A 144179-nucleotide genomic window follows, 5' to 3' on the forward strand; every position below is an offset into this window, starting at 1 on the left:
TGAAAAATCGAATGGTATCAGATCACCTCGAGTAGGAGACCATTATGTTTCGTTAAAAACGAACATTCGATTATCCATCATGTCAAGTTGATTTTAATTTTTAAATCATGATAAGATTTCAGCAAAATTAGTACAGTGCGTCATTTACCGTTACCTACCAGTCTAATTCACTCTTTTTAACATCCAAGAAAGGCGTGATGGCAGCGACACCAGCACTGTTTACCAGAAGATGCACGGGTCCAACACCTTCAACCGCCTTTCTTGTCCCTTCCCAGTCACTCAAATCACATGGTACTGGAATTATGCTTGGTTCCTGTCAAAAAGGTAATTGATTGTACATTTTGTAAAGCACATTTATAAAAAGGATGGAACAAATTTGAATTTGTAGCGAGATTTTATGATGTTTTATTTGTTTTGTCACCGCTTGCTGTTAATACATGCAAGACATACAGGAACTTTCTATATAAATTCTCTATTGACCTGGGAAGACGTACTAGCCGTTAGTTTAATGAATACATGACCAAGTATTGTCAGATTATCAAAATTTGACGAGCAACTTGTTTACTATGATGTGCATACTGCACTAATATTTGGATAATGATAATTACCTCTTCTTTGAATTTCTGCAAATCCGCCTCTATTTTTTCCAAGATAATCACTTCTGCTCCACATTTTAATAAAGCTTGCGCAATAGATTTACCAATTCCTAAAAATGAGCACAAAAGAGATGTTAAAAGAAAGCTACTGCATTTGTAAAATATTGACTAACTTGGTATTGGTAAGCTTGTATAAGCCACTTACTGATTAGCCCAGCCTAATTAACCTGGCATAACCTCATGATTAACATTATTAGCAGTAAACAGAGTATTAAGCAGAAATAACAGACTGTACATAATAAGTTTCAAGTTTCCAAGTAACCCCTAAAGGTTAAACATCATTCAAATAAAAATGTTATTCACAAACCTCGTCCACCACCGGTAACCAGTGCACGTTTTCCCTTAAAGTTGATCTCCATTTTTATGTTTTCAAACTTCCACAACTGTGCAAACTAAAGCTTGTAAATATAATGTATATCTTGAGCAGTAGAATAGCTTCCTCGTCAACTACAAGATCTTATATCGTTGTTGCCGCGCACGTTAACATCGGTATTTATTGCAAAAACCCCCGACAACCCGAGCCTAAAATGATAATTATGTAAATCCAAATTGACACGGTATCTCTTCAACAGATACAATTTATGTTATAAGTTGAAGTGTTGCTAAGTACAAACAGATAAATTCATTTAATTGTACTAATATCGTGTTTGTAAAATTAAAGGTATATGTAACAGTTAAAGTTCAAAAATCGTTAAAGGCACATTTTGTCTCGAAAATGATGTAATTTTTCCTTCTTTTAAAAGAGCAAACTTGGGTTTTATAACATTAAATACGTTTTAGAGCACGTAAGGTGCTTATTACCTGATGAAAGTAGCGCTGATAGTGAATCATTGTCAAGTGGTCAATACGTTACTTTTATTTTCAAAACTAAAAGAGGAATCCAAACATTAATAAAAGAGCTTTTGAAAAATAAAATTAAACCATTTTTATGACGTAATTGGCTCTCAATATTTGACCAATTATCAATTGTTTTAGGTTCCAGGCATGCGATTTAGAATGTTGTTGATTTGGCGAGTCGTCACGTAAGTAACGTCGATCATCTAGGGTTCATGCATGCCAGATAGATAAGTTATCTGGTTCCTTTAAATAAGTTTACATATGTGTTACAGTGTACCAGATAGATTGTAAGGGATTTCATGCCAAAATGAGATTCACAGTTAAATTCCGGTGAGTATTTGTGTTGCACTTTTATCTTTTCACAGACAGCTGTCAGTTGAGGTTGCAATGAGTTTTAACAAGAGCTGCCGCCGGGCGGGGCAAAGATCGACTTCTTTACTTTTACTTAAAGCAAACAATTAAATGGTTTAAACAAATCTTTAAAAAGAAAATTTAAGGATTTTTCCTTTTATTAATTTTAATTGGTCTGAATAGCCACACTTGTTGTTTTGTCCAAGTATGAATCATTTCTATAAACAAATGAAAAGTTAAGAGAATATAAGCAAAATTCAATCATTCGACAGTCAATGTTAAATCTTAATTATTCAACGTGCTCGTTAAGTGTTGTTTTGTCCATCAAAAAATAACAAAATTATGAAAACTTTTCATAAAATTCCATAATTTGACCTTGCCGGTCAAGGTCATTTTAAAGCTCAGGGTCAAGGTCAGTTCAACCTTTCAGGTGTTGCGCAAAAGGTTGTTTTGTCCAAGTATGAAAATAATCCATTGATAAATGACAAAGTTACAGCCTATTATAGCATTAATTAGTGAAACTTCAGTAATTTGATCTTCAGGTCAAGGCCATTTGTAGTCTGATATACATGTAGGTCCTGACCTAAAAGAGGTTGTGTCTGAATATGAAGTTAATCCATTTATATATAACAAAGTTATAGCCAGTTATAGATAATTTAACCTTCAAGGTCAAGTTCATCAATTTGATAGGTCTTATCCTAAAAATGTTGTGTCTTTATTCATTAAAAACAAAATTATAGCAACGTGAAAATTTCAGTAGGTCAATGTTATTTATGAGTAAAGGTCAAGGTCTGACTGGTTAACTAGAAATTTATATTTTCAAGTTTGAAGGCAATCCATTCAAAAAAAACACTATTATATAGCAAAAATCAAGCAAAATTTAGCGCCACTTATAGCAAAAATCAAGCAAAATTTAGACGAAAGGTCTTAAAGGTCAAGGTCATTTATGAATAAAGGTCAAGTTTAGTCAAGTCTACTTGAAGGTCTTGTCCAAATGATTGCTGTGACAAAGTATGAAGACAATAAACCAAGAACTTAAAATGTTATGATGGCAACACCGCCATGACTGTAACAATAACTGTTTTTTCTAAGAAAGCCAGGCTTAATCAAAGCACAGAAGGCGCTAAATTTGTTTGGGTCTCAGGAAAGGTGAAGGTTGTGAGATTATAAACCAATTTGTTTTTGTATAGTGCCACCAGTGCTTTCCAGCGTTTTAATTGTAGTTAATTGGCTTTAAGACTAATTGCAACACTGGTATTCAATTCAATGTTTATTTGACTTAAACAATTTGAAGAAAAAAAAAAGAGTTGCCTTCCTGGATTTGAACTCCAGACCCCTCGGCCACGGTGAAGTTATATGTAAAAGGCCATATTATTCTAAATTAGGGTTTGTAACCCTTATTATTTCGACGCTTACTGTTGTTTAACACAGATGTTAATAATCATGGAGTTTATTATAAGCATGTATATCTATAAAAGATAAAACAATATTAGAAATCTTCGACCATTCGGGAATTATTTTGCTTGAAAATTAATGCGCCCGTCATTTGACCATCTTTTACGCAGTGATCTCCCCTGAATTTTTTCGGCGTTATTGAACATATAAAGGGAAGTAACCGCTTCAAAAAAGCGGCCTACTTTCGGCATTTGCAATCAACAGCATCAGACTCTGAAATTTCGCTACCATTATTTGTTTGGTCAGACGACCCAAACAAATAAAAACGGCATTTATTAGATATTATAGTTTTCACACTGGGAAAATGCTTTCTTCCCTGTGCTCACACCATGCAAATTGGATTAAATAAGCTTGCAATATAGGGATAATAGGTGCTTGTTCTCAAAATACACCACATACGTGGAATTATATAGATCCACACTAAATGATGGTGCTTCCTTTATTTTTTAGTTTTGTGCAAGTCAAGGATATTGATGGCTACTTATGCTTACAGGATAAGGGATTTTCAAAGCACTCAATACAAATTTACAAGAATAACTTGTGTTCCACGATTGCAAGAGAACAACACATTTAGCGAGATCAAATTTGTCTCACTTAGTATTTGTTCAATGAAGACGTTGCAATTAAAGTTATAATACTAAAGTAATGGTCATTATCCCTGGCTCACATTTCTTTCTTTAAAGATACCTGAAATCTCCCATACATATATGAGCCACTTCATGACAAAACCAACATAATGGTTTGCAACCAGCATGGATCCAGAGCAGCCTGCACATCTGCGCAGTCTGATCAGGATCCACGCTGTTCGCTATCAGTTTCTCTACTTGTAATCAGCATGGATCCTGATCAGACTGCGCGGATGCAAACGCACTATGTTGGTTTTGTCATGACATGATATGTACATCTGATCAGTACATTAACATATCCTCATTAAATAAACAAGTTTGCAATTTAATTTTGCCAATTTTGAAATGAAATACTAGGGTGTAATGCATGTTGTTTCAGGTTTTAATTTTCCAAGTGTTTTTTATTTTTAATCTTTAAAGTTTTTCTATTTCTCAGACTAAGTCAGTCACTGGTGCAGGAAAATCTCAGCAGCTCTTTGGCAACAGCTCATCTATGTAAGCAATCTTCCCCATATGGAATAATTCAACACCGCTAGTACATTTTGAACCCATAGCCATAAAGGTCAAATAATTTCGAAATTAACAATTAAAACAAATCTGCCACAGAGATTGGAATTATGAGGAGATTTCAGTCATACATTTTTATAAACAAAAACAACATTTTTAAGACCTGCAGTTTTTATTTTACTGTAGTTTATTCATACAAGGATAAACTGATAAGAAGCTAGGAAACTCAAACACAAAAATATTTGATGGTGTAGATAAAAAAAATTGTTTCACAGAAAAAAAATAATGTTGCATTCAAGATTCTGATGAAAGATCCAGAAATCAATAGAAAACATGCCAAAAGAAAACCCAGAAAATAAATCACTAAAGACTAACAGAGTGACATAAAAAAGTAAAACCTCTGTCTGATTAAGCCTACATAATAATATCACAACAATTAATTATTAATCAGATATTCTGGTTCTCATAATAATAAGCTGCCGCATGATACACATGATCTTTTATCACTGAACATTATAAAGCATTTTACAACAGGCAGTATGGGCTTCTAAAGCCTTCTTTGCAAAAAGCCCATCCTTTCCTATTGTACACAGATGTCTCAATATTTTTTCTTGTAAGTCTTAATGCATAGACAAAGGTGGAGAAGTTATAGAAGTTGAGATAAATGTTGAATATTAAGATGTACTAACTTAAAAATATTAGTTTACATTTTCATATATCATAATGAGATTAATCATTAGTACATTTGTAAAAAAAAAACTTTTCCAAAACCACATTCACACATTCATTATACTCTAGTTTACAAAACTTTAAACATAATACATAGCCCTGTGGTCATAACACTTCATACAACATAAAAAGCAAAGGGGACACTGACTTCAAAGTATCCCCTACAATCAACTATCAGTGCACACTTTTTACATAATGTATACAGTATAGCACTTTCTCATTTGGTACACATTTCTCATTTGGTACACATATATAACTTGCTGTAAGTTGGTTCCCAGTATATATTAACTTAAAACTTTACACAGACACAAGATTGCACAATATTCATTTATAACTCATTCACACCCACACTCTAGAGTATTAGTTAATTCTACATTATGTTAATAAAACTGTTGAAACAGACAATTTTTAACAAACACCATGATCTACAACAGATCTCTTGAACAATTTCAACATTATGGCAAAAATGGTTTTATCAATCACACTACTGAATAAGTAGCATTCATTATTCTTCAAAATAAAATTCAGCTTTCAACAAAACTAAACAAGAACCTTACAACAATACAATTGTTACACAATTCTCTATAGATCTTTATGCATCACACGGTCAGTATATTATGAGAAGTGTCACTGTATATTTTATTGAAACAATGTCTTTACAGATCAAACTCGAGACCCATTCCAATTTTGTGACCACCAGCATTGATGTTCTTAGCTTCAATCAGAGAAGATAGTGTAAGCTTCACACCTGTAATATATATATATTATCATGTTTAATTCATTTTTCTGCAAGACAAAATAACAATATTTAAACTTAAAAATTTGATTAAATGCGTATTTCAACATACAAACATATTCAATGGCATTGTACAATATCTATATGACATTAACAAAAATGATAGAAATTCATCATAAAAAAAAAGTATTAAAATGTGGTTGTGGCACAATATACATACAAGTATTTACAGTCCAGTTATAATATACAACAATTTCCCAATCACAGTTCAACACACTATAGCTTTTATATTACAGTTTATATGTGACCATAGAACAACAACAAAAACAACAACAACATTGTTTGCAGCAAATACCTTTTAAGTTCTTAACCTGCTGAATTTCTTTAACAGACTTTTTCAAGTTCTATAACTGGAACTTACCATATCAGAATGAAAGTATAGTCAGTAATCAAACAGATACTCCAATGATGTGTACCAAATGAAGTCAAAATACTCACCTTTTCTAAGGTTTTGTGTATATCCTAGACCAATCTGTCCACTGTTGTTAACCTTGGCCTGCAATAAATACAACACTATTAAATGTCTCATCGTCAAAAATCTAAAGTAATTTAAGCAGATGAAAATTGCTTCAGTATAGAAAATGGTAGGGAGTTAAGACATAATTCCATTCTAAATAAACAGACGTCTTCTCTTTCAATATAAATGCATTTTGTATTAAAATGATAAAATTATCAATATTATTTATGTAAAGAAATTTTGATCACATTTTTTTTTTAAATTTATTCCCTACAGTATACAAAGTACAGGTAATATGATGACTTTCCAGCTATATTGGTAAAGGAAGGCCTAAGGTGCCCCGCCAGCCGCAATAGCTCAAGTGGTTAGAGCGCGAGACTTGTAATCTCAACATTGTTGGTTCCATTCCCAGGTTGGCCTTCTAATTAAATTAATATTTAAATCGAGATCCCTTGCAAGAGAGCTTTACAACCTGGCACACTAAAGAACCAGGATAAGCTTCTGGAATTGGGGCATCTTTCTGTATCTTGCACTATCCTTCAAAATCTAAAATGACTTATACTCTTCTGGAGGACTTGCCCATTTGTGCAACGAGTGGCTAGTAAAAATAAACCCAAATACACACATAAGGGGCCCCTTTGTGCATTATTTCTGGCACCGAGAAGAACCACCCGGGTGCTATTAGCTAGCAGGATAGCTTTTACACATTAAAGAATTTGAAGACGCTGGCACTGATCAACCTACAGCAGTGAGAGACAAGTGGTTTGAAGTCAGCAACCTTACCCACTCGGCCAAATACACTCCCCCCCACACACACAAAAAACATTCATCTACATGGGTTGTAATGAACAAGCCTTATAACAGTAAGTGACTACATTTGTTTACACTACACAAACAACAAAAGAATTAGTTTGTACAAGTACTTACGTTAATTGATGCATTTTTGTCTAATGTGTACTTGCTAGCTAGACCAAACCTGGTCACATTACTTCCTGAAGTCCATGACAGACTAACACCTACATCTACATCATCATTGACCTTCTGGTGAATAGATCCAGCAAATTCAGAGGCATCATTTCTGTAAGATACATTATCAAGATAAACTTGTTATGCAAGACTTAGAGAATCCTTTTTTTATTAGATAAAATGTAATAATTTTCTTTCTTCTTTATCTTTTCTTTGAAACACAACAGAAAAGTACCAAATCAATTCAAAATTGGTAAAAGCAGAAAATTTCCTCAGCAAACAAGTAAATACTCATCAAAACGATTGCTGACGAAATTTGATACTAATTTGGTATCATAAGTGTTGAACATTTTACACTTGTAAATTTCAAAGGCCCATAAATCGTGTGTTTATTTTTAAATCATCCTCAAGAGTCTGTTGCTATGTGAGCTTTTTAAAAGTAGAAGATTTAATAGAGTGTGTGATACATTTACACAAAAATACCTTGTAAGATGAGGCCAAGTATTTTGAACCAAAGCCTACCTTCAGTGCGTTAGTTAAAAGGTAATCAAGAGACCATTATAAAGTGGTAGAGATAAAAACAAGAGCACCGCTAGGCGGAGCATTATATGCCCGAAAGTGATTTTTTTTTTAGTAAAGATAAAGAATTTGTAAGACATGGGAATTAAATAAAGTATTAACTCCTTCACAAAACAATCATCCTTTGAAGTTTCAATATCGTGGTCCAAATGGAACTTAAGTTATGCCCCGGAAACTGTTTTCATTTCTAAGGTAATAGTGACCTTGAACTTTGACCTTGTGACCCCAAAATCAATACGGGTCTTCTACCCAATATGGACAATCATACTATGAAGTTTAAACACAGTGGGCCAAATCAAACTTAAGTTATGTTCCAACAACTGTTTTCAGTTTTAAGGTCATAGTGACCTTGACTTTTGACCTTGTGACCCCAAAATCAATAGGAGTCTTCTACCTAATATGGACAATCATCCTATGAAGTTTGAATACTGTGGGCTAAATTGAACTTAAGTTATGCTAAAAAAACTGTTTTCAATTTCTAAGTAATAGTGACCTTGACCTTCGACCTTGTGACCCCAAAATCAATAGGGGTCTTCAACCCAATATGGACAACCATCCTATGAAGTTTGAACACTGTGGGCCAAATGGAACTTAAGTTATGCTCCAGAAACTGTTTTCAGTTTTAAGGTAATAGTGACCTTGACTTTTGACCTTGTGACCCCAAAATCAATAGGGGTCTTCTACCCAATATGGACAATCATCCTATGAAGTTTGAACACTGTGGGCCAAATGGAACTTAAGTTATGCTCCGGAAACTGTTTTCAGTTTAAAGGTCATAGTGACCTTGACCTTTGACCTTGTGACCCCAAAATCAATAGGGGTCTTCTACCCAATATGGACAATCATCCTATGACGTTTGAACACTGTGGGCCAAATGGAACTTAAGTTATGCTCCGGAAACTGTTTTCAGTTTTAAGGTCATAGTGACCTTTGACCTTGTGACCCCAAAATCAATAGGGGTCTTCTACCCAATATGGACAATCATCCTGTGAAGTTTGAACACTGTGGGCCAAATGGAACTTAAGTTATGCTCCGGAAACTGTTTTCAGTTTTAAGGTCATAGTGACCTTGACCTTTGACCTTGTGACCCCAAAATCAATAGGGGTCTTCTACCCAATATGGACAATCATCCTATGAAGTTTGAACACTGTGGGCCAAATGGAACTTAAGTTATGCTCCGGAAACCAAATTGCTAACGGACGGACGGACGGACGCCAGGGGGTATAACATAATATGCCCGAAATTCTTTCGGGCATATAAAAAAACCCTAACCAAATAAAACAGTTAAATACTTACACATTTGTATGGAGGGTAAAGTCTCCAGCTTCATAACCCATAGCAAAGTTGCTTTTGATCAATTTTGACTTAGAGGTATCAAAGGCCATCTGGTATCCACCAAGGAATCCATTATAACTGCAATGATAGCATGCTTCTTTAAAAAGAATTCATTACTGCACAAACCAGTCATTGAATTTAAGATTTTGAATTTACTGGCCAGAATTCCAGTTTTGAATTTATTCTACTATATATTTAACTACATTTTCATAAAATTTACACTGGCCTCCAAGTGCTAAATTCGATGACTGCAAACAACCAACAATGCACTTAAACCTCTACATGGACATTACAGAGTAGTCTAAATTTAAATGTTACTTTGGTATTTTGAAAATGTAAAGTAATTACAGTTATCAGCCTCAATGTATGACAATCTTGTAAATATTATAATATACAATAATATTCACCAAACCACAAGAACATGCGTGCAACAAAAAGCTATTTAAGATCAAAAATGTGGTATTTACCCTAATACAGCAGCTCCATTAATAGTTGGTCCAGAAAAATCAAAGTCGACATCACAGTTTATGTTTACATAGTCTTGCTTGTAACCAGTCTTTACCTTTCCACTCTTCTTACTGTAATATAAATTATAAGATTTATTTTCTAGTTTCTGTTTTGACAAATTATTTCCACTACATTTTGGAAATTGCTTCTGGTCAAAATGAAAACCATAACTTTACCAAAACAAAATCTTCTCTGGAAGCAATTCCAACCACCTAATGATCAAGATGAAAACATGACAATTTTTAAGTCATTTAGAAGAAAACAAATGCATTGTGAAAAGTATTGACGAAAAAAAATAATATAAATACTGCTACATGCAACTACTTGAAATAATTTGAACACCAACACTATAAAGGTCATATGGCGATTATCCAGCATTACTGGTGAAGGAAGACGTCAGATGCTTTTCTGTGCATTATTTCAGACACAACCCTAACAATTACTCCAAAATCAGTAATTGGACAGACCTGCCTAACAACTTAAAATTCACACATGCAAATACCACACTCAATAATTTGATCAATTGTGTATTGTTTACTTTGCATTGTGTATAGGCTGTGCACTGAAGAGTGACTTAAGCCACAGGTAGCAAGTGCACTAAAAATAGCTATATGCACTGCATTTTATTATCAGATTTATGTAATTGACACGCCATAATCTGTACATGTTTTTTGCCTTTAAGTTTGTGAAAAAATTTTTTGCTTTAAAATCTCTATCAAAATAAAGGGTATGAAGACTGGATAATAAGTTTAAGAACTTATATTACTGATTACATTTAATTATTTTTTTCATTATGAAACTAATATGATTATGGCTCAGAAACTTCCGAGTCCATTTCAATATAAATCTTTATGGTTAAAGAATGTGAGGCAGTGAGAGTAACACATATTTGACTTTTTGACAAAGGGATTGCTACCCAATTATACTGATTACATGAAAGGAAACTTATCTATTCACAAAACTAAAGGGATTGTGTCTAGTGACCCATTAGTCTAGAGATCTTTTTTTTTTCTCTCCAAAGAAAGGTCATTGAAGACAGTCTCCACTTTGATTAAAGATAATCACCTTGTTAAATAAATATCATAGTTTAATGGCTTTGCTTCTTAAGTTTTCAAGTCATTGAAAATTTTGCTTTTTGAATGGGCCTCATTCCAGCCCTATAAGTGCATGGAAAAAAATAAACTGCACCATGATTATGAAGACTGTACATTGTAAGGTAAACTTACCAGGGAAACTGAACGGGATTTCCAGAGATAAAAGCTGTGAAGTTGGCAAGCATGATTCAAAATTTAAAATTTACTTGATTATACTTCACATTTGGTATCAAAAAGGAAATAAGTTGTTAAACTCACCCAGTTTGAGGGGCAAAGGACGTATCAAAAGCAATTTTCAATCCTTTAGTTAGCTGATCCTCAATGGTGACTTCTGTGGCAAGGGTGTTGTCAGTGTTCCAGGTCTCCTTGAATGTCAAACCTGTCAAATACATTAAAATGAATAAACCTTTACAATACTAAAACCAGAACTGCAAAACTCTTGCCAACAAATTGAATAGAGTAGGTAGGTAGAACAATTTTTTATTGAACATATTATGTATATCTAAATAATATAATCTGAATTTTATGGATTAAAAAAAAATACATATTTTAATTCTTAGCATTTGTTAAAAGATAAGAACCCAAGTTTTTTTTTATATACATTCCATTTAGGATTCAAAAACAGGCAATGAACATAACATGTAATTCTCATTGCCAGGCACTACTTAATACAATATTTAATCAATATAAAGAAAAATTGCTAATTGTGATGACATTTTGTCTTTTTCAGCCAACATAATATTTGTATGTATCAGTAAACTAGGTTAGTTTATCAGATTATTGACAAATGATATTCCAGTTTAACAGATGCTTGCTATAAGCATTATCAAAAGAAAAATAAGTAACCCTATTTTTATTTTCAATATATTTTTTGTACAAGTCAGTGATATCAATTATGGTCACTTTAACATATCTCTTTAAGAATTTTCACGGCAATCTAAGCTTGCAAAGGGCAAATTGACACATGTTGAATCTAACTTAGTAGGTGATGGGTGACTAGTAAGTAGTTAACTTAAAGATATCAAAAGAAAGTAAAACATACCATAATCATCACATTTGTATTCTGTCTGAAGTTCACCAGTCATTTTACCAGTGTCACTAGTGTGATTTCCCTTTGTTGTAAATTTAACTCCACTATCAGTCTTTGTCTTGACTTCAACTTTATTGCTTCCATAGTCTGCAAATCAAAAAGTTGTTTATAACTAAATAATAGGCGCATCAGATCTTTATGCAAAATTGAATCAAACAGGGCCAAAACACCATTTTTGGGGAAGGGGCCTCAGCCTTTTTCTTGGGGAAAATATGCCTGATTTTGGCATACTTTGGGAAAAGGGGTCTCAAATTTAACACAAACTTTTAACAAGTTCTTGAAAATAGATAAGCAAAAAAGCACTGGGAAATACTAATAAGGCAGTAAAAGACCTTAATTCAACGCCAAAATTTAATTTTGTTCTAGATTCTATGGAAAATTTCAAAAGACTGGGGAATTTTCAGGACCAAACTGGGGAAAAAAATAGGCTAGTTTGGTTGGGGAAGCAGCCTATATTCGGCCTCTACAAAGAAGGGTTTTTTGGCCCTGTCAAAACATCTCCCTGAAATTTTGGAACAACTAGGCCAATTTTCCTCACCGGAACAATACCATTTTAAAATTGTTGCTCTGAATCTCAACAAATTAATCCTTTATCAAAAGGCTTTAAAAGATGGATGGAAAGTTTCCAATGTTTCCCTTTGCTGTACAACACTTAAACAGGTGATGACGATTCTTGATGAAGTTGCAATATTAGTTATCAATACATTTAGTTTAATTTTACCATTTGACAATTTGTCCATATGGATTTTTAATTTATTGATCAAGGTTTAAAAAAAAAAATTTTTTTTTTTTATTTCATTATGCACTTATCATATGTTGAATAAAATTTCATATATATTTTTAATTTTTTAAACATTATCACTACAGAAGATTAGTTTATCTTTAACACTTACTGTATCCTTTGCTAAACAGGTCTCTTGCAGCTTTACCAAGATCTGCGTATGATGGTGGTGCCATTTTTCTCTGAAAAATAAAATAACTGACAGTGTCACAAAAACTAGATAGCTATCCACAATTTGCACACTTTAAATCTGACCATTTAGAATGTAATTGTATTTAAAAAAAAAAAATTAGGGATGTTTTGTAAATCTTAACTGTATATATGACAAAATCTTAAGACATGTTATTAGAATACATATAAATGATTCATATCTTATTTTAAATTACTTAATAGAGCCCTGGAAACCTATATTGCTTCTCTCAAGAAGCTTGTTCAAAGCATTGCCATCTGTGTTAACTGCGATTTATCAATCAGACTTGAAAGTAAAATACCAGTGTTCAATTTATATAAAAAAAACGGATCGCACCCTAAATAAACAGAATTTTTAAAATCAGGGCTGGAATTTAGCACATGCATACTCACAATAAGCAAGTCAAAATAATGTGATCAGTGATTACATGTGTTGCCTCATGATAGGCAATTGCATGTTGCAGCTACTGTGACACAAAAATCTTTAACTGGGCAAAATACAGTAAAAACTCTTAAAACTGGACCCTCTCCGGACTTGACCAAAAGTCCGGTTTTCAGAGGATTCCGGCAGGGTTCGACACTAACGGGGTCCCGGGATTCCGAGGATCCCAAAAAGTCGGGAGGAATCCCGGTGATTCCTAGCTGGGGATTCCGTTGGGATCCCTGAAAAATTGCTGTGTAAATTTTTGAAATTTTCTGAATTAATGTCATTGAATCACAAATATTCAAGAAAAGTGGTTCAAGAAAGAAAAGAAAAACCCCGCCGGTAAAATCTACACTCTTGAATTATGTACGCTAGTTTTTCTTTGTGCAGTGACTGCTATCAACTCATTTGCGATATAAAATGACAAAAATGTTTTGACTGAAGAAACATTCTTGTATACAGTAATTTTATATCATGCATTGACTTCATAAAATAGAGTTGTGAAAATTCAAAAAAGAAATGTAATTATCGTATAATTATTACACAAGCGATGTGTACAGTACTTCAAATTTGTGTTGATCGGCAATGCCGGCGGTAGCTACTGTACAGTTATCCAGTGTTTGTTGTTTGTTTTTTATTGCCAAAATTCGGCACTTGTGACCATTGTAAATTTTCGTCAAAATTGTGAAAAAAAGATAACTGGTGTATTTTTTTTTTTACAGTAGACTACAGCAAAAGTATAATTAATAAACAAAATAAAAAGAATCCATACTTTTAAGTTTAACATCCTTTTTGAAACTCACAGCCTTCAATGCTAAATTAAAAACATTGTCTAACTAAAGTCTAAGTTCAATCAAGGTCACGCATTATTTACCGACAAGAAATACAAAAAATCCTTACGCGTTACGTGAAACATACAGCAAATGACGAAATATACAGCAAATGACGTATATTTCATCTGACAGTGCTTTTAGCCAATCAGTGTTGTTAGCTACATGACTGCTTGTATGGGGTGAGTGCCTTTGATGTGACAGGTGTCAAAACTTACAAAAAAATCAATACACAGGGAGGAAAGGGATCGGACATTTCAGTGTAAAAATTGAGAACAATAAATTTGGATATTGCCCATCCTGTCAGGGACTTGGAGCAACTTATCATTTTTAAAAATGAAATCATTTAAAGGTACCGTACTTGTAATGCAAACAAAACTGTTTCTTGATATTTTTATTAGCTTAAGTAAAAGATTATCAAAATATTTAATTTACAACAATCTATGGGATTTTTCCTTTTAAACACAAAAATGTAAAATGAAATCAAATATTTTTTTTAAAGTGATTATAATTAAGAATTTCCTTAAAAATGACATGAAAGTAAATAATTATAGACAGTTATCCATACCAGACCTTTCTGGAATATGGAGCCTGATCATTACCTGTAACTTTTTAAAGATCTACATATGATAAGTGGGCTCTATTTCAGTGAACCCTAGGCTATCTGGGAAAATGTTTCCCCAGTTCCTATTTAACTTCAAAAATTCAAACCACCTTGTCAAGTCACATGCATTATACCTTCATTTAGATACAGAAACTGGTTCACAATTATCAACTCCAGGGAGAAAACGGGTTTTAGCAAGCTATTTTCAAAATCGAACTCTTGTTCAGTGAGCTTAATGTTATTCTGTTTCCATGTTCATGTAAAAATATATTATGTTTTAATTTATCTTAGCAGTCCAAATATATACTTTGAAACGCTTTTAAAACTTTAAATAGCATTATTTCCAAAGAGCTCATAAACTAGAAACTACATTTTCTGCATCTGAAACAAGACAATATATCCTGTATATAGTCTCAAAAATGAAAAGAATTTGAAATCGAATTGCTGCAATCCCTTGTTATTCTTCACCTCCATATTTTACTATTTTGATCTGAGGAATCCCTGACATTTAGGAGGAATCCCTGAATTAAATCTCAGGGATTCCTATGGGATCCCTGGTAAAAACAGTTAGTGTCGAACCCTGTCCGGTTTTAGAGGTTTTATACATTTATTGATAATTATGATGTGTTTGAACAATGACTTTGTTTAAACATTTTGTATTTACTTTTTAGCATTTTTGACTAAGTCATATTTTAATTTCTTTTAGCAATAAATAACTTAAGTAATTTTATTTATGCAAATCCATGAATATAATTCAGAAAATCAGAAATTAAAACAACACATTGTCTGAAAATACATCTTTTTAAATTGGCTTTTTGAAATATGTAATCAATGGAATTTAGTATTACTATTTTTGCATGTAATAAATATTCAAAGATCAAAATTTTTAGCAAAACAGGAATCATTTTACAAAAGTTTCTTATTCTTTTAGACATTTTATATTTAAAGAAGAAAAAACACGCAACAAATTAAAAACATTTAGAAAAATCATACCTATACAGGGAAAGACACAATTATAATGAAAGACTTCAATTTAATTGCCAATAAGAAATTAACACACACTAACAAGTGTTTTCACACCTGCATAGATAAAAAACAGGGCTTCCACTAGGAATTTTTTTTAGGAAGTCAGGACTTCCTTTCAAGGAATTTTGGAAGTCATGAGGAAAATTTCTGGAAGTCAGTTGTTCTTTCGCACATAATTTTCATGTTTCAATGTTTGATTTATAGTATGGGATGATACCAGTAACAGCAATTATTTTAAGTATTAAGTTCAAGGTACCTTCACATGATTGTTGGGTAAATAACTACATGTAGGAACATTTCCCTGAAAAGGACTGTATTGTTGTTATTTTTAGGACGGCAGTAACCATGTAGAACCTTTCAGTGATATCATTCAAACATTTGCTAATTGGTATAACAAAAAAAAAATCCAAAAATAAGAACTTTATTCTTTTTCAATCATGGTACAAGTAATATAAACATAGCATACAACTTACAAATTTAACAATCATAAATGAGAAGTACTACATGATCAAACATTTTTCAAACATTATAGTAAATGCATAACATAATGTTGTTCTTAAGTGAAAATTTAAAGGGTATGAATATATTAATAAGAAAAAATTATCAATACATGCACAAAGTATACATTATCAATAATAAGATAATGCAGAGTACAAAATGTACCATCATTTCTTTGTCTATTTTACAGAAATATGTACAAGCCACAATAAAAAGATCTTACTTGATTAATATTCTAGCTTTAATGTTAAAATAAATATTAATAAATAGTATAATTTGGTGATATTTGATAAATAATATTACCAAAAAGGACAGGCAAAAGATAAAAATAGTCAACAATCCTTACTAAGTAAACCTATCTTATGTTTTATTATGATAGTATATTTAATTGATTACTATTGATATTGCCATTTGATTTGGAATAAACTTAAAAAAATCAATGAGGAATACTTCTAAAAGATATTTACAAAAATTATTCAGGCAAAGAGAAAATTAGTAAACAATAATTCTCAGTAAATGTGGCTGATATTGTTCAATATTTGTTAAAATATATACTAAATCCATGTTTAATGTGACATGATTAATGAGATTATGACATCATTTGCTTGCTATTAAAATTTAGTGCATAACACTATTAACAAAATTAGTGTGAATAAAAAGCAAATCCTTATTGCATAATTCTGAGGTATTTCACACAGTCACAATGTTTTTTCAATACTCAGATTATCATTATTGAACTTTTCTTATACTGAACATTATCATTGTAAAGTCACTTGCTTGGTTTTGTAAAGTTTGAGCCAATCTCCTTTTCTTTCAAGGCGCCATTTTTAAAATTGCTTTGCTAAGGGAAGTTATGTACAATTTGGGCCGATGTTTTCATCAAAATGTAAGGGTTATCTGGGGTAAGGGAAATTTGGGCTTTGGGATTTTGATTTGTTTTGGGCAATGAAGCCGCGTTCACAAGCAACACTAGTGATGGGATACAATGGCTATTGTTACTTAACAGTGAAGTCAGAGGATTTCCTTTGGTTCGCCTCAACAAGACCTTATGAAATTCACTTAGAGTTCGTTGTTTTTGTAAGAACCATGCATTAATGTTTTCTATTCCACTGTGAATTCCCTTTTTAAGTTCCCCAATTTCAACTTTTTTGTAGAAACTTCAGAAGTTCCTTTTAAGTTGTCGGATGTCTCACTGCTGAGAGAAGGTCGAGATACGGGGCACATCAAGAAAATTGAAGGTTTAGTTTGAAGTAGAGTAATTTTGAAGCTTTGTTCGGTGATGGAACACTCCCAAATGTATCTTTTTTTAAATTTGTCCTTTGGGGACTTCTCTTTGGCTGTTTTAAGGGTTGTTTTCCTTGAAAAATTTTAATTTCTTCCTTTAGCACTGATTTTTGTTTTTTAAATTCACATTTTTTTCCCTGTCACTTTTTTTAAGGGACCATTAAGTCCTAGGCACTTTTCACTAAATTTTTGGAAAAACTACTTAATCAAAAGATTAGCTTAAAGCTGTTTGTTTAAAATTTCCCAAAAAACCCTTGACACACGTCATTAAATTTACCCCCGAAAAGGCGGGAAAACTTAAAATGTAACAACATCCTTGAGTAGCCCTTCTTGCGATTTGTCACCTATTGTTTTTTCCCTTTCATTTGATTGTAGGGGCCCACAATTGAACCATAACACTTGTGAACAGTTGAACGCATTTTCCATCGCCAACCAGCGAATTATTTTATTGGACCTTGAGTTTGGGAGTTGTGGTTTCTTTGCTTGAAATATCTTGCATTGCCTCAAGTTTAAATTCCTGATACCTAACCTGAACATAAACATACAATTTTTAAAGTTATTCCCTTATTAATGTTTCAAGTACGGAACCCCTTTTTTGATGCATCGGAACAGACTAAGAGCAATCTTTATGGGCCATACAATGGACATTGATCAAAACAGAGGGGCGTCATTTTTCTTAAGCAAAAAATGTCCTACACCACCTTTTTCCCAAAAACATGGACGGAGGCCCATCACTACCAAAAATCCAACTAAATTCACCATGTTAAAGCCAAGTGATTTCACTTTGTTCCTCAGGTTCCTTGCTATTGTTAGCGCCAGTCCCCCTCAGCAATTCGTTATATCTCCAAACTAATTGATTTTTCAAATCACCAGTGTTTTTACACACATACCTTATTATACTTATCCAATTTTCTTGTGAATAGACAAAGTTCTGTGCTGCCTCATCAGTAATAATTCCATAGTACTTAGCACTTTGTAGTATTCATTTTCATTTGTTCATCTAACACCATTGAATTTCAAAACTTTTCTGCACACCAAGTAGTGTTCACTATGAATCTTTCTTTCTGGATCACACCCCACTTAAATTTAAAAAATCCCGCTTGCGTTTACGAAAGAATTTGGAAGATTTTTGTTTTGTACAAAGTATGTTGTGCGAAATAGGTGTTTTTTCAGATTTCTGAGATGTGTTATGCATTGGGTTCTTCTTTTTCTTACCTTCTGGACAGTACCAACAAGCTTTGTCTCAATGTGATCAGCCTGCACAGCATGTTTGTGGTCCTTGGTTCATTGTGTTTTTACAAGTGTGGATTCTCTGTAGATTTCCTGAAATAAAAAAAAACATTACAATTGTTTGCATTGTTAAAAATTTCATATTTGTAAAAAAAAAAATTGATTAAATAATCTTTTGTTGTTTACAAATTTCTACCCAATACAATTTTCGTGGTATTAAATGATATAACCACATTTTAACAAAATTTAATCAGGCTTGCAAAAATTAAAAAGTTTTAAAATAATATGAACATTTTCTCGACCAAAATTATTTTTTTTAAATGCTTACTGATAAAATAAAAGTAAAATATATTAGTTACTAATATTTTACAATTTAAAAAATCAAAATTCATAAATTTATTTTATTTCCACTATGTGCCGAGCATTTTATTTTTCAAAACAGTTCATGTTCATTTTTTTAATCAATAAAAAATTTAAAGTTTAATTTACCGCCCCTTCCCTTTGTGAAAGGGAATTTTGAATTTTGCAGGCACGACATATTTACCATACATCTTCTTGGAGTTCTGAATTAATAATTCAAGCCAGTCAAATTGTTTGAGCCCAATTATTCTTGGAATACGTTGGTACAACAGGTTTTGAATTTTGATACTTTTTTTTTTGTTTTGGAAATTGCTTTTGGAGCAACCATTCTAGACTCATTTTTTACGTTTTTGCAGATATGCCCCAAAGCAAAAAGGTGACCGTTGAGGCATTTTGAAAATGTTGATGAAAGTTTGGGGTAGGGAAATTAGGTTTTTTTGTAACTTTGTTCTCATAATTTAGTGAGTGGAAAAAATTATATACAATCAAATCATGATCAATAGAATGTGTGAAAATTTAAACGTCTTTTTAACTTCCAAAAAAGGAAAAAAAAATCAAAAAGACAAAAAGTTTGAAAAAACACCTTCGCCGACTCGAAGCAAAATTTCGGATATCAATCAAAAACTTGCCGATGCACCACAATTGAATAAATCATTTGATCTAAATTAAAGTTTAAAAAACATATTACCTACTTCGGGGTTTATGACAAATTAACTGTCAATTATCCATACAAATAAAAATTATCCCCAATCACTTTTGTTTTCACGCTTATCAAGGTCATAAATCAACACTCGTAATTCGTCAGCGGGGGGTTGCATTCCGCATAATTTTCACCCTTCGCTGTCTGTCAATCATTTCAATTCAGGGGGGGAGTTAAATTACGTAATCCAGTCGTACGCCTCGAAAACGAGGAAAAGATTGGAAAAAATGGTCGTGGCGTCGTCGGCAGGCTTTTAATTTTTCGCCGTTATTCTTAAATTTTTGGGAAGGTCAGCGGTTACGTCTTTTGATTTTAATTTTCGGCGTAACAGATACGATTCCTCGGGCGGGTAATTTCGGCCGTACGCGGCCCAACCGTTAAGGAAGCCCTGAACAAAAAAGCGGACATCTAAAATGTTAGTAATTGAACATGTTTCAACCGTTGAGATTATGCAGAGATCTTGCTTGAGGGACGCCCCGATTTTGCGCCTTTGGCGCATAAAAAAATGAGAATTTGGCGCAGGGGAAAAATCGGCAGCAAAGGGCCTGGGCGCAATCTAAAATTTTGTGCCAGACTTATAAGAAAACACAAACTGTCTGCTGGGTTATTCAAGTCATCCAGGTCAAAACTTTTGCTACTACAGCAACAAGTTACCCCATTGCTCCTGTAATTACGCATTTTCTTTGAGTTTATCCATTCCCCTATTAGCTTTTGTCCAGTTAATTCTACCTTACCGCATTTTTTTTAATAATCCCTTTCCCACACAGATACTCAATTTCTACTACCGTAGAAATTACCGACTAAATCGATTAAAAAAACAAACAAATTATACAACTACTTTAATATTTAAAATGAATTATCGGTTAATGAAAAAAAAAAGTGTTGCCTATTTTAAGAAATGCTGTAATTTACAGCTATAAAAATATGGACAGCGTGTTCAACTTGATCAACCCTTAAGGTCACTTAAAGTTCACGTAAGTTTTGGCTGATGAAGCGTGTAAAAAAAAAGTTGAATATATATTGGCTATCAGAATGTTTGACAGCGGTGATTAAACAATCAGAGAAACATTGTGCAATGACTTTTTTTCATTTTATCAAAAGGTCTGTCGGCAAATGTCTCTTGATCAGACTTCCCGAAAGTTGAAAAAACTGTCAGAGACATTCGGTCCTGACCAAAACCCCATGAAAATCTGTCGGCCCCGAAAAAAATATGTCGGACCAAATAAAAAAAATGATCAAAAATCAAAGCCAAACTTGTGATTTGTATTTCAAGACATATTTTTTGTATTTTAAATATTTTTTCCACCGTAAAAATCGGCAAATCCGTACAGCTGCTATTTTCATACTCCTCCCTGTTCATACACCAATGAACTTTCTCATGGTTTGCTTCCAAATTTTTAAATTAAATTTTGTTCTCAGGGCTATTTCATTTTCATCCTTTTATTGCTGTTCTGCGCACTCTTTCTGACGTACTAGATTTTATTGGTTTTTCCCAGGTTTGGGACCTTTTAGCGACGCCATTTTGTATCCAGGGCGGTTGGTAAAAGGCCGGACAATCGGACCCGATTCCGGAATTTTAAAAATTTGTCCGGAGTGATTTCAAGATTTATCGGACATGGTCCGTCGGGAACGACGTATTTCGGGGAAGTCTTTTGATGTATTGCTGTTACACAGAGGGCATACAAGGGGCAATAAAATTCGTCAATATACAGATGGTAAGGGGACATTTTGGTTGCAAAAGTAAAGGAACAATTAAATGGATTTAATGCACAAATATAAGACATTACAAGTTTAAGAACCAGCCAATTATTGTGAATAAATTTGCATATCAAATTTTTGAGGAGGCCATTTAAAAAAATATTTTCATTTTTGCTGCAATTAATATTAGTTTAGAAAGTTACCATGTAAAGGCATTTAAATTTTTTAATTATTTGGTAAGTACTGAATTATAAGTGAACCAACTTGTTCATAAAATATTGATTTGAGTTTTATTACGGGGGGGAAATTCAATTATCTACAAACTTTTTAACAGTTATTTTGGTCAATGTTTACTTATTTTCCCAAGGCCCATACTTTGGTAAAAATGGCCCATCATTTTCAGACCAAGTGGGCCCTGGGCCCAGTACTTTCAAATTCTTGGCAGATCTCTGGATTATGTTTTAATATACTTTAAAATACACAGATAGTGGACACTTAAAATTGCTGTCTGGTTTTCAGAGGATTTTTTATGCATGTTTAGCATTAGAAGCCACAGAAAAGCGTACTGTTTTCGGAATTCAGAGATTCCGGTATTCAGAGGATTTTTTTCATTGAACATATAAGGAGAAAATACGGGACTTTTTAAATGGTCTGGTTTTCAGAGGATTCCGGTTTTCAGAGGGTCCGGTTTTCAGAGTTTTTACTGTACATATTTTATTCATGGGCCGTAACACAGCTTAAAGTAATTCAACCGGAAAACCCGTGTTATATGCGCAATTGCTTGAGCTTAATCCTTTAAAGTTTCACTGAAATCGCATTAGTGGTATATGAGTAGTAGTCCGGACAAACTTTAAAAAAAATAATTAAAGGGCAATAACTCTTGCAAAAATAAACCGGAAAATGCTGAAAATATGAACAACTAGACTAAATACTGCTTATCATTCTGTAAAATTTTGATGAAAATGCACCAGTATTTTTTGAGTAGGCCTGAAATTTTTTGTGACACGACGACAGAGAAGTGATCCTTATATATAGCCATACTCTGTAGAGGAGACAAAAAAATGCCAGTTCCTTTTCAATACACTCAACAGGCTTTTGCTAGATAAGAAGTGAATATAAATATATAATTCTGTAAAAAGGAATGAAATTTATCATAAAAATGTCACCTATAAAAAAAAAATTAAGCAAAATACACTAGAACGATACACAAAGGTAAATACATGAGCATCATGGATAAAGTATACTGGTAAATAATACTGCAAGTTTCGTTTGGTTTTTGACAGTTGTCAAGGACAGAACAAGGTGTGACTCAGGGTGTCTTCACGTGGGGTGATAGAATGAAGTACAAATGATGTAAAATATGATATATCTGATCATAAAAACATTTTCCTACATTTCGCACGAAAATCAAGCCAATTACAATTGACACTAATCAAATTGAAACCCTAACTAGTAACACTTTAATATCTATACCAGGAAAACATGACTTTTGAAGAACACAAAGGTTAAATAGGACATTAACAATACGTCCACATTCTAAATGCATAAAGATATATGTGACAGGTAAAAACAAAATTTATCACATATCTAATCATTCACACTAGCTATATAAAAGACACAATCCAGACAATGTCAACTGGCTTCAATTTTTTGTTCTCTTGTTACGTCAGTTCACAGACGCTTTGATAAAATAAGTTCCTGTGACATTTCAAAGAAATGTCATTAATCTTGAGCAGACCTGTCATGAATATATTTATCAGATGCTTAATATTTAGAAAACAAACTAACGAAAAGCAACGTTAAAGAATAATACTATACATTTTTTTGTTATTCGTTTTTCCTTGCTTCTTCTCAGCTCAAGGTCACCGAAGGCTTGTGCTTTGCGGGTTTACCCATACAAAATTGTGGAGTTTTTAGTCTGTATCTAGATGTTTTAACGCCAAAAAACTACATAATTCTTAATGAAAAACTTGGAAATTGCACACGCATCCGAGTCCAAATTAATAGCTATTGATACGGGTTCAACGTCAAATATTGACACTGACACGGAGACTATGGTAAAGTGTTTGAACTTTCATGTATAAAATATAAACTTGGAATTAGTTTCTCGGAACAGTGTGTAGATTGATTATTTTACCTCAGATAGTTTTAGACGTAAAGTAAACTTGAATTATTCGATCTTACGTATGGCGACTCGAAATTAAACTCGAAAAGTGATTTTGGATTCTTTACTTACAGGTAATTTCGACTTATTTACAGGAAATTTCGACTATTTTACTGGATAATTTCGACTTACGCATAACACGAAACTGTCGATTATTTAACTTTATTCACGAACCATTTTTCGGATTTTATTTTATGATTACTATGGAATAAATATATTTTACCAGACTGAGATGTGTTCACACGTAAATGTTGCGATTTTTTACTCATTCCGCAAGACCATTGATACGACTTATTAACTCGAAATTTTGACTTTACTAGTCTAATTTTCGACAAACTAACTCTGAAATTTCGGACTTCTTTCTTTGAATTTCGACTAATTAGTTAACTCGAGATGTTCAGGAATTAGGTTTACTCTCCTCGCTCTGGATAATTTATCGTACTAATCAATTTTAGTTAATTTCTCTATCATAAAAGATGGATTTTGATTCTATATTTACAACATTATATTGTTAAGTGGCTGTATTGAAATGTTTCGCAATTGATTATGGTGCAGGCACTCAGATTTTTTGGCCAGGACTTACAGAGATACTAATTACCCCAAGGTATAAAATGGTGTAATAATTTAAAAAGGTTGGCCGAATTGGTGGTACTCTAGAGGCTATCCCTTTTAATTATGGATTACGAAGAGGCTTCAGGATTCTATATATGTCAGATCCAGGGAGTGATATCAGGTTGCATACAGGCGAATTTTAGACATGATACATGTATTTGTTCTAGCACACTTTTTGTAAGATTTTTGTTATATATATTATTAGATTAATAATATCTGTCATATGTTGCGTTTGGACCGGTATCAGTCCCGAGAGTGACCGCCTTTTGGCTTAGTAATTACGCGAGTTGTTGTGAGACAATCTTTAACATATAATATTAATCTGAACGTAAAGAATTTATATGATCTCATTAATATCTGAGGGAAAGTTTGGAAGTCATATAAGAGAACGTTTAAATATTTCAACACAACATTCTATTGACATTTTGAATGTTGGATTGTTATCATTGTCAATGAATACTAAAATTTCACTTACAATTTACATGACCTATGTAGATTCATGATTTCTGTGAGTTTTTTTGTACATTTCGTTAATTTATTTTATTTATATTTAATATATTATGTTTGGGAGGGACCTATAATATGTTCTCGACTAACCCAAAACCTTGTCATATCATAATACTGTATTATTTCTCTCAATTAGCATCTTTAACAAACTAGTTAATGAATTAAGATTCATATGTGAATCTTTCTTATGCTTAAGTATGTAACCATTCTGCAAATTGTCTTAAATAAAAGGGATGATATTTTATTTATTTATCGGGATTAAATATAAACAACTTGTAGTGGAGAAGGTTTCTTATTTCCAGACTTTTGTTTATTGGATGTTACACCTAAAACTATTTTATGGTCCAATAAAATTTCTGAGTTAGTAAATTGTTCGCTCGCTGAGTCAAGTAGCTCTGTGTTTATTATCGACCATGATTTAATAGGTATATATTCAAGGTGGTTATTGTTGGGTCTCCAGTTTGATTTATAACATACATACATTAACATAATACTACTAACATACATACATAACATAACAAATAACCAAACAACCACGCAATCAAAAAAATTGAACTATACTAAACAGCAAACGAGATCTTCATACACAATGACAAAGCACACAAGCACAACACAGCACAAACGGACAAACACAAACACAACACAAACACAAACACAAACTATTCGTTTATTTGGCATAAATGATATCATTTACGACAGTTTATATCTCCACTCCGGTTCAAGGCACATCATTGTTTAATGTAAAGAAACATGACTTTTTTCACTCTTACAATATAAATACACTTAACGAAATATTCAAATGTTTACAGAAAGAAAGATTCTTGCTGCTACAAAATTTCGAATAATTTTGGTAAATTTAAGTTCCCCTGTTATCTATTCTTGTAATGAAGAAACATCATACTTAATATAAAGGAGTAGCATCTATAAACCAAAAAGTTTAACAAATGTTGAAAATACCAGAACTAAGTTACGCAGTCTTTTGCTCGCTGCTACCACAAAAACTTGAAATAAATTTAGGAAGATACTAACTGTTGTCATTTCTTTCTTAAATGAAAAGTTACAAAAAAAAATTGACAAGGTGAATACAATTTAAAGTTAATAATTTTGTGCCTTATTTATTTCATTATGAGACAAATACTCACAAAAAAATGACATAATTTAATAACTGTTGTCAGTCTTTCTATTAAAATGAACACAATAATACATAATTGACTAGAACAAAAATTTTTTGGACATTAAAGGTATATTAACTAATTTTGACGTGTTTGTCTTAATAGGACATTTATGGTTTTCTCCAAATTATGTGAATTGGTAATTGGGTAAGAGCCATTCGTACCTCCGGTGACCCGGACTGCTCTCTTCCTGTCTCATCGACGTTATACTGCTTATTATTCCTGATTAATAGTACTTTTTGTACAAGTCTTTGTACTATATACGGAGACATGAGATGAAAGGAACCTTTAGGTATATATTTCCACTTATGATAACTAGAATATAGTATTTGCTTTATCACAGCAATAGTGAGAGAGTCTAATAAAAAGCAACATAAAGTATAAGAGAGAGTGTAAAAAGTCCTTAGAATTGTCTTTGATATACATAGACACATTCGATGACAAATTAGTTTATTTATAGCACACTCAATTACGGTTGATGAGATTACTGTTAACAGGCCACCATTTTACCCTGGTTTGTAGGTATATAATCGAAGCTCTACTGTTATAAATATAATTTGATAAAAGTAATATTTGAAGAAAGAATTAATTTTTATCTTTATATTAGTACCAATCATTTACTTAGCTTAATCATTATTTAATGACTTACTCATGTAGTTAAGACTTATACAAAATATTTTTAATTCTCTCTCCCTCGAAATAGTATAATAATGATATTTTTTATATTTCAACAATTATTTTTGGATAAAATAATTGATATCAATGTTAAAGGTGATATTTACACAAAAATTATATTCTATGTTGGGCTTCTGCATGTTTTAGATATGGAAAGCGACTAATGAATGTATTCTTTTCTCCAGGTATTATTTTTCGCAGATCAAAAGCCCTATCTTGTAATGGAACATTTGGTAACAGGGCGTCAATTCCCAACTGTCCGCTGATAGTACACGGATGTTTATACGTATTTGATTTGATTAAGTCTGCTTTCAATTTACGTTTCGGAGTACATCTAGCTTTGATGCAAAGATTTCACATGGATTAAGATTAGCAATTTATTAAATATAAAAAGAGGGTTAGGTAATTCATTATTTTTGCTGGTTTTTAGAAAAAAATTAGCATAAGAACTCAATAATTTCCTCGATCTGTGAATTATTAATCTACAAAATATGAGTGTGTTGTCTCTCTTTAGTCTCTCAAACTCATTAAATTATATCTGTGTATAATGTCTATTATGTTTTCGTCCGATAACTCGGGACTAAACAACATATAATCTATTAGGTAGGGGAATTTGGCTATGGCAATGTTCTATTTATATTAGTATTGATTCTCATGGGTAATATAATTATTGCTTCCAAACTCTCAGCGTGTACTAAAAACATCACTATGTGCCTAAATATCAGCAAATTTGACAATGATAGTACAACCACGAGTGGATTACCAACTAAAGACATTTCGCCAATTAGCAAATGAAACTATGAATGCGTAGTTTGTTTAAACATAGTCCAATTGCACTTACTCCAAGAAAAACAGATGTCATGAAATACAATTGATATAGTGTCGTAGCTGACAACTTCATGCTGCAGTGGTTTTTAATTCTCTTATAACAATATCGTAATCCAGTTAACGAATTAACTAAAGTAAAGTTTAGACAACAACTTAATTAAGTGGTTAAAAAGATACTCCCATACAGAGTGAGACTACATTTAGAATTCGTTTGAAAATACTGGTCACACCGGTGGTATTAACCACGCCCACTGAAACAATGCTTTAAATTGTTATAGGTGCATATTTTATCTCGATTCTCTCTTTGCAAGATTCTTGTTTCGATGTCAGCATTATTTTATACAACGCGCCTGGATAGTTATCTGCATGTTCTTTTAAGATGGATGAAGTTTAAATAATTTCCTCATTGGTCAACCTACAGATGGATGGTAATATTTAATGTCTATGTGACTTATTGATATGTGCTGTCGAGGTAGTAGATATTCGAGGGCTATCATTGGGTGTGAGTGGCAAGAAGTAAATAGTTTCGGACTTTGACTCTCAGTGTTATAGCCAGCTTATAATAATTTTAGAGGGATACAACAGATATCCAAAGAAACCATATACAGCATTTGTGTATAGAGCTGAATGTATTGATATAACTCACTGTTTAAATTCGTAGACATATTGAAAACCACAAAGCTGTTTATCTTAAATTAAATCACACAATGTACAGTATACTTATGGAATTATTACCTTGATGAGAGCACGGACTTTGTCTATTTCACAAGAAAGAAATATCAGTAATGTTGGATATTTGATAGTGTAGACAATTCAGGTTAGAGTTTTTCGAACGCTCGTCTCTCCTAACACACTGCTTGGACTGATGCAAAACTCACTATTCAGTTAGAATAATGATTACTCACTTGATTGACAATCTGGATATGAACAAGACTCATGTCTGTGTCTAACAATAGCTTAATAACTGAGCGACAAAGGTTTGAAATCACAGTCAGGAGAGAACCTAGCTGTATATGAAAAGTTGGACAATTTATGTAAATCTGTATCTAGAAGGAAAGTGAATTCAAATTTAGAAGTTGTGTTGTATTTTCCGGTTGATGGTCCGGCCGACCAGTACACCAAATATCTATATCAGGGAATTAATTAATTCCCTTAAGAGAAAATTGCATCAAGGGCATTACGCCATGAACATACCATGAAAAATCTGGTCAGATCGAATGAAATTTAAACAAAATCTAAAGGTAAAACTTTAGGGTGTTTGTATTTCTTAAGGACCACTTTCTGGTTCTTAATTTTTTCCGCCCATGGAAAATCTGCCTCCGTCATGTGTTGGCGACAGTCTGAGTACAGCCAAACAGGAACTTGAAATTCTATCAATATTAATGATAATATCCAAAATATACCCCCTATACAGTATAAATGTGTTTATTTATTCTGTATGGGGGTATATTTTTGGATATTATAATTAATATTGATAGAATTTCAAGTTTCTGTGGTACAGCGCATTTTCACCTCCTCCCTGTCAAAAAATTACACCAACAATTCACGGTCCTGCTTCAATTTTTCATTTAAATTTGTCTCAGGTCTATTCTTTTCATCCTTTTACTGCTGTTCTGCGTGCTTGTGACATAGATTTTCATTTTTTCCCAGGTTTGGCACCTTTAGCAACGCCATTTTGTATACATGCTATTTGGATAAAAGCCGGACAGTTGGACCGATCCGGAATAAAGAATCGTCTGACCTAACCAAAATTTATCGGACATGTCCGTCGGACCATCGATTTCGGAAAATCTGCTGTTTAACAATCATAACTCTCTTTTACCTGTTTGGAGTTATTGACTTGTAATTTTACATTTTTATTTTTCTTGGATCTAGAATGTTATATTTTTTGCATACATTTCTGAGTAGCAAAGGCATCACTTCAAAAAATATATATTTCTGTTTAATTTGTATTTTAATTTTATATTATATCTGTTTCTTTTTTTTTCACAGATTTTGTAAACTGACATGGACAAAAAGGATGTTATTAAATGGTCTTGTGAAGATGTTGGTGAATGGTTGAAAGAAAACAATTTCCATAACTATGTAACCCTATTAACAGAAGACCACAAAATAGATGGGACTGCCTTACTTGAAATCCATGAAGCTGATATAAGACAACCTCCACTGGAAATAAAAGTTTTGGGGGATATTAAAAGGCTATCTGCGTGTATAAGAAAACTGCAGAATGAATCTGGAGAAAGTAGGTTTGAATCTGTCAGAGATAGTTTAGATGGTTGGTACAAAGATGACAGGATTGGTAAATACAACTTGTCACCTCGACGAAATGTTCGTCGCATGTTTAGTCATGAAACTATTTCGGATGACGATGGTGAAATAATTGAAGAAGAAATTCAAAAATTTGTTAACGAAACAGGTAGATATTCTAAACATCTGGACCCGGAGTTGTTCAAAACTGGACTTAGTTTTATATACATGTTTACAGTGTTTCTAAGCACTTCTTTCATAATGACAATTGTACATGACAGAGTGCCAGATCCTCAGAAATATCCACCATTACCAGACCTGTTCCTGGACAATATTCCATATATGCCATGGGCCTTTCAAGTGTGCGAGTTATGTGGAGTCTCTTTGTTTTTAGTATGGAGCTGTATATTGTTTTTTCACAAACATAGGTGAGTTTATATATCAAAACTATGTTAGTCAAAATCTTCTCTCTTCTAAAATAACCTAAATGGTAATTGCGCCTTTAATGATAATGATAATGAAGATGATTGGTTGTGCCAGAGATGTGTGTTCAGTCACTGATCAGGTCATACCAAAGAGACAGGGAGTCTTAAGATAAAATGGTAGTTATAGGTTTGTCATTCAAGTTCTAGCATTGGTTAATCCAGTATCAGTATAATGTGACTGAATGGGATATCTACGAGGGGTGTTCAGGAAGTTTAAGGACTTTTGCTGTAGTTTGATAAATAATAGGAATTGAAAAAAAAGAAAAACACAATAAAAATATTTAATTTTTTTTACAGCCAGCTGTAAACATTACAATGAAATACATTAAACAATAAGTAAGTTACAAATAAAACAAAACATACACCGAAGCATACCCGGAGCACGCTAACATCACATCAGTGCTAAATATGCTAACGTCAAATTTCCCCGATCGTCATAACGACTCACTTTGACGTAATCTCCATTCACAGCGATACATTTTCTATGCCTCTTGACCCATTTCTCGTTTGTGTCCCTGTACCAGATGTTGTCAAATGACGAAACTGTTCTCTGGGTTTCAATTTGTAATTTCAACCCAGAATCAAAGCGTCGACCACGCAGCTGTGCTTTGATTTCCGGAAAAACTCGGAAATCCATCGGCGCCAGGTCTGGGCTAAAGGGTGGATGCTAGAGCGTCTCGAATCCCAGGAGGCTGATTTAAATGCTAGCGATCTACAGCATTTCTTTGCTTTACTAGATGCTTGAATCATTTTATACGTCTCCGTTGGTGTCTTTTCTATTCCTACACAAAACTTGATGATTGCCCTGACTTCAACGTTGCCTATTGACATCATTTTTCTCTTGATTTGTGTAAGCACCAGTGATGTTAAAACTGTTATTATTCAAACAATTGTAACGATTTACAAGTTCAGGAAATGAACTTGACGTTGTATTTAACGCTCGTGCTTTTTCGTAACGTTATCCATGGATATTTAAGAAAATTATTATCAATTAAATATATCGGTACCATTAACTTAAATACGATAAAATCGGAGTGCTCCGGGTGTGCATTATGCGGTTCCTATAGAAACAAGTTTTGAGCGGTATTTGTCTATTCTTGTTAGTGAGCGTTATACTACATATTGAGCACATATTTAAATTACATTTTGTGAAATATGGATAAAAACGCACCATTAAGGAAAAAAATACAGCAAAAGTCCTTAAACTTCCCGAACACCCCTCGTATCTGTATGGCATGGTACAAAGTTTTACATTGTGCTCAATGTTGTAGATGTATTCACAACCACTTATATAGCTCAAAGATTATTTAGTGTAATACTAAAATCAAACATGAGCATGTACATGTATTTAATTCCTAGCCATAAATCTTAAATAGTTTTGTCAATCATTTACTATCATCAGTATGGACAAATCTATTGATTGTATTTATGAAAATATTAAAAATAACATATTATAAGTACTGGCTGATCTTGGTCTGCACTGATGGCATTGGTGGTTTCAATTTTGTCATCAGGAGTTAAGAAAAAATAATGATACATGTATTATTTATGAATTTTAAGCTGTTATAACTTTTATTTGGTCTAATGCCAACATAAAAACTTCAGACAATGGCGGAAAAGAATACTATTAAATGTACATAATAACTTTGTTGTAGATTTATTTTAATGAGACGTATGTTCTCAATGTTGGGGACGATTTTCCTGCTGAGATCTGTGTGTATGTTGATCACCTCCCTGTCTGTGCCAGGCCTTCATCTACATTGTACCCACAAGGTATGTTTGCTTTATATCTACATATAGTGCTGTATCTGTTTATTTATCTCAGTATCTGGGAAAATTTAAGAGTAAGATACTGTGAATTAACAAGGAAAGAAATTTACACATTGCAAATGGCACTTACAATCAAAATAAATTACCAAAAAAGAGGTCAAAATATGCAAATATAGCCCTAACCCCATTCGTCACACAGTAGAAATGCAGTGATAAATACTGTAAATCAATAAATACATTAATCGCACAGAACATGTTAATTTGTACTTGAATCTTAGTACTTTTTTTCTCAAGTTTGATTTTTATGCCCCCACAGAGTGGGAGCATATAGCGTTGCTCTTGTCTGTCTGAGTGTCCATACGTCTGTCCGTCCGTACGTCCCGAAATCTTGTGAACGTAACTCCTCTTAAACCGGATGGCAGATTTTGCTTAAACTTCCAGGGATGAACAACCTTAATGTGTAGATGGTAGTAAAGGAAGGAATTTTTGCTGCGACCAAATTTAACAGAATTATGGCCCTTTGTTGATTTTTTTCACTATATACTATGTAGAAATTTTGTGAACGCAACTCCTCTTAAAACGGATGGCAGATTTTGCTTAAACTTCCAGGGATGAACAACCTTAATGTGTAGATGGTAGTAAAGGAAGGAATTTTTGCTGCGACCAAATTTAACAGAATTATGGCCATTTGTTGATTTTTTCACTATATACTATGTAGAAATTTTGTGAACGCAACTCCTCTTAAACCGGATGGCAGATTTTGCTTAAACTTCCAGGGATGAACAACCTTAATGTGTAGATGGTAGTAAAGGAAGGAATTTTTGCTGCGACCAAATTTAACAGAATTATGGCCCTTTGTGGATTTTTAGTTTTCAACTTGTGGCACATGTAGTCCAAAAAATATTTGACCTAAAGTCATAAGATTGACAGAACAGTGGCGTGTGGGGGCATCCGTGTCCTATGGACACATTTCTAGTTTAAAAATATTTTGGCTCTTCTGGAGCCTGCAGCTTACATCCATTCATAGAGTTATTCAATATGGTAAAAATTTATATGTATCACTCTTTGACAGCTTGAATATAAACCTACCAATCATTGTACGATGTTTTGGTGTATTTTCTTATTACAGTTTGGTACAATGCGTGAGAAACTAATGCGTACATATGAGATATGGAGTGGTTTTGGAATGTCTATACAAGGTGTGGAGTCATGCGGTGACTACATGTTCAGTGGACATACATCATGTATTACTTTGCTAAATTTCTTCATTACAGAATGTAAGTACAATAATGAATAAACCCTCCCCCTTTCCATTCCATGTACATGTATATAGAAATAATATTCAAAATTTATACAAATATATGAAGACAAATGAACAGAAATTAATGGGTTTTGTTTTTGTTTTTAATAAAACGTTTAAGTTATTTAAAAGAACAGTTGCGAAATGTACATTTATAAACATGATATCATCCTATTTATAACTCTAAGAAACTGAAAGTATTTACACAAAAACAAGTTACATCAGAGTCAGAACCAGTGGTTAGGACTGTACTATTAACTATGATACTGTAAAATTATTTCTCTTACCTACCTGTGTTGAGAAACTCTCCTTAATTAATATATATTTTTCTCTTATTTTGATAAAAAATTACACGATGGAGCAGTTAATGTCAATGACTTCCCTTGCTGTATGTTCGAACCCTGCCAGGAAGGCCATCCAGCTGTCTTACAGAATGTTAAAGGTTCTACTACTCTACTTAGGAGTCTGCTTGTGCCTGAAATAATGCACAGAGGGGAACCTGAAGTGTCTTCCTCCATCAATAAAGCTGGAAAGTTTCCATATGTCCTGTACTGTGCAACATAAAACCCTGCCAAAAAAATTTTAATTTTATCTGATTAAAGCAGAATACACTTGCTAAAATCTTACTGAAGTTTGCTTTTTGCAAATAAAAACATGTAGTACTTAATATTGTGAGTATTTCTGTTGACAAACGAAAGTCTAGAAAAATTATGTGAACAAATGATCTGAAATTTTGCACACAAGTTACTGCGAATTCGCTTATATTCGTGGGCATGAAATTTCATGGTTTTATCAAAACTGGCATTTTGTGGGTTCTTAAATTCGTGGATTTTCATTTTCTTGTAAAAAAATTTAGTAACCTAATGCAAAGTAATCTTTAACTTAATCGCGGAACATTTTTACTTACAGCATGTACATATCTTTACGTGTCACACAGCGCTTGTCAATAAATTTAATCCTTGCCTCTGGGCATAACTCTAATATAGCACAGATACTGCCGATAACTGGCTGCAATTAACACATTTATGTGACATGATATGCACCTCCATTAGACACACTGCCCCTGCAATTCGCCGATGTAAACATCGCATAATTTATACGACACCTGACACGTTTTAACCAGGGAGTTTAAAAAGTTTACACCCTGAATTGGTCTTACCATATTTGACAGTAACTACACGCAACGTCACAGCGACTGTGTAAATTTACATGCATATAAATTAATCTGAGTAAATAATACAAGTATTTGTGGATCTAGAAAAAGTTGGTGGCATGTTTGATGTTTAGGTAATAGCATTCGCACAAATACAGATTAAAATTTATTTAAACTGGATCATTTAAAAACGAAAAAAGAATGTACAATTCATCTGTTTTAGCGATTGTATTTTTTATAGTTTTGTGTACTTACGACATTTATATCAAAGACTTTTTTCAATTAATAGGAGCAAACTGACATTTTTTTATAAGCGCTAATTATTGCATGGCCTGGGTTCCCATATTTACTCAATTATGATAAGTATTGTAACAACGATCAAGTGTGTATATGCAACCAACATTTGTGACAGTAAATTGAGGACATATAATCGAGTTTTCTTTCAAGTTTTTTAAATATTGCAAACTGATTTAATCTGTCACTAACCTGATTATCTGTACTGTATGTATATACATCCATTTTACGAAAAACGGCTGGAAAAGAGCCGATGCATGTTTGTAATATATAGAATAGAGACAAGGTAAGAAGTATTTGTTGGGATAAAGTTTCGTCGGATCTTAAATTCGTGAATTGACCTACCCACGAAAACCATGAAAATTCATGCCCCACGAATAATAATGATTTTACAGTATTGGTTCAGACCTACATCAAATTGTACACAGATACTGAGAAGAAAAAAATCCTGTCCTTTCATCATTCATGTCAAAAAACCTTAGTATAGTTTATTTAAATACTGTAGTACATGTTTAATTGTTTATTCAACTAGTAGACGATTAGATATAGGATAGAAAGTCAAAACACACAAAATGGTTTCTTTCAATAGCTACTGCAGTTAGCCATAGTATGAATCATGGAATATTTTCTTCTCTTTTTCAGATGTACCTCAGAAGATGTACTTTATCCATACTTTTACGTGGCTTGCCAACTTCTTCGCCATATTTTTCATCCTTGCCGCTCATGAGCACTACTCCATTGACGTGTTTATTGCGTTCTACATCACAAGTCGATTATTCCTGTATTATCACACTCTTGCCAACAACAGGTCACTGATGGCACGAGACAAGAAACGAAGAAAAATCTGGTTCCCTCTGTTCTCATACTTTGAGTCAAAATGTGATGGAATAGTGCCAAATGTCTACGAATGGCCTTTTCCTTATCCAGTTTCATTTGTTGAATATTTTGAAAAAAAGAAAAAGAGAAAGAGATATTAGAAATTATTAAGGTGAAGGTATTTGGATGGTCATTAAGTCAATGATTGTGCAGTGAATCTTGAAAAAAAAATTTATTTTCAATATAATTTTCAAAACTTTAAGCATTTTTTTTTCTCAAATGAAAATTTAGTAAAATATTCATACTCACCTCAAATGTATAAAACCATGGAAAAAAAGGACCAAGTTCATCAAATTCATACATATTTTTTTCTACAATTTCCTGTAAAAATACAGTCGAACTTCGTTCGCTCGAACTCGGAGGGCCTGTGCAAATTTGTTCGAAAGATCGGTAGTTCGAGCTAAACGAGGTCGAACTATGATTACGTTGATCCTTTGCCTAAAGGTTTATAGCATACATTGGTCGATTGATAAATACGTAAATATAATTGTTTGTTAGTACATTTGTTTGTCGAATATGTCACATTCAGAATTATTATCCCAGTTATTAACGGTATGCTGTGTTAATCTATATTCATGCATCTTGTAATTGGTTGAGTTCGATTGAGCAATCAGACCAAACTTGTTGAACAATGTTCAAAATATATTTATATGTTTATAATGGGATTTATTAATTTTAAGAAATAAATTAATGAAGTATTTAAGAAAAAGTTTTACAGCAGCATTTATTTGTAGTCATTTACTTAAATATACACACGTACAAGTATCATTCTATAAAAACATAACACTATTACAATTCACGTTACATGAACTACCGTTGTAATTAAAGCCGTCCGGATAAACGTCATTCTTTATTGACTTTTGCATATTTCACTTATTTCAAAAGTTCTTTTCTTTTTATCGTTACCATAAACGGCAAATAAACAATATTATTGTAACAAACAAATCGGTTACAACACCTCTTATTTTGTATCAATTAACCTTAATTGCCTTTGTCATAATCACAAGGTGTTAAAAACATGTGTCGTCGACTGTCATTTATTTAGGACATGTCGACTTGTCTTTTTGTGTTCGACCGAAAAGGTGTGATTTTCACTATATATCTGCTGAAGGGACCAGAAATCAGGTTGGAGAGTTGGAGCGTTCGGTGTTCGAGCGATCCGAGGTAGAACAATATATATTATATAGGAATTTTGCCGGGACTGGGCCATGAGTTCGAGCGAAGGGAGGTATTCGAGCGATCCGAGTTCGAGCGAAAGAAGTTTAACTGTATAACTTACCTGGTAAAGGGTTGTTGTCTATGATGGGATACTATGAATTTTTTGTTTACAAATATGCAGTTAAACTGTAGATGTGATAAATATGTTGGCTGTACAAGTACAGGCAGACCCCAGCGTAAAGAGACTCTGTATAGTCACAGTATCGTGTTTTTCAATGACATGTACAAAAACGCTTGTAATTTGTTAGAAGTTCATAGAAATAGTCTGGCCTTAATTTTCACAGGTGTCTTTATCAAAGATTTTAAAGTATTTGTATGTTTGTAGTTTGCCATTGTTCTTGTCAGTATTAACATAGATCTAAGAAACAATAATCTGTGTTTCTTGTAAATATATGAGCCGCGCCGTGACAAAATCAGCATAATGTGTTTGCGACCAGCATGGATCCAGACAAGCCTGCACATCTGCATAGTCTGATCAGGATCCATGCTATTCGCTTACAAATCCTTTAACAAGTAGAGAAACATAGCGAACAGCATGGATCCTGATCAGACTGCGTGGATGCCCAGGCTGCGCTGGATCCATGCTGGTCGTTGGTTTGTCATGGCGTGGCTCATATGTAAACCTTGCTATTATTGAATGTTTAATAACTATATTTTGCCATTATTGAATGCTGAATAATATTAAATGTTGCTGTATTGAACCAAAAATAAAAATACATAACTATGATTTAACTTTCTGGCTAATTTGTGAAATTGTTAGGTGTTCAAGTTCAGCATAGGTTGAGGTTTTCTTTATGTTTATTTAAGATGCTTTTTAAAGTGCTGTATTCTTATTAAACCTGTACACAATTTTTTTAATTATAGTAAACTGTGACTTTTAATAGCTACAATACATGTAGTTATGTGGGCAGTTATGGCATAAGATTGAACCTTCTGTGTTAACATTTGTTCATGTAGACAATATTAACAACCATTTTTTTACTTTCTATGTGCATTTGGAGAGAAATTGAATGTTAAAATTGAGTAAGGAACAAATAAGTTCATGTAACTCTGTAAATAGTTACTTGATGCAGAGCCTATACAAACCTAATTCTTTCAAGTTTGATTAAAACAGAGTTCATTAATTGAGTAAATATATTATGAAAATACTTTCTTGATTTTGTTAAAATTAAGTAGTAATACTGTTCCCTTTTTGTCTGAACAAACTAAGTTGCTAAACAGAACAAATAAAGAAATATTTATATTCTCTTTTTGTCAGAACAAATAAAGTTCTGAACAAAACAAATAATGAAATAGTTTGCTTTTTCTGTTTTTGTCGGAATAAATCAATGTTAAACTGAACAAATACAGTATAGAATAGTAATGTTTTTTTATTAAAACTTTTTTTATGGACCAATTAAATTGCCTAATGAACATTATTATATTGTTATGTCACGGTATATTTTTGTATGTAACTTGGCTTGCCCACCAATTATGTGTATTAATTATGTATACCTTGATAAATTCATGTGATTTGTTTATATATGCAAATTCTTTTGAATGCTATTTTTAAAGCAGTTTGTGATATTACTTTTGATGTGGTTGTACATGGTTTGACTTGATAAGGGAGAATTATTTAATACTTTTTCCAAAGTCACAATTAGAAATAATTTAAAAAAAAGAGTAATACTATTATTTTCATAGTTGAATGACTTGATTTATGATGATATATAGTGTAAAGTCGTAATATTTTACTGTCAACATATTCAGTTCTGTAATTTCTAAAGAGATGTTATACCACCTTAAGATCTACTCGGCTTATCTTTAGGTAAGATACTTTTATTGCAGGTATTAATTTGAAATCTTGGAAATTCTTACTGAATATGCATAACTTGAAAGAGATTTTACGTTTCTTTGGTAGCTGCATCATTTACTCACAATTTATACATAATGTCATTGGTACATTAATGCACTTTTCTTACCCATGTATATACATGCATTTACCCTTATATACTTATGCAGATCTACTTAAAGAATCCTTATACCAATGGAATTAAACATTTTGATAAGACAAGACATTTGAAATGCTTGTATAGTGGTGGCTGAGCCTCAAATACTTAATTGTCTCGTAGCTTATGGTTTAACTGGTCTTTCTTTCAAAAGTACTGAGAGCATTGTTTTAAAACTCCACTTTCCACTGCCATATTTCACTCATGTTTGTTGTTGTTGTTGTTAAATATATGTTGATCAATGTGTTCTTTTTTTAGCTCACCTGTCACATAGTGACAGGGTGAGCTTTTGTGATCGCTTTTCGTCCGTCCGTCCGTCGTCCGTAAACTTTTACTTTAAATGACATCTCCTCATAAACCGCTGAGCCAATTTCATCCAAACTTCACAGGAATGTTCCTTTGGTGGTCACCTTAAAAAACTGTTCAAAGAATTTAATTCCATGCAGAACTCTGGTTGCCATGGCAACCGATAGAAAAAACTTAAAATATCTTCTTTTAAAAAACCCAAAGAGGTAGAGCTTAGATATTTGGCATAAAACATCTTCTAGTGAGTGTCTATCAAGTTTGTTCAAATAAAAGCCCTAGGGTCAAAATTGGCCCCGCCCCGGGGGGGGGGGGGGGTCATTGATTTTCCCTATATGCATATAGTAAAAACTTAAAAAATCTTCTTTTAAAAAACCGAAAGAGCTAGAGCTAAGATATTTAGCATGAAACATCTTCTAATGGGTGTCTACCAAGTTTGTTCAAATAAAAGCTCTGGGGTCAAAATTGGCCCAGCCCCAGGGGGTCATTGATTTTCCCTATATGCATAAAGTAAAAACTTATAAAATCTTCTTTTAAAGAACCATAAGAGCTAGAGCTAAGATATTTAGCATGAAACATGTTCTAATGAGTGTCTACCAAGTTTGTTCAAATAAAAGCCCTGGGGTCAAAATTGGCCCCGCCCCGGGGGTCATTGATTTTCCCGATATGCATATAGTAAAAACTTATAAAATCTTCTTTTAAAGAACCCAAAGAGCTAGAGCTAAGATATTTAGCATGAAACATCTTCTAATAGGTGTCTATCAAGTTTGTTCAAATAAAAGCCCTGGGGTCAAAATTGGCCCCGCCCCAGGGGGTCATTGATTTTCCCTATATGCATATAGTAAAAACTTATAAAATCTTCTTTTAAAGAACCCAAAGAGCTAGTGCTAAGATATTAAGCATGAACCATGTTCTTATGGGTGTCTACCAAATTTGTTCAAATAAGAGCCCTGGGGTCAAAATTTGCCCTGCCCCGGGGGTCATTGATTTTCCATATATGTGTAAAGCAAAAACTTTAAATTAAAAATTCTTTGAAAAAAACCAAATAGCTAGAGTTTAGATACTAAGCATGAAACATCTTCTAGTGAGTGTCTACAAAGTTTTTTCAAATAAAAGCCCTCGAGTCAAAATTGGCCCTACCCCGGGGGTCATTGATTTTATTTATGTGTATAGCAAAAACTTATAAAATCTTCTTTGAAAAAACCCAAATAGCTAGAGTTAAGATATTTAGCATGAAACATCTTCCAGTTAGTGTCTTCAAAGTTTGTTCAAATAAAGCCCTAGGGTCAAAATTGGCCCTGCCCCGGGGGACATTGATTTTCCTTATATGTGTAAAGCAAAAAACTTAAAAATCTTCTTAAAAAAAAAACAGAATAGCTAGAGTTTAGATATCAAGCATGAAACATCTTCTAGTGAGTGTCTCCAAAGTTTGTTCAAATAAAAGCCCTGGGGTCAAAACTGGCCCCGCCCTAGGGGTGTCATTGCTTTTAACTATATGTGTATAGTTAAAACTTAAAAAATCTTTTTTTTAAAAACTCAACGAGCTAGTCCTTAGATGTTTAGCGTGAAATATCTTCTAATGGGTGTCTACCAAGTTTGTTCAAATAAAAGCCCTGGGGTTTAAACTGGCCCCGCCCTGGGGGCCTATATACAGGTGAGCGACTTCAGGGCCATCATGGCCCTCTTGTTTTAATTATTGAAAAATAAGTTGAAACGGGTAATTGTAGGAGTTACAAGCTTTATATTGATATGCATTTGAACAACAGTTCTTTTATACAGTGTCATGACATATTTTATTTGTTATATTGCATCCACCTACTTACTGCCATCAAACACAATCCAATTGATGTTGATGATTCCTCTAGTAATCTTCAGTATTACAATATGAATAATAAATCTTGCCATTTAATTAGATTGTAAAGTTCTATAAATATCCATCCATTGTATCTGAAATGTTTGATATTTTGAGTACATTATGTTCTACAATATCTTTTTAAGAAAACACAGCAGAAAGTATAATGATTGTTTGTTGTTTTAGTTGATATTTGTGTATTGATCAATGCATTTCTGTGATTTCTGGTCCAAAAGTTTTTGTTTAATGTTTATGTAGGACATTTATCTAATTCTTGTTGAAATTTATGTACTATTTGTTGTATTTATATTTTATATGAACTTGATTATTATGTTTTTCTGTATTCTAATTTTAAAAGCTTTTTTTTCTGATTTGTTTAGGTGTACTTGCCCTTTTTTCTTAAACAAAAAAAAATTTTTTTTTAAAAGTTCAATTTTTTGAACTATTTTATTTGTTCAGAGTGGTCTCAAACTTTCCCATAGAAAACCCGTTTAAATAATACCCAGTAAGGAAAGGTTTTAAAAAATTTTTCCCTTTGATTAGAGGGGGAAACTGACGTAACTTTTGTATTAATTGTTGAGATAACATGGAATTAAGCTTTAACCTGTAGGAAATGAAAGTGATGAGCCTTTGCCACCAGTATATATAGAGCCAGGCCAGCCTGAACATCTGTGCAGTGCAAGGCTCTATACTGTTGGTAGCTCAATTTTTGTTTTGTTTTTCTATCAAAATCCTTTACAATTTGACTGTTCCTCAATCAAATGAGGGCTAATCCATGACATAAATTCAGCATGTTAAAGATTAAATACATTTAGCTTTTATGATAGTCTTGGATATGGGAATACAAATGTACAGTAAATATTTTTGTAACTTAGCACATGTATTGTTTGAGAATGTTAATCATAAATTGTAATCTATTTCTTGATATTTATTAAAGAAATGGTATGTCAGCTAGTGCCTTACTTCATTTGGTATATTTGATATCTCATGCTCATTTCCTTAAAAATTGTTTATGTTTTGTTGGCCAGGTAAAATATTAATTACATTATCTACAAGATACTGTTTTGCTTTGATTTTTTATGTGAATTTCAGAGTTTTTCTATGTTTAAAAGCTTGTATTAGTACTATTTCCCTATAAACTGGCAGTAAGAGCTCGTAAATTATAACTGTTCCGTCATTTACAAATGGTGCTTAACTCAAGAGTACGAGGGTACCGCTAGTCTTGGGGGAAAGGTTAAAAAAATGATAATTTTTGTTTTTGCCAAAAAAATCTAAGGTTTTTTTTCTATGTTCAACAGAATAGGAAACTAAAATTGCACCCTTTTAAAAGTAAATAAGACGCAAAAAAACCCCGGGGTTTGAATTTTAGCAAACCCGATTTTAGATTTTCCTTTTTAAAAAGGGGCACTTTGAAAATTTGGTTTCTTTTAAAAGTTTTAAGTTAAAAAAAATTTGCACACTACCATTTTTTTAGATCTCATAAATATTTTAGAATAGTCCCTGCCCCAAATTCGCCCGAAAAACCCTCTTAAAAAAATTTTCTTATCAAAAAATTTTTTGGGAATTTCCACACCCACAAGTTTTTTTCTAATGTTATAAAATTTTAAATTTTGTTTTTGGGGTAAAAAAAAACGGGGTTTGGGCTTGAATCTAAATCTTTCTAAAACCAGAAACCGTGTTTAATATCCAGGGATCAGTAGACAATTTTGTCCAATTATGCAAATTTTGAAATTTTTCATAACTCGAAAATTTTTACTTAGAGTTATTTCTTCCTGTAATATGCCCCTTTTTGGGCCTGGAATTTTCCTCGATGGGCATTTCTCCCCCATGATGGGTTGTAATTGCCTTGATTTGACTGTTGTGGCAGTTGAAATTGATTCCTTTTCGGGAATCGTTGGCCTAAAAAAGGCTTAGATTTACTTGTTGTGACATTGTTCTGGTGGCCGCCTAATTTCTGTGCACGCTTTTCTTCCTTCTCACAATTTTCAACCTTTAAGTCTAAATCATTACCAAAGAGAAATTCTGTGGTTTTTTCTTCCCCTTCACACACCTTACGATACTTTGTTGGTATTGCTGGTCTTATAAGAGCCCTAACGCTTCGATAAGCCGACATTAATGCCTTGAGCCAATAATCTGAACGTATCTTTGGTTAACTCTTTTACTGGTTGATGTCCCCTTTTTCCATTAGCAGTTCAAAGAGATTTAATAACTGGTACAATTTGCTAACTCAAATAGGTCTGTGTTGATTGCAATGCCAAGCAGATGCTCGTTTCAATTAAACGCAGTCCATAATTCCCTGTTGACTTTGGGTACTCTCAAGCTTTGACAATTTTCCGGGATAAGGTATTTTTCTCGTAATTTTTTGTCTTCTTCTTCCTGTAATGCACTGTCAATAGCGTTGCAAACAAGTTTTTTCCTAATGTCTCATTAACATTAGGTCCAAACTGCGTTTTGGTCACGTAATCATTCATCAAGTCTGCCAAAAAATCAAATTGTCAAAACATTGGGTCACCAGATGTTTACAGTACTTTCGGTTTTCACTTAATAAATTTTGTTCTAACCGTGTGATTTTTCATTGTAGCCCGGGGTGTTTCTTTAGCCTTTTTGAACCCTTTCTTTCCCCTTTTTTTATATTTTGTTCCCTTTTTTGCAAAGTTCAGGGCCTATATTAGCTAAATTTTCCGGGCCCGCGCCCCCCTTTTCCCCGTTTCCGGGGAAAATTCTTTTAAATTGAGGAAATTCCCTTCCCCCAATCCTTGGGGTTGGGCAGAGGCCCCTGTGGGGTCCCGGGCGCCCTTTGGAATTTCTTTTTGAATTTTCGTTCTAAGGGGACTTGGGTTCGGGGCCCCTTGTTTTTTCAATTTCGGGGGAACACATTGTTTTATACTTTTTTGCGTTTCACATTAATATTTTACTGAGCTTTCATCCGGATTTCCCGGTGTCTCACTGGCTTTCCCAGCTTTGACTCGCGCTAAATTCTTGCGCCCGTTTAATCGTTCTTAATTGAGCCGACAATTTGTCCATTTCGGCCATGCACAATTTTTTCGTCGAATTTGTAAATTACAAAATTCAATTGAATCCATTACTTTTATTGATTGATCAGTGTCTTTTTGAAACAAAAAAGTGTCAAATTAAATTTTTACTCTTGATGTCAATTATTTTATTCCCAAATTAACAACTTTCCACATTTATTAATCAATTTTTTCACAGTATTATTTCTAAAGAACGACCCTTTCCTATTAATTTTTCCGTAAATGACCTTGACCTTCACGTTTTCGTTCTCTCATGGAAAATCTGGTAACATGGTAGTTCAATAAAACTCAATTTTATGGCTTTGTGGCCAAGTGGTTAATGTTTAATGTGTAAGATAGCAGTTCTATCACAGATATTGTTTTGTTCTGGTGCAACAAGAAAATTATAAAATGTAAAAGATCCTGTAATGTCTTTCCATACGATGTAAGTCAATTATTTTCCTAGGTGCAATTATCTTTAGTAATTTAACCACATTAAAATAATGTTGTAACTTTTTAAAGAATTTAATATTGGTTAAAAACTTGGTTTGTCTATTTTATTTGTTCAAGATCTTTTTACTTTTAAAATTTATGATTTTACTAACTTGTATCTAAATTTAGTGAAATTTTAAAACCTAAACCAGTATTTACTTACTTGTATCTCCGGTTAGCTATTTTTCACTTTAAAAAACTTTTTGGTAGAAAATGAGTCTTTCAAATACATGTAAAAAAAAACAATGGTAAAGGATTAGTCCTTCTTTTTAATGCGTTTAAGCAATAAGCAATTGTCACTGGTAGCTTATGTTTTGAAATATATACTTGAATTGTAATAATGATTTATTTTGATAAAAAGCCAATAGTCTACATATAGTTACATGTAATTAGTACACAAGTAATAGATACAAATACAAATGTATTGTATTAGAGACATAAAGATAAAATATCTCAGATTATATTAAATGTGTGAATGGCTAATTGTGTGTTATATGGAATATATAGATTGCTAATAATGTGTTATATTGAATATATGGAATGCTACATTGTAATTGTGTGATATATTAAATATATGAAATGCTCACTATGTGTTATGTCTTGTGTAGTATAATAAATATATCAAAATAACATGGTGTTGTTGTGTTATTGATTTATGATGGTGGATGGATAAAGAAATTGTCATATTATCATTACCAGTTTTTTGTCACACAATTTAATTGCAAGTCAGAAATTAAACCACAAAGAAATGTGCATTATTTATCTCAGGAGATTGTACTGTTACACAATAGACCTCTAATAACTTGTCACATCTTCTTCTGATAACTTGTCATCACTTCTGCTGATAATTTCTCACATTTCCTTACATCTTCTTCTGTTAGCCTGTCATGTCTTCTGATAGTTTGTCACATCTTTTTTTCCTGTATTTTACAGCTGAATTGAGGATGTTTCCCCTAGCCCAAAGTAGGTATATTTTCCCCAAAAATGTTAATATTTTCCCTCAAAATGCCCTGTGCACATTCTTCACCAGAACCATGACAGAAAGCTGTTCCTATTACATAATTATAGCCTCTGTTAACTTATGTACCATGCATGTTAAATTGAATTGAAATTTAAAATTTTATAAAATGTGTGGGAATTCCATTCTCAGTGATTTATCATATGCTATATTTTCCCGTTCAGAAAGCCATAGGTTGTTCTGAAAATTAAAAAAAAAAATCACTGGTTCCATTTTTATTTTGTATTCATGTAGCCTTTGTAGGATAAAGTTCTAAGCCTTGAATTTTTGTGTAAAGCTATAATGATGTACACTGTAACTTTTACTTGCCTGGACTGGTATATGCACCATACCAAAATTAGGAAAGGTAATGTAAACATTGTATTGTACTATTTTCATTATATAATGAATTAGTCAAAATGAAAATGATGGTGTTTTGGATTTAAAAACATGAAAAGACAACAATGTATGTCAGACTGAGCTGTGCCTCCATAATTTGACTGCCAAACTAGATAGATGATTTCTGTTCTGTATAATATATAACATTCCAACGTAAACTTAATCAACAGATGAAGTATAACATTTATAAATATGTAAAAATATAATAGTGTCCCTGCTGGGCAAGGAGTTAACCAGGATCGAAAAACACCAAGAATAAAAAAACAACCTTTGCCTAAAAAATGATTTTCTGTGAATTCTTTCTTTTATTTGTTCTTAAATTAATTGTTTTTTGAAGCATTAATTAATTCACAAAATAAAACAAATTAAATTTATAATGTTGATTTTTATCTTTTATATGGTTCAGTTTGATTAAAATCAGCTCCTTAGTAACTGCAGTATATGAAATATACTTATAAATAAATATACTTATAAAATGAATACCCTGATTATAGTGATACCCGCTACACTACGCTTTAATATAACAAGCAACAGGAGACTAGCGCTGCTTTATCTTTTCATCTGATCATTTGCACTTGCCACCATTTTGTATTTTTGATCATTGAAAAAGGGTTTATTTTTGCCTGTAAAAATCAGTGTAAATATGAGAAATATAACCCATACTGTCATAAGATTTTAAATATCATTTAGCATTTAAATGGTCTTTACATGATTTAATAAAAATTTAGAAATGTATTGTTTTACAATAACGGCATAAATATATGATTTAAACTCTAAAACTATTGATTGATCGGTCGGACCCCAACATAAGATGGCTTCTGTAGTTGGTAGTTCCTTGTCCCGTTATATTATGTCCAAGATAAAATTGATACCCTGGTAAAACATAAGATGTTAAACTGTAATGATTTATTTAAAGACTTGTAATTTTGTCAAAAATATTAATTAATTATCACCAGTGACATATTTGTTGTTTGTTTTATAATTTGTCGTTTTGCTATCATATCAAATACTATGAATATCAAAGGTCTAATAAATTTGTTGGAACCATAGGCATATTATATATAAGTGTCTCATTTGTCTAGTCAGTAAAATTACAAAATTATTATTTATGGTATATGGGTGCTAGATAGTTACTTTATAATTTTACGATAATTTTGCTATTAGACAAGTAGAAAATATCAAATATTCTGTTCTGTTTTTTGTTTTTTTTTGAGGCCCCAACTTGGTAACCCTGTTTATTTACCCCGTAGTAGGTATGAGATGGTCGGGGTATGATCCCCCTCATACCTTACATTATTTATACATAGCATATCACATTGTAATATTTACAAACAAAATATCATAATATACCATAAATTTTATCATATTAACATTATAATTACATACATGTGAACTCTCCCACTTTAAGCAGGAGACTCCCACTTTTTGCAGGCATATTTTCAAAGATTTTTCTTAAAATAAGGGGTATTTTCACAAATTAAAGAAATCTCCCTCTTTTTGATGTCAGAACTTCCTTCTTTGTTTATTGCAAATTCTAAAATTTCCCTCTTTTTGAAGGAAAATCTCCCATTTGATCAACAAAAAAAGTTCACATATATGTAATTAAAGAATACAAACAGTCTATTTAACACATGTATGCAAGTTATTATAGAACGAAAACAAAAAAGAACCTAACATAAATATAGATAGCTTAAGGTCTTCATCGTACCCGTTTATATACTATGACAATCATGACATGATGAAAAACAAAAATGTTAAATAGCAGCTTATAAAGTTTTGGAAGCAAGAACTAAAATATAGAATGTCAGTGTAATTTATTCGATTAATATTTGCCATCTTTTAATTTCAGTGTCAGTCAAATTGGTATTTTTGTAATTTAAGGCTATTTTTAAAGCCATTACATGTGGGTAACAATTTTTTTCTCTTAGACAAATATATGTATTTTTTCAATTCTAAAAACAATATATCATATTCGAAACCCTTATCTTCAAAACCTATTCTGTTTTGTTGTGGTTTTTATTTGTTTGGGTCGTCAGACCAAACAAATAATGGTAGCGAAATTTCAGACCCTGCTGCTGTTAATTGCAAATGCCGAAAGTAGTCCGCTTTTTTGAAGCGGTAACTTCCCTTTATATGTACACTAACGCCAAAAAAATTCAGGGGAGATCACTGCGTAAAGATTGTCAAATGACAGGCGCATTAATTTTCCAGCAAAATATTTCCCGAATGATCGAAGATTTCTAATATTGTTTTAATCTTTAAAGATATACATGCTTATAGTAAGCTTCATGATTATTTACATTTGTATTAAACAACAGGTTTAGCGTCGAAATAATAAGTGTTACAAACCCAAATTTAGAATAATATGGTTTTCTTCAGGCCGTTAACATATAACTTCACCGTGGCCGAGGGGTTTGCACGCTCGCTTAGCAATCGAGAGGTCTGGAGTTCAAATCCCAGTTAAGGCAACTCCTTTTTTTTAAATTGTTTAAAGTCAAATAACAATTGAATTGAATATTAGTGTTGCAATTAGTCTTATAGCCAATTTACTACAGTTAAAACACTGGAAAGCATTGGTGGCACTATACAAAAACAAAATTGGTTTATAATCTCACAACCTTCACCTTTCTGACATTCTGAGACCCAAACAAATTCAGCGCCTTCTGTGCTTTGATTTTTTTTGACTGGTCTATATTGAGAGACGACAAAGATAAAAAGGTACATATTTAACCTGTACCCAACATGGCGAAGCATCATCCAGATCTTATTTTTTGCCGAAAACAACCAGGTGTTGGTAGGTATTTACGATATTAATTGAAGGATACATTAAAGAAACCAGTTATAAATATTGAATTTAGTAGTTTGTAGCTTACTGATAAAGTATCATAGCCATATTGCTCTCAAATTCGAAGTGGAGTTCTATTTCACAAATGGTTTTTAGTGGGTGGGGTGTGGCAGATAAACGTTTGAAACACGTAATTTTGTCAAACTCATTCGATGATGCTGATGAACTTTACTGTTTTATTTTTAGCTCACCTGTCACAAAGTGACAGGGTGAGCTTTTGTGATGGCTTTTCGTCCGGCGTCCGTCCGTCCGTCCGTCGTCCGTCTGTCGTCCGTCGTCCGTCCGTAAACTTTTGCTTTAAATGACATCTCCTCATAAACCACTGAGCCAATTTCATCCAAACTTCACAGGAATGTTCCTTTGGTGGTCACCTTTAAAAATTGTTCAAAGAATTTAATTCCATGCAGAACTCTGGTTGCCATGGCAACCGAAAGAAAAATCTTTAAATATCTTCTTTTAAACAACCCTAAGAGCTAGAGCTTAGATATTTGGCATGAAACATATTCTAGTGAGTGTCTACCAAGTTTGTTCAAATAAAAGCCCTGGGGTCAAAATTGGCCCCGCCCCAGGGGGTCATTGATTTTCCCTATATGCATATAGTAAAAACTTAAAAAATCTTCTTTTAAAGAACCCAAAGAGCTAGAGCTAAGATATTTGGCATGAAACATCTTCTAGTGGGTGTCTACCAAGTTTGTTCAAATAAAAGCCCTGGGGTCAAAATTGGCCCCGCCCCAGGGGGTCATTGATTTTCCCTATACGCATATAGTAAAAACTTAAAAAATCTTCTTTTAAAGAACCATAAGAGCTAGAGCTTAGATATTTGGCATGAAACATCTTCTAGTGAATGTCTACCAAGTTTGTTCAAATAAAAGCCCTGGGGTCAAAATTGGCCCCGCCCCAGGGGGTCATTGATTTTCCCTATATGCATATAGTAAAAACTTAAAAAATCTTCTTTTAAAGAACCCAAAGAGCTAGAGCTAAGATATTTGGCATGAAACATCTTCTAGTGGGTGTCTACCAAGTTTGTTCAAATAAAAGCCCTGGGGTCAAAATTGGCCCCGCCCCAGGGGGTCATTGATTTTCCCTATATGCATATAGTAAAAACTTAAAAAATCTTCTTTTAAAGAACCATAAGAGCTAGAGCTTAGATATTTGGCATGAAACATCTTCTAGTGAATGTCTACCAAGTTTGTTCAAATAAAAGCCCTGGGGTCAAAATTGACCCCGCCCCAGGGGGGTCATAGATTTTCCATATATGCATATAGTAAAAACTTAAAAATCTTCTTTTAAAGAACCCAAAGTGCTAGAGCTAAGATATTTAGCATGAAACATCTTCTAATGAGTGTCTACCAAGTTTGTTCAAATAAAAGCCCTGGGGTCAAAATTGGCCCCGCCCCAGGGGGTCATTGATTTTCCCTATATGCATATAGTAAAAACTTAAAAAATCGTCTTTTAAAGAACTCAATAAGCTAGAGCTAAGATATTTAGCATGAAACATGTTCTAATGGGTGTCTACCAAGTATGTTCAAATAAAAGCCCTAGGGTCAAAACTGGCCCCGCCTGGGGGGGTCATTGATTTTCCTTATCTGTGTATAGCAAAAACTTAAAAATCTTCTTTGAAAAAACCCAAATAGCTAGAGTTTAGATATTAAGCATGAAACATCTTTAAGTAAATATCTACAAATTTTGTTCAAATAAAGGCCCGGGGGTCAAAACTGGCCCTGCCCCAGGGGTGTCATTGTTTTTAACTATATGTGTATAGTAAAAACTTTAAAAATGTTTTAAAAAACCCAATGAGCTAGAACTTAGATGTTTAGCATGAAACATCTTCTTATGGGTGTCTACAAGTCTGTTCAAATAAACAAATAAAAGCCCTTGGGTAAAATTGGCCCGGGGTGGGGGGGGGGGGGGCCTATATACAGGTGAGCGACCTCAGGGCCATCATGGCCCTCTTGTTTAACTAAAAGGCCATATTCGGTTTTTTTTTTTTTCATTTGCTTTTGTATGTCAGGATTTTGGGTAGGGGTGTAATTGATTCCATCGATATCGGTGTATCAACGATCTTTGTTATCCGATTCAATACCGATCCATTTCTTATGTATCAGATATCGAATGCACACATATTTCTAGCTAAAAAAAAAAATACTTCAGCAAACAGGTTTTATTGTACTGATAGACCTGTTTACTGTTGCTAAACGTCAAAATAAAAGCGACATATACTTATATAGTTATGGAAGCCAGAACTAACATATTTCAAACCTTTTCTAAACAAAAACGGAAATCAACACCAAAGTTACCTCCCAGTGTCTCTACAGTAACAAATGCTGCCGAATTTCGTTGTAATCTAGCATGTCAGCTAAGCGCGTGTCAAGACTGCCCAATTCAGATTTTAAAAAGGGAAAATGCCATGAAAATTTTCGTCAGTGTTTCTTTGTAAAAATTTAATTATTATGATTACAAAATGTTAAACTTTAAAAATTATTCAGGTTTTTGCCTATTAAACCCCGGCTTACTTGGAACGGCAATGACAGCATTTAGCATATTCATTACGGATATATCGAAACAAAAATCCTTATGGATGACACCTCTAATTTTGGATTTATTTAACATCTGACATTTAGCAATCAGATTCTCAGTTTTCAAGGCTGTTTAGATCTTTTGCATCTTGGGTTGATTTAATTGTAAGATATACTTTGCCCTTAACACAGTCAGGGGAGATAATTTATATAAGATAAGAATTTAAGGCAAGGTTCCAAAACTGAGTCTTGAGGGACACCAGTGACTGGGAAAGAACAGGAAGATTGTCAGAGTTATGACCATCAACAGCATAAGTATATAAGCATATAAGTATGACCTTGTCCATGTGATGACCTCAGAGTTGACACATAATCTCTGTAGATAAAGGAGAAGTTTGTGATGGTCGCCTTTATCAAATGCTTTACTGAATTAGTACAATGAAAGATTAATGCTACGTCATGACACTAACTAAAATGAAATTTGTCATCTTACATAGGAGATAATTTGCACCTTAGTGCAGTAACTGGTTAAGTCCTTAATTTTACAGGAGTTAACCAGTTATTGCACTAAGCCTTAGGTGACAATATGGGATTATGTCCGTTTAATTGATACCACTTCCATGTTATAAAACTAGGCAGCAATGGCTGGGCAATATTCACCAAGGATATCGGAATGCGGATATGGTTACAGTCTATAAGTAAAATCAAGTTTAAAACATTTTTTTTTTTTTTGATTAATGGTACTTGTATAATTTGTTCTTCTATTCTATCATTGCGTAATAAAATTTTTTCTTTTAAGTTAAGATACTACAAAATTTGTTAATATATTTGTGTGAGGCATAGATATAACTATATTGTTCACTGGGGGGTGGGAGGATTTTGTTTGACACCGATGCATAAATTGTACTGCACCAACATGTATAGTTTCAATATGGCTGACTACGGATGAAAAGAACAACGTTGAAAAGTTAAATCAGAGCATTCTGATAAGTAATGAAGTGATTTTAAAACTGTTTTTTGTTGATTGAATAAAAGTGTAATTTTCCTTGCATTGCATTTATATACTAAGTTCTATCAGAAAGCCTTGAATTTCCCCCTTGAACCCAAATACTGTAAATCAGTCATACTTTCTCCTTTCCACTGCTTTACAGCAGGAGAAATGTCAGTTAGATCCATGCAGCCAGCCAGTACTTGAATCATCTAACATGCTGGGATTTGAACCTTCTATCAAGCCTGACATTGAACCATGCATTGAGTCTGACACTGTTCCTGTTATATTTGTCTCTCCTGCATCTTTTTTCTTATTGTTGTTTTCATAGTGCAAAAACTTTAATGTACATGTAGCTCATTACTCAAACATTTTAAAAGATACTAACATGAAACTTGGTGTTTACTTGCTTATCATGACAAGGTGCAGTTGTAAGACAATGGGCTTAATTCTGGAAGCTATATTTTTCAGAGTTATGCCCCTTATTGACTTAGAATTTATGTCAAAATCGCTATTAAGTAGAATGATTTTAAAACTAAGAAATGTATCAATACGCAATATAAAACTTGGAATGGGGGGGGGGGGGGGGGGGGGTGAGGATTACTTGATTTATGTAGACTAATGTAGGAAAACACATTTAAGTTAAGTTTCATTGTGTGAAACTACATAGTCTAGAGCTTAGATGTTAATCATTTAGCATTGACTTATTGACCTTTACAAAACTGATACAGTTGTGTGAAACTGTGATGCCCAGAGCTCAGATATTTGGCATGTGACATCACATTTTGGACCACAAAATAACTGGTATTATTCATACCCAGCAACTGTTGGGGACCACCAAAACCGGACAACCATCAAACCCGGACGGCCCCGAAAATGCTTAATTAAAATATTTTTCTTTGTTCATTGGTTGTCGATCTATCAGTCACTTTATAACAACAATAAATGCATGTTTCTTCTATAATTAAGAAATTAAATTTATTTCAACGGTAATATTTTAATGTCTATTTCAAGAATGTTGACATTGAAAATTTGGGGGTTAAGATGGCAATACCTGACCTCAAATACCAGCTATAATCATTTGCACAGTAAACAATAGAATATCCAAAACGTCAGCATTTGGTGCTGAAATATTGTATATCATGTTAAAAATAAAAAATTAAAACACCCTAGCATTTAAATGAATTAAATCACTTCATGTACATATCTGTGCGGACACATGGTACTGTAGTGTAGACAATTAAGGTAATTTTGATACCTTCCTTGACAAGCCTCAGATATAGTGTCAATATAATCAGAAATAAACAAATCAGTTTGTTAGTTAGGAGAAGAACCTAGCTGTACTGTCTCAAATTATCAGGTCTCTAGGTTTGAAATTATGAAATCTTTATGAAAAAATGTTCAAAAAGTGTCCGGTTGATGGTCCCTGACCAGTTATACAGTTTTGTTTCGAAAAACACATTTAAGTCTTATTTTGGTGAAACTACAATGCCTAGAGTCACTTGATTTATATAAACTTATATATGAAAACACATTTAAGTCTTATTGTGTGAAACTTCAAAGCCCAGAGCTTAGATATTTGCAATGTCGCATCAATTTGTAGATTTCTATAAAAGTTATAATAATCATGACCTTGTGTCAATATTGGCCCTGCCCTGGGAGTCACTTGTTTTATGTAGACTAAAGTATAGGAGAACACATCTATTTATGGATAAATACTATGTCTCAACATTTAGCATATAACATTGACTAGTAGACCTTTTTAAAAGTTTTATGAATCATACACTTACTGCTAACTAGAAATATGCCAGTCTACTGATGTACAGCAGAAAGTATGACAGACAGACAGATGAAAGAAATTATACATGACTCCTCCTACACCTTAGTGGTTTCGGCATAAAAATGACATCCAATTTTTAGACATCTTGAGTAAAGACAGATGGGCAGTCAGGTCATTAAAGTGTATGATGTAATTGGATAACTATGTTGCGTTTTATTTTAGAGGATTAATTGTTTTGTTTTGTAGTTAATTATTATTTGAATATTCCGTCTGAAATGCCAATGCGTTAGATTTAAGTCAAGAATCTTCTACAAATGTACCTTTAAACACTGTCTATGGTAATAATTAAAACAACAATTTCTGTTTCTTAAAAAAGATAATAAGTCACTTGTGTGCATCCTTGCTGTCATAAAATCTGAAATACTTGCTGAATATAGATGACAATTACTGCTGGGAGGCTTAACCTCAGACTTTCAGACGCAAAGAGTTTACAGTGTTTATGTTTCCTATTGCCATCTAAAAATGTGAACAGAATGGAATTTATCTGAATCGTACCTATCAACAAACTTTGGAAAGACTCATAGGGAAACAACCAAATGTACTTGTTAATGCACATATTTAGTAACGTTTACCCTGCTAGAACTAAAAGTAACCAGTATAGAACCACGCAAGGCTTCCTACACATTCATGCAGTCTGACCAGGCCCTATAGTGTTGGCTGACTAATATATTTCCATCTGATCTTGATATCCCCCAAATTAATAATGGATAGTTCCAAAAATTATAGCTGGACAAGTTCATTTAATAAGAAATTCAGCTGGTTAATGGTTAATTATTACATTTAAACTGTCTTTGGTATATTTAACACATCAGAGACATAGATATAGGTTTAATTGTGTACATAATATGTAGAAGTCGTTTTTTGTAGAATTACTATACACATGTACATTGTATCACAATGTAATAGCACTAATGGGAGATAATTTGTATGATTATATATTTTAAACAAATTAATAGATTTCTCTCCCTTTAATATTAGTTAAAATAACTTAATGTTTTCCTTTCTTTTTTTCAGCTATCGGGAGACTTTGTGAAAAATGTAAGTATGAAACTATTAAATGTATTGTTTCATTTTTGGTAAATTGCTTCTTTTTTTGTAAAGATTAAAGATCTATGATTGGGTAAAATTGAAAGGTCTGTTTTGATTCACCTTGTGTGTGTTAAATATATTCTATTATATCTCCCTATATCTGACTATCTGTATTTGTCCTGTGAGGACCAAGAAATTTGCATATGATATCACCTATGGCAACTGATAATAGTAATTGGTTTTCCGTGTTGAATAAGGGAAATGATGTAATCATCTTGTATATAAGGTAAATTGCATGGAAAAGAATAATGCTCCTTATAGCATTACACTGTAAATTTGATGAATGAAGATAGATGTTAAATATCAGTTATATGTGTACTTCCTACAACATTTTGACGCTTATAATGAAAATAAATGGTAATTTTGTATGTTCTTCTGTGAATTATTCATAACAAGCGTTAAATTTCAGCCAAATTTGTAACCTTGTCAGTATGTTTTCAGTTCAGGACAGTTTTAAAACAAATACTTGTACATAAAAAAAATTATAACCCTATTTGTTAAGATATGAATACTGCAGACTTTTTAACAACTGTCAAATAAATGTCATTTCAAAGAGTTGTTTTCATTTAAGCATTAGTTTGTTTAGATTTTTAGGCCTATATCTTAAGGTTTCTTCACATTCCTGATCTAAAAATAGAGATTATAAAATGTTGATATATACATAATATAAACCATACTGTCTTAGAGAGGTTTAAATTCACATAGGATTAAGTCAATTCTAAGAGCATTGTATTTTATACTTTGAAAGGTCCTTGTGATGTATGATAAAGGTCACATAAAAATTGAAAATGTTAAAAACAATACATGAGATAGTGTTATACTACTCGTATTTCATTCCCCTATCCACTGATTTTATGGGGAAAAAAATTGTGAAAATAAATTGTGGCAACTAGGTTTATCCCTCCAGTCTGGTTTGTAACACAGGTGGCAGTATCAGTGTTTGGACACCCCACCCCTATCTGCCCCTGGACCCCTACTACAACCCTGAAAAAAAAAATTCAACACTCTAAGGCTTACTAAAAGGTACCAAATACAAAACCACCGATGAAATTATATGTAAAAAAAAAAATTCCACTATCAAAATTATAGTTATAGAAAGGTGAAAAGCCTACTATATGTTCATTTGCCAAACAATGTGGAACACGGGAAATCGTCGTTTCGGTGATTGAGGCGCATTCCGGCAGGATTTCGCTGCATCAATCATTAACATTAATAAAAAGAACTAGAATTCCACAGCTTATCTAATTCAAGTCTAACGAATATCACTATCATTCCGATTTTTTCTTTTTCGTGGTATTTTTTGAATTGTCGTAGCCATTTTGCAGTCTGATACCTGGGTTGAAATACGCAATCTGATTGGACGAGCCAAATTTGACGTCCAATCAGATCGCGTATAACACACAGGTATCAGAATCCAAAATGGCAGCGACAAGTCAAAAATTACCGTGAAATAGAAAAAATCGATAGAATATTGATATTCGTTTAACTTGAATTAAGTAAGCTGTGGAATTCAAGTTCTTTTTATTGATGTAAATGAATGATGCAGCAAAATGCCTTCGGAATGCGCCTCAGTCGCCGAAACGACGATTTCCCGTGTTCCACATTGTTTGGCAAATGAACATATAGTAGGCTTTTCACCTTTCTATAACTATAATTTTGATAGTGGAAAATTTTTTTTTATATATTATTTCATCGGTGGTTTTGTATTTGGTACCTTCTAGTAAGCTTTAGAGTGTTGAATTATTTTTTTTCAGGGTTGTAGTAGGGGGCAGATCCAGGGGGGTGGGGTGTCCAAACACTGATACTGCCACCTGTGGTTTGTAATAGGCATACATGTTTGTAAGGTCAGACATGGTCCTGAGTAACCATTAACTTGATCAAGCTACACCTATCTTACAAAATCTTCTTCTTTGATTATTGTCATTTCTTTACAATGTTTATGGTTTCTGGTTTGTTAACAGACTGATTGCATCTGCATCAAACTAAAAAATCTTTATTTTCTTTTTTTTTCATTTATTTAAGTTTACACTCTATATTGCCCCCTTGTTTCTATGTTTTGTCTTTTACAAAAGAAAAAAATACAACTCATATTTTGTTGTTTGTAGGTGATGGGAAGTGTGTGATATGTGACTCATATGTGCGTCCGTCTACGCTGGTGCGTATTTGTGATGAGTGTAACTATGGTTCGTACCAGGGTCGCTGTGTTATATGTGGAGGACCGGGGGTGTCAGACGCTTACTACTGCAAGGAATGCACAATCATGGAGAAAGATGTAAGAAATTACAATGTTCCATCTGATGTTATTATTCTCAGGGACTTAGCACTTTCTTGAAATAAATTTAATTGGTTGAAATATTTAGACTTTGCTTAGCTGGTTTTAATTTTACAGTGGTAGAAATAAGACAGTTAGGAACAGTAAATTTTATTGAACTATAATAACTTCCACTAATTTGAGTAATTTCAGTTTTGTGAAAATGTGAACTAATTGAATGCTGTATTTCGAAACAATTACATTCTGAAATGAGACAATTGGCTGAGAAACATGTAGACAGTTATAAACTATGTTTGTTTTGGCAAAGATGACATTTTAAATTATTGAGCTACATGTAGACTAGAGAAAATGTTACAAATGTAGAAATATCAGACAAAAATAAGTCAGCTGGTTTAACCTTTACTTACTTAAATTTGTGTGTTAAACTTGTACTTCATATAATATTATGTTAGTACATTGTGTTGCCCATTGCTAATTTAAGAGGTTTTAATGTCAAAATTTTGGCTTAAGTCATGCATCCAACTATTATATATTGTAAAATTGAACGGATGTAGAGGTCCTGGACACATCTAAACTTGACATTATCATATAAAGACCTAGAGCATTAGAGAGCATTTAGTGTGTACTAGTGTATATAGAAAGTGACATCACTTATACATGTAGTAAAACTAAAACTTATATAAACAGAGGTACAATTATAAAGACATAACAGTCTGTAACCATATACTTAAATAACCATTAATACTGGTATCCATCAGTTTCGGTAGTGTCCAATTTCACTAGTATCTATAATTTTGTGAAATGTGTAATTCACATTTGATACTGTGATACTATTATATCATCACATCAACCTGTTACAACAAAAACTGTAAAATAAACTGTTGAAAAAGAAAAACTAAGGTGAAAAATTTGGGGGCGGGGGGAATTGTAATCAAATGCATGATTTTAGGAAGTTTAATGGGAGGGGAGTAATGCATGATTCTTGGAAGTTTAATATCTTACTACACATCTTAAGATCATGGTGGTAACATGCCTAATTTTATCACATCTTAAGATCATGGTGGTAACATGCCTAATTTTATATTGGTTCCTATTTGACCTTTAGCACAGGATTTGTGTATGGACTTTCACTGATCAGAAAAGACAATCGTTTATAGGGGTTAGATTCATAAGACTATAGATGATAACAAAAATGTACCAGAAGCTTACCTTTATCTCTTTGCAATCAGCAAAATTGTGATGGTTTTTGGCTCTCGTCAATGTCAATATATTATTATTTGTTGGGATATCATTACAGTCATAATAAAGTGAAGCATAATGGCAACATAAAGATCGGCCCTATGCTCAATTCTAAAAAAGACAGTATCACCTATATAATGTCACCAAAGTAAATGAAAGTTTGTAAAGTAAAGGTCTAAATCTCTAACTGAATGTGTATATATGTATATATATGTGTATATATGTATATATAATTATATTCTTTGTTTACAGAGAGATGGGTGCCCAAAAATTGTCAATCTAGGCAGTGCAAAAACAGACTTGTTTTACGAGAGAAAGAAATACGGATTCAAGAAGAGATGAAGACATGAAATCTCCAGGATATATCACCAGTGGAATTTCTTTTTTAAGATTTCAGGCAGCAATTGATAGTGTTTGTTACTGTCAGCTTTTTTAAAGTGTACATTACAAGGAAAATGATATCAAACATATTAAAATAGCTGTGTTCATAAATGTTTATAGAACAGACAAGTACAGATAATTATCATGAGGCTGTTGTTTTTTTTTCAAGTATATTATTTTATCAAAATAGTCAGCATTGATATTGAAAGTGTCGACATGCAGCAATAGTGTCTAACAAACAGTGTTTGGTGTATAACAGAGACGGAAAAATGCCTTAATCTTCATGAATTTTAAACATTGATTAAGCCATAAAAATGTTTTAATTTCTATTTTTTCAAAAACTGTTTTTGATTTCCTTTAGAGTTTTAAAACTCTTATACAGCTGAGCTATGTTTAGATTCTATAGCATTTTTGTGTCGCCTCTACGGAGTAGTGGCGACATATAGGGATCACTTCTCCGTCGTCTGTCTGTCCGTCTGTCTGTCCGTCCGTCCGTCTGTCCGTCCGTCCGTCACAAAACTTGTCCAGACTACCCCTCATAAACTACTGGTGCAATTTCATCCAAACTTTACAGGAATGATCAGTATCAAGTCTAGTTGTGCATATTGTCAGCATTTTCCGGTTCAATGATTTTTGTCAGAGTTATGGCCCTTTAATAATTTTTAATTTCAAAGTTTGTCCGGACTACTTCTCTTATACCACTAATGCAATTTCAATGAAACTTTACAGGATTGATCTGTAGCTCAAGTCCTTGCGCATATTGCAAGGGTTTTCCGGTTGAATGATTTTTGGCCGAGTTATGGCCCTTTGATAAAAAGGTGTTTTTTTCTGTGTGTTGCCAGATACACTATAGCTTGTCCGGACTACTCCTCATAAACTACTGGTGCAATTTCATCCAAACTTTACAGGAATGATCAGTACCAAGTCTAGTTGTGCATATTGTCAGCATTTTCCGGTATAATGATTTTTGTCAGAGTTATGGCCCTTTAATAGTTTTTATTTTAATGTTTGTCCGGACTAGTTCTCTTATACCACTTATGCAATTTCAATGAAACTTTACAGGATTGATCTGTAGCTCAAGTCCTTGCGCATATTGCACGGGTTTTCCGGTTGAATGATTTTTGGCTGAGTTATGGCCCTTTGATAAAAAGGTGTTTTTTTCTGTGTGTTGCCAGATACGCAAAAGCTTGTCCGGACTACTCCTCATAAGCTACTGGTGCAATTTTATCCAAACTTTACATGATTGATCAGTACCAAGTCTAGTTGTGCACTGTCCGTCTGTCTGTCCGTCTGTCACAAAATTTGTCCCAACATGAAATTGGCCGTTATGAGGCGACACATGTGATTACTGATCGCTCTTGTTATAATAAATAAAGTCAAAGTGGTTTTGTATGGAAGTCAAAATACCAATTTGTTTACATTTTGTTACCTTCATCAGTTTATGGCAAGTTATTTCACTTCCAGCGCTTCTCTGTCCAGATGAAAAACATCTGATACCATTATTACACATGAGAAATCCATTATTTCAACTCTATAAAACACATGTCTGTCTTATATTAAGGAGAATATAAACATTTATCTCTAAGGCATAGTGTAGCGTTATAAAAATGGTTATTTCATTCATGAAATAGTTTTAGGAGATTGGTTTTATCAAATTTTCAATTGGCAATACTATAAAATACAAAGAAATATGATATTTACACTATTTAAATGGCTGTAACATAGCATAATGTATTTCTGCTAACAAGGTTAAAGAGAATGTTACAAGAAATGTATCAAAATGGTATCATTTCCATTTTATGATAAGAAAATATGCTTACAATTTCCAACTCATAAACAATATATGATTGTATTATTTTAATAATATTGCTGCTATTTTAAGAATTACATTAACAACATGACATTGAAGTTAATTAGTGTGTCAAAACAATGATAATTGTCTCCTAATGTTCTATGTACTACTGTTGTAGATATTTTAAATGATATGTAAATAAATCATCCTTTTATAAAGATGGGTTTTTCTTATTAATGTGTTTCAAAATAGATTATTTCAAAGTTCTTTAAGAATTTCAAATGATAGCAGTTTATTGAGAAAAGATATTTTGTTAGAAATAAGTCAAAGAACTGACCTCTTGTTTTGAACTTCCCTTTAAAACTATTTTCAGCAACAAATTATCTATAAAATAATCAAAATCTACTTAGTTTATTAAGAAAATTTGTTAATTTTGGTTGTGGTTAAGTTTCAATATAAAGAAGTTGTAAAATTTGTTGGATACTAAATATTGAATATCACTAACCATGTGTAGGAAAAGTTCAACTAATGGTTCTGCTGATTTGTTCCTAGAATCATGCATGGATTGGCAAGAAAGTTGCCTAACAATTAAGGTTAAAAACAACAACAACAAAAATGTTTGACCATTATATTACTTGGATGTCATGAAACTCAATAAAAAGAAGAAAAAAAACTTCCTCTCATCTCAAGCCAGTTCCCATCTGCTTTAAGTCATTACATATTTCAAATCTTAAGAGGTGGCCCTGTGAAAGAGCATCTGCCTTGTATATAGGAGGTTGTTGGTTAAACCCACTGTCCAGTTAAACTACAGATCATTCTTAAAATGGTACTGGTAGCTTTTACTTGACTGCATTAAAGTTTATAATGTAGATTCTTATGTTATGAACTTGTAAATTGTATTATTAAAAATTGCTGTCCATTCTTCAAATCTTGTTACCTATTGTTTTACTGATGAGCTCCACATTTGACAAAATTGAGGCATCTTAGGAATTTTATTCTGACCAGGTTTTATGCTTATTTAAAAACCATTATACATCATAATGTATTTTGCAATCCAGACTTGAGTCCTTATTTTCAAGGTCAGACATACCAAATTAAATGTGAGAAACAAAATCTGAATTGTAGACTGCATATATAGAAATCATGTCAACTTTTTTTCTCAATATTTAGTGCTAAAACATGTTTATGCTATTATAATTCTATAGCCACAGCTTGTATACATAAAGTGACAGGCTGTTTATCAAGGTGTAAAATCTTATCTACCGGTATATAGAAAACAATAATGCCTTTCAACAATGTTTGATTTTAATGATATTTTGTCCATAATTATTATTATAAAAGATGACTCACTAACAGTAAATTAAAAGACTTGGTAGAATACTTCAGAATGTCAATAGGCTCGAATCTTGCCAGAGATTTTTGACTGTTTCATGTGAGGCAGCTATCCAGCTAGCTTAATATTTTAGGTCAGTGGTACTACATGCAAACTGCCAGTATCTGAAAATAAAGAATGGAGGGCACCTGAGATATTCCTCAATTACAATGGCGAGGAAACTCATCATATGACCTATATATACATTCTTGTTGTGACTTAAAACAATACCAAAAATACCTTTTCTCCACCAGTAATGGACATCAATGTGTCAAATTATTGTAAACTCCCAACTTGTTCATTCAGCAGTGTCTTTATCAGCTCTATGCCAACTTCAGGTAAAAGTGTTGTCTACTGATAAGGTTTTCAATGGTAAATTTATTATTCATAAATTATAAAATTGTGACAACTTCTTAATTGTTTCCTCTCATAATGTTTAATGTCTCTTAATGTATAAGGTATATATTGATTTTGTCTTGTCTAGCTGTTATCAGAGTTATATTTGGAATCATGGTTAAATACATGTATTAGAATTTTTAAAAGTAAATCTTCCATGTTTTTCCTGAATACATTGGAGCCACGGTGTGACTTATTTCACAACTTCAATCAATAAAGGGTTGGGTTTTTTGTTGTTTGATTGTTTTTTTTTTGGTTTTTTTTTTTTTTTGGGGGGGGGGGGGGGGGAAGTTGCTTGTAACAAAGTTTTTTACTTTTGACTGTATTAATGCATTGGAAGCCAGCCTTTACTTTTTACATGATGGCATACTTCTTTAATGCATTGATTTAGTTTATATTTAATGTAGTTTATATTAATTTTCATATTCATAATTTCTTTCCGTATTCTGATAAATATGCAAGAAAAAGATGTAACACCCACTTGTTACAGACAGGAATATCTAGCTCTCAGGTAACTGTTAAGCAGAAACTTGGCAGAATGATATTCTGGTCTGTACTGGCACCGGGTGTAAGATCTTTATTATAAGTTGTTTGTTCTTCGTACATACCATTTAACACATTACTAATGTCATTTGTTTCTGAGAAATGAAACAGCTATCATTCAATCTTACCTGTGCTTCTTTCTTAGCAATATCTTTATGTTTATGACAAGTAACCAGCATATCATATTATAATATAAACCTGATGAAAAATGAAATACCTTAAATAAAAAAATGTTTATTAAACTTAATTGTCAAAGAAAAAAAAAGAAAAAAATGCCATGTGCCACACTCGGGTGATTCTGAATGATCTTTCTTTTTGTTCCAAGTGATCGTTGTTCTGAAGCTGTTGATGTGTGAAATGCATTATTAGGACTGTCTTGCTAGACAAAATGAGATTTTCTTTGGTAATCTATCATAATCTGTCATTCTTGTATGCAGTAAGCATGGAATTTGAATGAGAAATCGAAGAATTTTAATAGCATTATATTAAATTAATCAGTGAATTTGCAATTTACTGATTAAACTACTAGTGTTATGAAATGAATTATTAAATATTAATCATAAAAAGGAAGGATAACAAAATTTCTTGTAACGAAAGTTGATTTTTTAAGTAACACATAATTTTTGGTCTTATTAATAGTTTTATATTTGTTTGCTTTGATTTTCTGTCACAGTGTATTGGTTTAGGTCATTCTGCAACTTTTATAAGTGTTGTCTTTTATAAGTGGTGACCTGTGTTAAGCCTTTATGCATTTTGGTCATGAGCGGGATGGTCAGGGTGGAATCACCACTCTTTTGTAAGCAACCTGGATAGTTTCTGTTTAGAAAGAGTTTATTGTCCCCAGAGACATAGATAACATGTTATCTACATCTCTGTTGTCCCTAAGCTTTTACTAAAATTAATCTAACATAGATGAGGGAGACAGAAACTTACTGTAGGCCAGTCCCCTCTTAAATATTAATTATTGTTTATTTACAGTTCTACAAACAGATCATTTAAGAATCATAGCAGATACTAGGGATGATCCAAATATCTAGTATATGATAGACAAAAAAATATCACCTACTTGTTTTATGCTTCCAATTTTCATTTGTGTCAGTATATGATATATACTGAAACAAATTATGATTTGTATTTAATGAATTGATATTGCTAGGTAACTTTGGCTAGAACAAAGAGAGTGGTCAATTAACTCTATATGATCTACAAAACAATGGATTGGAAATTAATGCTTGGTTTAATACCTCATCATTTACAAGTGATGGATAAATCAATAACTTAACCTGATACCCCAGACACTTGCATGTGTATAGAGAATCTATGACAGAAAAAGCAAATTAATTATTGACGATATTGTATGGTTCTTTAAGTTGATGGCGTGTGGAGGTGTAAAATTGTGTCAATGATAATTTACTGTTTCTACTTCATGCTTGCTTCAACGCATTTGTGACTTGGACAACCATGGTTAATAATTGATTAATTCAAGATTCTGATGACATTTTTTGCTTACAGGTACATGTAGACAAACATATTTATTATTAATATTATGCCCGCCAATTTGTGCATGCCTCACTGAAGTAAGAAATCTAGTACTTACCAGTAAAAAATAGATGCTGGTACAAAATATACACTGACAATGGTTGAAACAGCAGCCCTACTAGTAAAAAGGATATCTGAAGCAATTTGTCATTAAAGCACAAAAAAAAACAAAAAAAAACACCTCTGCCTTTAAAGTTACTTCTTGCTTTTGTGAAAATGATTTATAAACAAAATGGAAAACTGCCTGAACAATAACTATTTAGGTGTGTCTCTAATTGAAACATTAAAGCGCAAAATTAGATAGTTAAAGAGCGAACTCTTTCTTCTTGCCATTTAATTATAAGGTAAATAGTTCAATGTCTTCTAATGGTTGAAATGATGTACTATTAAAGAGGCAAAAGAGATTCTGGTTGCGACCACTCCCTGATGTTACTGTGGTAATATTTCTTTTGGCTTTAATCAACTGATTTATGCATCTATAAAATTAACAGTGATGAATTAAATGACCAAAATGGAAGAAATAACTTGAAAGGAATTGCATGAAACTGTTATCCATCACAACACCTTTTTTCAGATGCAACACCCTGCAAATATTATCTGATATTGTCCTTTATTCAAATTGCAGAAAACCATTAGAGAGCAGAGCACTATTCATCAACAGAAGAATAAAAGCTAGACCTTTTAAACTCTTTTTTTATATAATGTAAAAAGAAATGTAGACATTAATTGAATGTGGTCTAGACAAGAATTATTCAGATTGTAATGTTTTTATTAACAACATTAAGAAGGTTTGTACATCAGCCTAATGTTAACATTCATCTACCAGCAACCTAACTGCATTACAAATTTTGTAACACATTGTTAATTGCCTACCTTTTACTTTTATGTTGAATATACAGCTGTTTATCTAGAGCACAATAGTAATCAACATTATGTTTATCCTTTTTGTATAAAGTTCATCATTGCTCAGTGTGCCTGTGGCTGAGTGGTTAAGGTTGTTGTCTTCAAACCACTTGCCTCTCACTGCAGTGGGTTCGAATCCTGTCTGAGACTTTGGATTCTTTCGTGTGAGAAAGTTATCTGGCTAGCTTACAGAATGTCAGTGATTCAACATTTTCAATTTTGCCATTTTGGGCATTTTTAGTGATTTTATGTTTCTCACCTTCTGTTACCTTTATAATTTCTAGTATTTAAAAGTATAAACCAAAAGACATACCCAAGGTCTGCACTCTTTCATATGTGGCTGAAGGGCAAATAATCAAACATCAGAAAAGGTGAGTTAACCATTAAAATGGATTTGTCCACCTTCCATTTCAGGAAATTTCCTTTAACAATTTCGGGCTATCATGATGAATATTTTAGGAATATTTACAGTTTATTAGCTGACAGTATAGAACCTGGTATTCATGCAGGCTGGCCTGGCAAAGACTAATCTTTTTGTTTTCTAGAAGGTTTTTAAGATTAATTGGTTTGCACCTTCACATTGACTTGAGACATCCCTTACAGCACACTAGTTCTGTAAAATAGTCTTGTTCCATTGTAAGTTTAAGCTAGGGAAATCAATACTTAATAAGCTAACAAATAACGTTTATTTAAACTATAAAGAAATACAGACTGGCCAAGCCCAGTACTGGTGGTATAAACAAATCATTACCTTGGTAAGCATTCTAAGCTTTAAAAATCAACAAGGTCGTACATATACCTGTCCAACTAATCCAAACAAATGTCATTACTGTGGTTAACTAGCTAAATGTTTGTCTATTTTATGACTGAAAAAAAGGTATATGATGACCATATAGTGACCTCTTCAGTTTACTTTTGCTTTTTTTTGAACATCAATCAAATACATTTACAACAAAATGAGTACATTTATACTATTGTTATATCCATATTTTTTGTCACAAGGTAATGAAGGATTTCCTCCATAAATGTGGACAAACCCTAACTAATTATTTACTTCATCATTTAATATCATCAGTCAGTTAAGTAATTCAGAACAAAAACTAACAAATATAATGTAAATAAATAACATATAATACAAATATATAACTTTTTTGTAATACACAGTATAAAACACATTATTGCCATTTCTTCTGAAGATAATTTCTTGGGCGTAATGTGCCTTTAAGAGATGCAAAAAGTATACCCATACAAACAAACTTTATTACTGAGCAGTAGAGCTGGAAATAAACAATTGTTATGAGAAATAAGAAAGAAACAATTGTTTGAGTATATTGTATACAAATGTCATTGATATATAGCCTGTTGTCATGGCCAGCTGGCTGACATTTTTCCTTTATTTGGCATTTTAAAGAGATTAGTGTATACAAAATGACATTTTAATATGAAAAAAATGCAGTGGAAGGTGGTTAAAACATTTTGTATTCTATTAACAAATAACTAGCAATGCAACAAACACTTACTTTAAAATGATTGAAAAATGTAAGCCATATTATAAGTCATTGATTAAGCTTTGTTAAAATATTTGCTTGATTTAATGATACTATTATAATCACTATCACTACAATCAAAAACATGAAATTGGTATGAAAATAGAAAAAAATGTTTATTGTCAATTCAATAGCAAGCAAAGTACAAAGAAAAATGAAAAACCCATACTCCATGATAGTGCTTAAATGGCCCTATTAATTTATGTAAGAATTAATAAGTTGATATTCTTCTTGACCAGTGTTTATTGTGTCTGGTTTATATCTTCTTTTTAAATTAACTTTATATGAGTTACAACAGTTTCACACCAAGGCCTGAATATATTTCGCAGAATGTCAGTTTAATTCATAAATCTTTGTGCAGGTACTCAAAACGAGGTGTTCAATATATTTAAATACAAGGAAAGAGTAAAAAAAGATTATTTAATCTCCTATTTTAAATACAGTTTAGATAGTTTAAAACATACAAAATTACTGTCTTTAGCTTGATTGTGAAACAAGAGGCTTGAGCAAGAAACTTTACATTCATTGCTTAGTACTGGTTGATTTGAGAGTGTTTCAATAAGCTTATAGCCCTAATACAAGCAAACTAAAATAAATTTGTATAAACTAAGAGGCTTGCAAAATAACTTTTATCAATCACTTTTGAGACTGGTTTTTGGAACTAATCAGTACTGGTGTCTTTTAGGAAAATGGCTGCGTTTCATAGAAGTCTAAAGTGTAGCCTAAGTCCTAGGACATAAAACTAACTTTAGACCTAACTTGAAACCATTTCAATAAAAAAATTTACAGCCCATGATAATTTATTGTGACCCAATAAAGGCTTGAACTAATGATCAAAGGGGGAATTAGTATATCATTGGAAAGGTGCAAATGTTCCGGGGGGGGGGGGGGGGGTTACAATGTTTAATAATTGTATACATTACATAAGATAATTTACATATAGATTTGCCTTGCAATTTTATAAATGCCTCATGTGGGGGAAATAAATTTATACATAGATGACACATCAATAACTTTTGTTAATCTGAACGACATTGGCATTGTTGAAAAGGTCACAGCTTGATCTTATCTCCGGTTTTGTCCATTTTCACACATGACCATTCATATTTTATCAATTTATGAAATTTTGGAGTATAGTTGAAAACTGGCCAATAGCTCACTTTTCTGGCCAGTACTTAGCTAATCTACAAGTCAATTGGAGGAAAAGGCATTTTGGAGGTAAAGAATATTGTTGTGTAATATATTATTGTGTGTTGATTTAACTCAAGATATGGGTATGTGTAGTCTTTGTTGAATATAAAAAACAAACAAAGAGAGTTAGATGGAGAATTCAACCATGTACAGTGAAACTAATATCCAACTTTCCTATGTAACTTACTAAGGCCCATATGCAAAAGTGCTTCATTGATATCAGCCTATGTAGGCCGATGAAGTGGAAAAAAAAAAAACAAAAAACAAAAAAAAACAACAACAGAAAACGATTCATGCGTGATTTAAATCATTATATCGTAGTTTGTATATATTTGTTATGTTATTTTCGTACTGAACAACATTTATATTTAATCACGTACAGACTACGGTAAATAGTTGCGCTCAAGTCAACCGTAACGCACCTGTGGGAAGTTCATTGGATCATTGATTTTCATCCGGGTATTAGCGCGTGTAAAAAGTCAACAGCACTAGAAAATCGACAACACAAATTTCGGGTAGAACTAAACATAGGTGAAGTAAATAGATTTTCGGATGACAAATTTGTTTTTCATATAAATTGACATTTTGTATATGCCATGTTTAAATGATTGACATAAACAACAATTTGTGATTCACACAAATTTTCACAGTTTTTCTTTAAAATTAAAATGCATGTCAATGGAATGACTGTTATTTCTAACGGTTTAGGAATGGGAACTTTTCAAGTAATCGGTGTTCAATCTTACCCACAAAAGATGGTACAAGCGGACAATATTTCAGAGATGAAGGTTTTAGCAGTAAAAAATGATGTTACAGAATCTTCCACGGAAGCTAACAAAGAAAACGAGGTATATTTTTTTTACCATAAACAGTGATAAACTGAAAGTAGATCTTCAGTATAGTGACAGTTTATTGTTCACCTGTTTTACTGTAAAATGGTTGTGTTTGAGTGTGTGACATTATTGGTTCAAAATGCTAAAATTCTGTAATATCCAAATATAAAAGGTAATTGCACTTAATTTGTGTTGAAATATTTGAGATGTCAAATGATACTGTACTGGTTATATATGTCTCAATACTGCTGTAAAATGGTTCCATATTGTGTTTACTGACTTATGGCAGTAGATCTACCCAGTAATAGAATCTCACCTCTAAGGGAAGATATTGCAAAAAAAATAGCCCAATATTTCATCGTGTAGACTAAGTCTAGCATTGCGAAAGGTTTGGGAGAAAAAAAGGGAGAACATCTACATTATGAAATGATTCCTGGGAAGAATCATTGACAAAGATCTGTTGAGACCTCTTTTAACAATTGTAATATACAATATTTATAAATGTTTAAGGTGTCATCTCAAATATAAAAGTAAAAATCAACACAATTTTGATAGGCATTGCTCATCTTATAAAGAGATTTAAGAATTTAATTTGTCTTTGTTATTTAACTGTCTGGTTTCATCAATGTTTATAAGGACAACAATATTCATATAGCAAACATTAATGTTTGCTAAATGACACACTCGGTAAAAAGGCGTGATTACACTGAATGATAAAAGTCTGTAGAAAATGACCATCTGTCAACCTGACTGGGTAATGTTTTATGTTGAGCTAGAGGGGTAATTTACACTTTGAAAAATGGTACAGAGTTTGTTCACTGACAACTGAATTACAAACATTTCTACCATTTTCTGTTTATTAATGCAGTGTTTGGATGAGCTTTGTGTATAAATCGTAATTATTGATGTTACTTGACAATACTTGTAATAAGGTTAGTTCCTATAGTTATTAATAATTCATAGTTATGTTCATACTGTGTAACTTTTCAATATATTAATTTAATTATCTAATAAAGATAGGGGTGTTCAGAACATTAAACAGTTGTAGAAGTATTCTTAAATATATGAATTTGGTCTGCTTCTGTCTAATATTTATTTATGCCTTAAATAAAAGATTATAAGATTATTGTAACACTATTAATATACAGACATATTTATGCATCAAGTGTTCTGTTCAGTTAGGGCATCATTTCAGTTTCTTTGTTAGAGGCGGCATTTCTACACCTAAATTTTTTTAAGGTTATGTTTATTTTAAGTTAACATGATCTTGTTTCGTTCATTTTCTGTACAGCAAAACAAAAGCATGCTTTCCGCTAAAATACATGGAAAGGTGGCTAGGAAGGGTTTATAGGAACAAGATTAAACACAATTCTTAACATTGAAATGCACTTTTTTATGTTGGTGTTTAAACATCATTATTGTCATGTAATATTACTATTGAGTAGTTTTTTGCCACTTCTAGTTTGCAAATAATAGGTCTCAATGGCACTAAAGGGTAGTGATCTCTGGTTTCCCTTCGTTCTTTGTCTAAATGGATAAAGATAAAAAATCAAGACTTTTTTTGTTCGATTAATCTAGGTAGCATTTATTTTCTAAAAATGCTTTTGCTATCTCAATAACAAGTTATGTATAAAGAAATGAAAAAATGAACTCATCAATATAAATCAGGCTTGTATTTTAAACAAATTAAAGAGATTGTTATTCCTGGTGCAGTATTTGCTTACAGTTCTTGTTTGAAAACAATTTTCAGTCAGTGCAGAAATGGTCTTAAAAATTAAGCACCAGTTTTTGCAAAGTAAAGAAATATAATGATGATTCTTGCTTCTATGTTTAATGAGGATCCATCTGCCTGTTAAGGTACAAAAAGCTCACACACAGTACCCTTCCTCATTGTCCCAGCCTACTCTGTCAGGCTTCTCCCCTAGGCTTCAGTGAGGACATTGGCAGCTGGTTTTGTAGAATTCATGTAGCTTAAACCCCCTAATGCAATGTTGTAGTAGTTTGACCTCTAGAATCTCCCCTCAATGTACAGAAACAGTGCTAGGATCATAACCTATCAGTGTGTCCTTGGTGAAGCAAAGCTGACCAGGCTTCAAATCTTCTGCAAATGCCATTCATCTCTGCTTGCATGTACTGATAGGGGAGCCACAAATGATAGAGAGTTCAAAACTTAATAGTTTTCCATCATGCCAGCAAATTGAAGAATCTGTGAGAGTAGGAGTTTATATTAGTGTTAAGACTTCCATTCAAGGTCTATGTCACTGGCAAGAATCTATGGGCTATTTCAGTTGGCTCTTTCTTTGAAGAGTTTTTACAAGACCCAGACTGTGTCATAGGAAAAGTATAAGTTATTCTAAATCTTATACCATCTATCATTTCTGTTAAGATCTTGTTTAAACCAATGAAACCTTGTTAAGCATAAGACTTGTAAACATGATAATTCAGGCTCAGAGTTTTAATGTTCAAACTAATCTAATAATTGTTTAATTGAACAACATGTTATAGCTTGATGAATTAAAATGCCAGAAAGTTACCCATATTACACGAATATTTCATGTCCAGTTGAAAGCCCCTGTATCAAAATGTAATAAAAACTCAATCTTCAGATATCAATGGCTTAGAAAGCAATAAACTTTGTCAAACAATTTAAGAAAGTCTCCGTGCAAAGGTATATTTATTCATAAACACGAACAAACTTTCTATTCTTTTCTGTGTTTGGGAAAATTTAATTGTTTTCAAACTACATTTAACTTTATAACAATGAACAATTATTTTGTTGTAACTTTTCATTATAAGAGTGGCGATAGATGTTAAGCGATACCCTTTTTATTTCATCTGTCAAAAGAACAAAATCTTGGTATACACAAGTTTATTTACATGCTGAGATATGTAATCGAAGCCTGCCACATTAGAAGCAGAACTGCTATGGAATATGGTAATAGAAACGCTGTTAGTGGGCTCGTTCAAATATTTGACTTTGTTAAGAATTGTTGATTTTAATAACCCATTGTACTTACAACAAGATTGCTTGCTCGATCAATTACGATTGTTTGCTATACTTTGATATGATTTTGAGATCTTAATCGGTCATTGTGTACATTATTTTATTACCTTATAGTTAAAATAGTCCGTAATTTATATAATTTGATACTAAAACGTTATTTTAGACTTGGGTCTTTTGATGTTAGTACGACTGTTATGTTATTGTGTATTAGCTATAGTTTGAGAATTAATTACACCAAGCATTTCAATGCTGACAAAATTAGAACAAATCCATAATAAATTGTTTAAAAAATACAGATTTCATTTTACTAAACAAAGAGAGAGCCCCTTTTTCCCCCAGCTATTGTTTTAATATCATTTTGAATAATGTTCTTTGTGTAGGAGTTTTTGAAAATAATTGGACAAGTTTTTCTTAAAATTAACAACATAATTTGTTGTGAAGTAGTACAGTGGTTAAAAGGATGTTTTTTTGTATAGATGATTGCTGTGTAAATAAATAAAATCCTGGTTTAGTGTTTAAGAATCCTTAATTATCTCACCTAAACCGGACAAATGTTTTTACTATTTATAGAGACAAAGGCTATAAAAAGATATTTAAAGAATAAGGTCTGAAAAGAATATTTTAAATTCTATTAGTACAAATAATATTATCAAAATTTTGCCTAATCACTTAAGTATCATCTTGTTATATATAAAAATGAGATTGTAAAAACCTTGTTTTCAAATCTGTTTCTATTTAAATGAAACTTAAAATCTGTACAAACTGATAATATTGACTTGGCTTTGTGTAATCTTATTGTAGTTTGACGCAGGATTTTTCATAAAATGGGCTTTTACAACTTGTTTGACTTTCCTTTCTGTCGCTCTGTCTCTCCTTATCTCAAGTCTTATTTAGTCAACTAATCCATCAGCTCTTGATTATATTTATTTTGAATATTCTCTTTTCTTTTCTTTCGACCTGAAGTTCTAAAACAAGTTACGAGTTCTTTATGTAAAATCATAGAGACAGTGTCACCTTAACTGATAAGAATTTTTCTTTTTAGTATTTACAGAAGGTTAGCAACTTTCATTTTCACATAAGTTATTAAATCTTGATTTATTTTAATATCTTCTTAAAGTAAGATATTTGTTAGTTAATGCCAAATATGTGCATCAGTAAGAACATCATTTTAGTCTTAAATGTCACTCCCTGATTTTAGATTTGACACACTTTGATTTTGAAGCGTTATATGACATATTTCTGAAATGTCCTAGTCCTAAATTGTGTGTATTTTAATGTTGTTTTAATATAACTAATAAACCTCGATGTTTGATATAGTAAATATTTGCTCGTAGCAACCTCTATGTCCACATGTTTATGACGGATCGGAAAGTTAATAAATTATTCTGGAGCCATTAAAGTATACATTGGTAACGCAAATGTACTGTACAACTCTCACATACTTGTAAACCGAACTTTTTTTTTCCAAAATAAAAAAAGCTAACATGGTAACTTACTATAAGGTGCTTTACAGTATGCTGAGATGATGTGTGTTTTTTGATAAATATTTATATCTCATAAAGCAATTTTGATGGGTTTATTAAGATCATACATATGATAGCAATGTCATCTCACCAAAATCATCATTTGTACAGTATTTTGTGTCTAAATACGGCAGATTTTATATATTGGACCGATGTTTGCCGTCACAAAAGATGGCTTTAAAGTCATTATCTTTGTTTATCTTGAATTTACTTTCAAAAATTTTAAATGCTATTTGTAGCTTTGGTGCATAATAACTCTGATTGTACCGCTGGGTTGTTTCATCAATGTCTGATCAGTTATATCTTGATACCGGTTAATGGAAAAATATTTTAATTTCAAAATATTGTCGTGTTCCTCTTAAATACCACACTGAGTCATTTATAACATACATCTTTAACGATAATCACATTAGTCTGACATATAAAAGACATAGATTATAACTGTATCAGTGATGTATTGTCTTTAATCTATACAAATGCAAGCATTGTCAAATCGGTCCCGTCATATTTCAAAATAATAAAAGGCAACCATTTTCTCGGGCCATTAAACATACATAGCCTTGGTTAAAATTGGGGTATAAGATTTGACATAATGTTAAACTTGTCAATTGTAAAGCTATTGTTACATTAGTCTAGCTACTGTAGCTATAAAGTTTTTGTAACATTTGATACCTGTTTTACCCACAAACTTTATAGAAAAGCATGGCATCATGAAAAATTGCAACAGTTGAAGAAATTCCTACTGAAGGTAGTATTCTGTCTTTTGACTGTTTGCCAGGGGTCTATAGAATCTGATATTAAAGAAACACAGGTAACCATAAACAAAATATTTGAAATAATTAATTTGCAATATAAGCATTAAGCAATTTTTTTATTGTAATATGACAAACGTTCTTGGGAACAACAGTATCCATCATTTCAGCTTTTGTGACTTAAGCACATCTCCAAAAGTTGTTCTTTTTATTATTTTGTATTAAAGCTGCATGCGATCAGATAAGCCAAAATATTTTAAGAAAAGCAAACCTGAGTAAAATGTACTAAGATTTTAAGAAATGTTTTATTAATGACTGATTTTGCAGGATTTTTCACCATATTGCATTAGGGGCTATTTTTGTATATTTTGACCTCTTTTTTTGGTAATTTAAATGGATTGTAAATGCCATTGGCAATGTATAAAAAAAATTTCACTTCACTTCACAATATTTTACTTTTAAACTTTTTTCAAAATTTTTATGAAAAATAACATCAATTTGAGGCATGCTGCTTTAACTTAACATGTTTACTGATTTTGAAACATATTGATAAAGATCTCTTATAACTTATTTTAGATTTTATGTGGATATGCTCAAAATCATCAATATTAAGAAAACTTTCAATTAAAGGCTATCTTAATTGACCGTAGAAGTTAACAATGACCTGGCCATTGAATATGACTGTGACCTTTCAGTTAGAGAATAAGTAAAGGCTGTTTCAAACATTTTACGAGTCCATAACAAAAACATTATAAGTGTATATTTTGGTTTGAGGACATTTATTTTCTGGTGGCAAGATGAAAGATTTCACCCATCGAGAGTTTTTATGGTAACTGATGGTATCAAATATCAGTAGCTGAGTTACAAATTTAAATGGATGGAGCAATGATCTACCGTTTAAAGAATGTGTGGTATTTAAGTGAAACCCATGTTTTTAGGATGGGGTAGCTATTTTATTTAGGTTATACTAGGGCTTTCCATTTTCCTTTCTTTAAGTGTCTCTTGACAATAAATACAACAAAAAGAGCAAGCAAGTTATCATTATTATGCAAACATTGTTTAATGTTTTTGGGCTATGACCTTCGTTGATTGTTCCTTTTATTAAATAATAATCATAATTTTACAACCTAATGTTTATTAACAAATTATAAAATTGTAAAACTGTCTCACTGTTTCTATATTTGGCTAGTTAACATGCAAAGGTAGTAATATTATTGTTAGCCTTACATCAACACTTTGAACTAATGTGAACATTACCACATGGCCTGAAGTAGTGAAATGAAAAATGGTTCTCTCTTGCCAGAGTTGGCCTAACCTAGGCTTGGGGCCTTTACATACATTAGAGTGTCTCTACATCTCCTTGAGTCATCACTATTAAACACTTTTCAGTTAAAATTATTTATTACCTTAAAATCTTACACAGTGGACTTTTCCATCTTGAAATCTATACATAAGTTAAACCATTCATGTTTTTTTGTTGTTGAGAAAATGTCAAAATAATTACTGACTGAGTGGCAAACAATTCAGACCATTGACCCAGATGAGCTTGCACATCAATGCTGTTATATTATTACAGTTACCACCTGCCACTATTAAAGGGTTAAAGGACTGGATTTGTAGCTCTTGTTTTTGTGGTCATATTGTGATGCTATACCTTTCATCATTTTTGTCCAGGCGGCTTGTGGAGAGCTCGACGAGGTTGTCACAATGGCGGTATGATGTATGTACCTGTGTCCGTCCATTCTAATTATGCTTGTCCGGGTTGTAAGTCTGTCAGAAGTAGGCAGAATTGCAGATGAATAACACATATTAAAAATTCACAATAATATGACAATGCATCATGTGCAAGAACGGTGTGGCTATAGGTCAAGGTCATAATTTAAAGTCAAATGCAAAAAATGGTCTCAATACATTTTTAGCTCGACTTTTCTATGAAAAGGGGAGCTATCCTACTCGCCCCGGCGTCGGCGTTGGCGTCACACCTTGGTTAAGTTTTTCGTACCACCCCACTTTATTTCAGAAGTATTACAAGTATGGCTTTGAAACTTACCATACTTGTTCACCATCATAACCTCCATCTACAGACAAGAGTACATAACTCTGTCAAGGTTTTTGACAGAATTATGGCCCTTTTTTGACTTAGAAAGTGTATTGAGCTTGGTTAAGTTTTTTGTACCACCTCACTTTATTTCAAAACCATTGGAGGTATTGCTTTGAAACTGACCATACTTGTTTACCATCACGACCTTCATCAACAGACAAGAGGACATAACTCTGTCAAGGTTTTTGACAGAATTATGCCCCTTTTTGACTTAGAAAATACATTGAATATGGGTAAAATCCACTTATTGCCTTAACCCTTTGAGATATTGCTTTGAAACTTTTAATGCTATTTCACATCATTACCCCCATCTGTACGCAAGAGAAGGTAACTCTGTCAAGGATTTGTTTTAAAAATTAAGGCCTTTTATCGACTTAGAATCTTGGTTAAGTTTTTAGTACCAGTCCACTTTTTGACTGAACTGTTTGAGATATTAATTTGAAAGTTGGAATACTTGTTTACAATCATGATTCCCAAACATGTCCAGGAGAAGGTAATTCTGTCAAAGATTTTATTTGAATTATGGCCCTTAACTGTCAATGTTTTGTATTATAGGCAAGCACTAAAAAACTTAAAAAATCTAAAAAAATTCATTCCTATCCATTGGCCATTGTTCACTTTAAAAATACAGAGATTCTTGTATTGCCTTTTACTGCAAAAACTTTTTTTATTGGCAAGCAATAAAAAAGTCGAGCGCGCTGTCTTACGGACAGCTCTTGTTGAACTATGGAATGTCTTGTGCATGATACACTGTCAAACTGTGATAACCATAATAAAATCGAAAGCCCCTAATAAATGATTCTGTAAAAGAACAGACAACATATTTTGTCCCCAATTTCACTTCTCCCACAGGTAGCGGGCTAGACATGTTGCCCTTGGACATCTAGTTGACTGAAAGGCGAACACTGTGTACACCATGATCAGATGGCAAAGATGTGCAGGCTGATCATGGTCTTCACTGGTCAGATGGGTAGAGCTTGTTGTCACAAGCAGGCTAAAGGTTAAGGATGCAAAGATGGATGACTTTTCCTGTAATCACTTGCAAATAATAGGGAGTCTTTTTTTAAAAGCTTCACATCATTTTCATGTTTCTACATACATCAGTGCAGATTCCAAATGAAAGTTGGATTGTCCTTGGAAGACGTCTTGTGCTACCTATGTCAAACTTACTTAAAGAATTTCCAAACTGAAAAAGCTTGCAGTTTTTTGTGTTTATTAGATTAGAGCTTAATCATTTATTCATCCATCATTAACAAAACAATTTCTTCTGCAGGTCAAGCTTGCACATATTATTTGTGCATAAAAGCAGGACACTTTTTATGGTATTAATGTAAAGAAAGTTAATCAACAAATTGTTATAAATGCTTGGTTGTCATGGATATGATGTTTTTGCTTGTATTTATCAACAACATTAATATCATGTTTTCATTTAATGTCAAAGCTTGCTTTCTTATTATTATCCTGTGTCTCCCCTGCGGGCAAGTATAATTTTCATTTGGACCACGGCTACAAATCAATTCGCAACACTACTAACGATGTTGATTTTGGTCCAGAAATAGATACCCATTGTCGTGTACATGTGACACACTCTACAGGGCATAGGAAGGTCACTGCATTTTTAAAACACGCATAGCTAAATAGGGAGCGAAAGAAAGAAAAAAGTAGTCCAACATGTCATTTCGTAACAAAAAACCTGACACATTAAAATGACACTTAAGATTTCTTTACTCACACAATCTTTCCACACAGTATCAAATATTTTAGACATTTATTTACTTTCGGTCCAAAACAGAAATTCTTCAGTTAAAAGACTAAAAATTTAAAGAAATTATAAAAAAAATGTTATAATATAGAAATATATGTATTAATAAACATGTATATTTTTTTCTTTGGAAGTTTACTACATCTATTTTTACATGTAATTGAAAATTGAATTGCAGACTCCTAAAAGACAAAGATCTGCTTGAATTAGCCCTCAGTATAAGGCTTGAAGTTGATCTGTCATGCTCTTTTAGGTAAGCATTATGTTAATAAGCCTCAAATATATGAGTTCATCATACCATGCAGTTATAAAAAATCTGTTGTCTTTCAGCATGTTATTCTTTTGTAGATGTTGGCTTTTTCTGAACCTGGTGCAATGCATTGCGGGCTCACAGCAATAATGACTGGGGTAAAGAATTAAAATTAGTATAAAGTCATTCCGGCTTGCAGGCTGACCATGCAGACTCTAAATTACTTACCAGACTAATCAAATAATGTAAAAGTTAATACTACTTCAAATTTGTATAGATTCAGCATCTAGAAACACTAGAACCCTGTTCTTTGATTACAATGATAAAGCTGATTTACTGTAACTCAATCAGAAACTCTAAACTTTAAACACACAAAAGAAGAAGTTAGGAACAAAAAAGAAATAAAAAATACACTTTTAAATTATTTCTGTCAATGTCATTCCACAAAAGCATGCCAAGCCTTTTAACTAACATGTACTTGAATCGTTCTTCGTAAAGTGATTATAATGAATTTTAAATGAGGGCAAAGGTAAACTTATATTGGTTATTTATATAATGCTTTTTCTTTGTATTTTATGAAAGAAAGGCCATAAAACTTCATCAAGGGTATAACAAGCAAAAAAAATCGAAGTCAAGTTTTATAACTGCATTGAATATTTTCAACTCCCTCATTGGGTTCTGCATTGAATTGATTTTACTCTGTTAATGAAGTAATAAATATTTGAGTCAGTGATTCATTTGACAATGTTTGTGTACAACATGCAGTCTGACAGTTTTATATGCAGATAAATTATAAATGTTTTAATGTAAATAATGAAATGTCTGTTTACTGTTGTTTTGAAATTTGTCTTTAAGATTTTCTACCTTAGATCCAAGTCCCAAACCCCCTTAATTCAATCCTTCATTGCTGGGACTTAAAAGCCTAGATGAGTACATGTACTTTGGTACTTTAGAGATCAGTACATGTATATTATAACTTGATATTTTAAAAAAAGTACGGAAACCTTTGATTAAAAATAACATCAAACAACTTTTAGCTATATACAGTAATTCAGGTTTTTTTTAGGTCAGTATCTAACTTTCTCTATATTCGCGTCCACTGAATATCGTGACAAAATATAATTACAAAGTTTCACTTCAAATTAATTAGGAAAACTTCAGATTTGCTACCCAGTTTAGAATATATTACACATTTTGACAACAAGATGTAAATGTATCAAATACCAATATTCAATTTTCCAGGTTATTAAGCATTAAATATTTTAAAAATACATAAAAAACATTTAATGACACAATGAGAGAACACAGGTATTGTTGTGTGTTTAACTGTTTGTCCAAAAAATTAAGATAGCTCACATCTAGGTATACTGAACAATAACATGTTACTAGGACTCCAAAGAGGTTACAGGCATGACCTGACTGGTACTATTTTTTCCAAGATTTGTGTACCAATTTATGTAGGTCTGGACCAATGTACTTATTACTTATTACTTATGTACAAATTTCAGGTCATTCCCTCACCTTGCTTTTCTAGAATTATCATTTTGTCTGTACAAAATGATTTACACAAATACGGCTAAGTATTGGACAAAAAATTGATTTTGAATTTAATTCTGAGTATGAAATCCAAACCTAAATATATATAAAAAAATTGCTAAAAATAGATTTGGCTAAAATTAGATTTCTGCCAAAATCATGGAAATTTGCTGTGCACGAAAATAACCTGATATACAGTATTGAAATGGATATGTGATTCTTTAACTTTTTTTAATCAAAAATCATCATAATACACTAGTTTATGGACTTGACTCTAGTATATACTGGCTTTACCCTGAAATAGGAAATAATAAACTTATCTTGTATCAATTTCTCAGTTTATAATGTCAATATATTATGGTATATCCATTATAGTAGAAACCTGAAAGTACAGAATTCTGGGATAGCAGTGCTAATGGGCCCTATCTGAAAGCAAGACTGATATTTATAAAGATTTTGGCTGCCCGAAGTCCACTTATAGCATGAGATTAAACAATATATCTAAAAAAGGTAATGGCCTATAAATAGAAGAAAACCTGAAAACTTTGCACTAAATGTCATAACAGTTTACTTTATAAAATCCATTGATGATGATGCTAATATTTCAACATGTTTTATTGATTTGCACAGTAATTATTATGCATTGATTTTTCCTCCCTCAAGAGACTTGCTGGATAAAATGATAAAAAAAATCATCATGAGCTATGTCTGCAGGTCCAATTATAAACTCCAATAATTTTACACATTGTCAATTATTTTGTGGCTTTACAATGGTAATAAATTGTCATTTGTTACGCATTAGGATACATGGACGACCCATCTTCTATTGTCATTCTATTGTTGGACTAATGGACACCTGTGTCAAGGGGCATCAGGCCTTAAATGGAGAATTCTTTAAAACCGAACAATGAATCGCCATTCTACAAAGAAATTACAAAACACGCTATAACATTCATGCCCCAGTGTTTTATTGCAACTCTAATTCATTTCAAGTTGTAAGTTGATATAAAATTGTATATATCAAATTTTGATGACAGCCTTTGTCCCCCATTTTAAGATAATGGATCAGTTCATGATGTAGATTAGACTATACACACCTGAGACAAACTTCATTGATTGTTAGCTTTGAAACAGACTGAATGTATTGATACAGGCTTTAATGATGTAAACAAACATATGAGTTATTTCCTTGGTTTGCTAGTAAGGATTGATGGAGTGAAAAAAGGAAGGAAAAAGTGATATAAACCAAGGAGTTTAGCGAGGAAATTATGAAAAGATGCTGCTTACAACACAGATAATATCACCTGTAAGTCTTTATTTTTAGAACTACTTTAAAATTCAAATTGCCGTATTAAATTCCGCAGATTTTTGTAATTGGATTAGGGTCGCTTGTGATTTTTCATTTGAAGTATTACAACATGTTTGTGTCAAAAGTGAATAATTTGGGGGATGATAAGTATTGTGAAAGTAAACAGAGGTTTTGTAGCGTAAAATGTACGTATGTATACCTATGAAAGGTGAGTGAATTAAAGGCTGGTTTTTTACCAATCAATATGTGAAATGGTGTGAAATGAGTTAAATCGAATGAGGAAATGTTATTGCCTATACAACTCCGTTTGATGAATCACTCTTTAATATTTTCATTATAAAAATAGAAATTTTTATGTTAAATTTTATTACCCTTTTCAGTAGTGTACAGTTAATCTACTGAAGGATAGGATCTTGTATTCAAATTTAGATTTGAATTATACACATATGCAACTGCAGATGAGTATGATTATGTGAAAGAAGTTAATATAAGTTACGACATAAATTACATTCCATTCAATTCATGTATTACAGGAAACAATATGCTGGCCATGAATAAATTAGCTGAAACATAAGGTCCTTTCTTTTTAAAATAGATTATGATTGCTTCCCAGGATCTCCATCCGGTACACCCTTGTTTTCTGTGTAGAAGTTCTACACACTGGAAATAACATTTAATCGAAAACCCTTCATTATTCACCCCTCAGATTGCCAGCTGCCTCTCTTATTCAATACATGTACACGGAGTTGACAGTGTCGTCTCCTTATGCGCAGTCACATTTTATACTACAATGGATTCGATAAAGGGCGAACACTTCAACTATCAAAGTCAATTTAGTTGTGTAAAGCATTGAGTATCGTCTGTCAGGTTTACCCCCTTCATGTACACAAGAAACTTGAAGAGGCTGTAAATTTATTCATGTTTATAATCGAAGGTTGTAAATCGACTTGATAAGGCACACAATGTTAACCCCGACTTGATTGACACAATTTGTCTCCTGATTCTAATTATGTTTACCGCAAAGAAAAATTGAGACTTTAAGGTATTTGACTTAATAATAGAATTTAAGATTCTGAAATTGTAATCCCACAGTTAAGAAGATGTTTTTACATGGTATTCATTTACAATATTGCAAGTTTTAGTAATTTTAAACGTTGTAGTAAATTTAAACGTTTCCTCTTTCTGATTATTAAAATTTGAAACATGACTAATTATAAACAAATTTAATAACTACACTTAATCAAATTTTACAATTCACTGGTTACATAAAAACAATATACACATGAGTCATGATTAGGTAAATTACATTGAAATTTTTAAACATTTTTTGCTGTATAAATATACTCCAAAACTATAATTACTTTGTTATCATTTTTGCTTAAAATTTATTACGTTTTAATTCTCGCTAATCATAAAGCATGTAATTGAAATGCGCGTATACTATTTTTAATGTAGCGACAAGTCAAGTGCGTCTTGCTGTGGTTGAAGGGGTTATGAACTACAGTAAATTTGCCAAAACAATAAAACTTTTTCAAGTACATAGATCGTACACACACAACTCAATATTTCAATGTGCAAGAGAGATGATAACATTTTGAATGGGCCAAAGAAGTTTAAGATATTAAAGTTTGACACTTATCTTTAATATTTATTGCCAGCTGGACATCAAGTGCCCTATAATGACCTTGAAATTTTAGCATTGTATAGCTCTCTATCTCATTTTCTGACCTGTGACAAAGTAAAAAGTGCTTTGTTTAAGGAATCAATGTCCTTTACCATGCATTAAATGTGTTCAATAGACTTTCTCTGAAATTAAGAAAATTTCGGGTTTTCCCAGCTAATTGCAACAAATGGCAAAAGTTTGTTTGTACTTTGGGATTTGCTGGGAAGAACCCACATTTGCCAGGTTTGGGACAACAACATTTATTTAAATACATAGAATATGGAGATGACAAAGGGAATTGTAACATTTTCTGAATAAAATAATTATTATAATAATGATATTATTTTCTTTTTATCAGTGAATATATAAGTAAGTATTTTTGGGAATTATTGGGGATGGTCGAGTTTTTAGTCACACTCGCCAATTTAGAGCCAATTTGAGTGATGAGATTCATATAATTTTTCGTAGCAATTGATGGATGCACATGTTCTATAATGTTTCTACTATATAGCCTATTGATCAGTGATGAACGATAACTATAAATTTAATTTTTGGTATAAATTAATTTTACATTGTATCAATTAATAGTATGGAAGCACTCTAGCTGCAGCAGATGGTCCATGGAAGTATGAAAGCTTGTTTGTTTAGTTGAGACATACTCAGTGGCAGGTAACAGTTATATTGGTCATCATCTTGCAGGCAGTGACCTAGCACATGTTTCTGAATTCAGTACTTAATGCTTTACCGGAGTCTTGATCTGCCACAATGATACTACACATGCGATCACAGTGCAGACCAAGATCAGTCTTAGCATCTATGCTTTCTCATCATGGTCTGCACTGTTCACTATTCAGTCAGTATATTATTTTGAAGAAATTTTCCTACATAAAGATAAAATATTTAGACTGATAAGGATTAACAAATGAGTGACCAAACTTCTCAACATGTTTCAATTGAAACAATCAAGTGGAGAAGTTGCATTACACTTGAAAATCTGATAAATTTTGCACAAAGCACTCAAATTATCGGTATCTAGACATCTAAAATAGTGAGTTAATTGTAAGTCAGTCTTGTTAATTTAAAATGTTTGCTCATGCCTTAAGTATTACATGGGCACTTTAAAGTCTTCATCCAATAGTAAAACTGGAAAGTTGCCATTATTGACCTAAATAGTATGGGTGTGACTCAAAAATCAACCTGTTCAAGAAAAGTAAATTATACATTTTTGAAAGAGAAGTTGTAACTATATTTTTATTTGTTACATAATGTATATTGTTAAGGATAGGTAAAAACTGAACAAAGTTGTTTCTGCTTTGATTAAACAACAAGATATTAACAACAAAATTAAATGTTCAATTTTATAGAGAAGGCAAAAGATTGAAGTCAGATAACCAGTTTATTTCTTCATCGATTATGACCCGAGGGTTGAATAAATAACTGTGTAATTTTGTTTTAAAAAAAAGGAAGATTTATCTACAATTTATCAGTAAGACACTAATGTGTATAAAAGTAATATTGGGCCTTTTTAGTGTCATTGTCACCATGGTGTTAAAGTTGAAATTTTCTTTTCAATTGTATAAGATAGACCAGTGAATAATTTCTTACTTTGTGTCTGTAATTTACAAGACAGATTTTGTCGGAAAAAAATAAAATATTGGGGAGAGCGTTTTGTCATTGGATGTTGTTCATATGTGACAGTGACACTGAAAATAAATGTATCGCAACCAGTTACACAGTCAAAATAGCTTTACCGTAGTTATTCTAAAAAATGTTCCATATCGACTCATTATTTTGAGACCTTGTTACCTCAAGGACACAAGCAGTCAGACATTTATTGCTCTTGATAAAAAAATACCAATGAAAAAAATATATAGTGAAATATTATAAAAAAATAAAAGAAAAGATAATGTTACACCATCAAAAGAAACTTGTTAAATATTGCAAGTATGATTTAAACCTCCATCCTCTGCCTCGCTTTTCCGAGGGACTTCCCTATTGCTCTTGATCTCTCCTCTCTCCCTTACCCTCACACAAATTTTTCTATTTCAAGAAAACTGTACACTCTGAAAAAGGATTAGATAGTATTTTTACTCTTTCAATGACAATAAATTATATGCCTGGTATGTAAGTTAATTCATCATTATAAAACATGTTATTATGTGTTCATGTTGAGTAACGTCCTTTATATTTTAACTGAATAGAGAACGTTGACTTTAATAACAGACATTGTTTTAAAGCGGGAAAAGAATTTAATTAATTACCGGTGGTATAAAAACCTGAAGAAATTTTTATCAACTGTGAATCAAGCATAATGATTGTCTCGTCACATCCGATGTGAAAACTTAATGTAAGATACTTGTCAAAGGTAAAATCAGATAATGTTCATTGCGTATTTGATTTTAGCATATTTACGGTATATATATGATGTCCAATGGCCTAAGGACACACATGAAACATGTATGTATGTCAGAAAACATTCGCTTTAGTTATTTTATACCTGCAAATTATCTCTATAATATTGATGTGTTTACCTGGCATATGTCAAGGAATGAAAGCTTTCCATTTTTTCCTGTCTCCAAAACTTTGTGACTTTGTGTTGAATGTGTAACACTTTAAAAAAAAATCTGCAAGCTGACATTTAGACTGAAACTGCGTTTTACATATACTTTTTGTGAAATTTGTGCCAAATAAAGTACAGATTTGATATTGGATAAAGAGTGAATAAATATTTGACTATAATATTCAAATTGAAAGGATAATACAAGGATTATAAGGATGTTTTTGGTTTGTAATCCCCTGTTTAACTTAATTATGAGCATGTCAAATTATATGTATTGATATAGAGTTTATAATTTACCTTTTTATGTATGTTTCAGGGACCATAATCTCAAAATTTTGTTTCAGGACTTTGCTTTTATTTATAAAAGTACAACACTTCAAATTGTAAGGCTTTTCAGTATTATGTATTTTAATATTCATGTAACATTCATTGAAACACCAAAAGAAAAAAAAATTAACAAGAAAGAATATCAACAATATTTTTTTCTGTATAAATGAACAATTCTGCTTTTAATTTACAAAATAGGTAAATAATCTTTATGAATTTAAATAGACACATCTTTGTTTTTTTCTCTCTTCAATAGTAAATGCACAATGAGGCTGAAATGTTGATAAAGTGATTAGATTTTTTCACCTGAAGTGAATGATCGATTGTAGCAATATATACAACCTTAATTTTCTATTACACAAAAGGTCTATTCTAAAATTACAAGTAATGTCGGAAAATCTAATCATATGGCAAATGATTATTTACCGAAACAGCAGTTGGGTTTTTTTTGTATTACACCAACAAATTACAATGTTTTGTTAATAGGAAATGATTCATTCAATATTTAAACATGATTATCTCCCTTTTTAAACCAAAAGTTTTTCTTACTAGAAGCACAGGTGGCAGTATCAGTGTTTGGACACCCACCCCTATCTGCCCATGGACCCCTACTACAACCCTGAAAAAAAAATAATTCAACACTCAAGGCTTATTATAAGGTACCAAATACAAAACCACCGATGAAATTATATAAAAAAAAAAAAAATTCCACTATCAAAATTATAGTTATAGTTATAATTTTGATAGTGGAATTTTTTTTTTTATATATATAATTTCATCGGTGGTTTTGTATTTGGTACCTTATAATAAGCCTTAGAGTGTTGAATTATTTTTTTTTCAGGGTTGTAGTAGGGGTCCAGGGGCAGATAGGGGTGGGTGTCCAAACACTGATACTGCCACCTGTGGATAGGGGTGGGTGTCCAAACACTGATACTGCCACCTGTGGATAGGGGTGGGTGTCCAAACACTGATACTGCCACCTGTGACTAGAAGAAGTGACTTTTTGGGAGAAATTAAGAAAATAAAGATGCATAATCAGGTTACAAATGGTTTGAATATGTGAATATGAAAAACAAGAGGTCAAATGAAACTTTTATGTCCTGGTTCAAATTATCAGAAAGCAGTCTTCAATAATTTCCTTTTCACATCACTTTTAATTACAGAAAAGCATGTTTAAAAAAGGGAAAATTGACATAGATTAATATTTCATGATTTAAAAGTCTTGTAAGATTTCCCATGCAGATTAAGTTTATTTGTAAGTATAAAGATTTGATAATATATAATTATGTAACTCAAGAGCCTGCTATTACAGCCACTCATTATAGGATTTAAATATTTAAAAAGCTGCAGAATGAACTTATTAAAGCAGATTCCTTTCTATATAATGATGACAATTATAAAGACAGTTTTACATTTTCTAAAGAATACATTAAACAATTAACAGCTAAAAGTTAAGATTATTGAATTCAAAGAAACTTTTAAATATTATTTTAAACAAAAAGGGTTAATTCTGTAGTTATAGTAATAAATAATTATGCTGTGCACTATTCAGACTGAAACTAAACTGATGACTACTTGAGTTTGGAATTTTTACACAGATTTTGACAATTTTGAATTCAAATCATGACAAATTCATCCAAAATTCAACACATATAATATATGCTCAATAGCTTATAAATATGTAAATTGGTAAAATGAATTTTATGAACCCAAAGGAATATTAAAGTACCTAAAAAGCATGATGTTAAAGCTGACCATCATAGTATAGGTCTTTTTATTTTTAATCTCGACAATCCTCAATGACGTATTGTTTAAATTTAGTGATCAGTAAAATCTCTCTTAATATTGACAATTGATCAAGTCTCAATAAATGCTGAGCCGGGGGAAACTTGAAGTGACAGATGTTACGGTTGCTGTATTTGTCAGGAAAGAAAGACTTCTGACAGAACAAAAGAAGTCTCTGATAAAAATGCCGTTTTGTTCCAGCCACTATAAAAGGTTAATTTATAATTCGACTGCTCGGTACCATTATAAAGTGACAAAAAAACGATTTGACATTAACTGAATTGTATTTGCTTATGCTTTTATGGTTGAAGATACAAAAATAAGAAATAATATTGATGTAAAAATAGTGTTAATAGAAAGTTCATTACTTCTATAAAAAAAGTAATTTTCATCACTGTAGCTACTTTTAAGACTGACAAGTTTCGCTAAACTGATACAAAACAGATGAAGGAAACATTTTCTGGTTTTGCGTGGTAATTGGAGCAGTTTTCATTTTTATCAATTTCATTGCCATTAGTGCTAGCTGTCATATGAGAGATTTAATTCCATTGATGGAAGCTCAACTTAATTCTTAGACATCATCAAATGGTATTGTTCTAGAGATCATGTGACCAGACTTAGATCTGTGTTGAGTGGAGGCTTGGAGATTGTCCCTACAGTCATGCGACAGCTAGAGACTGATTGCGGGGTATTAAAAGTTTGTCAGCAAATTGAATTCATTGATTTGTTGTGTTGGAAATATTTTCTGAGTAGCTGACTGATAGTTGTGATTGTGAGGCAGTAAGAATGAACAAATATTATTGATAAAATTTGCACATTGAAATATGCTGTCATAACTGTTGATTGCATTTTATCAATAGTTCTTTTATTATTAATAATCTCCATTGGATCATTTACAAACAGGTAAGCGTTTATCTGTAATATTGTTCAGTTTGCGTTGGATTCACTCACTCTTTGTTTATTTTATCTCCAATCGTGCTGTTGAGAAACACTTTTAGTTTCCTTTTATTATACCCTACACAATACCAAATGTTTGAATAGGGCTGAACCGTTTAATATTAAAAGTTTTTCAAATGAAAATATCATGCCATTTTAAGTGACTTTCGACTCGTTTGAAGGATGTCTCTTTTTGCAACATTTGAATGAAATAGTTAAGCGAAAAATATTGAATGAAGTTATTTAAGGTAACATGCAAGATAAATAATCATGACTGATATAGATTTGCTTCTTTTGATCGAAAGCATTTTACTTTGCAGATGAAAGGAAATCAAAATTTGTTAGTTCAAACTTTAATTTGTTTAAAAGTTCAATTCCTGTTTGGTAAACAATGTAGTTAGCATCACTGTTGAATTGAAGTATATCAAGAGTGAAATGTATATAATAGCACATGCGTATAATGCAAGTTACTGAAGTTTTTAAATGGAGTGAAAAGTGATTATTGTTGTAAGAGATATGTCTTGTCATTAAAATCTAGAGCATGCATTTAATGATGGAAAATACGAAGCATGACAGTCGAAATGTCATTAATATTTAATGCTAATCGTTAATTTAGTATTCCCGGGTGATTTACTTAACGGTATTAAATGCTTGTAATCAAGAGCTATATTCCGTTGTTAGACAATGAGCTATGTGACTTTATAAAGCAGTAGGAAACACTTATTGTTGGTGATTTTTCCCATAAAAAAATCTGGTATTGATCCTAACATGAGGGAAAAAAGCAGATTTCTGTGTAATGTGGGTTTAACCCCTCTTACATTGTTTGATTGCTTGTTGTAAACAGATAATGCCTGCAAGTAAATAAATCCTGTTTGATTATGATAAAATAAGCTTAAAAAGTTGTTAAAAATATCTAAAGTCAAATATGAGGATATAGACATAGTCATGTTTGTTTAAAATGTTATAAAAGTTTTGACTTGAAACAACAGTGATTAATGGTCTAAAAAAATTTAAAACAAAGGGAGACAATTAAAGATGTAGTTTTTAAATTGATAAGTACAAGTTGTCTTTCTTGAATCAAACAAAGAAAAAACAATTTTCTTTTCAGGCCTTCTTTTTCAGCTGTTTATTTAAGTAGATATTTGCATAAATGTTAGAAATAATGCTAATGATCATTGCAGATTGAAAGGGGCGTTTTGAACTCAGCTGGATTGAGAAGGACAAGGTAGGTCCCTGGATTGGAGATGCTATGCATCTCATTTTGCATGAGGAATGATTATGTCCACACAATTTTCATGTTGAATATATTGCATGATATTCTGATTTTCAAGAATTTGTTTTATACTTGGTTTTGGTTTAGATGCTTGAATTGGTATAAAATGTTTGTATTTTTCTTTCATGTTATGATTTCATGCTATTTTATGGTTGACTAGAAACTGTGTGCTAAACTGGCATGGCCTATTTATAACACCGAAACAATAAATGGTTTCCGGGTTACATGTTTGCTTCTGAATGAATATTCCACTGCTAGCCTTTGTGTAGTCAGAAGACCTAGTATATCCTAGTCTGAAACTAATCCATTAGGTTTGTAAATTTATTCAAAAGTATGCAAAATAATAAAACTTGAGCACTGTGCATTGTAATTTTGTTATTGTCCTGTTTTTTAACATTCACCCTTTCTATTGACAGGTTCTATTTATAGTTTTTCTGTATATTTCACCTGTCATCCTCACTCATATCTAATTATATTTTTAGATTTTCATGTCTATTATAGCACCTGTCAAAATCTTGGAAGTGTTTTGACGTCTGCTACAAAGATCATGTATGATGTAATCTATTTTTTATTCTAAATTATAATTATTGTCTGACCTTGATGACTTTATTCATCTGATGGCATGTACCCTATATTTGAACCAGGGCAGAAAGTATTCTCAGACAACCATAGAAATGAATGGGAAAACTTGAATAGAGATCTTTGGGTTAGTACAAATCATTCTTCAAGTATAATGATTTTTTATTATCAAGTGAATTTTGTTGAAGATTTCATAGAGTTTAAATTTTCTCAAGGGGAGACAACATTAGCACTTTCCTTGAACTTGCTCTACAAGATTTCTTTCCCCTGTCTATAACTATTTTTCCATTCCCCACCCACCTGATATAAACTTTGTGTAGGAAAATATAACTATTTTTCCATTCCCCACCCACCTGATATAAACTTTGTGTAGGAAAAAGATTATCTCAAAGAAATCACTATTTTTCCAAGGTAAATAGTATAATATTTTGAGGTGTTTTCCAGTGATTCAATGCCAGTGTCTGCCAAATGATATCTCAATCAGATTAGGTTCATAGCTTACCTTTACAAAATACATAACTCACTCATCAAAGCTACTGCTTATCAGCATCTGGCTTCAAGTGAGGTACCAAATGGGGTAATATTTTTGTTAAACACTGATGCTCTATACAGTTATTTAATATTCAGGTGGAGTTTTTCTACAGAAAATAGTAAAATTATAATCTTAACCATAAATGCATACAATTAGAATTTTATACTCTTTATTGTATTACATATAACCCTCATTAGAAAAAAGAGTTTGACTTTTTAATTATGTGACATTCCTGTTTCTTTCAATGGTTACATATAAATTATTGAAGAAATATAATCATGCTGTGTACTTCTGTAATAATAGATGTATTAGCCAGACTCTGGTATGGGCCAAGAGTCCCTTGAGAGCAGTATCTTCCACTTGCTATAGAAAATGAACTGTTTCCTCAATATAGATTCATCATTTTAGCTTAATCACTTACTTCTTAAATGCTGCTTATATATTGATTGTGGGGTCGTAAAATGTTTCTTTTCAAAATGTGTGTAATTGCTAGTGAGTGTTAATATACCCATGGGTAACCCCTTTGCCTGTTGAAGTGGCAGGTTCAGAATTTTGTACCTTCTGATTGGGTGAATTCTGATACCATCTGACCCCCAGAGACGTAGATGGGTCTAATTCATGCCAGATGCACGCCTCTCCTACATTTTCTTACTGAAACATTTGCCTGTTTGTGTTATAGTATATCGTTCTTGTGTTTCTTGTTGATAAGCCATTTGTTTTCTGATGCTGGAAGAGGACAGTTACCTAGGATTTGCTTATGATCCTAACATGTCTGTGATGTGGCCAGCAGGGACTTTGGGAGCTAAACCCCTGGTAACTTTTTTTATTAACTTTTTGATAATTCTGTTGTTCGTCAACAAAACTTTCCTGTGTCAGACATCTTGAATTTTGCTAAATTTTTGAAAAGTAGGTCAAACAATTTTGTCAATTTGTTTTTTTTGTTGTTTTAACTTAAACAGAATGAAATTGGAATTAAGAAAGATCTGTTATGGGGTTAAAACAAAGAGATCTGTTTTTAAAACTTAAACCTTGATTACTGTTATCATTGCGTGTATCAGCTTATCTTTTTATGTAGCTCCTTTTGTCTTTCACTCTTTAGAAAATTGTAGCAGACTTCTTTTCTGAAAAAAAAAGAGATGTAATGGCCTGATAGAATTTTTGTATAACATGAAATGGAATGAAAATTGTGAAATAATTTGTGCTAGATATGTGTGTTAATTCTATTAAGTATTCTGTACTTATAATCAGATATTTGCATGATATTTTAGTTACTCTGTCACTTCAATCACACTAACAGTTCTGTACCAGTTGTAAAATGGAACATTAAAGTAGATTTTAAGCATGTCATTATATTTTTAAAGTGTCAGGTTTTTTTTTTTCAAGATTTGATACAGAATCTGGTTTTGTTTGTATTTATCTTTAGAACAAGTACAAATGTGTGTAAAAGTTTACTCATTTGCTATCTAAAAATAAAATAGATAATTTTTTTCTCTAAATACAATAATTTTCCATGGAAATTACTGATTAAGGGGAGATAATAGTGTGATTTAAAGGGAGATAATAGTGTGATTGATGTTTAACTATTAGTTTGTTTTTAATTCTCTGCAGCACCCCTACACCCATGTAACGTATTATAAACAGTAACTGGAATCAGACTGCATGTTGGAAATGCTTGAATTAATAGAACTGAAACTTTGAAAACAAATATAGCTTTTGAATTACTTCCCTTTAAGTATTTCTTTAAATATATATACTTATTAATATTATTATTATTATTCATTGAAGTACAAAGTTCCTTCTTCTTTTTTTAACACAGTTGTGTTAAGTATTTCTAGTTGTTTCATGTTTGTTTGTTGTTTTTTTTTAAGTTGAATATGAAGAAAAAAACAGCAATGTTAGCATTTGCAAAATTTGTAAGTTTCACAAATTTACTGACTGATAATTAATATCATCAGTTATGACTATTGTGATGTGTTAGTATTGCACCATAGTTTTTAGTTGGGAAATATTGGCAAATGAATTTTATGCTGATAATGGTTACAAAAGAAGATGCACTGTCAATTGGCCATGGTCTCACACATACTTACAGAATATTGGTTTCCTAGGCAACCATTAGAAAATCACAGAGAGGCAGAGAATCTCTTTTTAGATCAATTTGGATTCTGCCATTCACAAAGAAATGGCAGGCCTGTTAAACATGTATCTTACGCTATTAACTCAAAATAAAAAGCTTGGAATTCCGACTGTAAATGGCGCATCTTCAGCATTGCAAATTCAGGTTAGTGATTTTGTAAACTATGTTAAGCTGTAATATTCTGAATCGGTAATTTTCTCTGTGTTGTGCTCGTTATTTATCTTCTATTTTTAGCAGTAGGTCATCTATGTGACAATAATGAAGTATCTGGGAAGAAGATATTTGCATTACACGTCGAACTTTTGCTGTTTAATATGGGAATACACGATCAATTTACATAGCATGACTAGTGACATAGTATTGCCTGTTCAGTTGTGCACTGTTTTCTGTCACAAGCCACTGGGGAAATCTCTCATTAATGAATGCTCTTGCTACAATATTTCATGTGACAGTTAAAAGTCAAGTGTTTCTGTTCACATTTTATAATCCCTATTTGGGTGGTTTTTACATTATCTTTTGTCTGTCATCCTATTAATATCTACTATAGTTTCCACATCTTTATTAGGAATATATTTAGAATTAGACATTTGACATGCAATGTTCATAATTAATGCAAGTGTGAAAGTTAAATTGTCTTTCCCCATTCAATATGAAGATTACCATGTTACAGAAGCCTCTGCTGTTCTTAGGAATAGATTAAATATAGGATTTTTAGACTGAATTCACATGGCATTTTCATAATTTCAACTTTCCGAATGAAAAAATTATTTTTTATTTGTAAGTAAAAAAGAAAGTAAAAAAAAAATAACAATAAAGCATTGTTTTTTTTAATTCATTTTCCTAATAGTGGGTTGTGAAAAATACGCTTGATTCACAAAGTGCCCTTCCTTCCTCCCTCCCTCCCAACCATCCGTTCAACCTCCCCATCCACTCTTTCCTCTTATGAGAAACCAACCTTCCCAGAGAAGGCTTTATGAATTAACACACCAGTTGAGGAATAGAAATATAATTTATTATGTGATATCTTTGTTACTACAGGGTTTAATGAATTTGAAAAAACAACAACAAAAAATAAAAATAAACAAAATACAAAAAACAACAACAACAAAAAACAACAACAGAAAATTATTGTCTTTTTTCAGTATGATAGCTTGATCACATTTTACTCAATTTTTTTTCTAACTGAAAATTTGATAACAATTTCCTTTGAAACTTTCTGGCACTTTTCAAGTGGTTGTTTTACTGTGACACTAAACCTGCTAGTACACAACACAGTAGCCAGTGTCACCCCAGGATTTCCCAGTTACTAGCCTTGGGGGCTTTTCACTGATTGGAAATGATTTTGCTTAGTGTCCAGTGATTGGAATATACATGTTGGCATCTGGTATTACATAACTTCTGATTATCCCAGATAGATCAGGCTGATAAAAACATCTTGATAAGGTTATGTTCCCAGCTTCCTGGTTCAGTTTACTACTGGATACTTGACCACTCAAGTTGCCTTCTCTTGAAACTGTTCATTTTAGTTTTGTGTTTAGTTGCCTTTATTTGTGTTTAGTTTAATTTTATTGTAAAATGGAAGGAATGTTGTTACAGCCAGGAATACCAATGGATCAGTACTGCTTTCATCCAGGAATGGAACAGGTATAAAACTTTTCCCATTTTGTCACTTTCTGACCAAAACAGAGATTTTTAAATTCCAAGTCATTCTGTTATAAAGCTAAATAAGACATCTGACCTATTGTGCATCGTCAATACAGCCCTGATCACTTTTTTCCCTATAACAGTGACAGACCTCTTCTGCCTGTTAAGTACATTCAACATTCATTAATCTCCTTTCCTTCTTTCAGGCTGTTTTGGTAAATATTGATTTCCTTATATTTAAAAGATTATTTCCAGAGCTAAATCAAGATCAACCCATTTTGTGATATTTGATTGGATTTTCCAAGTCAATCAATTGAATTTGGAAGTTTCCAAACATCTTGTTAAAATGTTTGTTCAGGAGAAAATGTGAACACAGTAGACCCAATTTTGATATATTGGAGAAGACATTGTAGTTATTTTTTGATGATATTACATGTCTTAGAAGTCTGATTGATAGTTATGTACAAGTTCTTAAACAAGATTTCTCTATTGATTAAATCTGTCTTATTGTTCACCTCTGTATCTTCATTTATTCATGTACTGATATCTTAGATGCTGACTTTAATTAAGTCAAAGACATTGTAAACAATGGCTGACTGATGAATAAATAATTAATGGTAGGGATAGAAGGCAAACAGAAGCCAGTAGGAAATGTAATTACCCCTCCTCATGCTAATTGCTTCCCTGACTTGCAGATACAAATATGGCCAAATTTTGCATTATGCATAGTTCCCTAAGGATTTTTTATATTGATTGACTATCAGGCAGTAAAACTTTTAGATTAATTAGGATACGAATATATATGTGATCATGTTCATCTCTTGTACATGTAGTCATACTGTTAAAATGCAGTTGGTTGGAAGTAGTTGACTTTAGAATAATGCTGAATGTAGTGGTAACTCAGTTGAATATGGAAAAAGATGTCAACCTAGGAACAACCCTTTCAGAATCAGAGGATACCAAGGTTGGTCTCGGATTTACCACTTTCCATGGATTATTATTAAATTCACAAAAGAGGAACAACCAAACTAATTTTTTTCTCTCTCAGAACTTTCCTGGATATTGTGTATTTTATTTCGGTTTTAATTTCATGGAAGTGTTGGGTAAACAATGTGTTTTTTGTGTCACCTTGTGTACATAGCAAGAAAAGTGATCTCTTTTTCATTTCTCACAACAGTGCTGTTTCTCATTAGCACCACATGCAGATACTGTTAAATGTTGTGATCAATATCTCAAGAAAGCTTTATATTAGGAAATTTCTCCTACCATGACTAGACTTGAGCACTTCTGACAAATTTGGTTTCGGATATGTTTCTCACATCCCCAATAAATGAATCGTTCTTTCAGAACTTGTTTATTTATTTCCCCAAGTTTCAGTAAAAGTCATATGCATTCTCCCCTCAATAATTTGTGTATTCAAACAAAAGCTTGGCTCTTTCTATTATATTACTAGAACGCAATTTGTTGAGTTTTAGGTAAATGTCAGACATTTATGAAAGCAATTTACTCAATTATCAGGGAATAATTTCCTCTGACATGGAAATGCCAAATATTTGATGTTAAAAAAATGATCGGACTATATTGCATTATACATATAAAGGACTTATTTAGGGGGCTCAATTACGATCATTACTAATTCATACCATTTAATGTAATTTCATCATGGATAATTTGGTATGGCCTTTCCGCTATGTGTACATGCTACCATTCATTGTCTAATTGAATTAGTTCAGTAATGGTCAAGTTTACAAGGATTTAGTGTACAGTCACAGTGTTATTACGGAAATTCTGGCAAATTTTTATATATAATCTAGGACACTTACACTAGCAGTAATGTGGGTATGCTGAAATCTTTTATAGTATTATCATATTAAGATCTTTTATAGTATAATCATAAGTAATTTTTGACAAAGTCCCGGTTAAGTTTCATCAATTTTGCTATGAACTTTTTTTGTCCATTTTCACTTAATTCTACATGTCAGAAGTGAATGTTGTCAAGTGGTACAGTATCCATGGAAATAAGTTTTCATAAATCGAAAACAATAATGAATTATTGTGTTGAATCTTAATCATCACCAAGTTATGAAAATAATTGAAGGAGCTTAAGTGGATGGAGGAAGTTGATGTAAGATGGCAGTGTTTGCGAACAGGAAGTCACATCTTAGACATTGTACATGTCCCCAAATACTTAAAGACAAGCTTTTGTTAGTGTTTTAACAACATCTGCAACATTTATACTGCGTTAAATTATCAAGTAGGACGTAATATTAAATAAAAAATGGAAATTCAGGGCCAAATTGTATGTTGTAGAATTTTTTTTCATTTATTTAGAACTTTTAATAGTTTTGATTTTTAAAATGTTTTTATGTTGTTAGCTGTATTTGCACTAACAGTTGTCAGTTTATATTTTTGTTGGTTTTTTCGTACTTGTTAAATATTCAATGTCTACATACATATATCTAGATAGTGAGACTGTATGTTGATAGATTTATCACAGTTTGATATTTGTTGAATGTGTTTTGGCAGCATGTTTCAATTGAAGTAAACAGTTTTATTAATGTTATGATATTGTTATTAAGGTGTCAGTGCTGCACATTGCATGGTTGTTATATTAATATACCAAATTTTATATTCAAATTATTGACATACTTGGAATTTATATTTTAATTTAATTACATTTGTGTGTGTTTTTTTTTCTCCAAAGATTTGTCATTTCAGAGCATAATGTAAATTTTTGATACATGTTTCCTAAGCTACTTAACTATTACATGGTAATAATTTATTACTTTAGTTTTTATTCTAAAATGCATACATTTTATGTTATATGATATTACAATAATAATCATAATTTTACTATTCTGTGAAACTGGAATTTCAGAGCTGTCTCGTATATGATTATCTATATTCAGTTTTGTATATAAGATTACATTGGATCATTGAAATTGATTTTCATGACTTTTGAAACACCAGATTCTAGTTATTGTTTTCATTCGATTTTAGGAAGTCAAATTACTGGGAAAAAAAGGATTGGACATTTTTAAGTCTCATTTAAAGTTTTAACAGTTCTTAGCACTTGAGTAATGAGATAGTGGGAGAGAATGTTGCGAAAACAATGTTGTTAAAAAACTGAAGGTCATGTCAGTTCTGCCACAGTTAAATTACCCGCATCATTAACAATCTGCATCATTTTCAGAGCTGCAAGCGGCAAACAAGACGAAGGTGACAATTTTCATTTGCTTCTTATTGCAGAAGAGTGTAATTTTTGTTAAGTTAATACAAGATTGTGTTTAATTATATCTGATATTTGCAGCACATGGTGCAGAATCAACTACCCCCGACATACCAGTATGCTCAAACCCCTGGGCTTGAAGAGTATCAACCAGTCATGGTACAGACCCCAGTATCTTCACTTCCAGCCGAGTTCAAAAGCGACCAGTCAGTGTTCACAACAACAGCTATCACCTCGGTGACAGCCAATGGGGGCGTAGAGCAGCAGACGGTAAGAGCCAGGGGAAACTTAAATGTACGTGAAGTATTTTGAAATTTTCTAGGCATGGTTTGCGGTGGTGGACTGTTAACAAAGGTGAAAGCATGTATTGCTAGTACTACATGTAGATAGAAAACTAATGATTTCGTTCTTATTTATGTTTACCGTAACAAGTAGTTTAGAAGAGGTACTAAAAGGAAATAGAATGGGTCTTGTTTAGGTTGTTCGTCTCTAAGTTTAAATCGGTACTTCGCAGTTTCTTTAAGATACCAAATTTTTCATTGCTTACTTATATTGGTGCATAATCAGTTACTTGATTTCTTATAACGATTTCGTCAGGGCAAAACAGTGTTTGTTCTATCGATTAACACATTTCTCTTAAAGACGAGGGAAATATTTCATTAGGTCTGTGTATTGGGCTTTATAATGATTAACTTCAGAGACTGGGAATTTGTTTTGAGCCAAAATTACATCTCTTGTGAATATCACAGTATGAATTGTTGTGGTCTGATATTCTGCTGGTTCCTACAGGGAAATAACAAGTCTTTTCTGCTTCAACAGTGTTGATATTTGCTTCATTTGTGATCTGCCGTTAGTTTGACATCTCTGTGGAATAAGACTCTTCAATTTGCTGAATTTTTCCTCAATAAATAGAGGAGAAAGTATAATTTGGTCAATGCTGGACTGTTGGTCATTCTTACAGACCTTTATCGATAAACATTTCTTCATTAATTTTAACACACTTGGCAATCCCAATGTCATCTAGATGAATTTTCACAAGAACTGTCATAAGCAGATATTTGCTATCAATTCTTTACATTATTGCAAGTGTCAGGTGCAAGTTTATCTTGTATCATTCATGGCAGTATGTATAAAATGACCCTTCAAAAGAGAAATATTATAAACTAACTGCTTTCTTCCCACCATTTTCTGATGGTAGTGATTGAAATTTTCCTTGATCTTTTGTGTTTTTCAGATTACATTGTAATGTATTTTCAATTGTTTTTGTTCTTCTCCTTGTCAACTGTTTAAAGCAATCTAGAGTGAATTAAATATCCTGGTGTAGTGTATGTTTGTTGTAGTAATTAGTCTTAAATGAAGTGTGTGGCTTGGGGCAGATTAGTTGCTAATTATGACACATCCTGGAAAATTGGGTTGACACTATGGTACCATATGTTTACTATAAGCTTATAAATCAATAAGATGTGAGATAGCAGGATATAGCATCATTTTAATTGTATCACTCTCATTTATTGTTGACTATTGCCATTGTACACATCTGTGTGTTTTTGTGTCTCCTGTAACACAACAATAAATTTTCTAAATAACATTTAACATGTATAGTTTTGGATTTACATAGTGTATAATAGTTGCTTTTACTGAAACCAGTGCTATTTGTTTTTAGTGCACTTAGACAGAAGATTCAAAGTACTAATTTTGTGGTGAAAAGTGTAAATTGACTATTCAGTTGCTTATTTGTGGATTGTGATTCATTTATATATATTTAACCACTGCTAAAAACCATGCAATTGAAAGTGAGAAATATTTTATTACTGAAATTAATCACAACTAATAATGGGTGTTCTTTTGGAATATTATTATTGCTACTTTTTTCATAACATTTTGTAACTAAGTGCTGCATTTTACATGTTTCTATACATCATACAAGTTTTGACCTTTTGCTAACCATGGGAAAAACGTTTTGTATTTGGCATGTATTTTTCATGATACTTTGACATTTTTCAAATTCAGGGATAAATACTTTATACTTGTACAAAAAAATGCTGATCTGATCAAAAGTTTTTTCTTTTGTACAAATTCCATTTGAACAATTTATTTCAATTAATAATTATCAGTAGACCTTCTTGGATGATTTATAACAAGAAGGCTACAAGAGAATGTTTTTAAAATGTTCCTTTTTTTGCCCTATACTAATAATGCATGAAAACTACATTTGTTCAATAGTAAGCATTAACAAATAGAAAGATTTTTACTAAAACAGGTGTTATTTATAAAGAACAATTACCTTAACTATTCTAAAGTGTGTATTATTATATATTACTTTAAAATGTAAATTTGATCTAGATGATAATTCCCCTAGTTTATAGAAGGCAAGCATACTATTATAAACTTTTCAGGCTTCATGCAGTTTCAAAATAACATGCTTTCTTCTCATAAAACTTTGCTTGCTGTTACAATAAGTTTTACTGAAAGAGATAAAAATACTTGTTAGGTAGATTTATTTCTCCCTAAATTTTATATATTTTATAAACAAGCAAGTCAATTTGTTTTGTCTGCACTTCAAGAGGAGTATTACATATACACCTTAAAATACAGTTACAACTTAAGTGTATCCGTGATTTTTATATCATAATTTTTGCTGATTTATTTCTATTAAACTGTTGAGTGCTAACTTTAGATACAACTGCTTTTCAGTTTAAAGGGTTCCATGTTTTGTTGTTTTTTTGAACATGCCTATGTATAGACTTTATTTGTTCCATTATTTGTAGCAGACAGATCTTGTGGAGGGAGAAGCAGTACCACAGCAACAGAGCCCTACAGAAGCCGGTTCCAAAGTGGAAGCCGTATCACCTGGTGCAGCACAAGGACCAAAGAGATTGCATGTGTCAAATATACCCTTCAGATTTAGAGAAGCAGATTTACGGAATTTATTAGGGGTAGGTCATAAATTTAACATTGTATAGTTGTTATATATGTCATAAGTTTAATTGCATGGTTGTTATATGCGTCATAAATTTAACATTGTATAATTGTTATATACACATGTATGTTATAAATTAAACATTGTATATTTGTCCTATATAGCTTTATTTAAGGAGTATCATTGGCAAAAGCACCAACTATTTTCATATAATAGCCTCAGATGGGTCAAAATACTTAAACAATGAATAAAATATTCTCATTAAATAGATAAATGTTCTCAGGTCATATCAAAGAGATAAATAAAACAAAGATTTTGTTTTTTAAATGAGTCATGTCAGAAAATTCACAAGTATTCATAGAATATATGGGCTTCAGCTTCGTAAAGCTTCTTTTCTTTGTTTGAAATTCTGTAGATAAGTTGCGTGTGCTTCAAGAGAAGGAAATTAATTTTCTATATATGTCATTTTTAAAGCCTCTGCAGTGTATTAATTCTTCATTCTACATAAAAAACAGTCTGATATTTTCCTTGAAAGTAATTAAAAGTCTAATATCAATGACAGAGTATTGGTACACAGGGAATATTGTAACAAATGTACTTTATGCTGTGATATAAACTATCATTCTTTTTTGTTTTGCAGCAATTTGGGCCTATCTTAGATGTAGAAATCATTTTCAATGAAAGAGGTTCTAAGGTAAGCTTCATATAGTTTTGTATGTGCTTAGTCTAAAATAAGTAGGGCCGTTGGTTTGTACATTGATCATTTTCTAAGAAATTCTTAGAATTCTTTAAAAGTTAAACAGAACACATTTGATTGAATTATGACTTAAATTTCAAAGTAGGAAGTCATTTTATGCATTGTTACCCAGTGGTTATAGATCAGTTAAACAAATTTCATAACCACTTAAATAAAGAACATGTCATTTAAGAGAAATTGCTCCTGAAATATGGTCCCAAAAGGCCCGAATATTCAGGTTAATAGAAAATGAAAAATGTCTGAAAAATGACGCAAATTTATGACATTTTATATGATATCTGTCTGGGCAAACATTACAAAAAAATTTCAAATTTTCCAGTAAATGATTCAGATTTTGCATTTTTAATGTCTCTTTATCAGAAAATAGATGTCCTTGTTTCAGTTCATTTGTTATCCTTTCTTTGAAAACAGAAACATGTCATGAAAAAGAAAAACATTTGGAAAAAAACAACAAAAAACATACAGAAATGAACCAGCGTTTATTCAGACCCAAGTGATATTATTATATATATATGTCTAACAACAGCTGTATTCATTTAAATATTCCACATGCTGATATCAGATAGTTAATAAGTATGTTGATAACTCCTTCTGGAGAGAACCATATTTATTGATTCATTTATATAAAATGAAAAACTGTTAATTGAAATTGTAATGCTAGACTGTACTGTCTAATTGTTTATTAAAACTGGGAAAATATATTGTAAAAAATTTCATCTCTCAGTTTGAATTCTGTATTAAACAAAGGTTACTGGTAATAATGAATGTTTGAAAATTGGAATAATTACAGCAAATGAAAAACATAAAATTGACTGTTTTTATATAAAATTTCATGAATTGTTAATGCTGATGTTTGTTTAAGTACATTTTTATGCAGTAGATAACTTTAGGCAATCTAAAATAGTTGTTTTCAGTTCTATTAGTATAAAAGTTTAAATAATTATTTACACGTTTGGGTACCAGTCGAGTATTTCTGTTTGCTAATTTAAGATCTTTTATTATTAAATGAGTACCAGTCAAAATTATTTCTTTATGCATAGGGTGCCAGTCAAGTATTTATATTGCTATATGAACAAGCTATTGTATTGATGTATTTAGACAAACATTTCTTTGATTACAAGTTATATCACATTCTGCACTTATAAACCACACCTTTATAATACTACAGAGAAAGTACCAAATTTTAGAGACTAAGAAAAGAAAAGAAATCTATTTAGGATCTATTTGGTTTTAGAATACTTTGTGTTTTATTAAGAGCTGGTAACTAATTGTTGTACTTAGATCTAAGAACATAATTATTTTCTTACATTGAATGTGATACAACTATCCCATTAAGACACAAGTGTTTTTTATGATGTTCAAATAAAGATTCCTGCATAATTATTATATGTGGCATGTTATTTTTGTATCTACGTCAGGCTGTCTTTGATTCAATAGAAAACAAATTTGCTGCAAAATAAAAACTGATGTTTACTCACAAATGAAAATTTTCATTAATAATATAAAGAATTACAGATCACTTAGAAGCTTAGCTAAGACATGATGTAAAAACATTTGGAATGTTTCCCAATATGATGTATTCTCCTCATTCTTTGAAAAAAAAAACAACAGCCACATTTAATAATGATGCAGTATGTGACATTATTATATTCATGTGATATCTTTTTTCATTAAATGTGATAATTTTTTTTCTATGTATAAGCTATTTGTGTGTGACAATACATGCCAAATCACAGCAAAATTGTATACTCTGATTGTTGTTTAAAGCCTGCAAGTACCAGAATTAGATTATGTGATGATTGTATACCCAAGATGCTGCACATGTGTGTTTATGTCATATAATGATTGTGTGTTTGTGTGTATACTATATGTGTTAGAATATATATGTGGGAGTGAATGTTGATCAGTCATTTAAATGTTTTGTGGTGTCGCATAATTGTAAGTCTTCTTTAAGAATGAATGGTATGTGTTAAATAATGAATGGTCTGCCATAGTATTTTTAAAAAAATAAATAATATACAATGTAGAAGTTACAACAACATTTTGTATAGTATTTGGCAAAAAAAACAAACAAAACCGGACTGATGAAGTAAAGGACTTTATAAATATATAAAGTAAAATTATCATGTCATTCATTATCCTTTGCTTGTTAATACCCAGTAAGATAATATGTGATTATGTTTTCTTATGTGAGTGTGTGTGTATGTGTGGGCGTGTTTGTCTATATGTTTGTTTGTCTATTAGTGTCTGTTTGTCTATATGTCTGTTTGTCAGTGTGTGTGTTTGTGTGTCTTGCAGCTGTTTCTCAAGCATGTAGATCGTGTCGCTTACTTAGGCACTGGCATGTTCGAATTGTCATGTCAAATCAATCAGATTCATGTTTCTTATCTATGTTACTCCTTGTTTAACTTCAGAAGACTGTGTACTGTCATGTATTATACAAGCAGAGGCATGTGTAATATGTTTTAATTTAAATGACTGACTATGATTATTACAAAGATACATGTATTGACAATGATTCGTTTGCACGAATTTTAATGCATGTTTCCTTATTTTTTTCCTTCGTGCATGTAGGGATTTGGTTTCGTAACTTTCCAAAATAGCGTGGACGCTGACAGAGCACGAGAGAAACTGAACGGTACAGTGGTTGAGGGACGCAAAGTTGAGGTGCATGTATATTCATTATTTTGTCGTAGCACAAGTTACACTTTTAAAGTCCTTTTATTCCTTAAACCTGTGCAGTATAAAGAAATGCCTGTACATCGTTGTAAGTGATTGTTGTATATTGCCTTGTATGTATGAAAACTATACGCAGCTCGTTGGTTTTCAAACTCCCCAATGTCAGTGAAAAGTTTTATGCCTTCTTTTTTTTTATGATTTTTTTTTATGATCACGTAGGCAAATGTATGGGTGCATTTTGAGTTCAAATCACCACTGATGTATTGAGTATATTTTTTCTTGCCAAAATTTGCCTTCAATGTACTACTGAGTTTTGTTGGGAAAGTACTTACTGTTTTATTTAGTGAAATATTGAGATCTGTGTGCATTTTGGTTATGGACAGTAGATGTTTTGTTTTCCTATACTCATGGCTGTATTTGGCACCAGTATTTTCCATTTATCTGTCAATGTTACTGAAAATATCTTTATATTATATATTTTTTCCGGATAGAGAGCAACCTATTTTTTTTATATATTTGTATTAATTAAATGTGTGTTATGGCATTTCTTCATGCTGTGCTGTGTCTCGCAAATAGTTTAATGTACATAAGCTAAAAGGTTACACTACAACAACACTTACAATACGATTTTATTTATAAGGCATTACAAACCTAAGTTCTCTGGTTGTACGCTATAGGAGACATCAAGTAGGTAGGTGAATCCACATTTTCCATACACTTTTCATTTTATATAGACCAATATACAGAACTGGAGATCAGATATTTCAAACAACATATTAATTTTCGTATTATTAAAGTATAGATCATCCTATATTAATGGAGCAATAAAAAAATAGTTTGCAGTCTTTAATTTCCATGGAAGGGGGTGTCATATTCTGGCAAAATATGTATAAATTCTTGATGCACTTCTAAAGTAATGCTCTCTTTAGTTGCAATCATTGAGCTGGTCTTTTGAAATATTCCATGAATATTCTGACATTTTATACTTAGAAACAATTCTCTTGGCGTATAAAGTGACTCATGTCTTTGAAATTCAGCCTGTCCTTTCGCATTTATACATGATTCCATATTTATTTCCATGCATTTTGAAGAAATATTTATGTTTGAAATGTAAAGCTTCATGTAAATACGAAATTGTTTCTGTATTCTGATAGTTGTTATTTTTTGTTAGTGCATGTTAAGTACTGATGCTCTGTTATTGATTTGGATAGAGACTTTCTATAACAGATGGATCTATAGAATGTTTCCCTAAGGTGTTGTGAAACAGATACATTAATTTAGGCTAATATTCAAACATTTAGTACCTCCAGCATATTTCCCTAGGGTAAAGAACACACTATATAAAACTTCCAAACATCCACATCTGCTCGGATATTTTCCTCTGTAGAGGCCAATATTCTATTTTCTGTTTCTTCTTTTGATGAATCTATATCAGAGAAATGTTGTTTTACGCTGTCTTTCATATCTATCTTGGCTGTAGTTTTCTGAAATAATGAAGAATAATGGAGGGAAGTTTTATTATAGTAAGAATTCCGCATTAACAAACATATTGATAATACGAATTTGGCACATTGCGGCAATGTTGTCACTTTTTATGCGAGTCTTACCTCCCTTTTTATTTAGCGCCATTACGTCATTACAAGCAATATACTGCGTATGAAACTTTCCTGTTCACTGACATGCCAGGAAACAGTCCAGAAGAATGCGGCTTTTAGATCTAAATATACATAAATAGTTACATCTTGATGATCTACAGCTTAGTAAAACATAACACAAGGTTTCTATAAACATTCCTTTGCACTTGGAGGTTATGCCATGACTGTCCTAATGCATTTACTGTGTACTTATGATTCTCCTAGGCCTGCAAGGTAACTCCATAACATATGGCATATGGTTTTTGGGGAGATAAGAGAAAGGGAAAATGTTGTTTGAAATATCTGTCTCACAGTCTAAACTGTTTACATAAAACTGATGATGAAGAAGTTGCGAACAGATTTATCTTATAAAAGAGATTTTCTTTAGAATATATCTCTTGCCCAAAATGTTTTCATTGCTGACTCATGAAATGTTTGCATTATCATTTGCTAAGAAGCATAAGATTTAGAAAAATAACTCTGTAGGTTTTTTGTATACCTCTAGTATTTATCCCTGTTATACTAAGAAAGTTGGTTTTCTTTGCATTGCAATGAACAAAATAAAAATGTATTTTCTTTATACATGAATGCTAAAGGTTTTGCAAAATCGAGATTCTAATATTTAAAAAAAAATTAATACCTCAGCTTGCTTTCTCTTACGATAAGCTATAAGATTTAGTCCAGGCATTTTACAAGGTGATTTATCCAAATTATAGAAATTATCATTGTTGTTAAATTATTCATTACTTTGATATAACAAAAAAAAAATCTCCAAAATAACACACAGTCCCGAATCTCTCATAGATTTGTTATTATTGAGACAAAATTCTACTAGTAATATATTAAGCTTTTTACATGAAGACAGTCTTAGTTTTATTTGTCTCAAGACGGAAATTTAATAATCCTCATTTTACTTTTCTTCTTTAATATGATGGTTTGTGTAAAGAAATGTAGTTTCTACCAATAAAGAAATGAAGTCAAACCTTCCAAAATCAATAAGAATTTGAGAATTTAAGATGTTATACTTAGGGGATGTTTTTTTAATTTGATTTTCGAAGCTCATTTTTTCAGAGATTTTTTTTGCAGTTTTTTTTACACAAGTAGTGATGTAGTGTGAATACAAAACAGTGATTTATTAGTTTTAAGCCTGAGACTGAATTCTAATAGCAAACCCTTTGTTCCAGACATAATTCTTAGACATTCAGTAATATAGTCTTCACAAAAAATGGAAATTAAAGATATGAGGGTGTTTCTATGACAGATTAGAGTAAATTGATTTTTGTGGTGCTTGTTTTTACAAATTTGTGGCTAATGAAAAGATGAATTTTAGATACAGGATACTTCTTTTGTTCATGAATAATTTCTGAAGAAGTTTGAAAATTGGATTTCATTTTTTTTTTTGTCATTTTGCCGAAATCTTCTTTCCACATCAGGGACTTGATTTAAGTCATTCCCACATTTTTTTTTTTGTAATTGTGAATTTAATAAATTTTCTAAAGGTGTAACCAGAAATTATTACTTTCAAATACCACAAGACCAGTTTGTACAGCCATAGGGCATACTGTTAGTCAGATTCTATAACTCTAAAATACCATTTGCTTCACAGTTACAGCATTTTAAAGGAGTTTCTATATTGAAATCCAAATTCAGGTCCTTACAGCATGACTGTTACATTAAGTTGATTAAAAGTTCAAAATGTCTGGAACAAAGTGTTGAAAGGGATAAGCAAGATATTTTTGGAGTAAGATTTTAGGATGTATTTGCTTCACAATGATAACAAACAAGCAAACAAAAAATATATCATGAGAAATTGCTGATTTATAAGTACTTTTTTGCAATTTCCATTTCTTTTGCATAACAATTTTTCATGAATGAGGGTATTGTATATAGCTATCAACATAAAGTATTTTATCTCAAGATTTCTTACTAACATTTACATAATATCTGAGGGTACTCCACTCCTGTTTGATTTTTATGCTCGCATTTTTGCCAGCGGAGACGGTTAATAATATTTTTAAGTTAGGAGTCATAAACCAGAATAAAGTTTAAAGACTCAGAGTTTGAGTAACTAAAAAAACCTCTCACAGTGGTACAATAAAAATGATGTAAAATGTTACTGAGTTTTTCCTGGAACCGTTTTTAATGCATTTATCAGCTGCTAAAATAAAAGATCTGTATCAAGATTAAAAAAAACATACAAGGTGTGCTGTAAAGATAAGTAAATCTAGTACACTCTTTTGATAACCGAATAAATAACTTGAGAAAGCAGGAGTCAGATGTAAAGATAAATTCTGATATGACTAGAATTATTTCCCCTGCGTTCATTATGTAAGCAAAAAAAGAAATTGAAGATGAAATACATTTGTTGATAGCTATATATGTGTGTTATAGATTCTTTCCCAGTCAATTCCCATGTCAGTTTAAGTTGTCCAATAAATAATCATAGAAAACTGCTTATTAGACATTTTGTCTAGGAGTTCTTCTTAAAGTGATAATATTTACATTTGTCTGGTAACTAAACAGGCCCGTATTTTTCAGTATTTGCTATTCAATTATCTCAAATTCATTATATTTTATGCTTATCCAATCTGGGTAGAAATTAAAATTCACAGAAAAGTAGTGAAATGGGAAAGTTTCTATGGCAGCACTAAGCACAACTGGATAGAAATTTGCATTTGTTAGAAAACAAAATTTATAATGATTGTAGTTCACACAAGTGTAAGTGAATATAAGTACTTCCTTCTCAGAACCATCCTTAGCGTAACTGTGAACAATACATACATGGTTTGATTCCTGAACATAAAGTTTTAAAACTGTTTCTTATTATACATTGATAACAATTCAGACTGAAGGAAAAAAGTTAAGGAAAAAAACTTGACCGTCATCAATGTATGTTTAATGAAACTTATCGGCCAGTTTCTTACGGTCTGACAAAAAACTTTTATAAGGATAGAGATGAAAAAAATGATATTTTGAAATACAGAAACAAACTTGTTTCTTTTGATGTGTTATAAATTTATAAAATCATATATTCGATAACCCTTAAGAAAAGAGAAAAAGGAAAAAAAGCGTTTTTAGAGAAAACCTGTATTTTCACCTAAATTTCTAAAACCAAATCAAAATACACCAAAAAGAAAATATACAAAAGAACTATTCCAGTTGTGCAGAGTGATTAACAAAGTACACCCTTATTGGTATATGTTGCATCTTATGTTGATATGTATGCTATGTTTGTATGTACTCAGATTTCCTTATTGCTAATGTCTTACCATCCTTCGTCAGGTCAACAATGCTACTGCTCGTGTAATGACCAAAAAAACTGCTGTTGCACCTACTATCCCAAATGGTAAGACATCGTATTCATGAATGTTTATTATTATTATTTTATATTTATTTTATACTGGTTGTTTTTTTTCTGTACAAAATCATTTGTTGTTTTTTTTTCTTTAAATAGAAATTTTTTTTTTCTTCATTTTTGATCAGCACAACGAATTTTAAAAAAGAATGATTTAAGCTAATGCCATCTGAAGCTATTTATGAGTAATACAATTTGAAATATTTAATATTTAATGTCCCTGCTTACTGTACAGTGGAAAATAAATTACGAATTCTTGGGAATTGAATTTAATTAACAAATTTAGATAGCATTAAATATCAGGCTCTGTAAATTATTCCCAACTCCGAGAAAATACCAATTATGATAAAATTTCATATGGGATGTAAGGGGCATTTTTTCAAGCACTGTATGATAAAAGCATTAGTCATTTGACCTTTAATATTCTAATGACAAACATTTATGAGATTTCCTTAAACTGGATCATTAAAAAATGAAAAGTGGTTCAAGGGTTGTGAAGTATAAGGACAAGGAGAAAACCAGCTTCATCACCTGACACACAAGTACCAACAGACAGTAAAACGAAACTTCCTCAAAATTTTGAAATCATTTTTCTGACATTTAACGAGGAGAAGTTCCAGAGTTATGATCCGTTACAATATGATTGACATTTGAGCCTGTTAGGCACAAGATAAAGATGAATGCTAGCCAGGCATAGACTATACATAACAATAAACAGGAAATAAGGAACCAAATTCAGCAGATTTATACTTGTCAATTGCTTCTTTTCACAGTTCAGTTCTATAGAAGAACTGGATATATCACAAGAAAGGAATCTGTAGGGAGTGATAAATTATAGGCATTCACATATATTAATAAATCACCATTCCTTAATTTTGGGAAGTAGACAGTTATTGATAAAATTATAGAGAACTGTGGTTTATGGGCATTCTTTGTATGTTCCATAGTCTAGAGTTGTCAGGAGAGGTCATTGGAAGGAAAGAAAAGAAAAAATTCAGGACACGTGGCAGAAGGAGTAAAAGATGTCTTTTTCTTATTTGATTAGACTGTTAATGTCAGTATTAAAGGTGTCTACTATCAAATGGTGAAAGCAGAAGCTCTCTCCTGAAAATTGATGGGATTGTCTTGTATTGCACTCAGTGATACTGGTAGAATTTAGCTCCTTTCAAAAAAAGACAAAGACAAAAAAAGATTAGAATGCTAGCAGACTGAGTTGCTATATTTCTTTCATGTGATGGAAGCAGTGGAATGATGTAGTTATACAAATATAATGCAGTTATAAATGCCTACGTTTTAATACAACAACAACAATAACAACAACATTTTATTGGCATAAATGTTACAACAAAATTATAGCTATAGAATATAACAAACTCTTTTTCATATCAATAATATAGAAAGTTAAGGCATATAACTAAAGTATTCAGATATTATATAATACTAAACACTTCCTTACACCAGTTAATCTTAAAGATGAGTTATAAGATAATCCTCTTCGAGTCAGCAGTAAAATATGTCTAGGGAGAAGTGGATTGATGATATTTTTGAGCATTTAATGACCAGTTAATTTTTCTTCTGAGCTATTTTTTTGTAGTGGAATTCATGATAAATTGCTATTGGTTTCCTAAATTTATGATATCTGCTCAGCATGAGCTAATTCTGTACGGATTTGGCAGGAAGAAAAAAAAATCATCTGTAAATATTTATGAAGACAGAGACAGAGAACTAAAGGCACCTGCATACCAATGTTACTTCACTGGAAACAGGCCATAAAATAAATAGCAGCCCTCCATATGTTTGCCAGAGAAAAAACACAACATTCAGCTACTGTTCAAATATGCGAGATTAAGTTAGGAAATGAAAGGATAGTATCTGTCTATCATATCTCAATGAAGAGGTTATTTCCTAGAAAAGGTCAATATGAGGGTATGTGCCAAAAATATTAAGATCACAGTATCTTAGAAGATCACAATATCTTAGAACATCAGCAAATCTCAGTCCAGCAGAATTTGTGTACACCAAGGAACCATGTTGTGTACAGAATAGATGTATGGGAAAGAAGGATAATTATCTTCAATTTGACTGAGATATATATCTGATGATGAGAAGTAATTCAAAGGAATTGTATGCATTGGGCATCTGTCAGAGAAATTATCTACAAATCTGTCAAGAATATTAACATTGGTTTTTGCTGTTAAAAGTACATTTGGAAGATTTTCCCTGTTATTTGTATTCCATCAGTGTATTTGTTAGCTGATGGTTGATGAAAATAAGAACAATATTATTGTTTCGGAATCCTGGTATTCAGATCAGAGGTTAATCACTGGCCTAAAAGAAGACAAAAATGACTCATATTTTTAGCATTCATGGGGAGTAGAATAAGTTACTGATCATTTTTGCCAATGATATCCATTGTGTAAAGTCAGGAAAAAACATTTGAATTGGGATATAAGTCTAAATTAAAGTCTTCTGAATAATTTACAATAAGTAACAGATTTTCTTAAGAAGTTTCCATGGTGTTTTCCTTGGTACTGCTGAGAGAATTGAACCTGATATGTAATCTTATTAAGTTGGGAATTTAGTATGATCTCACAGTATAAATGTATGGAATTCATATGGTATTATCTGGTGAGGGAAATGTCAAAAAGAATCATTAAGCCCCAGTTGATATCTTCTAATATTACAACAGGATTGCATGCGAAGCTCTAAAAGTGCTTGAAAAAATATGACTTGCTGGCTAATATTGACAGTATGATGCAGGAAAAAAGTGATATATTAAGACTTTTAGATTCCTCGGGGGATTACATTTTATTGATTTTTATTCTCCCTTTGGCCTCTGTAGCATGTTGTTTGCTTTCTGAAAAAGTATGTTGTCAGAATTGCAAACAATGAACAAAATCTATGACCAAATAACATACAAACTTGAATCTTGTGCATGGAAATGGGTTTTTCGGGATTTACTTTATTTTCTTTAATGAAAGCATTTTGTAGACGCTGAATTACAATTACCAGGAGTCAGATTCCTGTGTGCATTACATGTATATATATATAATACTTTGATGTTGATTGATAAATAACCAGAATGCCATTCTTTAATGTTCTGAATATTGACATAATATTGAAATTTGCTCGCATCCCCTTGACTGGGCGTCCTTAATTGAATAAAACTGCAATTATTCTTGTTTGAGTAGTCTTAATGATTCTTAGACTTGCTAATTTTTTCCCCCACCCCTCCAATAATACATTCTAAATTACAAAACTTGGGAATGTAGTAAAACCATTGCATTAAACAGGAACTGCATTTGCATAAATGTGCAAAAGAACTGCTATGCCCTAATGCAATAACTTGCCTGAATTTTTTCTGATATATCTTTTTTGAAAACAGTTTGGATGAATGCTGTTTCATATTTCTTATTTTATGTCTTATTTATAAATGTTATGCATGATCAATATTTTAGATGAATTCTCTGTAAGTAATGATGTTTTGCTTGTAGTTATATCGCCAGTATCTGCAGCGGCGCTGCGAGGTGTTGCGTTGACACGAGGGAGAGCTACGGCCCTGGCGGCACGTGGAATGTACAACGCAGCAGCAGCAGCTCAACTTCAAGCTGCCGCACTCAGACAACCAACTCCTATTCAAACTGCCACAGCTTTGCCATATGCTACGTAAGTACCAAATTATTGAAATGATAGAGAGAGGAAATTATAGTCTTAAGAAATTGTAAAAAATCAACCGCTCCCCAGAAGCGGTTGTAAATAGCTACAATTATTACCATGTCAGACTGATGACACAAATTGTCTTTTTATGTTTCTTCACTTCAAGAATGTTTATTATACAAATGATATCACTGTTAGTCAAGTGGATTATGGTATGCTTTAGACGCCCTAGGTATAATTATTAGTGGTATAATGCCAAAAGTAGGTTTAATAAAAATTCAATTCGATATTTTATCTATATTACTGCCATGGAAAGTATCTGTAAGAAATTCTGCCCATAGAATAACACTCAATTGTTTAGTATTTTACGTCTTTAGTGATTTTTTGGTGTACTTTTGTTTGACAACAACATCAGTCATTGTAGATTTATCAAAGGGTAGAGGAACTCTTCAACTGAAGCATGTACTTCATTCTGAAATGCCATTCTTTCTGTAAAGATGAAAATAATGATTAACTTACACATACAGTATCCTGCACATATTCTGTTTAGTACACACTGTAAATTGCCAGCCGTATGTGCTTTATATGTAGATGTTGTGTTAATCCTCAAGTCTAGCTCCTTAGCTCCTACATAGTTGTATGCCTCAGCTTATGAAACATGGCCAAAAATTATTTTTTAATGATAGATGCTTTCAAAATGTTCAATGTGATCATAACCAAGGACTACATAATGTAAGACAATGATGTATGTTTTGACCAAATACCTTTTTCTGCTTTCTTTACTATTAAGCATGCAATACAAATAAATGATAGCAGTGGTTGTGAGGTATGGGGAGCTAGACTTGCTGCGGAACCTTTAGTTTTTCTGTTTGAAAAGACTCAGATATTTTATGTTGTTTTATCTCTTTTGTTCTCTATGCAGACAGAGGCTACAGTAAGTCATGACTTGTTGTGAAACAGTTTCTTGACTGTCATGGTGGTTTATTTTTACTTTCTGCAATTTTGTTGTGCATTTTGAGCTTGGTGTGACACATATATCTGTAGAATACAAATGCATCATGGCTGAATTTTAAAATGAAATCCAGACAGTTTCTCAATACTTTGCTGTGCATGTAATGTCAGTCACAATATTGTGCGTGTGTGATATTGAAGATTTTATTGCAAGGTCATACATAAAATTAAAATCGTATAAAAAATTAAAGAATATTAAAAATAAATAAATTCATGATTTGGTTTCATCTTTCATAGACATGTCATAACTTAAAACACCATTGACAGCATCAAAATTTTGCTCTTAAAATCGAAATCAAAATGAAGAATTAATGTATGATTTTCATGACTGTAAGGATGAACTCATTTTGTCTCTTAATACAAGTGCCTTGTATAACTTAATTGTTTCAAGTTTGGTAACAAAGAAAAGAAAAAAACAAAAAAAAAACAACAACATCTTCACAAAATATTTGATAGAAATGTTGAAATCTTCCTGGATCAGAAAGTATAAATCTTAATGCATTCTTTTAAGAAAACCAGTATCTTATTACAGTATCTAAAAGAAGTATTACAAAAATATTTTTCTTGGATCAATTTCTCTTAGTTTACCTTTCTAGTGGAAAAAAAGTAAACAGTAACCAATGCTCAGTTCATCTAAAACAAATGGCTTGTTTTTTGGTTTCTTTTGTTTTTTTACCATCCTGAAGGCAGATCCAGATTGAAAGCAAGATCATATTTATTAATCCATAAATCATTAAAATGACAGTGCAAGAAATTGTTGATAGAGGAATTCAGAGAAGATTCCTAGAATTGAGATAATAAGCAACGTCTTGGAGCTTGCATTTTTTTTGTTGCTCTTTGTGAAGTGTACTGTAATAAATGACTGCAAGGGTGTTTAAAATATCTTTTAGCCTTAAAGATGAGTTTGAAATTTTTTGTCTCCTTCTGATATTTATTAGAGCAAATTCTCATTGTTTTGAAGGATGAATGAGTGTTATCAGGAAAACATTTGCAAAATTAATATCTTATTTTATTTTAAGAGCTTTCTAAAGATTTACAGGCATTTTGATGATTTAAATATCATTTAATTTTCGAGAATGTTGGCATATTGTGTCAGTGCAATAAAACATCTGCAACGGTTTTTTGTTTCAAGGCACTCAGACAAGCATTAAATAGGTGAAACTGTCAGTTATGACAAAGATATTTAAAGAATGAATACTTGGTGTAATGTCAGGTAGATAGAATAAAAATGAAAAATATGACCTTGAAAAATAAGTGTGACCCTGGAAATAAAAGTTTGACTTTTCGACTGAATATGTATTAAAGAAAGACTTGAATGTAACATTTGCATATGTTTATATATGTATATTTAGCTGCACTGTCTGTTATTATGCATCATAGCATTTGATAGTTATGTATGATAAATATTGAACCTTGCATTGATGCCAATGGTAATATGTTGCTAGCTTGATAATTCCCCATATATACTGTAATTAAATGTTATGTATGTATAGAGTGCATCTGTTTATTGATTTCTGCTGTATATACTAAAACAGTGTTTGCTCAGATGTGTTTTTGCTTCTTATGTGAATTGAACAATGATTATGGCTTGATCTAGAAAAAATGAAATGGTTTTGAAATATCATTTAATAATTTCTTGTTGAAAAATGACTTCACAGTCAGCATGTTTTGAAACATTTTTAATAAATCTAGTTCAAGCCCTAAGTTCAGTGTTTTGTTTATGCCTCTTTCTAGAGTACTTGTCATTACTAACAAAACAGTGCATTAACATAAGCTTTAATACAAATCTTTTATTTTCTTTACTGCACACTGACCAGACTATTACTTTTCTCTACATATTGTTCAATTACTTACTTTCTCCCATTATGTTGAAATAGCTGCTTCAGTTTAACTTCTAAGTCATTGTGATAAAACAACGATGCTAGTATTAATCATTATAATACGGTTCCCTTTACAGTATGCAGTATGCAGCAATGGACCCAGCATTATTAGGCGCATACGCTGCAGCAGATAGGTACCAGCTAGTCACATCACAGCCAATGACGGGAGGGATTCCTCTGTCAGCAGCAAGATATGCAGTCCCTGCAATAGCTGGTTCTGGAGTGACATACGCAGCTGCAGGGTAGGTGTCAGATTTATATTTTACAATAAGTAATAAATCCTACTGCTTAGGTTAATAGAAATCCTCCTTATAAAAGAATTCACATTTCTAATGGGAAAGAATCAACATGAGAGCAAGTTGTCACCTTAGTGGAGTAATTAGGTTAAGTCCTTATAAATTTGATAGGAGTTAACCAGTTATTGCACTAATGGACGAAGTCAGCAACTTGACCACCTAGTCATCATGGCCTTTCTCTAACATTTTTGAAGCCTTTCAGAAAGTCTGCCCTCTAGAGTTAAATTTCTTGAAGTTATTTTAACAAAAAATAAGCTAGTTAAATAATGTACCAAAATATATGTAAAAATCAATGTGTTCATGTTGATCAAAGAGAAATTTTTAATCTTAGATCAGCAGCTTCACAAGTTTTCATTTCTCATTATTTTTTGCTTTCTGTAGAAAATTACTTTTTCAACAACTACAGAAAAAAAGGAAACAAATTAAATTCTGCAAGATTGTGTCAAAATAAAGCATCCAAGAGATTGCATTATTGTCTGAAAAGCTTTTTGATATTTGTTTCTGACACTAAGAGACATGCTAAATTGTGATCCCTCCATATCAAGGAAACTTTCCAAGAAAATAATGTTTTGTAGGCTAATCTGATATTGAGTTTACACATTAAATCGGTAATGGTGTACTTTATTGAAAGAAATCCATTTGAGCAATTTGAGGAAAGTGTTTTGTTCCATTAGCAGCCTTTAACAAAAAAGGACAGACCTTTTATTGTTTAATTTGTTTATCTTCTGTTTTCACAATTTACTTGTATGAACTGATCTGTTAAAATAATGTAATTTTTTATGTGGTATGGCAAACTTGCAAAGCATTTTGAACAAGTTTAAATAGAATTTTAATATTTTGTTAGATTGTAAGCTACACCAATGCTGTTAAGTTCTTATGGCATTTACCTAGCTTTAATAGTGGAGGAAAGCATAAAGTTCCACTATGAGCATAATATTCAAACATAAGGGGTGGGGGGGGGGCATTTGGTTAGAACCATAATTCATCATTTTGAACAATTCATTCTGTCAATCATTATATATTTACAAGACCTTGAAATTGAATGTATTGTTAAGAATAATGTTGGTTAATGTTTTAGTTACACTGGTCGTGAACTAGCTGCAGCAACGACAGATCCTCTTCTTGGGCACAGTATTGGACCAGTTCCCGGATATGGGGTAAGTTACCGTCATAAAGATGTTAAGGTGTTAAAACTTATTACCTCTTGAAAAGTTCACTGTTATTATTTCACCAGCCTGTACGTCATCTTGATTTAAAATGGATAAAAACATAGAGTTATAACTGTCAAGTAATGAGCAATCTTGATTAACATATTTATCTGTACGTTATCATATCTCTTTACTTTGCACATCTTGGCAGCAAAATTTTTCCTAAAAAACAATTTGTCATATATTTTCATGGTTTCATATCTATCATTTGAATTTTAGCTTCCTCTTTCCTTCCTGGTATAGCAATGGATCAGTTATTCGTCATTTTCATTGATTAAAAAAGTCAGTAATAATGTTCTTTAATCTTATTATGTACTATTGTTATATATTTATTAACCCTCACTGTTGTATATTTCAAAAACAGGCTACAGTTTATAGAGGTGCATACCAGAGGTTTACTCCATACTGATTGGCTGGCACAAGTCATATGTTTGATCTAATTGACCGATAGAATTCTCCTATTTTGGTCATTTGATCTAAAGATCTGTGATGGATGGAGGAACAAAAAAATGCTGCGAAAGTGAAGCTCATTGACTTCCATAAAAAACAAATCTTTCGCACCCTACTCAAGTATTATTACAGAGATTTGAAAAGACGTGCACAGTGCAATTACAGTTTTTTCTTTTTAAACAGTGCTGAATCGGTGCTCTGATGTCCTTATTATAATTTATTAACATTGTTACGAGGCACTGTTTATTGAGATTTTATGAAGATACACAAAAAAATAGCTGCCATGTATTGAATGAACCCATTGATACGCAAACATTTTCTGTTGAAATAAGCCGTCTGATTGTACATATTTATATAGGTCTGTAGCAATAATCAAAATACTGGGCAAAATTTACATGTACTGGTTGCATGTATTTTTGTTTAACAGGGAGAAAAACATTTAAACCTATTAGTTGTAGAAAAAAAGGTGAGAATTTAAAGCATAAAGATTTTTTTTAAACATTAAATATGATAAATATTTGTTATAGGATTTACCAATTTCAGACTTCAGAGCATTTTTATGCTGAAAACAAAACTGAATTTATCCATATTTTCAACAAAAATATTTTAATCTCAATACTCAGATGGCATACTTCATTCAGAACAAATACATCTAGTCAAATTTGTATTTATATTTTCACTGTACCTCGTGCAACTTTTTACAAGTTCCATACTTCATGTTTGTACAAGGGTTTCATTTTTTTTGTCATGTATTTTGATTTTTTTTCTCTCTTTATTTTTTAGATATATAATCAATGTATAAATTATATATAAAATCATGGTCAAGGAATGTTTACAGTGTAAGCATAAAGGGTCTTAAAGTCTAAATATATTCAATATTCATAGAGAAATATTTTGAATTTTGTTGACAAGTTAAAAGTGACATACAGACTAAAATGTCACCACCAATTTAGGAACTAGAGAGTTGAACTTACAATTATTGATATTCCTGCCTTGTAGTTGCTGTCAAATTGCAGTCAATTTAGTTAGATTGATAGTTTATGTAATTCTGCCCCATCAGAATCAATAGTATTGTGATAGAATGTAAACATTCATCATTACTAGGGATTAATTTAGTAATGAAATATTTGCTACACCGACTTGCTGCAGGCATTCCTTGATCAGGGTTTAGATAAAAGCTGAAAATTTGCCATACTCTAGTATTCTAAGTATGAACGTTTTTGAGAGAGATTGATTGTTTGAATGGGTCGTTATGAAGGTTCAGGGTAGTGAACTTAAATATATTCAGGGAAGATGAGATTTTTAACAATAAGATATCAGTATATCATTTTTATTCAAGCAATTTTATTTTTGGATGATGGTAAATATTAGAAAAAAATAAGTCTTTGATTTAAGACAGTGACAGAGTATACTATATTTTACAATTAAAATTGAAATTTTCCTCTCATTTCGAGTCAAAACAGTAAAGGACCAAAAATAGAAAATAGACCAAAATATGTAAACATGCTATTCTTTATAAATATTTGTTAGCCTTCATTTTTGATTGGATTGGGACTTAAGTATAAACAAACAAAAAAATATGATAAAAAAATACAAAACACAAAGATGAAGGGAAAACAAAATTCCTTTATGCTATGACTAAGAAAGAACATTTTTAGGGCTCTTTGTAATGCAGTTATTATTATCATATAACTTGATGGATCTAAAGAAAGCGATAGGACCCTACCCTATTGCGCTGAAATTAACTTCTAGGAAAGGTCAGAGAGATATCAGTGATAAGAATATATACCGATGATACCGTTATTAGATTGCTATCTAAAACAATCATAGAGTCTCGGCCAAATTCTGTAGAAACCAATTATAAATATTGATCTTTTTTTGTGTCTTGGAATCTCAATTATGTACAGGAATAGGATGAAATCTCACCAGTTTATGAAATCCTTTTTTTTATGAATCATTGAAATCAAAGCACTGTTTAATTCACTTTTGTTTTACGTTTGATTAAAATCTTTATTTTCCCGTTCAATTTTTTTTTTACATTTTTTATTTAAGACTTATTTGTTTACATTAAAAAAATCGCTGTTAGTCATTTGGAATGAATAATATTTTTTTTTATCAAAGCAAAACAAGTAGTTTCTTTGGATAAAATATTTAATTGTTGAATATTATTCAGAGTCAATTTAAGATAGATTTTAACATTTAATTTCAGTATTGCTGGCATTGTTCTTTTGTTTTGTTCCGTCTGTTTTTCTTTTTAAAAATCTACTTTTTAAACGCATTTTGCCTGTTTCTTGTCTAGCATCATCAGTTAAACTTCACTTATGTCATAAGCATTTATTTATTATATAAACAAGGAATCTTCCATTTTATTGTCCTATTTTTTTGGTGTGTGTTTATCAGCAAGTATGTGATTATTTTTTTTCCTCTAGTCTTTTTTTTTCATACTAGTTAGTCAACATATTTTAATAGTTAGTTTCTGTCTCCTATTATATCAGTTAAGTATTTCAAGGAAGTTTTAATTAGTTTATAAGGATACATATTTTAATGGGATAAAAATAAGACTTTTCAAGGAAGTTTTAATTGACACATTTATTTTTTTTTTATTAAAATTTTAGAAGTTGTTTAAAGCGAGTTAAAACATGTACTATTAAATTAGTATTGATTTTAGAAAGTAAAGACACAATAATACAAATATTACACTAAAGACAACAATTCTTTTGGTGTTTTCGACCTTGAACAGATCCATAGGGAATGTAATTTAATGTCTTATTTCATAAATTTCGATGATAAATTTTTGAACATTTGATGTTTACAACTGGGTTTATTTTAGGAGACAGTAGCTGACTTTGTTTAGAGGTGATAGATCACACTCTTGCCAAAATATCTTGCCTCTAAAAATTGAATGTCTGCCAGATCATGTAAACTTATATGTAATATATATATATATTATATGTTTTAAATCATCTCATGATTTGTTATTAATATTATTATTAATGGGGTTGTATTTTTACCCCGGTTATTGAATCTCTATTTAAGTGCTAATCTACGCATTTACCCTTGGAAGCAGTGTAAAGCACACTTATGCAATTATCTGGTGAAGAAAATTTTAGCAATGTTGTTTGTTTTTATTCCCTTGCAATTATTTTTTTAAATCAAAATTTTAAATTTTAAGTTTTTTTTCTGGCTGAATTCCAGATTTCAGGTTAAATATAAAACATTGTTTGCATGTTTAATATATATCATGTAAGATACAAATGTAAATTTTTTACAAATGATGGGTCTGTAAACATAAGCTGCAAGTGTGCAATAAATGGCAGAGATCTCAAAAGCAAAATGTTTCTTTTTTTCTTGTCCATTGTTGTCTTTTTGACACTTTATTAATGTTATTGTGTTGTCATGTTACCATGGACCTTTTCATTAATTAACAGTATGATAGACTTCAAAAAATCTCACCTTTTCTGTAAGTTTGATTTACACTGTTTCCAAGTATTATTTGTTGGTATTTGGAGTTTGAAACTCATAAATACTATCTGATCATAGATTGCAGTTATTGATTAAGTGTATTTTAGATACAAGTTCTGTTTAATGAACTGTTAAAATAACAAAATCAGAAGTTTATACGAAATTTAATTGCTGTTCATATCAGTTATGTCTTCACTATTTGTTCTTATCTCATAAAAAGCCCATTACAGTAAATAATTAAGCACAAACTTGGAAATTGAAGTTTTAAAGATCCAAAATCTCAATTAGTTCAGAACTTGTATTTAAAAAATCCTTAGATCTTTGATATTTTAATTGGTAATGTGCCAGTTTGTATTGGAGACTTTACTCCATAAAGCATTATCTTACTTTGCAATTTTTTTTTACATGTGCAAATTGTCATCTTTTTAAAGAAGCAAAGTCATTGATAATCAAAAATGATGAAGTTTAATTGTATTTCTTAAAATACATGCAAAAGTTTTATTTAAGTTCTTTGCCTTGGTCTTGTGTTTTGAATTTGTTGTGTGTTGTTTCGGATTTATTTGTGTAGAACGTGTTAAGACACTGTATAGGAAATGTGTCAAAGTGCTAGTGAGAATTGACATGGGGGATTCAAAGTCAATTACTAAGTTGATAAAAATGGATAAAGATAGGGCTACGTAAGACTCTTGCTGAGTTTTATGGCTTGTGAAAATTGTACAGTTATGTTTACCATTATAATGTATTCGCACCTTTGCATATGTTACTCTATTTACTATTTTCCATGTTTTTTGCTTTTGTTAACCCACATGCATCCATCTTTGTAATTTGGCACTTATATAAACACATGCGAAACCTTGCACCTTTTAAATTGTTCAAAGCCGTTTTACATTTTATTTTGGTAATCTTTACCTTCCAAATAATTTTTTTTTTCTGCAATATTTTATGAGATAACAGCATTGATAACTTGTTGATTTTTTTTTCGTATTGTTAGAAAATTTCCAAAGATTTTTCTATTTGTTGTAATTATGTGAGAGGCAAGGTTGAGCAAGTTGTAAATCAAATATTGTTGGGCATGGCCTTGATTGCATTCTGGTCTCAGAAATGACTTGATGGAAGCAGCTGGTATGTTTTTACCTTGCCATCCTTCAAAAAATTTATCTCCACCCAAGAAGGTGCAGCATTCCTTTATAAAAAGATAAAAGTTTATCTCCAAACAGATAAGGAAAATTAGCTTGTTGGCAAGTTAAAAATATATTACCTGCAAATGATTCATTCTATTTGGATGTAAGAATTCCACCTTTTTTTTTAAAGGGGAATATGTTAAGCCAAGGTTGAATGTTCATTATTTTCCATAGCATGAAGTTTATTGAGCATGTTTAATACAATAACAGGCGAGTTTTAGGGGTATGAAGTATGCCTCCTGTCTTCCAAGAAACTTCTAGCATGCCTCCAAGTGTGAAGAGCTCATGGCAAAGGGAGATAAATGTGACACAGAAAGCCATGATTTCTGGTTTGTTTAGACCTGTATATATTACATGTAGAATGTACTCTGTATATATAATATATTTATCACAACTTAATCATATTCAGCTTTAGATTCTTTGTTGTTGTGCTATGTAATTAGCAAATGTAGTTTACCCTTACTTAATCTGCAGATATTTTTTGTGAGTTGAAAATCACTAAAATAACATCTTATGTAACATTATGTATGAGACTTATTTGATCTTCATTAATATTACATTATTCATATTTACAGCCAAATTTAGAATGAATCTTAAGAATAGAAATAGATTTTTCCAAAATTTTTGGTCTTGAATTTTTTAGATTTGATAATCTAAATTTGATTTTTTATCTCTCAATATTGAACTTAATAAATAATAATATTGTGTGTGTTTAATTTGGTTTGCACTTGTTAGTAGGATCTGTCCATATTCTGTGTGTATTTTGTTTGGTTAATTTCATCTGGCTGTTATATACAATAAACTGTTGTAAAAAGCAGAAGCTCTATACAAACTTTCACTCTATTTTATTACCTGTTGTGCTAAAAACAACTTTCAATCTGAAAAGCAAATTTGATCCAGTGTGCAGGAATTTACGTACATGTATTCTGTTTCCCTTTATAGGCCACAAAAAGCACCTGTTTCAGATTTGCTGCAATGTGTGTATGTTTGTGCATGCCATTAGATTTGATGGTTGGATCTCTCAAGTATACCAGAATGTGAATTGAACTGTCATTTAACTCTGGAAATCATTTAAAACAAATAATAATGATACTATTATGAGAATTATGTAAAACTAAAACTGTAAATTATTTGGAAAGATTTTCCTTTATGTCAATCAAGAGAGAGTGCACTATATCTGTAAATACAGGAATTTGTTTCCAAGCTAAATGCATTTCTTATCTTAGTTGAATTTAGATGAAGCTGTTAAAACTGCAGATTTCTTACTTTTGCCAAATTGATTGATAACAGATTCTCCAGGCTGTAGAAGGCTATTTATATAATTTCTCCGGCAGCTCTGGCAATATTTTACATAACATTTAAATGATTTCCATAGTTTTGTAAGACAGGTTGTACTGTTTTTTTTTCACAAATGGTTTCTTGCTTAGAAAATGACTTGTTTTGCATGTTTGCTGGGACCTTGGTAACTTCAGGAATGTGAACAATTATACTCCATAACCTGCTAAAATTTGTACACATGACAAAATAAAAAAAATGTGCCTTCCGTTGAGAAGAGAAATTCTCTGACACTAATAGTATAATTCAGTTCTTGGCATTGCCAAAATACACATGATTAAGATGCTTATCAACTTATTCATTTGCACTACAGTTTTAAAAGGTGTTTTTTTGTGTGTGTGGTTTTTTTTTACAGATTTCCTTTGGAGGTGTGTGTCAGGAAAACATTAAAAAAGTTTTTGGTTTTTTTTTTACGAAAAAAAAAAAGGACAACAAAAATAATTGAATAACAACTAAAGGCACATTTTATTAAAAGTTTTGTGTACTGTTATCTAGATAAACGAATTTGCATGAAAATGTCTATAAATAATGTATCGTAGACAAAATCTAATATCACAGCCATGAGGCTTCAAGCAGCACACAATATTAGATCTTGTGAAAAATCATTAACATTTTCTCTATGCTCTAAGAATTTAGTCAGCTTTGAATTTGAAGCTGTATTTCCTTCATTATACTGGGATTTCAGTATCAAAATGTTAAAATCTCACAAGCAAATTAGACCGGTTGGACTGCATGATGGTCGATAAGCGAACAGATCTTGCAACAGTCCATGATAAACTTGCAAACCATAGCTTATTGGTACCATACTGGTATAAAGTATAGAAGAAATTCCAAATTCATTGACACGTTATGCTTTATTCAGTCTTTTACTTGTATAACAAATAAGACATGTATGTTGATCATAATTCACAACTGACATACATGTACATTGTACTCAACTAAATTTCATAAAACTGAATGATAAAAATTAATGAAAATATAGTATATTACAAAAGTAACATAGCATACCTCCTTCATAAAGCTAATTGGTAACACCATAGTTTTCATCAGTTTTAAGATCTTTCTTCTAAATATTTTTCTACCTGTATGGTTCTAATAACTTACAAGGTTCTGCAGTGCCAATGATTCATAGTGATAAATGCAATGACTCTGTATTTCCAAACAAGAAAACAATCCGTAGGTCCTGCTAAAAAGAATTGACCATAATTATAATGGTCTAAATGATGAACATAAATCAATAGCCCATAAAGCAAAGTGTTGTATACTTCAATACAGTCATCCAGAAGGAAATGAATGTTGTATATTGTACTTCTGTTAATTAGACCAGGAAAGGATCTGCGAAGCATGGTCACTTGACATGATAAGCAATACATGACTCCAGTGTTGTATAGTCATAAAAATATAATAACTAGTACTATAAAATGAAAACTAAGCTTGACAACTATGGGAGAGAGCAGCAGTGGTTGTCGTGACACAATACTCAGTGGTTTATAGAGCACTACTTGGATCTCATCACTGGTTATGTTCAGGAAGCTGTCTTGAGAGTGAAATAAGGTTGAAATAAGCTACAAGCTTTCTTCTTAATTTAACTTAAATAAGTAATGTTTTAATGAGTCAACTTTATTCAGGCTGCACATTATTATCTTCTTTAAGCAGAGCACATGCATTATTAAGCCAGTCAAGTTTCAGTATCCAACTGACCAATTATGACCAATTTGGAAAATATTTATCAATTATGTATCACTAATTGTTTAAGTGGCCTTCTATATTATATCAATTTACTGTAAAGACTACACAAAAATTAGGAAGAATCTTGATTGGCAATAACAATAACAAGGCTGTAAGATAAAGGTAGTTAGTCTGAATATTTAGGGGTGTATGGTTAAATACCGTCCAAAGTATCTTAATGAACTATTAATCCCCATGGTATGATGGAATTGTCTTGCTTGAAATTTTGAATAGTCCTTTTGTAATTAAAGAGATTTTGATATGATAATATTTACATAGCATTTTGCAAGGACAATACAATATAAACAAATTATTTTTACTGCTAATGATGTAAACTTTGTGCCAGTTTGTGCAATTTGATTCATTATTCTGTAATTAACCTTTGCCATGCAAGATATCTAAATTGGGCTTGTTCATCTTTCAAACTATACAAAAACCATCATGTTCAGGGAAAAATTCAAATTATTTAATTGCTGAACTTTCTGTGCACAGAGCAGACCATGATCATACAACTATCCGGCTAAAAATTAAATCTACTGACCTTCACATGGTTGTTTGTGATTTCAACAGGGATAGGCCTCATTATTTCTACAAATAGAAGTAAATGTTTGTTAATCTGTAAGATAAATATAGGTCAAAAGTGAAAAAGCTTTAGGAAAATGAGACCAGTATTGATTTTCTAATGTCATTGAACTTTTGAATTAATTTAAAAATAAACAACAACTCAAAGGGAAAGAAATTTAACAAATTTTTCATCCAATTCTCAGTTATTGCATTTAGCGAGAATCCACTGAGACGAAGGAGTAATTAGCCTCATTTGCATAAAACATCCATGGTGTCATAAAGTGCTGCACGGATATGTGATGAAGCTGTGTATAAACGAGTTATGAAACCGCTTAATTGAATTTATTTTCTTCTTAAAGTTTGGTTATATTACAAATTCTAACATGATCTGCATTTTTCCCTATTGAACATAGAAGAACCGAAAGTGTGTGTTATTATGCAATAAATTCAGTTTGACGTTCTATATTTAGACATATGACATAATCATTGTACATGTAACATATAACTTAACCACTAAAAAATCTGCTAAAAATAAGAACATAAAGTCAGAAACAAATCGGGCGCAATTTATCTTGATATTAGGCACCACAGCATTAATTTGTTGATGTTGCGTTAGAATCGAAATAATATATCCAAATTGGTGATTTTATTGCTTGATAACATCACTGTTTGTCCTTCGGATGCGCATCATTATATGACTCGGGCTACGCCCTTGTGATATAAACCCTCGCATCCGAACTACTAACAGTGATGTTATTGAGTGTTCTAATATGACGTCTAATCTGTGATACGCAGGCTTCATAACCTTTGATCCCCTTTCAAAATTCCATTTTATTTAGTTCCGCCCATTGTTTTCTCGTTTAGGGCACACGCTTTTTATTACTTGGGGACCATACGCCGCTTTTCATGGAATGGCACGGAAGTGTCACATTGAAGGTTCCATGATAACCGCCGTATGAACACATCTGGAGATGTTTCTAAATTCTAAATTTTACTATTTCATGTTTAAATGTTGAATTCTGCTTAAGCCGGTGCTAGGGGGCGTGGACGGTAACTTGCACTTTCCAGTACCGTCCATGAACAGGCTCAATCAAACCGAGCCTGCAACATTTTCAATTTTGCCGTGTTGGGCTTTCTTTAGGGATTCTGTATTTATCTATTGCCATACATAACCTACAAATTTGCTTATGTACAACTTGGTGTAGCATAATATGGTAAAAATTGTAAGTACCAAACCTTAAGAATTGGTACATAATTATGTTGTCCTTGCTGACAGGCGAGTTACAATGATTATAATTTATAATTAATTTAACTTGAAATATGAAATATTAGCTGTTTCTTTGCCTGGTTTTTGTGTCACCTTGAAAAAGGCGACATAAAGGGATTACTTTTGTCGGCGGCGTCGTTGGCGTCCCCTTAAGCTTGTCCGGAGCATAAGTCAGTCATTATTAGTCGGATTGACTTCAAACTTGGTATGCATGCTTCTTACAATGACCCGAAGTGCAGTGCACAAGAACTGGTACTCTGCACTTCTTATTTTTTGAGTTATTGCCCTTTGTTAATTTTCATACTTTATTTTTGTCCGGGCCATTTCTCCTAAAGTATAAAATCTATGGACTTGACACTTCATAGGATGATAGATCTCATTAAGAAGAAGTGCAGTGTGCAAGAACTGGTACTCTGCGCTTCTTATATTTTGAGTTATTGCCCTTTGTTAATTTTCATACTTTATTTTTGTCCAGGCCATTTCTCCTAAAGTATAAAAGCTATGGACATGAAACTTCATCGGATGATAGATCTCATTAAGAAGAAGTGCAGTGCCCAAGAACTGGTACTCTGCATTTCTTATTTTTTGAGTTATTGCTCTTGTTAATTTTCAAACTTTATTTTTGTCCGGGCCATTTCTCATAAATTATAAAAGCTTTAGACTTGAAACTTAATAGGATGATAGATCTTATTGATAAGAAGTGCAGTGCACAGAAACTGCTGCTCTGCATTTCTTATTTTTTGATTTATTGCCCTTTGTTGATTTTCAAATTTCATTTTTGTCCTGGCCATTTCTCCTAAACTATATTGTTGACAAGGCGACACATCCGACTCACGGAGTTCTAGTTATACAGATTTCAATACAATTTTGGTCATTATCTTTGGGGTGGATTCAGTGATTTTCCACAAGTGACTAAAAACTAATTCCACATGATTCCTGACTCAAAAGTGAGACACAAATGACCATGAGACTTAATGTCCCGATCTTGAATGTCACAGAGAATTTTCACCATGCCTGAGGTCAAACAAGCCCCATCCTAAATTAATATGCTTCACAAAGTTGTGCAGAAATAATACTGAAGGATATGTATTTCCTGAGAATGATATTTTCTAAATACTAGATGCAAATAAAGGTGAAAGTGGCTCATAGATATTAGCAGTAGAAAGACTCAAATAAGTTAAGAGAAAAGATTCTAGAGAGAATACAGGACAAAAATATCAAGTGAATGAAAGATATTGCCCTAATAATGAGGGTATGAAATTCATGATTAAAGCTAATATTAGAAACCTTTTGTCTTCACATGTTCTCTTAAATGGTATTGTAGTTTACCCAAAACCTCACTAGTATGCAATTATTTTTATGTAATGTCGGTCGAGCATTGAATTAGTAATGAATAGAAGAAATTACAGATTTAATTTATAAACACACTGCATGCAGATGAAAATAAATGTACAAAAATTATTTGTTTATAGACCAATTTTGGATGCAAAATGTAAGACCGCAGCTCCAATATACAACCTCATCATTGGTATTCTTAGATACAAATAACGTTAAATTGGCTGCAGATTGTCCCCTGAATCAAAGTTCTAACAATATATTCTGATGTTATATGATAAAGTGTATAGTTTATTTTCCATGCTTCGATCATTAAGATGTCTTGTATCATTGTAATGTAAATTTTGTTTTCTCATGCCCTCTTAGAAAGACTGTCTAGTTCAGTGAGGGACTAGGAATATTTACAAAATAATTAGATTTCCAAGACTGCCAGATGGTCCTGACGGAATAATAATAGAATAATAATAAATAATACATGAATTACAAGAGGAATAATGTTGAATAATGAGAGTGATAAAGAGATAGGGGAAAACAACAATCAATATGTACATCTAAACTTAAAGCCCCCAAGGTATTAGAATCTGTCATAGAAATTTTCAAACTTTCTGTAATAGTTACATTAATTTTGAAGTTTGTTGACTTTGTGAGGTAAATAGGGCTATGTATTCATAAGAAACACACCAATATCAATTAAACACAGGACTGAAAAATCCAACATTTGATATTAGGTCAATTTCAAGTTGCTTTAAACACTGTTTTAGGAAAAAAGGTAAAAGCAGGACCAGAAAAAGTCTAATATAGTCTAACATGACATTAATTACAAGTTGGTTCAATTAAGAATGTTCAAGAAGATGGCTTGGTCATTATCTTAGACAGGGCCACAGATGCCTTAGATCATCAACTTAAATGTCATTCCTAAATTCTACACTGATGATGAGCATTCAATGAAATTTTCTGGTGAAAAAAAAAATGAATAAACATATGTCAAGAATATCATATGTGATATCAAAAATAGACATCATTTGAACCAAAATGATTATTTCAATAGCTGGCATCAAAAATGGTGACATTCAATAGATATATAATCACTTAAATCTAGGCAAAAAAGTAAATGTATAAACATCAATTTATTCTTTACACAAAACCTATTATAATTTTTATTACCATACTGTATGAACTTATCAATTTTTAGCTCGACTATACAAAGTATATGGAGAGCTTACCTACTCGCCCCGGCGTCCGCGTCCAGATTTCAGATTAAAGTTTTGGTGCAGTAAAATATTTTTCACTATAACTTTGTCATTTCTTAAGGTATCAACTTCAAACTTCAAATATATGTTCCTTATCATCAACCACATCTTATGTGACAAGGTTCATAACTCTAGCACCAATATTTTTTAGATTTATCTCCCCTTGAACTTAGAATTTTCCTTAAAAAATACTATTTTTTACTGTTACTTCTTTATTTCTTAAAGGATCAACCTCATACTTCAAATATATGTACCTTATCATCATCCCCATATTATGTGACAAGGTTCATAACTTTAGCACCAATATTTTCAGATTTATATTCCCTTGAACTTAGAATTTTCCTTAAAAATACTATTTTTTACTGTTACTTCTTTATTATACGCCCGTTTGAAAAACGGGACGTATTATGGGAACGCCCCTGGCGGGCGGGCGGCATCCAATTTTGTCCGGAGCATATCTCCTACATGTATGGAGGGATTTTAATGAAACTTCATAGAAATGTTCACCACTATGAGGAGCAGTGTCGCGCACATGAACCAGGTCTCTAGGTCAAAGGTCAAGGTCACACTTAGAGCTCATTGAAAAATGCTTGTCCGGAGCAAAACTTCCACATGTATAGAGGGATTTCAATATTACTTGGCACAAATGTTCACCATTGTGAGGCGGAGTGTCGCGCGCAAGATTCAGGTCCTTGCGGCCAAGGTCAAGGTCACACATAGAGGTCAAAGTTCAGATAAAAATATGAAGATGTGTATATGGACCATTTAGTCATCATTTATTGAGGGATTGTAACACAAATGGTCATTATCAAGACTATGGCTGTGATACATATAATTAAGGTCAATATATACAAGGTCAAGGTCACTAAAGATGATGAAATATCCAGATTTTGTCCGGAGCATATCTCCTACACGCATGAAGGGATTTTAATGAAATTTTATAGAAATGTTCACCATTATGAGAAGCCATGTCATGCACATGAACTAGGTCTCTAGGTCAAAGGTCAAGGTCACACTTAGAGCTCATTGAAAAACGCTTGTCCGGAGCAAAACTTCCACATGCATAGAGGGATTTCAATATAACTTGGCAAAAATGTTCACCATTGTGAGGCGGAGTGTCGCGCACAAAATTCAGGTCCCTGCAGCCAAGGTCAAGGTCACACATAGAGGTCAAAGTTTAGATAAAAATATGAAGATGTGTATAGGGGCGATTTAATCATCATTTATTGAGGGATTGTAACACAAATGGTCATTATCATGACTACGGCTGTGACACATGTACTTTAGGTCAATATATGCAAGGTCAAGGTCACTAAAGATGGTGAAATATCCAGATTTTGTCTGGAGCATATCTCCTACATGTATGGAAGAATTTTTATAATACTTTATGGAAATGTTTACCACCATGATATGTATTGCTCCATGCATGATCCAGGTCAAAGGTCAAGGTCACAGTTAGAGCTCATTGAAAAACGCTTGTCCGGAGCAAAACTTCTACATTCTTAGGGGGATTTCAATATAATTTGGCACAAATGTTCACCATTGTGAGGCTGAGTGTCGCACGCAAAATTCAGATCCCTGCGACCAAAGTCAAGGTTACACATAGAGGTCAAAGTTCAGATAAAAATTTGAAGATGTGTATAGGGACCATTTAGTCATCATTTATTGATGGATTGTAGCACAAATGGTAACTATCATGACTACAGGTGTGACACATTTAATTTAGGTTAATATTTGCAAGGTCAAGGTCACTGGAGATGATTAAATATCCAGATGTTGTCCGGAGCATATTTTCTACATGCATGGAGGAATTTTAATGTTACTTTATAGAATTGTTCACCACCATGAGACGTAGTGCCCTGCACATGAACCAAGTCTCTAGGTCAAAGCTGAAGGTCACAGTTAGAGCTCATAGAAAAACGCTTGTCTGGAGCAAAACTTCTACATGCATAGAGGGATTTCAATATAATTTGGCACAAATGTTCATCATTGTGAGGCTGAGTGCTGTGCATAAAATTCAGGTCCCTGCCACCAAGGTCAAGGTCACACATCCTGTGCATATCTTCACTACTGATTTGTTTTAAGGTTCATTTAACAACACAGTGCCAAGAATAAAAACTTGCTTGCTAGATAACACTTATCCATAATGCTCCCATCTCCATCTAAAGCTTTCGTAAACGGGCGTATTTTGTGACTATGGCACCCTTGTTTCTTAAGGGATCAACCTCATACTTCAAATATAATTATGTACCTTATCATCATCCCCATCTTATGTGACAAGGTTCATAACTTTAGCACCAATATTTTCAGATTTATCTCCCCTTGAACTTAGAATTTTCCTTAAAAAATACTATTTTTTACTGTTACTTCTTTATTTCTTAAGGGATCAACCTCATACTTCAAATATATGTACCTTATCATCATCCCCATCTTATGTGACAAGGTTCATAACTCTAGCACCAATATTGCAGGAATCTACCTCAAACTCCAAATACTTAGTCCTTATCATCAATTACATTTTATGTGACAATGTTCATAACTCTTGAAGCAATTTTTACAGATTTATCTCTTTGAACTTAGGATTTTCTTTAAGAAATATTATAACTTCTTTACTTTTTAAGGTATCTACTTCAAACTTCAAATATATATTTCTTATCATTACACACATGTTGTGTGACAAGGTTCATAACTCTAGAGTGACTATTTCTAGAATTATTTCCCTTGATCTTGGAATTTATGTTAACAAATGTTATTTTTTTTACCATAACTTAATACATAATTATACATAATTGATTTTTCTTTCATAGTTTTGTCCTCCTTACTGCGTCCAGTAATTTATTAGTCGAGCTTGGCTGTCTCCTGTGACAGCTCTTGTTGAAAGTTATGTGTAGGAGATGTCAATATCAAAATACAAAAAATAGAGCTTCACTAATAGCCAGCAAGGAAAAGTAGTCGGTGAATTTCCTGCAGAAAGTTTGGATACTAGGTCTTATATTCACTCAATAAAAAATTGAATTGTTAGACAGATATTTTTCTTCTCCAAATTCCATGAGAGTTCTTAAGCATATTAAAAAAAACCACAGTCCTATATTCTTAGGTACTAAAATAAGTACACAGGTTATGAAACATCTTATCAGTTGATTCAAAGGAGAATAGTTATTGCTGTACAGATTATCATGGTTTAACAAAATAAGTAAAATTAAAAAGTTATTAAAAATTATATGTTTGTGGAAATGCTAGTGGTTTGGAATCATCTGCGAAAAAATGTTGTGTGCGCACAGTCGAGGGCTTTAAAAAGTCACTTCCAGATCACTTCAGAGCTTCCTCCTGGTAGAATTATACATACCACTGAACAGATACAGATATTTGGTGCAAAAAAAGTTTTCTCCCTTCACTTGAGCAACAGTTTAATAGGGTTACAGTGGCACATTTATTAATGAGTTTTTCAGCAGTACCAATTTTACTTTCATATATGACCATTACCTGAACTCAGTGGAAAACAATTATCCATAAATAGCAGGTAAATGTGGTCAGTTTTCAATTTAATTAAAGTTAATGACCTTATTTTTCTCAGTAATAGTTGGTAATTCTGCCTCCCAGAAAATGAATCATAAATTTTATATCAGGCTTATATATTACAGTCCTCTGTGTAATGAATTATAAAGTTAATAAGGAAAGTTTCATTTATGTCTTCCTTTATTATAGGTTATAGTGTTTATTAGTTAACATTTAAAAAATTAAATTTGTCAGGAACATTGCAACCATATGACTAATTTAATTTGGTAAACACTAACCAATTTAGTCAAGTACAAGACTGATTAATAGTTAGTTGATTTACTAAAGTAAATGTGTTACAATTCATTTGAAATACTGCAATTCTATTGAACAAAAATAATTTCAAAAACTAAGTTATAAATGAGTTAACAGATCAACTAGAATGTTGTTTATCGTTCAGGGGCAAAAGTCCTCATTTTATACTCATTTCGGAGCATTACACTTCATTGTGTGGGCCATCAAGAAAAAATGTGGTGGTTGAGGCACGCCCCTAGCCAGACTTCTCTAGAATTTGGCCAAGACATTAACTTTAGTTAAGCTACATCTTTGGCTACAGGCGTTTTGGCAACTTAGAATCTAAAAATTAAATGTTTTATTAAGTTTAACAATTTCCAACATTTTAAGAAAAAAGAATATAAAATTATAATCTGAATGGCAGTTAACAATGTAGATTATTGAAAAAAAAAGTATTAATTACAAAGGTATTAACTAGGTGCTTATTTTCTTATGTAAATCAATTGATTTGATAAGATAATTGATGAGAATTATGATGAACTATTTTGTTTTACTGTACATGTCTTGTTTGACCTACCATCTAAATTCAGGCATATAAAATAAGATTAAACACAGAGCCTCTGCATGACTCAGCAATAGCTTCAAATGTTTAACCCATTACTTCATAAGCATTTTGTGAAAAATGGCTGTTTTCATTGAAAAGTCTCCCGTTACAAGTTCAAATTGCTATAATACTATAAAAACTGCTTCAACACTAACCAAACTTGGCACAAATGTTGACTGGACCATAGCCCTTGCAACAAAATGCTCAGGCTTAAATTTTCAGTTACCATGGCAACGAGGGGACATCTCAAAATTGCCAAAAATCACTATTTTGCGTAGATTTTTTCCATCAAAATTGATTTCAAAGTGATGCAACTTCTAAATGGATTGAGATAGAGTCAAATGCTTTTCAGCGTTAGTTACACCTTACCTTATGATCAATCTGGTGTCATTTATAGCCTCTCACAAGTCCAAAATTTTCTTGGCGATGAGGGGGACTCCGCCCTCCTTCAAACCCCCCCAAACAGAAGGGGGCACATCCCCCTTCTGGCAACCCCCTGATGGATCTTTTGGTTGGGGGGCCGCGCCGAAAAAGAGGTCACTTTTTTTTAACAACATTTCTCAAACAAAAACAAGTGTTGGGGGTCTAAATAAGGCATTTTTTCACCATTTGAGACAACATAAGGGGGGGGGGGGTGAAAAAGGCGTTAAAAGGCTTGTATATAACGTAATGGGTTAAGAAAGAAAAGGGTCCTGAGGCAAGGCATCACATCATGTGGCACACTCTGTGTGAGCTCTACAATAGTATTGACACAGAGCAGTTTGACAACAAAATTGACTCACAGCAGTAAAGCAACAAACAGTATAAATGCTGACCATACTATAAAATTATTATATTATCATAAAATAGAGGTCCTTGTTTTAACTTTTAAGAGTAGTCTGCACAGAATGAAATTCATGACAAAGGGGGAAAACTCAAATTTTTTAGTAATGATTGGTTAGGATCTGCAAAAAGGGAAGCTACCATAATAATAACCAAGTAACATTCAAATCATTGTTGTCTCCCTTCTCAAGTATATCAAAGGGAGACAACTGCAATAGACTAATCTTGACAACTAACAAATGTGAAGATATATATCAAAGTAAGGTCATCATTTCATCTTCAGTTTTTACAGACTTCTAAAGATGTAAGTGTAACAATAATGTTGAAGGTTTACAGACTTCCAAAGATGTAAGTGTAACAATAATGTTGAAGGTCAAACCTGGCATTTTTGTACTTAATTAGAATAGACAGGTGTGCATGTAATTGAACTAGAAAAGAAAAGATGTGAGGAATTTATGCCTAGCAAGTCAACAGTTGTTTATTTCACCCCTCTACAGGCTTTTAAGAAAGAGACAGAAAGCTAAAAATGGATTGAAAGTGTCCAAAGTTATGTAAAGAAAGAAATCTACATAAGTGTAAGATCTCGATACGCCTTAAAAATTATTGAAATACACAGGGTACTGACTGGAAGAGGGCATAATAAATCATAGGTGATCTGTTTCAACTTATTTATCTTTATCTAGATGATTTGCCATAAATCATTTATTATCCCCATATATTGGAAAATTCTGGAAAAAGGAAATAAAAGAATGTAAGATACATTATTGATGATCCATGCATTGGTTCACAATAAGATGTCATTTCAGGGGGAATCTTCTTCAAGTATAGGCTTATTTTGTCATAAAAGTAGCACATACAAAATACTAATTCACTATATCTGTACTTACTGCCAAAAAGCAACATATGAAAAAGATTGTTCAGGTAATTGACCAATGAGATACTGTATAAATGGATATACATGTAGATGTATAATGAATACTATAACAGTACACCAAAATTGAAAAGCTTTTGAGAACTATAAATAAAAGCATAATGGGCCTTTAACTAGATCCTTGTTATATTTATTTAATATATACATACCCAGCTGTGATAAGATCAATAAGGTTAGCAGGGTAATTTACCATCTACAAAATCTTGGCTCATTCTTATCTAATGTTACAGCTAGCATTTTAATATTATTTGCATTTCAGTAACATATTAATGTGTTTTGAACTTTTATCTTAAATTTTGTTTACTTTTGGATATAGAATTGACAGTAAATCATTATATTTGAAGACTTCTTCCTTCATCCAGCTAAAATACATGTGATATGAAAGTTCCTATTTTTACTTTTCAATTCCTTCAATAATGTTTTTTTTTTTTTTTTAATTTTCTTTTTTTTATTCATGAAAAATTTACATATTAATTATATCAAATGTCAGAATTTGAAAGGTATTTTTAAACAATAATAGATGTTATATTAAGGAAAAGTACATTTATCATTAAAGTAAAGTACATAATGATTTCTTGCATATCAGGCAGGATTATCTACCGTTTCGGCGGTGCTAGAAAACCCTGTCTTTCACCCTCATGTAAGACAAGTGGCGTGCTTTAAGTGACGTCATTGCCGCACGCCTATAATGAATGAATTGCGTTCTAAGGATGATGTCATTTTTTCGTTATAAATGAAGTTTGTAGGTTCATACGTAGCGTATGAACCTACAAACTTCATTTATAACGAAAAAAGTGCGTAATGAAAATATCAGTTTTCGTAATTTTGTTCCGAGAATAAATGGCATTTAATATGCAAGAAAAAGAATCAAACACTGGCTGTGGGTACAGACGGAAAATATCTAGCTCTCGGGTAACTGTTTAGCGGAAACTCGGCAGAGCCTCATTACCGCTGTAACCAGTTACACTCGAGCTAGATATTCTGGTCTGTACCGGCAGCCGGTGTAAGATTCTTATATAATCACATATGCCTCTGTGATTGTGGGCAGTATAGTTGCTGACTTTCTTCTTTTTAAAGATGACTGACAATTTACTATCTCCTTCAATCAAACTTTTACTCAAGAGCTATAAAGAGGGTCTATCTGGTTCTACTCAGGTGCTCATGCAAGCCTTATCATGGTTACAGGCCGGGAATCAGATGTCTTCCCTGGGAAGACATTATTTCAATTGAAGACTATGAAAAATGAAAACCAAACCATAAAAAAAAATAATGAAATAAAAATAAGCATTTCACAAACCAACCTGATAAGAGTGCCTGACAGCCGACTGGCCTTTACAGATTTGAACAATCAAATAAATAGTATGTATTATTAGTTGGGTATTAATTAAGTCACACTGACAGAGTTAAGGTCATATGTTGACTATTAAGCTTTAGTGGTTGAGGGAGATCTCATGCCACTCATGTGCCTTATTGCAGGCACAAGCAAGCACCCGAATAGGACCACCATTTCTGTTAGCTTTAAAGCTTTCACACACAAAACAATCCAAAGTCCCTGATGGGATTTGAACCCACAGTGTTCAAGGGCAAGTGATTTAAAGTTAACAGTTAATCAAAGAAGCCCCTAATTCTCTTACAATAGTACAGAGATCAGCAACTTATCTACATAATTTATAGCTGCGAAGAAATTTGATGGCTTCAATGTTTCACCTTGGAATTATATGGATGGACTTACCAGTTAGGAATTATTATCCTATGATGCCAATGTTACTCACAGTCAAAGTCTGTCCCTGATTGAAGAACCCTACACCTTCACCACTAGGCCAATAATCCCTCAGATGTCAATTTTACACAAACATTTCTGTGTTTATACACCAGGCTATTTCTATAGCAGACCACCTGTCAGTGACTAGTTTTGATGTGTGTAAAGGTATTTTTTTTTTTAAAGGTAATAATAAATATAGATTGTTAATTGATACAATGTAAAAACAAATCAGAAATAAATTAACTCTCAAACTTGTGGCAGCAACTGAAGATCAGCTGGCACATTCATGCTGTCTGCACTGTATGTAATTCTACAAATGATGAATGCATGGTTAAGTCCATATTAGTCCAGTGAAGATATTTAGCATGGTAAGTTTTACCAGTATAAAATATCAGAAACATAAATCTATGTGCAATCCATGTTTTTTTGCAGAGAAAAAGAACAAAAGAGAAAAAAAATCACTTTTTTACATACCTGAAACATGTACATGTATATTGTTAAGAAACTGCTTTATAAGCAATGTGGTTTGAGTTCATGAAATGTTACTTAAGTACATACATCAACCTATCTCTAGGTCAAACTAGGTGTCCTTGTCTAATTAAATAATCAAGATTTGATGTTTTCTCAAATAAAAATGAAACATTTTTTACAAGTGTGACACCAAAAGTGTCAAAAAGCATACACTTTCATTAATTTCAGTAATAATTTTGAAATTAAAACTTTTTTCTTTCTGTTTTCTGTGGTTGAAAAAAATTAAATAACTAGGTTATTTCCTAAAATGAAAGCTCATCTTTCTTTTTGCTTGGCCATGCACAGACAGCCGTCTATCATATCTGACACAACCAAGAAATTATAGCAAAAGCAACAGAAACCATAATTATGCTAAATTTCTTTTTCTTTAATAAAATATCGTAACCCATTGTTATGAACATTAAATAGGTACTCTAGACTTTGCTTTGTTGATTTGTGGGGAAAATATTATGAAAGGTGGTATCCTTAGCAGACTTCATCAATCCAATTCCAAAAGCTTTTGGCCTATATCTATTAACTTATTTGTGAAATATAGGCACAACTTTGATAAGATCTGGTTTTTCATAAAATTAGTTTTAACAATAAAATATACAGTTTATTTTAGAGGTTTCAAATTGGTCTTGTTTTGTTTAGAGATGTTTATTTAGAGTCTATGATTACCATTTAACATTCTACAGTCATTGTAATATGAACAGTACTGCCATTTACCAACTTTAATCAGTAAATTACAAAGAACGTTTCTGACCTATCATGACTTGTATTGTTTTTGGGCTCAATGGCAAAGTGGTCAAGTTTAGGGACTATCAATTGCCCTTCCAATGTTGTTTGCTTCGCTACAGATCCTAGATTTGTTTATGAGACAGGCTGGAGCTATCCAACTAGCTTACTTAGTGGTTCTATAACAGTGCCTGCTGGTACCTAAAATAATGTTTGAAGAGGGTCTTGAGATCTTCCTTCACCAGTAAGGCTGGAAAGTTGCCATATGACCTGCATACAGTTCTGATGTGATAAATACGCAGCAAAACAAATAAAGGTATTGGAATATTTAGGGACAAGACAATTTCTTCCTTATGGTCTTGCTTGGCTTTTTAAACCCAACTTAGTCTTAATAAATAGGCTGTATTATTTTAATGAAAAGAATACCTTCACAGATATACAACATTCACCTTGTTTAAATGTTTTTCATTTCCTGCTTCTGGACTCCTAACTTCATATAATACCAAAGACACAACTATCAACTCAAAGGGTTAAATTAAAACAGAACACACATCTTTTTTCCCTCATGATATTTATTTTCTGCTTTTGCAAATGTTCAAAGCTAGAATGATGATTTCACATAGAATTAATTGTGATGAAATAAATGATACATTAGCCCTAAATGTAATAACAACATAATTGGTATATTGGAATGTGAAAGAACATGACATTGTGTTTTAATTAACTGAAATCTGTGCAAAAATTTCTAATAGAAATCTACTGAAAATCAAGCAATCTATTAGACTAAGTATATTTCACATCTATGTTAAATATCTTATACATAAATTATCGCCTTCCACCTGTGATTTTAATGTCCCCATTAGTATATTACGGACAAATTTTGTGCAAAAATCAAGGAAAAACAGTTGCATGCATCTACAAAGCTGTAACATCTTATAACATCATATATTTTCACAGATAACTAGTTGTAGCCAGTACTACAAAACATCTGCTATCTAGATACAGATCAATTTGTGTAGAGATAATGACATCTGATAAAATGGATAAAAATTATCATGATGATGATGATTGATGATGAATGATGATGATGATAAAAGTGATGATGACAAAATTCAGATCTTCTTAATTCATTCTCTCTGGTCATATTAGAAAACATGGTCTTCTACTTACTTTTTAAACTGAAAATTGTACATAGTAAGTTACGGGACCTTCAAGGTATACATGCATGTACTTACAAAAAACTGAACAGGCAAGGACCAACCATAATAATACAATACCAATACATTTTTTGTGCTATAGCTTTTAAATACCTAATTTCTGAATCTATAGTGGTAAATTAAGCTTACAGAAACCGTCAAAATGTGTTTCAGTCTTGTAAATTTAATTAAGAGACAGACTGACATAATTCTTTTAAGTCTTCTGTGAAAAATATGATCAAATCTATATCTAGGTCAGTTACAGGACTCTTTATTAATCCATTAAATTGTTACCAAAGAATAAATCATGGCTGTCACAGACTATGAGCAAGAGAAAATATTTGAAAGTATCTCTGAAAATAAATTTTAAGCAAATAACAGATATGTAAACTTTAAGAGAGAATGTGTACCTCAGCTGAACATGTAATAACTATCAGATCCAAACAGGTAAAATAATTAAAAACCATTTAAAATAAAAAATTTAATTTCGCCAGTAAAATGTTGTGTTTTTTTATTTTCAATACAGCCTACAAAAAAATATAATAATATCAGAATGATATTAAAGTCTGTAGCAGTATGACATCCCTTTTAACCCATATCCGTCAACTTTGAAAACTGAAAGTATGGTTTATTATGGAAGATAATAAAAAAATATACTCGGAATTACATTGAAAATGGATTTTGTGTGTCATTCTCTGTCAGATTTGACTTAGAAGCATAAAATGCTTTTCGAGTTAAAAATTTGTTCATATTTGCACAATTAAAAGGATTGTTTTAGAACAGAATGAGCGAATAAATCTGAATTTTATCCGGAAGTCTTGTTTACCAAATGAGTAACACTGTTGTATTATTTATCAAACACATGATGAATGTTATAAACTATACAATGTTTGTCGTAACTTCATGTAATGAGATAAGGTCAACAAATATACTACATCGTGTGTGCATTATGTTAGGATATCAGGAAGTTTTCTATCATATTTACACCATTCACTTAAATTCACTCAATGACATTAGAAATTTAAATATGGAAAAAAAAGACATGCATTTCTATTAAAACTTCCTTTTCCATATGAAATTGCATACTTAAGGTTTTCCATCCATCAAGAAAACCTTTAATAAAACATTTTTTGTCAACAATAAAATTAATGTCATTTTTCATATTCAATTATTATATGGAAGTCTTGACATTTTGTCTTTGTTGTTTATTTTATTCTTATAATATAATGTAGAGTAGAAAATAAAGTTCCAGTCAAGTTACCATCAACTAAAACAGAGAGAAAGAAATATAAGGGCCTTGGGATTTAACTAGTAAAACAGGGTTATACATGGATGACAGCAGTAAAAGAAAAACCTGAAATTTAACATTAGTCCTGACAATGATTTCTTTTATGAAACACAGAAACATGCGATATGTTATATATTACTATGAGTTAATGTTCAACATTATCAGAGATGTAGATAACTAGAAAACTACAGGTATATGTATGCCTCTGACATAGATCAATGGATTATTATGTAATAAATAATTGAATTTTACACATAATTTGTTTTTTTAAGTAATAAAACAAGATTCTACAAAATGTTAATATCATTGCCAACAGAGAGAACAAGAATTTTTTTTATTTCATGTTAAAAATAAAAGATTTGTATGAAAAACCATAGAACTGTATGTATAGTATGCAATTCTATGTCTGGCTGATTTCACATTTGAAGACAGCAGTTAATCAGATAAAAAGAGTCTGTTACTGGTTTAAAAAGGTAATAACTTGGAGATCTATGTGACGTACATGTATATGAAATATATATTTATATAAAAACAAACAACCCTGTGTTGTAAAATCTGTAATATAAGTACATTTCTTAATGACCATACCAGTCAACAATAACAAACAGTGATAAAAGAAAAATGAAACTAATAATTTTAATCACCAAGAACAAGCGATGAAAATGCAGAATGTATGTGTTAGATGCAGAAAATAAAAGAAACAAATGAAGCTTTTTGCTGTGACACAATTAATTGATAAATTTTCTACAATAACCATTATGTTCTAATTTATAACAATAATCCTCGACATAACAATATGTTGTTTTATATGACACAAACTCAGAACAAAAATCATCACTAATGACTATATTTATGTGAAATAATAATGCTGTATGAAACATAATATTTAAAATTAGTGCGATTCATTCCTAACTTCTTGTAGGCATAGTTACAAAGTGATTAATGGTGGAATAGTAGTTGGTAACTTTTAGGGAAACTGGTAATTATCCAGCAAAGTTAGACTGGAAGTTTTGCCTAATTCACAGACCAACGCTCTACCTGATGGTTATTGGCCAGTGAAGGCAGGCATATTGTGGGGTTGTATAGATGCTGTAAATTTTTGAAACACTTCATAGTAAAACTATAGAAAAGGGGAATTAGTTTAATGTTGCTTTTTACATTTTTTAATTATTATTTTTTTACAGTAAGTTGAATCTGTATGAAAGGTAAGACAGATACAATTTGAAATTCCATCTTGTTAAACACATATAATATCTGTGTAAGTTTTTAGGTAAAATAATGTTATACTTAATCCATCATTACCATGTTAACTTAGCTTTTTAATGTATAAACAAAAATAGAAATTGCACCTTTTCTTTTAATTCCATGCTTATTGATGAAATACAACGGCATTTATACATTCAGTAAAATGGAGTGAATGATACAAATCATATCTTACTGACAAAACCAGTACTTTAAGTATGGGAAAAAAAATCTAAACAAATTTATAACATACTGCATTTTTTAACAATGACAAGTCGTGATTTTTTTTGTCTGCATCAAAATGTAATCTATTTCATGGAGTGTAAACATGATAAATTACTTTAAATTTTCAATGATGTGTGAACCATAGTGATATAAAAATGTGAACGACTTATCTAAACATGTCTGGTTGATGCAGATGTATAAAAATCTCTCTATATACATACATATTCAAAGCCTTTTATGTATCTTAAAATTTAGTTTCTTATAAGGGGGCAACCTGGAATAAATTATGCCAAAAATATCTAAATAAATTTAATGAATAACGGCAAAAAATACAAAATGAATGAGCTACTGAACATTTTTAGTAACTTTAAATAATGGAATGTTCCAAAATTCAAAGCAGGACAGATCCATTATAGAAATATAGTAGGTTATGGGTTAAACAGTCAAAGTGTCGGGCTGAACTAATATCTTAGTACTAATATATATATATATATACTTTATTCTTTTTATAGACACAAATCATGGAAGATTAAAGTAAACAGTTATTTGATTCAGATCTTTTAATAAAGCATGGTGTTTCTTTAGTTTCTCACCATACCAGACTTAACACAGTCACCTAACACTTTAACATTTCAGTAAATTCAGTAAGTCAAAGAAAAAGCATGAAATTAATAACCTTGCCGGTACTAAAAAGGCTTTGAGAATAATGATAAATTTTTCTCCCAGAAAAAAAATACAATGCAAAGGCTTTTTATTTTTTTAAAATATCACAAAATAAAACAAAGCATTTTAAAAGGTATCACAAGAAAATAAATATGTTTACACTTAGCAACTAAATAACTAATAAAAACAAATTAAATGCACATCTTTTTTTACTATAAAAATAATCACAGAACAACAAAAAACAAAAAAATATATAGAAATCATCAACATTAAATGGATTCTTATATATGATATATATTTTTA

General features: G+C 31.8%; 6 protein-coding genes across 24 annotated transcripts in view; 3 read left to right on the forward strand and 3 right to left on the reverse strand.

The window, feature by feature from the left end:
• Nucleotides 1-158: 158 nt before the first annotated feature.
• Nucleotides 159-1292, reverse strand: LOC132757998 (L-xylulose reductase-like; the record flags this gene model as incomplete). Its single annotated transcript, XM_060749513.1, is given in 3 exon segments — nt 159-313; nt 609-706; nt 964-1292. Coding segments are annotated over 3 exon segments (305 nt in total), but the record flags the coding sequence as incomplete, so codon positions are not given.
• A 3293-nt stretch (nt 1293-4585) lies between these two features.
• LOC132757991 (voltage-dependent anion-selective channel protein 2-like) lies at nt 4586-23555 on the reverse strand. The gene is made up of 9 exons (XM_060749488.1): nt 23428-23555; nt 12879-12948; nt 11938-12072; nt 11154-11274; nt 9762-9872; nt 9256-9372; nt 7342-7492; nt 6396-6453; nt 4586-5909 (listed from the first exon to the last, which is right to left on the reverse strand). Exons 2-9 carry the CDS (start codon nt 12940-12942, stop codon nt 5818-5820), a joined length of 849 nt encoding a protein of 282 aa, XP_060605471.1. The 5' UTR covers nt 12943-12948; nt 23428-23555; the 3' UTR covers nt 4586-5817.
• Nucleotides 23556-29527: 5972 nt separating this feature from the next.
• On the forward strand, nt 29528-35890 carry LOC132757992 (sphingomyelin synthase-related protein 1-like). The gene is made up of 4 exons (XM_060749490.1): nt 29528-30242; nt 31955-32072; nt 33199-33346; nt 35459-35890. The coding sequence occupies exons 1-4, from the start codon at nt 29575-29577 to the stop codon at nt 35791-35793; spliced, it is 1269 nt and encodes a 422-aa protein (XP_060605473.1). The 5' UTR covers nt 29528-29574; the 3' UTR covers nt 35794-35890.
• Nucleotides 35891-48631: 12741 nt separating this feature from the next.
• On the forward strand, nt 48632-61134 carry LOC132757993 (PHD finger-like domain-containing protein 5A). The gene is made up of 4 exons (XM_060749491.1): nt 48632-48746; nt 55156-55179; nt 57336-57502; nt 58994-61134. Exons 1-4 carry the CDS (start codon nt 48695-48697, stop codon nt 59081-59083), a joined length of 333 nt encoding a protein of 110 aa, XP_060605474.1. The 5' UTR covers nt 48632-48694; the 3' UTR covers nt 59084-61134.
• Nucleotides 61135-68888: 7754 nt separating this feature from the next.
• On the forward strand, nt 68889-118428 carry LOC132757994 (RNA binding protein fox-1 homolog 2-like). Of its 19 annotated transcripts, none has more exons than XM_060749509.1 (12): nt 68894-69253; nt 89928-89971; nt 98219-98431; nt 100906-101073; nt 101698-101751; nt 104389-104481; nt 109410-109473; nt 112977-113148; nt 114062-114073; nt 116108-116272; nt 117405-117483; nt 117899-118428. In XM_060749509.1, the coding sequence occupies exons 3-12, from the start codon at nt 98222-98224 to the stop codon at nt 117941-117943; spliced, it is 1062 nt and encodes a 353-aa protein (XP_060605492.1). In that variant the 5' UTR covers nt 68894-69253; nt 89928-89971; nt 98219-98221; the 3' UTR covers nt 117944-118428. The 19 variants fall into 19 exon arrangements, with proteins under 19 accessions (XP_060605476.1, XP_060605479.1, XP_060605483.1 ...); XM_060749497.1 differs by lacking the exon at nt 89928-89971 and having other exon boundaries at nt 68920-68936; nt 69114-69253; XM_060749508.1 differs by lacking the exon at nt 68894-69253 and adding an exon at nt 81274-81472.
• Nucleotides 118429-139814: 21386 nt separating this feature from the next.
• Nucleotides 139815-144179, reverse strand: part of LOC132757997 (E3 ubiquitin-protein ligase MARCHF8-like) — a 30494-nt gene continuing 26129 nt past the window's right edge. Inside the window, exon 4 of the mRNA XM_060749512.1 lies at nt 139815-144179. This exon is cut by the window's right edge and continues 582 nt beyond it. The gene's annotated coding sequence lies outside the window, so the exon portion shown is untranslated.

This window comes from Ruditapes philippinarum, unplaced genomic scaffold (genome assembly GCF_026571515.1).
Source record: "Ruditapes philippinarum isolate M1 unplaced genomic scaffold, ASM2657151v2 ctg2473_1_1_1_1, whole genome shotgun sequence".
In the NCBI taxonomy this organism is placed as follows: Eukaryota; Metazoa; Mollusca; class Bivalvia; order Venerida; family Veneridae; genus Ruditapes; species Ruditapes philippinarum.

Bases quoted from the DNA above. Each gene is read 5' to 3' on its own strand.
- LOC132757992 (XM_060749490.1), top strand. From the start codon at position 29,575: ATGGACAAAAAGGATGTTATTAAATGGTCTTGTGAAGATGTTGGTGAA. The intron at 32,073-33,198 runs GTATGTTTGCTT...TTCTTATTACAG, and splicing joins ATCTACATTGTACCCACAAG to TTTGGTACAATGCGTGAGAA. The intron at 33,347-35,458 runs GTAAGTACAATA...TCTCTTTTTCAG, and splicing joins AAATTTCTTCATTACAGAAT to ATGTACCTCAGAAGATGTAC.
- LOC132757991 (XM_060749488.1), bottom strand. From the start codon at position 12,942: ATGGCACCACCATCATACGCAGATCTTGGTAAAGCTGCAAGAGACCTG. The intron at 12,073-12,878 runs GTAAGTGTTAAA...TTTGATTTGCAG, and splicing joins CCTGTTTAGCAAAGGATACA to ACTATGGAAGCAATAAAGTT. The intron at 11,275-11,937 runs GTATGTTTTACT...TGTATTTGACAG, and splicing joins ATACAAATGTGATGATTATG to GTTTGACATTCAAGGAGACC.
- LOC132757994 (XM_060749492.1), top strand. From the start codon at position 69,074: ATGCATGTCAATGGAATGACTGTTATTTCTAACGGTTTAGGAATGGGA. The intron at 69,254-98,218 runs GTATATTTTTTT...TGATATTTGCAG, and splicing joins AAGCTAACAAAGAAAACGAG to CACATGGTGCAGAATCAACT. The intron at 116,273-117,404 runs GTAGGTGTCAGA...TTAATGTTTTAG, and splicing joins GTGACATACGCAGCTGCAGG to TTACACTGGTCGTGAACTAG.
- LOC132757993 (XM_060749491.1), top strand. From the start codon at position 48,695: ATGGCGAAGCATCATCCAGATCTTATTTTTTGCCGAAAACAACCAGGT. The intron at 48,747-55,155 runs GTAGGTATTTAC...TCTTTTTTTCAG, and splicing joins CCGAAAACAACCAGGTGTTG to CTATCGGGAGACTTTGTGAA. The intron at 55,180-57,335 runs GTAAGTATGAAA...TGTTGTTTGTAG, and splicing joins CGGGAGACTTTGTGAAAAAT to GTGATGGGAAGTGTGTGATA.